This window comes from Carassius carassius, chromosome 15, assembly GCF_963082965.1.
Source record: "Carassius carassius chromosome 15, fCarCar2.1, whole genome shotgun sequence".
NCBI lineage: Eukaryota > Metazoa > Chordata > Actinopteri > Cypriniformes > Cyprinidae > Carassius > Carassius carassius.
The window spans coordinates 32,605,927-32,716,973 of NC_081769.1; the positions used below are offsets into that span (position 1 = coordinate 32,605,927).

The following is a 111,047-nucleotide window of genomic DNA, read 5'->3' on the forward strand; positions in this document are numbered from 1 at the left end:
CGTAGCGACCAGGAAGCTATAAAAGCACGTGCCGTGCAGCTGGCCTCAGCTTCAAGTAGGGAAGCAAGCGCCGGCAGGGGTGCCGGGAGTATGGCTCTGCGACGCAGCGTCTCGTTCCTTCAAGGAACTAGGGTTACATTCGTAACCTTGGGACGTTCCTTTTCAGGAACTCGAGCTGCGTCGAAACGCTTTGGGGAACGATGTGCCTACGCTGCCAGACTTCCAAATCCCTGCCTAGTGTGTATCCGAAGAGCACAGCTAAGACGAGAGAACAGAAGAGCCCGGCGTGGCTCGCATGTCAAGATCGCAAAATCGGACAAATGTGGAGGGCGTGGACCACCCCGCAGCGTTGCAGATGTCCAAGAGGGACACACCTGCTGAGAAGGCATTAGAGGCCGCCATACCCTTAGTAGAGTGAGCCTTGGCCCCCAAAGGAGGGGGAAGACCAGAGGACTCATAGGAGACGTTGATAGCCTCGACTATCCAACGACTAAGGGTCTGCTTGGTGGCAGGAGAACCCTTGTTAGAAGGACCATAGCAAACCAGCAATTGGTCGGATTTTCTCCACAAGGCAGCTCTGTGGACATATGCGTCCAGTGCTCGCACTGGACACATACAGTTTAGCTTCTCTTGGTCTGGCTCCCGAAAGGGAGGAGGACAGAAGGCCTGCAGTACGATAGGTTGTGGTGTAACAGAGGGAACCTTCGGAACATAGCCCGCTCGAGGGTATAAGAATGCTTTGGCCATACCAGGGGCAAAGTCTAAATAAGTAGGGGCCACCGAAAGGGCCTGAAGATCTCCAACTCTCTTTAGTGAGGTGATTGCCAGTAATCGGGCAGTTTTAAGTGTCAGATGTCTATCTGAGATATCTTGTATTGGCTCGAATGGAGCTTTACAAAGAGCCTCTAGGACCACAACCAAATCCCAGGAGGGAACACGGGATCGTACTGGAGGTCTCAGCCTCAGCGCACCGTGGAGGAAACGTGTAACTAGGGGGTGCCTACCCACTGACTGATCATTGAAAGGGACATGGAAAGCAGCTATGGCCGCCACGTACACCTTTAAGGTGGAGTGGGATAACCCTGCAGAGAGCCTGGCTTGTAAAAACTCCAGAACTGTACCAACTGGGCAGTTTGCTGGGTCAAGCTGGCGGTCTCTGCACCATGAAGTGAAGAGCTTCCACTTCAGGGCGTACAGTTTCCTCGTAGAAGGAGCTCTGGATTGGAGTAGGGTCTCAACAACCTCGTTTGAGAGACCAGCTGCTAACAGTTGTTCCCCCTCAGGGGCCACACCCACAGCTTCTACAACTCCGGGCGAGGGTGAATTATCGTGCCCTGCACCTGTGAGAGTAGGTCTGTCCTGATCGGTATCTCCCACGGAGAGCCGTCAAGGAGCGAGACTAGATCTGAGAACCATACTCGGCCCGGCCAGAACGGGGCTACTAGTAGTAGACGGGCCCCGTCCCGGCGTACTCTCGCCAGAACTCCCGGGAGCAGAGCGATAGGGGGAAATGCGTACAGACGAAGCCTCGGCCAGGTCTGTACCATAGCGTCCAGTCCCAGAGGAGCTGGATGAACTAGAGAGAACCAGAGGAGACATTGCGATGTCTCCTGAGTCGCAAAGAGGTCCACCTGGGCTGTGCCAAATACTCTCCATATCTGCTTCACCACCTCGGGGTGAAGCATCCATTCCCTGGGCCTCGGCCCCTGCCTCGACAGTATGTCTGCTCCCACATTCAATCTCCCAGGAATATACACTGCTCTGATCAAGAGGAGTTTGCCCTGGGACCACAGAAGGATCTGGTGTGCCAGCTTGTACAAGGGGCGCGAACGCAGACCCCCCTGGTGATTGATATAAGAGACCACTTATGTGTTGTCGGTGCGCACCAACACATGGTGACCTGGAAATATTTCAATGCTCGATAGACTGCTAGCAACTCTAGGCAATTGATGTGCCATGTCAGATGGCGACCACTCCACAGACCGCGGGCAGGGTGGCCACTCATGACCGCACCCCAACCGGTGAGGGACGCGTCTGTCGCTAGCGTTACACGGCGACAAGGAGCTCCCAGCACTGGGCCCTGATTCAAGAACCAAGGTTTCTTCCACATGTCTAAGGAACGAAGGCACAGCCGCGTGACCTTGATAACTCGAAGTGGATTTCCCCTCGGGGAAAAGCCCTTGGACTTGAGCCACCACTGTAGGGGTCTCATGTGCAGCAGGCCAAAATGTACCACGTTGGACGCAGCTGCCATCAGCCCTAACAATCCCTGGAATTGTTTGACAGTGAGTGACTGGCCTTCTTTGACTCTCTCGACTGATGTGAGGATCGACTCGATCCGAGTAGGAGACAAACGTGCCTGCATCGTGGTCGAATTCCACACTACGCCTAGATAGGTGGTTCTCTGAACTGGATAAAGTACACTCTTCTTGGCGTTAAGTCTCAAACCCAGCTCCCCCATGTGTGCGAGAACGACATCTCGATGTTGAACCGCCATCTGCTCTGATTGAGCTAGGATCAACCAATCGTCGATATAATTTAGAATGCGGATGCCCTGCATATGGAGGGATACTGGTGCCGCATCTACACATTTTGTGAACGTCCGGGGTGAGAGTGCGAGGATAAGGGAAGTACTCGATATTGATAAGCTTTGCCCCCGAAAGCGAACCTCAGAAACTTCCTGTGTTGTGGAAGGATGGATATGTGGAAGTATGCGTCTTTGAGATCTATTGTGACAAACCAGTCCTCGGATCTGATTTGAGCTACAACCTGGTTGACAGTGAGCATTTTGAACTTCAGTGGCATAACTGAGAGGTTTAGATGACATAAGTCTAAGATCGAACGCAACTCCCCATCCTTCTTTGGAACTATGAAATACCGGCTGTAAAATCTGGATTCCCTGTGTAGAGGAGGGACCACCTCGATGGCCTCCTTCCTTAAAAGGGTCTTCAATTTTTGTTCCATAACCAGAGCCTGCAGGAGGCCGACTATTGCCTTTCTACTGTGCGCAGGACCCATTGTGATACATTGGCAGTAGTTTCCACGCTGCTAGCTAATGTACTAAGGGAATCAGTCTCTCGAGACTGATCTCTGGTGTAAGAGGCCCCCGAAGGGGAGGCGAGCATCCCAGCTCCGCTACGCTCACGGGCGGAAATAACTGAGTAGTGCTCGCTGGAGGCTGCTGCACCCTGAAACTCTGGCAGGGTTGGCAGACCCACCTCCCGAGGGCCCCGTGTAATGAGGTGGACACCGCTCTACCCCAGTAGGGGCTGCCCTCTGTAGTCGTGACCGAAATGCGTCATGACTTCCTGGCCGTGGACCTCCCAGCCTTAAGTACTCCAATTCGGATTCGTATTAGGCTGAGAAGTCACTGGCACAGAGCGTTGCTTCAGCCTCTGGTCCCATTTTTCCTTAAGTGGGGAACATGGGCGGAAACGCTCTGTTTGTACGCGGAGGGGGCTGCTCCCACCCAGCAGTCCCTCCAGTACATCTAACTTCATGAGTCAAATAACTGTCATAATATTCCTCAGAATTTAATGAAATCAAACAATCAGACAAGTAAATACAGTCTGGATTGTGATACAATACACATTGAAGTGATATATTGAACTTCTTGAAGTTAGATAACAGTCATTAGATTCCTCAGAATCTAATGTAATCCAAATTCCTCAGAATTTAGTGAAATCAAACAATCAGACAAGTAAATACGGTATAGATTGTGATAAAGTACACATTGAAGTGATAGAACCAACTCCTGCTCATTAGATGGAGTTAAAATAACCAGACACGCGGTCGGGTATGGAAAAATTCACATCAAAACTGAAAATGATGTAATACAGGCGTTGCCTCGACAGCGCGCGAATAGCTTAGTCACACAAACAATATTAATCCCCTCGGAGATTAAATAGCTGCTCACTAACGCTGCCCGTATAATGTTAGGTATAACACTGTTTGTTTTATACTGTGTTTATGCAACTTTATGTTTGTGCAACTACAAGCTCGCCGACGCCCTCCGTGTCAATCTACTCGGAGAAAGAAAGGCAGAGTGTCAAGCCCAACGCTCGGGGGGAAGAACCGAAGCTCGGGCTTCCAAACCCCGGAATCAGAAAGATCTGGTGGGTACGGTAGGAGATAAGGACCCCCTCGAGAGCCGACTCAGCGTGCTTCGATCCCAGGCAAGCCACGCACAAACTGTGTGTATCCCCACTTGTAATATAGCGAGGGCAGGGAGGAACACACAATCTATAACGTGGCTTGGAATCGCCTTCAATATGTTGGTCTTTGCTTTTACTTTTGGCATATTGAGCTGCTTTAGCGATCTTTTAATGTCTAAGGGACAGACAACAATAAATAGAACCAACGGGACAGACTTTAACATGCACACACAGAGTGCTTGCTGACAGAGAAAAAGCTGAGGCCAGCTGCACGGCACGTGCTTTTATAGCTTCCTGGTCGCTACGTCACCCCGCCCATGACGTCACGCCTTTCCGATGGACTGATTGCATACGATGTTCAGAGTCTCGTCAGGGACATTCCCCAAAGCGTTTCGACGCAGCTCGAGTTCCTGAAAAGGAACCTGTTATTGTAGTATAACAGTAATATTATTATAGTTTTTTATAATTAATGACAGAATTTTCATTTTTGGGTGAACTATCCCTTTAACCTTTCTGATGCATTAGGGTCCTACTGCTTGAAATACTGGCTAAACAAATTTTTTTTTTTGACATTTTGTGAATAATTTACATTTAGAGTCATGAATGTGCATGCAAAGTTTTGACAAATAAAGTAGATGTGCTTTGGAAAGGCCAAACAAATCAGGGTTATTATAGCTAAAAAAGACTAAAGATAATTTCCAAAACCTTTTTTTACTTGAAATAAAATAAACTTTAACTGAAATAAAATATCAATGAAATACTTATTTAAAAAAAAAAGTTATTTTATTTGCAGCATCATTTCAGATTTTCATTTATTTTACCTAAAAATATTTTTTAGCTTACTGAAATATTTAAAATTAGTAATGAAGTGTATGAATGAAGTGATTCGAACCTATCGCTGTTTTCTTTTCTCGTTCCAGTTTTTCACAAGTTCATCAAACAACCGCAGTAAGAAGAATATTTCATCAAGCACGGTGAGTAATGGCTTCTCCTGTTATTGTTACTTGCACCTCTTGCCATATGTACAGTTTATCTATCTATGTCGCTGATGAGGGATTCACATGTGATAAATGCAGGGAAATAGTTAGGCTGACAGAGAAGATTTCAGAATTTGAGACACGCATACAAACTTTAATTGAAGAATGTCAGGGCTCTAGATACGGCTTTGGATGCCTCTAGATCAGGGATTCCTGTACATTGTTCGGTTCCGGAAACAGAGCCCCTGCAGCAGGGCAACTGGGTGACGGTGAGGCAGCGTAGTCCAGGGTCAAAACACCACTTTTCTGTTCTGATCAAAACATTAAACAGGTTCTCCCCACTCAGTGATGCACCCACTGAGAAACCTGATGAAAGTGCTCTAGTTATTGGTGATTCTATTGTACAGAACGTGAATATAAAGACACCGGCCACCATAGTCAAATGTTTACTGGGAGCCAGAGCGCCTGACATCTTGGCAAATTTAAAAGTGCTGGCTAATGCTAAACGTAAATTCAGTAAGATTGTTATTCATGCCGGCGCTAATGATGTTCGACTTCGCCAGTCGGAGATCACTAAAAATAACATTAAAGAGGTCTGTGAACTTGCAAGCACGATATCAGACACTGTAATATGCTCTGGTCCCCTCCCTGCTTACCGTGGTGATGAGATGCATAGCAGATTGTCATCACTCAATGGCTGGATGTCTAAGTGGTGCCCACAGAATAACATAGGTTTCATAGACAATTGGACGAGCTTTTGGGGCAGACCTGACCTGTTTAAAAGAGATGGTCTTCATCCCTCCTGGGGTGGCGCCACTCTTCTCTCTAGAAATATGGCAAATAGTCTTAGTATTTATAGTTGACTAACTGGGGCCCAGGTCAGGAAGCAGACAGACTGGCAAAACCGACCATCTGCTAGCCGCCTCCCGTCACAGAGGTCAGTTAATTCTCAGCACATAGAGACTTTTTCACCTAGATATCACACTATAGAGACTGTGTCTGTTCCCCGAACTAGAAAAAACAAAAAACGTCCAAACCAAGTTAAGATTAACAATTTAATTGAGGTTCAACAAATAAAAAACAGAAGCAATATGGATAAACAAATGATAAAGCTTGGCTTATTGAATATCAGATCCCTTTCTACGAAAACACTTTTTGGTGCTTCATATAACATTATCCAGAGAAACAAATGTTAATGATAAATCCCCTGCTATGTTTGTACTGGCTACTGTATACAGGCCACCAGGGCACCTTACAGACTTTATTAAAGAGTTTGGTGATTTTACATCCGAGTTAGTTCTGGCTGCAGATGGGGTTAGACAACATGTTTCAGGACCTACTCATTATCGAAATCAAACTCTAGATTTAATACTGTCACATGGAATTGATGTTGATGGTGTTGAAATTATTCAGCCAAGTGATGATATCTCAGATCATTATTTAGTTCTGTGCAAACTTCATATAGCCAAAATTGTAAATTCTACTTCTTGTTACAAGTATGGAAGAACCATCACTTCTAACACAAAATACTGCTTTTTAAGTTATCTTCCTGATGTATCCAAATTCCTTAGCATATCCAAAACCTCAGAACAACTTGATGATGTAACAGAAACTATGGAATCTCTCTTTTCTAGCACTTTAAATAAAGTTGCTCCTTTACGCTTAAGGAAGGTAAAGGAAAACAGTTTGACACCATGGTATAATGAGCATACTCGCACCCTAAAGAGAGCAGCCCGAAAAATGGAGCGCAGCTGGAGGAAAACCAAACTAGAGGTATTTCGTATTGCTTGGCGGGAAAGTAACATATCCTACAGAAAAGCATTAAAAACTGCTAGATCCGATTACCTTTCTTCTCTTTTAGAAGAAAACAAACATAACCCCAGGTATTTATTCAATACAGTGGCTAAATTAACGAAAAATAAAGCATCAACAAGTATTGACATTTCCCAACACCACAGCAGTAATGACTTTATGAACTACTTTACTTCTAAAATCGATACTATTTGAGATAAAATTGCAACCATTCAGCCGTCAGCTACAGTATCACATCAGACAGTGCACTATAGACCCCCTGAGGAACAGTTCCACTCATTCTCTACTATAGGAGAGGAAGAATTGTATAAACTTGTTAAATCATCTAAACCAACAACATGTATGTTAGACCCTATACCATCTAAGCTCCTAAAAGAGGTGCTTCCAGAAGTCATAGATCCTCTTCTGACTATTATTAATTCCTAATTGTCATTAGGATATGTCCCCAAAACCTTCAAAATGGCTGTTATTAAGCCTCTCATCAAAAAACCACAACTTGACCCCAAAGAACTAGTTAATTATAGACCAATCTCGAATCTACCTTTTCTGTCCAAGATATTAGAAAAGGTGGTATCCTCACAATTACATTCCTTCTTAGAGAAAAAATGGTATATGTGAGGATTTCCAGTCAGGATTTAGACCGTATCATAGTACTGAGACTGCTCTCCTTAGAGTTACAAATGATCTGCTCTTATCATCTGATTGTGGGTGTATCTCTCTATTAGTTTTATTGGATCTTAGTGCTGCGTTTGACACAATTGACCACAACATTCTTTTGTATAGACTTGAACACTTTGTTGGCATCAGTGGAAGTGCATTAGCATGGTTTAAATCGTACTTATATGACCGCCATCAGTTCGTAGCAGTGAATGAAGATGTATCCTATCGATCACAAGTGCAGTATGGAGTACCTCAAGGCTCAGTACTAGGGCCGCTACTCTTCACGCTTTATATGTTACCCTTGGGAGATATCATCAGGAAACATGGTGTTAGCTTTCACTGTTATGCTGATGATACTCAGCTCTATATTTCTTCGCAGCTTGGTGAAACACACCAATTTGAAAAACTAATGGATTGCATAGTCGATATAAAAAACTGGATGACGAGTAATTTCTTACTGCTAAATTCTGAAAAAACAGAGGTGTTAATTATAGGACCTAAAAACTCCGCTTGTAATAACCTAGAACACTGTCTAAGACTTGATGGTTGCTCTGTCAATTCTTCATCATCAGTTAGGAACCTAGGTGTGCTATTTGATCGCAATCTTTCCTTAGAAAGCCACGTTTCTAGCATTTGTAAAACTGCATTTTTCCATCTCAAAAATATATCTAAATTACGGCCTATGCTCTCAATGTCAAATGCAGAAATGTTAATCCATGCATTTATAACCTCAAGGTTAGATTATTGTAATGCTTTATTGGGTGGTTGTTCTGCACGCTTAGTAAACAAACTACAGCTAGTCCAAAATGCAGCAGCAAGAGTTCTTACTAGAACCAGGAAGTATGACCATATTAGCCCGGTCCTGTCAACACTGCACTGGCTCCCTATCAAGCATGGTATAGATTTTAAAATATTGCTTATTACTTATAATGGTTTAGCACCTCAGTATTTGAATGAGCTCCTTTTACATTATAATCCTCTACGTCCGCTACGTTCTCAAAACTCAGGCAATTTGATAATACCTAGAATATCAAAATCAACAGCGGGCGGCAGATCCTTTTCCTATTTGGTACCTAAACTCTGGAATAACCTACCTAACATTGTTCGGGAGGCAGACACACTCTGCAGTTTGAAAGGTGACTTTGACTTGACTTTGACTTTGAAAAATTAAAACAATATAGACATATTTAATAAAAAAAATTAAATGACAAAAAAATTACTAAAATAAACAAAAAAAAAATAGTAATAATAAAAAAATCATAAACCTAAAATTGTATTTCAATGATACTAAAATAACCCTTGTATTAATTTTGTTTTTAACACTCACAGTCAAGACACTTACGATTGCAATTCGAAAATGCACTCGTAAGTGTCTTGGCTGTGAGTGTTAATACATTTAAGAAAAATAGCATTTAAATTATCATTTTGCCACAGTTTTTGCTTGAACATGTTATACATATCTAATCATTTCTGTAATACATTTTCATTTTAATTTTGCAACTTATAAAGCGTTAAAATTAGTATTCATTTTACATATTAAAACTGGTGTATGAAATGGCAAATGAAAATTATGTAATTTTGGGAGCCCGGAGTAGCATCGACATCCAAACTATAGAATCTGACAAATGTCTGCGGAAAGGACCAACCTGCCGCATCACACACTTGCTGCAAGGGCGCACCTCTTGCTCAAGCCATTGAAGATGCAACCCAACTGGTTGAATGGGCACTAACTCCTAGAGGCGAAGTTTGACCACGCGCCTCGTAGGCTAGGGCAATAGCAACCCTCACCCAATGTGAAACTGTTTGCCTGGTGGCAGCCGCACCCCTGACTGCGGCCCCCACGGCATATGAAAAGCTGCTCTGACTTACGCCACTGGCTAGTGCGGTGGAAGTAAATCTGAAGAGCACATACTGGACACAGTAAGTGAAGTCTCTTCTGCTCCGGTGTTGTAAATGGCGGAGGACAGAAGACTTTGGAAATTAGTAGGATGGACATCCAAACTATAGAACCTGACAAATGTGTGCGGAGAGGACCAACCTGCCGCATCACACACTTGAGCAGGAACATCCCTCACCCAATGTGAAACTGTTTGCCTGGAGGCAGCCCATAAGAAAAACCATCTTTAGAGTCAGAAGCCTGGCAGGCGCTGATTCTAATGGTTCGAATGGGGGGCCAGCCAACCCTTCGAGCACTATGGCTAAATCCCATGAAGGGACCGTAGCTCTAGTGGGTGGCCTCAACCGCTTAGCCCCACGAATGAAGCGGGCGACTAGAGGGTGCTTTCCAACAGAAACCCCATCAATCAGAACGTGGCAAGCCGAAATAGCGGCCACATAGGTTCTGAGAGTACTAGGGCCTGTGCCTGAGGACAATTTCTCTTGCAGAAATTCCAGTACTGAAACAATTTGGCAGTGAGCTGGGTCTGCATGGTGTGTCATGCACCAGCCCTCAAAAACACTCCATATGAGGGCATAAGTTCTTTTAGTGGAGGGAGTCCTAGCACTTAGAATAGTCTCTATTACTGTGGCTGGAAGGCCAGCATCTGTGGTTGGTCCCCTCAGGGGCCAGACGTGAAGGTTCCAGAGCTCAGGCCGGGGATGAAATACTGTCCCCTGTGCCTGAGAGAGAAGATCTCTCCTGACTGGAATCGCCCAAGGTGAGCCATCGAGGAGGGATATTAGATCTGGGAACCAAACTCCGGTCGGCCAACGGGACGCTATCAGTAAGAGGCGAGACCCCTGTCGACGGACCTTGGCCAGGACTCCCGGGAGCAGAGCAATCGGAGAAAAGGCGTAAAGACGCAGTCTTGGCCACGCATGGGCCATAGCGTCCAGACCCAGGGGAGCTGGATGAGTCAAAGAGATGTAGAGGGGACATTGTGCCATCTCCTGTGAAGCACAGAGGTCCACTTCTGCTACTTGAATCTTTCCCAGATTTGACTACTTAGGGGTGGAGTTTCCATTTCCCGTGTTTCACAGCTTGTCTGGACAGCAAGTCTACTCCCACATTCATATGCCCAGGAATGTAAATCGCCCTGAGGGACAGGAACTTGTCCTATGCCCAAAGCAGAACCTGGTGCGCTAACTCATTCGAGCGGCGCGACTGCAGTCTGCTCTGGCGATTTATTTAAGAGTCTACAGATGTGTTGTCCACCCGCACTAGGACATGGTAGCCTCTCAACTGCTGGAGGAAGTATTTCAGGGCCAGAAATACAGTCTTCATTTCGAGGCAATTGATGTGCCAATTCGAGAAGATGACCTCTCCAGATCCCTTGGGCTGGACAGCCAACTAAGGCCGCTCCCCAGCCCATGAGGGAAGCGTCTGTCATTAGCATCTTGCGATGACAACATGGACCTAGAGTGGGACCCAAAGTCAGAGACCGGGGTCTGAACCACATAGATAGGGTACGAAGCCCCTGGCGCGTAACCCTTAATTGCCCATGGGGATTGGCCCTTGGATGAAATCCCCTGGCTCTGAGCCACAACTGAAACGGTCTCATGTGCAGGAGGCCCAAAGGTATTACCGTGGATGCAGCTGCCATGAGACCTAAAACCTTCTGAAAGTGATGAACAGTGACTTTCTGGCCTAGCTTGATGTTATTTAGGGTGTTTAGAATGGATTTGATGCATGCAGGAGACAGCTGTGCCTGCATTATGATCAAATCCCATACCACACCCAAATACGCTGTCCTCTGAGCCGGAGAGAGAACGCTTTTCTTGCCGTTGAGTCTCAACCCCAGAGATTCGAGATGAGCTAGGACGACATGCTGATGTCGAAGCGCAAGCCCTTGAGACTGGGTCAGATTCAGCCAGTCGTTTATATACATTTTAAATGTGGATGCCCTGGAGTCGTAGAGGAGCCAGAGCTGCATCCATGAATTTCGTATAAGTGCGGGATGACAAAGCTAGGCCGAATGGAAGAACCTGACACTGGTAAGCTTCGCCCCCGAAAGCGAACCTCAGGAACCTTCTAAGTTGTGGCAATATTTCAAAATGAAAATACACGTCCATAGATCTGTGATTGGACGCAGCCCCCCGTCTTTCTTGGGAATCAAGAAATACAGACTGTAGTAGCCTGACTCTCTGTCTGGCAGGGGAACACATTCTATGGCCCCTTTGACCAGCAGAGTCTGTGATTCCTGTGTCAACAGATATGCAAGTGCCGGTTTCACAGAGATGGAGACCATGCTGTTGAAACGCAGAAGACGATGTGCAAACTGAATCCCGTAGCCCTTCACTCCAGTTCTTTTGACTCATGGGGAGATATTTGGCAGTAGCTTCCACGCTGCCAGCTTCTCCAAAAAGAGCACTTAATTGTGACACTTTGTTTGTTGTGTGTGTGTGTGGGGGGGGTTAAGATATCTGGTGTCCTGAAACGTGGCAGGAAGCAACAGAGCATGTATCATTTTACTGGAGGCCACTGCCCCCCGAAACACCGGTGGTGGCGGAGGTTGTTCAGTGATCCCCTAAGGGTGCCAGGGAGGAGCCTTATACTTCTGATAGAATTTTCCAGGGCCCTCCCTGAGGGGACACACCCTTTGTCCTGGGCACAGCTTAAGGCCCTTGCTTTGGTCGTAATGACTGTACTTTAGTCCAGATCCATCTGCGGCTGCCAAGTGCTACAAGCTGCTCCCCAGTCTTATGAGGGGGCGCACAACTCGCCACACTCTCTGTGAACCTCCTACCCCAGAGGAGCTGGATCAAGTCGGGACTGTTTATTTATTTATTTCTTGACAGTCCCGACACTTGAGCACAGTGAGTGAGAAACATATTAAAGGTCTCCTCCTGGCACTCAGACTTATTTCTTTAAACTAATACTTTCATCAGCGTGACACACACACACAATGCGGTCTCTGAAGACAAAGAAACCTGAGGATGTTTCCGTTTCACGTCTATTTATAACCTGCAGCTGCACGTTATCAGTGACGTCACATGCCGAGGTTATGTAAGCCAATTCTTGGCGTGTTTGACACACGTGCTTCACAACCGGTCGAACCAAGAATGTTCTCATTAGCGCTATTGAGCGCAGCATCGAGAGTAGCTTTTGAAAGGGAACTCTCTTGAAACTGAGAAAACCACAACAGGATGCATCAGTGTGTTCATGTCAGTCTGGAGGGCCTGAGCAACACATTTAATTAGTTTCCAGATGTTTCATTCTATCACACATTAAAGCATATAAATCATTATAAGAGACATTCTGTCAAAAATAAAAGAGATACTAACATCAATCACTGTCTCATAGGAGCGCATATTAACAAGCGGCTACAATTAGCCTACAGCGCACACACAACTATAGAGCGTACAAAAGATTAATTAATTAATTAATTAATTAATTAATTAGACCGTATTAAAATTAGAAATTAAAGCTGTTATACACTTACTAAGCAGTCTTCGTTTGGTTTTATTTTTTGTGTATTTTGAATTTGTACGTATTTTAGCATATTCTAAAATTAACGTTTATTTATTCTAAAATTAACTTTTAAATGACTTGTTTGCCACTTACTAGTTAACAAAAACAAAAAATTATTGCTTCATTATTAATACAGTTTTTTTTCCAAGTATACTAACCATTAAAATTAAATAAACTACTTTTATACAGGAAATCATAAATGTAAATATTTATATACACTGACGTCACGTCACGTCACGTCACGCAAGCGTGTAAGCTCAGGTGAGACAGAGGCTGGAATGTTATTATTTACCTGAAATTAATGCGATACTACAGAGAGAGAACACAGGATTTAAGCTTTGAAAGTCGAGGTAAGATCCTTTATTTCGACCTGAAGGGCATTTATTAACGTACGTCACAAAAGTGCATCCAGTCGGTTTTTCAAGTGAACGAATTAATCAGAAACAAGGCAGAAATAGTTTCTCTAATGATGTTTAATTTGTCAGGTGTCATGGGGTCATGGATGCTGATTTGGATTCTGTGTGCCACCGTCACTCTGAGTGAGTCTGCTGTTATGAACTATGTCATGTCATGTAATATTACTTTAAAGACGAAGCTAAGCTTGTTGTTGTTGTTGTTTTCGGTTTTCTGGGTAGTCGAAGAAAACCTTTGTTCAAGCAAACATGGGAATTATTTCTACACAAAAAATACTCTCTCAGAAGGTACAAAAGTTGTCACTGGGGCACTATCTTTCTAAAAGGTTTTAATATGTACACTTTACTTACTAATATGTGCACTTAATGGTACCAAAATAAATCCTTTAGAAAAGGTAGCCTACTGTTCCAGTGACAGCTTTTGGACCTTTATTTCTGAGGGTGAATGTATAAACAATGTAGTACAGAAAACAATGAAAATCCAAATGCTATTGAAATATTTTATTGCATTTTCTAAAATATATTTTACATGTAACATAAAAAAACTGATATTTTTCACCAATATTCAGTTCTTTGGATTGACAAACTCCTATCAATCTGAGATAATTAGAAATATCAGCCCAACAAAAAAAATAAACAAGGGGTTTTCATTTACTTTAAGTTTGTTGAAGTTTTACCTCCTAAAAAAAAACATAAAGTTTTAATTAAAATGGAAACATAACATAATAAGTAACTGGATTCGCACTCAAGCCTTAGTTACTAAAATCATAATATTTTTTCAATAACTTTCATCAGTGCCTGTGTGTCTTCATGGAGCAATATCGGTCCGTTTTAAAACCGGACGGCCTCTGTATGTTGCACTCGGCCAAACTCTTGTTCTGGAAGCCATATATGAGAAGGATCCAGGCGACAAGATAGACATGGTGACGTGGGATCGCGAGAGAGGAACAGACACTGTCAGACTGTCACATGGAAACAGAATATCTTTAGAGAATGGAGATGCACTTCTGCGGGTCACTGATGTTGCAGAAGGGGACTTTGCGATCTACAAGGTCACCGTTACAGACAGTAATGGATACCAGCAGCACGACTCCATAGAAGTGCGAAAGATTGGTAAATAAGTTATATTTTAACTATGCCTATGTTGTTTTACGTCTGACATGTGCACCGGCTGTTTTGAATATTTTCTTCACATGCAAAGCTATTTAAATATGTAAAACCAGTTGGACTAGTCTGCTTTTCTTACAAACTTTTTCTTTTCTTTTCAGTGGAACCTTTAAAGGCGTCAATTACACATGTGCTGGAGTGTGTTGTAGATAATCATGGCATGACGCAGTGGGACAGCCCTCAGTTTTCATGGCTGGTTGATGGGGTTACAATAATCAATCAAACCGCTCTGTTAGCAGATGGCAGTAGACTAGACATCTCTGAGGTTAAAGGCGTTAACTACACCTGCATCATCAAGAGCAGCCTGGGGATAGTGACTACACATTATCAAATACCAGAAGGTATTGTTTAATGCTAAGAATTCATGGTCATGTTTTTAATTTTTAGAGGTAATTGTCCCATGTTGATGTGATTTTTCACCCTAAAATGTTCACCACACCATGCCAAAAACATCAAGAGAAAAAAAAAATAGGAAAGACTTGTCCCATAAGTTAACACAAGTTAATACATTAACCAAAATCAAATACCAATGAGCAATTCATTTGTTACAGAGTTTATTAATTAATAACAGTGTTGGGGAAATTTATTTTTAAAAGTAATGCATTACAATATCGCAAAAGTAACTAATTATGTAATGTTTGTGGAAATGAAATACCTTTGTGGAACTTTTTATTGAAGGTACTGTAATGCATCATATTACATTTTTGTTACTTTGTCTTATTTGTTTTTAATTTAAAATAATGTAAAACCACTTTCATTCCAGAAAAGAAATGCATAAGCCTCACGCTGAAGGAAATGTAAATTAGTGCGCACAGATCAAACAAACCTCTGATATTTTCGGAGTAATGCATTAAAAAGTAATGCATTACTTTACTAGTTACTTGAAAAAAATCTGATTGCGTATTTGAAATGCGTGACTAATAATACAACTTCATTTTTAGTATATTTGTTTTTGTTCAGTTCCTTACTGTAAATAATATTAACAAATAACTTTTTGTTTTTAACGCTCATGTTATGTTCTGGTCATTTTGACCTGAGAGGAGCATGCAATGTTATTGATTAGGACTAAATTTTGAAATTAACTAAGATTAATAAATGCTTTTTTCATTGATATTTAATCGTAACTTATGTTATTAACAAATGAAATATTGTAAAGTGTTGACCATTTTCAAAGGCTTTTCATCAAAACTTTTGCAATTCATATTCATGAGACAAACCTTTGTTGATTCATCATAACTAGCTCATCTGTACAACTATGCACTTTTTAATAGCGGAGCATAGAACAGTTTTACTTTGTAAACTTTCCTCAAATCTTCCTCAAATTTTTTGGTGTTGACGAGCAAAAGTTATTAAACATTTTCAATATGCCAAACTATTCACATGTACCAATTTGAAACAGTACTGGTAAAAAAGAATAAAGGGTTAAATCTTCTTATAACCTCAGACCTGCTTGCCATTAAATCACAGTTCTGCTGTTCAATCATTTTTAAAGGGGTCATGAGGATTTTTTGTTAATATATAATTTTTTATATGTTCCTTGAGGTTTGCTTATAATATTAATAAGGTTTTTACACAATAAATAAACAAATCTGTAGAATAAATGAATCTTTTCAACCCTCAATCTGAACCTCTCTCAGAAACAGGCTTTTTTTTTAAAGGGGCGGGTCCTTTAAGGCTTCTTAGTATTTGGCCACTGTTATGATTGGCTAAGGTCATTGCATAGGAAACAGTATCAGTGCCGCCTCACCATTGCATGTTTTGATTGCTTTGACAAAATAATCAATATAAAACCAATGCATTACGTACAGTTTGTGATTGAGCTGTTTAATGATGAAGACATTTTAAGTTCTGAAACTTGTGGGATGTAATAGCTACAAAGACCTCTTCTGTATCAAAAGATCACAGGTAATTTGGTTTCTCATGTCATGACTCCTTTAAATAATGCTAAACGCAGTGCACATGAAATCACTGCTGTGTTTGAGGCTATAATCGTTGCTTGGGCTATGTCTCGAGATGTAAATGGTTTCTTTAAGTGTCTGTAAGTGGATTTCTAAAGTAATGTAAGCCAGCATGTTTACAGCTGCTTTTAATGTGTTTTGTGTTTGACTCCGAATCGTCAGAGTCTCAGCCCTGTTGTGCAGCAGTGATTGCAGCTTCAGTCATAACAGCAATAATAATAACACTTGTGGCTGGGTAAGACCTCTCTTCTACAATATATATCTCATTTAGGACTGGGTGAAATACCTGTGTATCAAATATTCCCAACAGATCTGAGAGTATTTGTATACACTGTATGTGACCCTGGACCACAAAAGCAGTCATAAGGGTACATTTTTCAAAAATGTCGATTTATTTATAATATATAAGCTGAATAAATAAGCTTTCCATTGATGTATTGTTTGTTATGATAGGACAATATTTGACTGAGATTCAACTATTTGAAAAATCTGGAATCTGATGGTACAAAAAAAAAAAATAATCTAAATATTGAGAAAAATCACCTTTAAAGTTGTCTAAATGAATTCTTAGCAATGCATATTACTATTCAAAAATAAAGTTTGAATATATTTACAGTAGGAAATTTACAAAATATCTTCATGGAACATGATTTTTGGCATGAAGAAAGAAAAATCTATCATTTCAACCCATACAATGTATTTTTGGCTATTGCTGCAAATATACCCTAGAGACTTAGGTTTCTGTGCTCCAGGGACACATATACCTTTTATCACATATTTAAATGCAGCTTTTATTTTTCCACTCAAGTTTCTTAAATCTATTAGATTACTTTCATGATAGCGTTGTTTGATTTAATATCATCTCTGATGCAGACTTCAGTAGCAAACTGTGTCAAAGTTGGCAACTTTGATCTTTGATTGAACTTTTGTAATATGTTAAAAAGTAGCAGAACATTTGCGTATAACTCAGAATGTATATGTATGAATGTTGAGATGCATCAAATGTTGGTAAAAGGCTGAACAATCTTAGTCTTTTGACAAACTTTTTTCTTTTTTTACAGGTTCATTGTGATGAAGAAATGCAAGAACAGTTCCATCCTTTAGCCAACACTGTACACTCACAACTTTTCTTTTATAGTTTTATTGAGACAATTTACTTTTTTAAATGTATTTTACTTAAGTACTGTTTGACATCACATTATATGCTTTTCTCTCTTTTTTATGACGTTTATTAGAATAGCAGAAAAAAATTTCTGGCACATATACTGTACGTATCTCACAAACAGATTTCAGCTTCCAGGTTTAAATGTTCTCTTTTTTTTTTGCTGTTTCTCTGCAGTTTTTCCATTTGTTATTGTTCTATGGCAAAAGAATGTTCTTGTGTTCACTGTTAAGAGTGCTTCTGTTCATTTGGTTAAACGTTAAAAATGTGAGTTGTTAAAATGTTCACTATGGATTGTAAAAATACAAGCTGTTTTGTTTACAAAAAATGAATGTAATTGCAATTAATTTGCCTTCTACCTCAATTGTTCTAATAAATCTACTTTTGGAGCACATAAGCACTGATGTTTAAGTTTGTTCAGAGAATAAAAGAGTCCAAACGGATCTCGAGGGTGGAGTGTGATGTGAGGGTTTTACTGGATGGAAGATCTGTTTGTCTGGACAGAGAATAGGGGCTTTACGCCACAGGAAAGGGAAAAGGGAAACGGCTCAAACACGGTGACGCCTAAAGACCTTTAACTCTGTGAACTGAGCACACGAGTTCAGACTATAGCAGTCCTGCAGAGACACAAACAACATGTTTGCTGTGGGAGCGTCGCTCTAGTGCTTTTATGGGACAGGAGTATCTGGATACAACAGTCTCTTTCAGGAAGTTATAAGTGGTGAGTTATGAAAGCGTCTAGTAATCTCTCTCACAAAGTGAAAGTGTCTGAACAGTTGTCTTGCAGCTGTTTTTTTTCTTTCTTTCTAGGTGACATGGACCTAGGACTACAGCGATTCATCAGGACTGTCCTGCTTCTGCACGTCTGCTGTGAGTTATTCTGCATGTCTTCGTATGTTTATGAGGATTGTGTTTCATGGCTCTCTGAAATACTTGATTCTGATTGGCCACTTGCAGTATTCTGCAGCCAAAGTGCACTTTTAGTTGTATTTCTTAGTTGAATGCTGTACTTTTGAACATTGTGTTCATCAGTGTTTCCACAAAAATATTAAGCTGCACAGCTTTATTCAAAACGTATCATAATAGAAATGATTCTTGCACAGCAAATTTAGATAAAGCCGCCAATATTTAGATTACGTTCCTATTATTCAGTTTTTTTACATTTACATTTCTTGGCAAGCATAAACAGTCTACGGTTGAATGAACTATATTGTTTAATCAAAAATTTTACTTTCATTGAACATTGGTGGGTTTTTTCTACTTCAAATAAATGCATTTAATCATGGTTTCCACAAAAAATATAAATTATTATTACTATTAATTATTAAATATTATTTATTGATAATTATATTTCTTTCTTCATTAACATTTAGATATTAGATAGAGCCTGATACATTAATTAATTAACTTTATTATTTAAATAATACAGTATTTTTTTTTTTTTTTTACTTTCTATTCATTAAAGAAACCAGAAAAACAATAATAATAATAAATACACAGTACAGCTTTATATATTATTTAATAATAATACTTTTACATTTTTTAAACATTTCTCAGCAACCATAAACAGTCTACAATTAGATTGAGCGTTATTATTTAAATAATTATTATATAAAAAAGTAACATTTATTGAATGTTGGTGTCTTTATTTTTCCTTCGTTTTTATAAATCTACAAAATGTTGTTCTTTTGTGCTTTCTATTGTTTCAAGATCCCTCAGACTATATTGCAGTTTCCATAAAATACAAAGCAGCACAACTGTTTACAACATTGAAAATAATAAGAAATGTCTCATTTTTTTTGTTGTTTTAAATAATTATGGAAGTAATTAAATAAAGATGACTTTTTTTCAACATTTACATTTCTTTGCGATCATGAACAGTCTGAAATTAGATAAATGAACTATATATTATATTAAAGGTCCCGTTTTTCATGCTTTTTTTAAGCTATGATTGTGTTTACAGTGTGCAATATAACGTGTTCATGTTTCGCGTGTAAAAAAATCAGTATCTGTATACTGCTGTTTTCACTGTCATAAAAACGGGCTGATGACTTCCTTGTTCTATGAAGTCCCTCCTTCAGAAATACGTAACGAGTTCTGATTGGGCCAGCGGTTCCTGTGTTGTGATTCGACAGCAGCTTAGCGCACGTTACCCTCCTGGAAACGCGATTGGGCTAGTTTTAAAAAGCAAGTGTGCAGGAGCATGTGCTGGAGATGTACTTATAATCACAGGAGCGTTTTTACTGACGAGATGCGCATGAAAATCGCATTTGATTTTTTTGCACAGCCCTAACATCTAGTTAACAAAACGAAACAGCGTTGCCCTTTGTGTAATAAGGTACAGAAACTGTTAAACGCACCAACTTAAATAATTAAAAACACTTACCGGTTGTGGTCCATAAACAACGTCTTCTCCAGACAAAGAGGGAACTGCTCCATCTTTCAGGAATAATCTTTGTGCGAATCCGGCATTAAACTGATTGAGATTGAGGAAGCTGTCCTCAGCAAAATGTGCTGCACATAGTTTTACATGTGGATTATAATTTTCGGGAACCGAGTTAAACATAAATTGTGACCATTGATCTCTAAGTACAGCGTCCCTGGGAAGCACAAACAAAGATGATTGGACTCAGAGATGAAAATAACAGCGTTTCGACGACATTGCGACAAACACAAACGCAGCTTTTCCTCTTCTCCATCGGAGCGCAACAAGACCACGCCCCCTTCTTTTGTGTATTCCTGTGGGCGAAGGTTAGTAAAAAAACTGTTTTAGTGACGTCATTACTACAGGAACTAGAGGGATGTAGTCCAAACGGGTCGTTCGATGTCGGCGAATTCTCGCTTGGCATAGAACTTTGAGCTTTAGAATTTTACAGATATTATGTATACTCTAACAACAACATTACACACTAACTAAAGTTTAAAACATGGGATCACGAAGAATGGGACCTTTAAAAAACTTTTATTGAATGTTGTTTTTTTTATATTTCCGTTGACAGGTTTAGAGAAGCAACTCAAAGCCATGTGATTGTGATTTAACAGTTAAATGTGATTATAATTGGAGATATGACTATATGTGATGTATTTTGTGTCAGCAGGGCTCTGGAGCGGCCAGTGTTTGTCCGTCTACTTCACAAACCAGCAGTCTCTGTATGTGATCGAAGGCCAGGATCTGATCCTACAGGCACAAATCCAGCTGCTGGATGGTGAACACGTTGCTAAAGTGGCATGGGACCACGTCGCAAAGACTTCTGGGACGAGTTCAACATTGGTTGAGTTTCCTCGTAAAGTCAAAGATGGGAGAGTGACTCTGGAACAACAGGGATCCACACTGAAGATCAGAGATTATCAAGCAGCAGACGCCGGCATCTACACGGTCACAGTTACAGAGCAGTCAGGACAGAGACGATCTGCACACAGAACCGTTCAAGACTATCGTAAGATCAACTCAAGTAGCATTGCATCACTTGCTCTGCAGTGAATGGGTGCCGTCAGAATGAGAGTCTAAACAGCTGATAAAAACATCACAATAATCTACTGCACTCAAGTCCATCAATGACTGAAGCATAAAGTCATGTGATTATAGGAAACAAATCCATCATTAAGATGTTTTAACCTATAACCATCGCTTCCAGATAAAATCCATAAAAAGTCCATAATCCATAATACGGTTTCCTCCAGTGAAATTGTAATCTTGTCTGAATCAGGAGAGAAATCTGCACAGATCAAGTACTGTTTAAACAGCTCTAAACAAATATGTGGGTGTATTTTGATGTGAGAGACAACAGGAGATGGGTTTTTTTTCACTGGAGGAAGAGTTATTATGGATTTATTTAAAAACATCTTGATGGATTGGTTTCAGATTTTGTCTTCTCCAGATGTTCACTGATGAACTGGAGTGGTGTGGATTATTGTGATGTTTTTATCAGCTTTTGGACTCTCATTCTGACGGCACCCATTCACTGCAGAGCTTCCATTGGTGAGCAATTGATGCAATGCTACATTTCTCCAAATCTGAGGAAGAAACAAACTCACCTACATCTACTCTTTGTAGTGTTTTGTAGATCATACAGTCTCATAGATGTGCTATTTTAGTTTTTATAACTTTTTTAACCCTAGAATGCACACCTGAAAAAATCCACTTTTCATACAAACTCTTTTTTAATGTGAAATATTGCAAACAAAATGTTGACAAAAAATAGTTCTCATCTGAAAATATATTTTCATGCAAAACATACAAAAAGAACAAATCACGTCACCCATGTAGTGTTAAAATGAAAAAAAAAATAAGATTAAAGTTTAAAAATCATTTTAGAAAAAGTACACTTTTTATAGCAACACCTGAACAGCATAAGTTAACATTTCCAGTTAAGATTACATGAGGATGCCATCTATAAGTTCATCATTTTTAACCATCTCTTGAACAGATTTGTGTGATTTAATCAAACAGAATAATGATTTACAGAGACACAAACCAAATAACCTCAATGATAATTGATATCACTGATAATACATTCGATGACTTACTTGATGTTTATGCTGTTGGTTTCCCCGCAAAAAGATGTCACTTCCTAAACGATGATGTCATGTTGTGATTATAAGAACTGGAATTATTTAAAATTCACTTATGTTGTTAGTACACAGAAAGCTATTTTAGCTTTTATACACTTAAAAGGTAAAAATGCATGCATACAGACCCCCTCTTTTTATTAAGTCAATATTAATGTAGATTATTTCGAACAGTGACCCATTTTTTACTTTATTGTGCCCTTGTGCATTTCTCCAGTAATTGTGCTCTCTCTGTCTCTCTATGTGTGTGTGTATGTCTGTCAGTGGCGGTGCATCACGTGTCTGTGATGGTGAATGTGTCTCACTGGGTTCTTCACTGTATGGAGGCCTGGGGAACTGAGCCCACGTTCACTTGGCTGCATGAGAAAGTGGTTGTAACGGAGAAAGTGGGTCGTGTTTCGGCAGATGGGACGTCTCTGTATGTCTCCGGCAACTTCTGTGGACACTTCACCTGCGTAGTGAGCAACAAACTGGGACACAGTTCAGCCACATACACCGCAGGTGCAGCTCTCACGAAGCACAGGAACATGAGGTTCAGTGACCGTATGTTGACCATGTGTGTGTGTGTGTGTGTTTGTTTCAGAGGCGTGTGAAAGCACAAACGGGAGCATGATTGCGGTCGTTGTGTTTCTGCTGCTGATACTGACGCTCGCAGCCGCATCTCTGGCCTTTATACTGTGGAGGTGCGTTTAAACACAAGTCCCTATTTTAATTAATATTTTTATTTTATTCTTTTTTTTTATTGTAAATTTGAATTTTTTGATGTTTTGTCTTCCCAACAGAAATGTTGCAACTAAATAAAGTAATTATATATATATATATATATATATATTTAATTTTATTTTATTGTAAGCAATGCATGTTTTTAGTTTTAGTGAACTATAATAACCCTGATTTGAGGTATTTTAGTGCATCCCATTAAACGAAATAGTCTTGGTATCTACCTAAAACAAGGATACATTTTAATAATTGATGTAAATTTATGTTCTGTTTCCACTGTAAATGCTTTATTGCAAATGTAAAAATAACCTGGGCAACAAATCAAAATGTTTGAAGCATACAAGCACAGTTCAGTTAAGTGATCAAGTTGACCCTCTTTAATTTTAGAGCCCGCTCTCATGAAAGTGCGTATAAATAGTATGGCAAATAAAAACAAAAACTTTTGGTATTTATATGCAAAAATTTACTTTAACCCTCATACCCTGTTCACATAACAGCCCTTAATTGTTTGTTCGTGGACAAATGTGGGCACAGAGGTCTCAGGTGTCATCCAATTTTTTATTTATTATAAATGTTATATCAATGTCTTCGATAAAATTTATTCTATCCATTTATGGTATTTTTATTTATTTTGGGGGTATTTTTGAATTTATTTACCTCTAAAAGTACCACAATTTCTATGTAAATAATGCTTATTTTATGTTACATTTATTATTTCTTTACCTACATTAAAAATATCATTCCACTAAGTTCTGAGTTAAATCCTAAAGATGAAGTGTTTTTGCTGGCATCTAGTGCCTTTTATTGGTATTAAATCAAGAATAAAAAACAATAATATCAATAGCCACTAGATGGCTATAGTACTACTCATACTCAATGGCTGCATAGACTACAGGATCAGCCCTTCATTTGTGTGTATGTTAGATATACATTGTATTGGATTTATTGATTTTATTTTACAAAAAAACAACAAGAATGCTCTGAATTACAGGTTTTCCCATTCATTCCTATGGGTGCCCATTTTTGTCCATGAACAAACAATTAAGGAGTTTTTTTTTTCACCCACTTAACATTGTAGAATCGAGTCATTTTTGTGTGTGTGTGTTCAGGTGGTAAACTTAGGAAAAGTAGCCAAGTCTTGTACCGCTCAGATCAAGGGAAGTATTTTTTAAAAATAAATCAAAATTATTTTGCCCACATTTGTCCCCAACAGGGTTTTAGGGTTAAGGGCATATTATACTAATTTGTTGGCATGCATATGAAGCAGTTTTTGTGTACGTATGATACGCATCTACCCCACAACCCTAATCCCACCCCTTGCACAATTTTTGCGAATCAATGTGTTTTTGTTCTTATTTGGAGTACTATTTGATTTGCTAATCTTTTCAATAATTTGTGATCCATGCTCCAAAGTCCCGATCTGAAATGATGGTTCACAATCGTGCATCATTTTTTTACACCCTTGCTAATCAGTTATGCGATGAATAGACTAGAAATAGTTTTGAACCTGAAGGATTCCCGTCACACCTGATGGGTGGAGATCTTGTGTGAAATACTGACGTCTAAACAGGTTTAGTGCGTCACCTTCAGTGTACTATGATTAACCCCATCTTCTTTTATCATGCAACATGACTGTAGTGAAATCACTAATGCATGACTTCCAGTGACTTCAAATGATGCATGCAATAAATAGTTAATTGAAAAAAAAAAAATCTTCCTTCAGTTCATTCTACTTGGTTCCATGAACTAATCACACACTACACATTTAACATAATACATTTTTTTCACTTGATTGCACAAGAAAATGCATGCACTTCTTGATTTATTCCCTGTTTGGTCCACTGCAGGAGACACAGGCATGGATATAACAGAAGGGAGAGACTGAGAGAGCCGTGTGAAGAGCCTCTGTGAGACAGTTTTACTGCGTTCCTGTGACACTGACGAGAGCTGCTTGACGCTCTCAGCACACCTTTTTATACTTTACTGATCAATGCATTATAGACTTTTGGTATGATATTAGACTCTCTGGAAAGATATTTATGCATATTTATTTAACCAAGTTAGACTAGCATCATCAGGAGGTTTAGTTAATGCAATCCTTTCTGAAATACTTGATTCTGATTGGTCGGTTATAACATTAATATGATGGCCACTTAACTATTATTTGACCATTGTGCCATTATCAATAAATTACTATTTGACGGAGTAATTTTTCGTGGTTTATTCTTTTTAATAATCTGATCAAATTGATATGTCTTTATAATTTATTTGGCAAAAAGCCAAGTAAAAATGGAAAAACTCATGATCAAGGAGTATACACAATTTTGTCCCACATTTTTTTAATTAATTTGCTCTTAAATGTCACATATAACAGTGACTGGTCACTATTTGTCAATTAGATGGTCTACTCTGCTCTTAAGTTTTCAGTTATTCAAGAATAAATAAACAATCATATAAAATTACTAAAACTTAAATATATAATATAAATAAAAACTAATTCAAAATCGTAATAAATACAAAAACACATTTCAGATAAATCCACCCTTAAACATCTCAACAGTGACTGATTACTTTAATTAGACAGAAATTCACACACGTATATAAATAAATAAAATAAGGCTAAATAAAAATATTTCAGAAAAGCATTACTTTTGTATTGCATCATATAGAAAGACTTTGAGTGAAGTGTTAAAAATGTTTCTCTGGCATCGAACTCAATTACAAGGAGTTCAAAAACTGAAATAAGAATAATGTATTTATATATATTTTCATCTCTGATAGCATACATCTAAAATAAAATAACCAAAATAATCCAAAATTTGGCCTTTAACAGTGACTGTTCACTTTATGTAAATTAGAGCACAAGTTTTGACCACAATAACCTGTGGACTAGACTTTAATGCCAAGTCTTTTAACCTTGATATTTCATTACAGATGACCAGTGTGTGAGTTCTTCTGGACAGTAATCAGTCTAAACTCCATCAGCATGACATTAGCATAATGAGCTCTTTTGTATTCCATAATTACGAAGTCAAAATGCGGCATATTCACAAATGGAGGAGACGTGCAAAGAATCGCGTCTTCTCTAACATTCCTTCGTTCCCGCTCTTAATAATCTGCTTTATCTCATCTCTTGTTCTTGTCCTGTATCCACGTGTCATTATAGTTTGTTCTTCATATGGAAAGCTGTAGTACATTCCCGCTCTTTTCTCAGCGCACAATAGCTTATTGCCAACATGAAGAGCGTGAAATGTCAGAGTCCGGAGAAGAATTAATCTAGCTTTGATATTCTTCCAGAAAGACAAAGGAGCTTCCATAGTTTGCATTCAGCTAATTAGAAATCACCTAAATTCAGCCCGATGTGGCTTTCATGAGGTGAGATGAGAAAGAGCGTATCACGGTTCATCACAGCACATATTACAGGCCTTTAAGCAACACTGGCAAAATATGAATAACTCACTTCTTCATAAGACTCTGGGTCACTTTATCCATCACTACGACAGGGTTTTAATATCTGCTGCTGAAGCTCAGACGATTTCTCAGTATCTTGTGTGATATGGGCTTCATTTCATCTCATCAATCTTTAATAAATTATAAATAATATTCTGTTAAAATGTGAAAACAAACAAAAATGTTAAATTGTGGCTTGGCAACTGACTCCAGTACAATAAGATGAAGTGCTCAAATGACTAAAACTAAAAATATAAGCATTTCTATACTACAAATGTAGCTGCAGTAAAATTACATGAACCATTTAGATTGTTCATTTTTCTAATTAGAAACCAAACTCAGAAATCCTGCATAGGCAACAAACTCAAAAAACAAGTTTAAAAGTGCTAAAATGACTCGAAATAAAAACAAAGCTATTATATACATGTCATAATTTAAAAAAAAGACAAAAACAACAAAATTACTAAAAGTCTCAGAAAGAAAAAAAAAAAAAAAAAAAAAAAATTATATATATATATATATATATATAAAAATGTAAAATATAACTATAAAACGAATTGAATACTGGTTATAACCGTGAATGCACTGATTATTTACTCAAATAAATTAAAAAATAAAATAAAAAGTAGAATGTATGTGTACTTGTGCTCTATTCTGGCCACAGCCATTCTTTGATCAGGCAGCCAAAAGTGAAAATATGTTCACTCAATAACATTAAAAAAACAAACAAAAACAGACATTAAAGTCTAATATTAATAGGGGACATCAAGAAATGCCTGTTAAGAGTTTGATTAAGCCCATTCTGTAGATGTAGAAGAGGTTGTACATGACACAAAATCAATGCCGTGATTCAATCGGCAATGTGCCGGACGAAATGGAAAAAGCCAATAAACGCCAGGTCTGAGTTTCAAAAGCAAAGCTTTTTATTGCAAGTATTAGTGAAAGATACACTCCAGACTGAAGCAAAGCAACACTAAAAGGCCATTGATCTACAAAGAGAGGATTATTAAACAAAGAAAGACATTTCAAAGGAAAAGAAACATCCCTTGGTACATTAGAGAGACTCGTTGCGAACACGGAGAGAGAGAGAGAGAGAGATGGGAGGACAGAGCCACGGAGATCGCAATGGCTCAACTTTGGCTCTTTCGTTAAGCATGGACAAGCGCACGATAAGACGCGAGCGACAGAAACCGAGGATGGACAGACTCGCCGTACGCTTGCATCGGATGCTTCACAGTCCGTTTGTGGAATGCTGGAGCTTTGCGTTGCAGTAAACCGTTTTGTAAACATTTTTAGGAATCGACTCGGTTGCCGATTTGGGTGCAACTTCGTCCGGCGCTCAATGCCTCTGTCCTCCTGGAAAACGACGACATGACCGTTTGAGATACAGACAGCGGCCTAGTCTCCGAATCTCCGAGCGGCTCGTGAAAGTTAGTGGTTTAAAAGAGAAGCGAGATGCCACACGGGGAGTTCGCTAGTATGCTTCTCTACGCACGACGAAGGCCTTTTGACAGACGTCTCAAGTCCAATCGGAAAAACATGAGTACAGTTAAGGCTGAGGCTCATTTATGTATATGTATATATATATATATATATTATATCTGAGTGGAATGGGACCCTCTCTGGCACGAAGACAATTGAACTCAAGCAAATGGTGAAGGACAAATACTATGATCTGCTTCTCGACTCCATTTGTAAAATCCTTCCTGAAAAAAAAAAAAAAACGTGTATGGCTAAGCGTTTAGCAGCTCTGGATGAAAACAATCAGCTTTTTATCTCGTCTTTTTGGAATAACAAAGTCAGTGTGGTTCTCTGTCCCGTAACGAGATGAGCCTCTTCACTGCAGAGGTGGACCATCTCGACAGACAACTAGTCAAAGGTCAAAGGTCAAGGAGGAAGTGACGTCATCGAACACTTCAGCCCACTCTGTGGTTGTGCTTGTGTGTGTGTGTGTGTGTGAGGATGTCGAGGGCTTCCGTTCGACCCCCAAACTTGCCCCCCATAACTCTGCGGAGACTCCAGCCGCGTAAGCAATCCCTCAATAAATACACCGTTAAATATATCCCATATATATTTCCAATATATTAAAAAAAAATAAAAATAAAAAAAAATAAACAAAACATTTAAATAGGACAACAAAATACAAGTTGGCTCAATAAAAGAAAAAGATACGTGTTATGATTTAAAAACAACTTTTTTTTCCTCTCTCTCTCTTACAATTAGACTTCTTAATCTAACATTGTTAAGGATATTGTTGTCAGGCATTAGTCAAGCATTATACTGTAATCAAATTAATATCTGGGCGAACCTCAAGAAAACATATCCACCTCCAAAATCAAAAGAACAAATAAGAAATGATATTTTGCATGAGGAAAATGAAGCCTGTTATAACAACCAATCTTTTTTTGGCATTATTTGAATGATAATTAAGCATGCTTTCCCTACAGTTTTGAGCACTGATGTTATTTTAATGTTGCATTACAACAATGAGAATTTAGAGTGTGTTTAGTTGTCATTAAAATATGGTTACAATGCCTAAAAATAAAATAAAGAATATAATGGTCAGAAAACAGGCATTGTTTTCTTGATGCAAAATATAATTTCTTATTTCAGTCTTTTGTTGGTGTGTAGGACACTAAAAAAAAATATATATTTTGCATGATGAAAATTAAGCCTATTTTAACAACCAATACAATTATTCCATTATTTGCATTATTTTCATGACAATTAAGCACAGACCTTTTTTTTTTTTTTTTTTGGTAATTCCAATCATACTCAATGGTGATGAGAGAATGATATTGACTAATAGTCATGAAGGAAAAGCAATGCAACAATTACAGTACTATTATGATGTATGAATATATATATATATATATATATATATATCCATTTTAAAATAAAAAAATGAAAAATTATTTATATATCCATTTTAATATTAGAATATTTTTTTCACATTATGATAGAGAATTTGGAGAGGGGGAATGTGTTAAATTGTCATAAAAATAATCAGAAAAAAGGCTTTATTTTCTTCATGCAAAATATAATAGCTTATTTCTGTCGTCTTGTTGAAAAGTAGTACAACTAGAAATTATATTTTGCATGAGAAAAATTAAGCCTATTGGGTTTTTTTTTTTTTCAATTTTCACAAAAATTGTAAATTTAAGTTTTGAGCTATCTTGTAATTCCCAACAGTGACCGAATTAAACTTACTGTATTATAAAAATGATCAATTGAGCATAAATGAAAGCAATGCAACTAATATTAATACATAATATTTTTGTATTACAATAATGAGAATTTGGGGCGGGGAACGCATTTCATTATCACAATGCAAAAAAAAAAAAATCTTAATTATTTGCTTCATGTTCATTATGCAAAATCGAACACGTCTTTTGATGTTGGTGTTAAATGTGAACACGTTCTTCTGCAAGATTCACCCATTTGCAATTTCTTTCACTATAACATATGCAGCATACCAAGGTAAGTGAGGTGCAGTGTTTTGAGATCTCTCGTCTAGGTATATCCTCCTGGACAAACGGGCACCCATGTGACAAAACACAGGCAACGGGGGTCAAATCACATACTGTATCACATACTGTACGCGTCTCGGTTTCTGCGGGGCGGGCCATTGCACATTGACAGGGATCAAACAGCCACTGCAACACAAACAATACCATTTCTAAGCAGCCATAGTGAAGTCTTTAAAAACGACGTCACCGGGGCCCCGTCGAAACCTTCAAGATGCAAATAACCTTCCCTCAGCAAAGATTTCAAGCACTAGAGACCGTCTTTTGTTGGAGTACATGAAAAAAGGGACGAGAAAAAGGAGAGCAAAGCACTGTGACTTTGTTTCCTTGTTTGGGTGGCAGTCTTTAAAGTGCTGTGCTAGGCGTTCCTGTCCAGGGTCAGGCCGTGTCATGAGTGTCCGCTCTGCCCCTATCTAAAGATAGCACATTCACCTATTGCATTGGTCCGGACTCCTAATACAGTATCTCAACCGTTTGCTCGTATACTTGGCATATATCGTCGTCATTATAGTATCTGAATATACAAAGATTGAGATAAAAACGTGTGTGTGTTTGTTTGCATGTGTGCAACACCTTCTTCAAGGTAAGAGTAAGACTAATATGCTCTTCGATTTCTCACTTTAGTCTCAGATTATTCAGCACCATCATGAGGAAAGGCACTTTCTATGAACTTTGAACTCGTGTTACATCTTAGACCCTAAAAGAAGACCCACCCAAAAGCTCTAAAATAAAAAGACAAGACGAGAGGAGAGGAGAAAATGCATCGACTCTTTTGCATCTAGCTTTCTGAATAACGGAAGCCACGTCAGGCAACTAACGAAGTGTGCTACGAACCCACAACATCTGCTACCACAGTTACTTGCGAATACAAGACAAACACTCTTTACAATCTGCGGTTAAAACGTACAGCTTTAAAGGAATCGTTGGGAGTGAAAAATGAAAATTGTGTAATGGTTTTCTCACCCTCGTGTTGTGCAAGAAAAATGGACTGATTTTTACTACCAAGCTCCAAAATTAATCTATATCCCAAGCTTTCAAGCCATTTCTTAACTTTAATATCCACAGATATCGGTTCATTAAATATCGGTCATTAGATATCGGTTTTTAAAACTGACTAAAATCTCATGTGCAGCAAAAAAAGTCATGCAAGTTTGAAAAAACTGTGGGTAAAGTGAGTAAAAATGACATTTATAACCAAACTATTCCTTTAAAGAGGCATTTCCTGCCAAAATAAGAGGCAAGGGTTAGTAAAATATATATATTAGAAGTTAAAACTACACAAAAAATATAATTGCATGACACCTCATCAAGATTGCTTCTGAAACTGACAGCTGTTTGGCATCCACACACAGGCTCTGAAGCACCGAGAAGCCGTTTATTTGGGAAGGTGAAATAAAAGTCGCAATTTTAGTAGCTGCTGTATCGATGCTCACTTAAACCAACTTTGATGTGCATAAAACACGGTGTACCTTCTTTAACAAGTCCGACCTCTAATGCACTAAAAACTAAAAACAGAAAACCCATCACAACAGCCTACTGCACTCGTTTCATTCTATTAGACTTTAGAATTTATTTGAATGCATTAACAGCATTCTGGATTTTAAAGGGACTAAAATTGTTATTTAAATAAAAATTGAAATCTTCCACTTTATAGTGCTTCATGCAGTCGACCGTAATCGTATTCTGACTGGCCACAGTTCTGTACCTTTCTACGCAATATAATCAAATGCAAATCTAACAAACATACAAAACGACCAAACGTCTGTCCTGATGAGAAATTTCTCCTCAGAGTGAGAGAAATGCATGCAACCAGCACCATTTATGCATCCCATGTTCCATCTTACACATTAAGTCTTTGCCAGTTGCTGATGCCGCCACGGGCCGCACCTAATAGCACCATGCATAACGCATTATTTAGTGCAGATTATCACTTTTAAACAGCGGGTCATGCTTCAGATGGCGCACAGAGAGACGGTAAGGCACCTGACACTCACAGCACCCTTCAAGTAAAATGCTATACCGACCCCTAGTGGCCCTCCAGAGAACGAGCACGAATCAGGTGCTTCTCCTTCAAGCTTCTCTTTGAACTCATGGCCCAGTCGGTCCCTCGTGTCTAGGCGAACTGAAGCATGAACCCGCCAGTCAGACTCGAACAAGTACAACAGCAGCAGAATCCTTTGAAACAGGCAGGGCAGTGAAAATCGAGACATTGAAACCGCGTGATTTTTTTGTTAAGGCCGTACAGTCGAACATGGTCACAACTGTGCCATTGGTTGGACTAAATGAGGTGCGATTGCTCCGCTTCTGACCTCCCAACATCATGCATTTCACGCAGGCACTTGTTAACACACTACAGTCAATCGTCAGGATACGCTGCTGTACTTTCACCGAAAATAAACTATGAAAGTGCCATCCATCTTAAAAACCAACCGCAATGCCCATCGCGTGCTTTCGGGTGCCTGTTTTTAACCCCCCAATCGCACACCGAGTCTTTGCACAGGAGGTATTCTCATCACACTAATGGATTATTGCACTAAACTATGTATGATCTGTCACTTAACATGGACTATACATTTTAAACCGAGGCAAAGTGCAGGAGGGAAGCGAACGAGACAATCTGCTATGAGCTGCGTTTGATCGAAACACATAAATATTGGAGGGAATTTGGGTATTAAAAACAAGAAAAAGCATCAAAACATGATCACTTTGCACTGTAGGACATGAAAGCTAGAGCGTAAATTTGCTTCAAAAAATCCAGGGTACATCATAAAGGATTTTTACGCTCTGCAATGGCACTTCTCTAACAATAAAAGCTTGTTTTCTGTTTTAAAAGCTAATGATTTTTACAATTGGTTCTTCACGACTGACACTTTAACACGGAGTTAAGTCACCATTGGCTACAAAAATAATTGAGAACGGGAGGAAAACACATTGCTAGTGTGAGCAACTCTATCCGCAGGCGTTCCCTAAAACTTCCTTTCTTATCTTTCCATCCAATCCATTTCAATCTCATTTTGGGGGAAGGACAATGAGGGGCAAAAGTGCTTTTAGAAAACGTTGAGGTACAAGGCTTGACAGGCAGGGAAAGTAATTAAACGTTAGGAACTACAGACAGGAAGAGGAGCGGGGACATAGACGCGCTTCCCTTTTGGTTTGGGTTTTGGAGGGGATATGACAGAATGGCCTCAGTTGGCTGGTTTAATATTGCATAATAGTGCTGAGGTCCATGTGTGGAATTAAAGCAGGCCTTTCTTATCCTGCTGCACAGTGTCGGGGCAGGCCGCGCTTCCATCGCCACAGAGATCGACCCACAGGGACGCACAGGCTTTTGGGAGGTGTGATGGAGTGTGTATGCGGTTGTCGGGATCGTGTGCGTGACTAGTCGAACATGGGATGGACAAGAGCTGGCTTAGGCAAAGTACATGGTCCTCAGGGTGTCGTGGTGAATCTGCACAGCTTTGGCCAGCGCCTGGGGATCCCGGCCGTTACTCTGTCCCGAGACGTGGCTGCCCTCGGCACTGAGAGAGAAGAGAGCGAGCAGGGTTATAACACATTTCCCTTGCTTACAAAAAAAAAAAAAAGGTAAAAAATTTAAATATATAAAAAAAAACAAAAAAAAATTTAACTTTATCTATAATCTATAAAAACAACAACTACTAAAAATGACAAAGAACACAAAGTTACTAAACGAAGTAAATTTAAAATGGCAAAGAGAAATATAAAAACTTTTTTTTTTTGTTGTGAAAACTATAAATGGTATCCCAGTGATACCAAAATAACAGCACACAACACAAAAACATCAATATGTAGATTTTTTCTGTTCTTGCATTATTTGCAATTTAGGACAAAAACAATTGCAAAATTTGTTATAAATTTAAATAAATGTATGCATTTAGCTGACGCTTTTATCCAAAGCGACATACATCGCATTCAGGCTAACAATTTTCTCCTAACATGTGTTCCCTGGGATAGATATATATATATACATGTTATATAAAAAAAAGCGTTTTGTTTTTACTAAATGTTTTTAGGCAAGTGGCTACATAAAATTTAAGTTATCTTTATTTTAAAACAGGGTTATTAGAGTTAACTAAAACTAATTAAAATGAAAACCATAAAAATCTATTTCATTACTTGATAAACATCAAACTCAAAAATAAATATTAACTGAAAAAAAAAAAAAAAAAACATGTTATTTCAGCTAGATGACAAGGCAAAATTTCTCATTATAATTTAGTTTAGCTTGACATAATAATAACTATTATTATATTATTATACATAATAACTACTATTAATATTGACACAAAATAACTATTTATTGATTCATTTATTTATTTATTCCCATGTTAACGCCATGCCAGCAACAAGGCTATTTTCGTGGCGATCTAAAACAACTAATACTGAAATAAAAATACTACCGGTAATACAAAAACTACATGGACCTAAAAACATTAAACTAAACTATTAAAAATTAAAAAAAACTTTTTTTTTTTATTGGACGCAAACAGAAAATACAATAACAGACAGATGAAAAAATATATTTTTTAAATATTTAATGTTTTAAACTTTTTTTTTTTAGTTATTTGATTCTAGTTACACTGAGTGGATTCCAATATATTAAATTCAATTACCAATAATAACCAAAAACGTCAACTCATTAAACATTGACGGGTTTTTTCCTTAACCCAAAAAGACTTTAAATAACACTTAAATTCAGCATTTCCTCTCCTGATCCAACAGTATGCAAATCATACTGGGATTTAGCAACCTGTGGTCTAATTCACCGAACAATACATCACTTTTGAGCTGTTTCATCAGTAACGGTGCTATTCTAGGAACATGCCACAGATTTGGGTCTTGGCACACACACCTGTCGTGCTCTTTGTCCACCAGGTGGTATCGCGCACGGAAGGCCACCAGGTGGGCGTAGTAGGCTGGCGCAGGGATGGAGACGGAGCGGGTGCAGCGCACGTATGTGTGGCACAGCTGGTAAGTGAGCAGCTGGAACTCATCCGCAGTGAAGCAGTTGTCGTCCCACAGGACATGATAGTGGGAGGGTCGGCTAGTGCCCTGAGAAGAGAGGAAGAGGAGTCAAACTCAAGGTACGCTCTCAAAAACATCTTGTATGAAACTGTAGCATAATCGGACTGACAGGGCTGTTGCAAGTCATAATTCTGAGTTAGTCACAATTCTGAAAACAAAGTCTGAAATGTGAAATATAAACTCAGCATTATGAGATAAAAAGTTGCAATTAGCTTCCATACATTTAAACACATTTTTCTTCTCAAATTCATATTATAATGTATACATCCTTTTTTATTTATTTTTGGAGTATTTTTTGTGCCATTCACTAAAATATACTCAAGATTGGATGTCTGTGCTGGATTACATAACTGTTATTCACGCTGCTAAATCTAAATCAGCGTGCAAAATCATTTGTCGAGTGAACAAGGAGGTGTTTAACACACAATATCGGGCCAGCGGGCGGCTTAAAAGGCAGGAGGAAGTGACATTTGGGGAATGTGTTTGTCTGTACCTGTATTCCAGCATGACTGCAGAGGTAAAAGTCAAACTCGTAGGGGTGTGTGATATCAGTGTCGACGGTCGTACCAGCAGGAATGTTTCCACTGCGACCCACCTGTGCAGGAAACAAACAGTCATTTAAAGATGCAATCAACGGCAAAATTATGTAGTTTTCAAAAAAGATGCAGCCTTCAGGTTTGCCTCACAGTCTGGAAACAATTCACCTGATAACATTCCTTAATAAACGCACGTTAAACTAAACTAATAGATTTTGTTAACTGAAATAGAGCGGAAATATAAAAACACAAATATTAGACTGAAAACAAACAGAAAATGTTGCACTGGCACCCTTACTGAAATAAAATACATTTCGGTATATATATATATATATATATATATATTTTTTTTTTTTTTAATATATATATTTATATATTTAGTTAGTTAACTAAAAATAAAACATTAAAAAAATGTTAACCATAAAAATAATAACATTAACAAATAAAATGTATAAAACTTGAAATGGTTTTTTTTTTTCAGCTAATTGCCAAGGCAACATTTCTCTTTTTCATTCAGTTTAAAATAAGCTAAAAATGAAAAATACATATTTAAAACAAAAACACTTTAACCAAAATGAAAAAGGAACATATTAAAAACAAAAACTATATAATACTATAAAAGTCTCTCAATGATACAAAAAAAAAAAAAAAAAAACCCTAGTAAAAATGACAAACGCAACGCACACAAAATTACTATGACTAAAGTTGATGAAGACTGAACAAATAAAAACAAATGCTAATTCAAAATATTAATAAATGCCACATAAATAATACTAAATAACACTGTTAAGTAGAAATCCACTTTATGGCACACTTTTTGGGGCGTTCACGCATCCTTCATCGTTTTGACGACTGATCCTTCCCGTCACTTCTGTGAACTCAAGTACACCATGCATCTGAAGCCTTCTCTCATCATAATTTCAGAGTAGTATGACTCTCCAGAGGTGCTTAAACAGCTGGCACACTCACCCTCTCGTTGCGATCGGCACAGAAGAGACGCGTGTGGTGGCGTTTCTGCACCACGATGTAGGTGATGCCGGGCTGGTACTCCTTCTCCAGACTGATACAGGCCTCTCGAATGGCCAGCAGCTCATAGTACAACACCTGCGAGCAGAAACAGGATCATGATTTATATTCTAATGAACAGAAAATGATTCTACTAGTGATGGGAGAAGACAGACGAGTCCACACCTGTCTAAACTGGCCCTCAGACACGCCGTCTCTGTAGAAGATGATTCTGGTGGGTTTGTAGCGAGTGGACTTGTAGAACTGGATGAGTAACTCTCGAACCATCGAGGCCAGGTCCTGAATCACTTCCTGTCTGGGTCTCTGGACACGCACCGTGGCACAGTACCTGCTGGGATGAGCGTCCATACTGCCCACCACCTACACACACACACACACACTAGTCATGATGTTAATGTAATATGTACAGTCAAACCAAAAAAAATATTCAGACACTTTGACGTGACCAAGTGTTTTTTCTTTAATTGCTAATGCAAACAAAATTAAGCATTGCTTGGTAACTGGTGTGGAACTGGTTTATCGAATTTTGCACTTAAATTTAACAGCTGACAGCTATTCAATCTACTTCATTACATACCTTTCTATCAAAGTTATCTGATATTTTCAAGAAGAATTTTTCTGGCAGTTTAACTCTGTGTTTTTGTCACCATTTCCTAAACTACAGTGATAATGGGAGTAATCTTGAAGGTGTCTGAAAACATTTTGGTTTGACTGTCCATAATGTCTCTGTTATAATTCGGCTCAAAGTGACACCGACCGCTGCAATGGAGGGTTTCTTCCCGTCTCCTGCAGGTGGATGCGTCACATCCGCCCCCAGAAAGATGACTGGCTGCTGAAACACTGACGGCCTGAGAAACAACACACACACACACACACACACACACACACACACACACACACTACATTAGTTAAGAGTGAATGAGCCATATTTAACACCATCACAAACCAGCAATGTTGTTCAAATACTGCGTTGGATAGTGTCTACAAATCAGCTTTGTCTATATATAACAGTCAATAAATCAGGGTTTCCCAAAAGTAGGGTTTTCGAGTGAACTGCAAGGGTACAGAATGTAAAATGAAACCAGTGCTGCACCAAAATAAAAGCAAGAGGATTTTGAATTGTTAAAAGATTAAATTTTTGAAAGTTTAACTTGTAGTCTAAAATAAAAATAAAATTATCAAATATTCATTTTTCAACAGTAATATGCTACATTATTGTAAAGTTAATGTTACTACTAATAATAGTGTTAATTTCTTTAGTATGACGAAAAATGTTCACTGACAAGCTTTTTTCCCCATGACTAAGACGAGACGACAATAAGGAAAATAAACTATAACTAAGACTATTAACATGCAATTTAGTTGACGAAATAAGACGGGTCTAAAATTCATTCAAAAAGATAAAAACTACAGTAACCAGTATTTCACCAAAATAAAAGTTAGATGATTTTGAAATGTGAAGTCTAAAATAAATTATTATAATTATCAAATGTTTTTTATGTATTTTTATTCATCAAAAACTTGCTTAAAAAATAATATGCAATGCTTATATCCACTTGTATGTAATTTAATCATTTACTGACCCTGAACATGCAAACGTGATCAATTATTGAAATATTAACTTGATGGTTGAGGTTTTACGTTAATAACGTTTGAGAATCCATGTAATAAATGATAATGATTACTGTTATCAGCGGAGCAGATCTGTTTGTGTTCTGTCAGTCAAAGCAAAGCAGTTACAAACCGTTGATGCGGCACCAGGATGTTGTTGATGCCGCCGAGTTTGACGTTGATCTTGAGGCAGAGGTTGGAGAGCGTCTGAGGGGAGGTTTTCACCACGTTCTTCACCTGAACACACTGAGTGGCCATTCCCAGAAGAGTGTCTCCCACACGCTTGACCTCGGCTGCACAGATCACACGTGTGTTATTAGTCTGAGGGCGTCTGGCAGGAGGACGGGACGGGACGCTCTGCTCCGTGTGTGACCCTCTTACCGTAGACGGGGGTTTTTCCGGGCAGGATGACGATGATGAGCTGCAGGCCGGAGTAAGTGTTCTTCAGGTGTCTGAACATGGGCTCCACGCTGTCGGCTCCCTGTGCGTACTTACAGAAACACGGCTGACCCTGGATCGGCATCCCAGCGTCCTTCGAGATCTTACGCAGCTGGTCCGTGAAGCCCCTGTGGTAGAAGAAGTAGTGTATTTTTATTTAATGCCATGTAAGCATCTTAGGCTATTTTCACGAGTATAACAAATACAATAAAAACCAGCAAACACACAAACACAAGCTATATTACACTAAATTATACTAAATAACCCTTTTAGTGAATTCTCTTCATAAAGAGTTTTCTACATGAATTAAAAGCTGGACAATTCTATAAAATATGTTTGACAGAAAGGGGAATCTTGCCAAACATGCATTGAGTAGGGTCTTCACCTTTAAACAAAAATGCTTCAGGCCAGTCTTGTTTGATTACATATTATGCAACTATAGTCCTATGCAACATCTGGTATATCAAATCTAGTTTAAAAAACGGATGCATTTCATGTCATTTGTAAGTGTTGAATGAACTGAACTGGTGATAAAATCTAAACCACAAAACTTGCGATTTAATTAATAACGATACTGGTTTTAGAATGAAAAAGGCTTGTGTTCATACCTTCTTATGGTTTTGCATCAAAAAATAAAAATGTTATTAAAATAAAATTAAACTTTTTCTGAATGCTCCTTTTTTATTTTACAGTTAAGTATTGTTACTTGTTATTTATTTAGTATTTTCACTTTTTATTTAGTGTATCCTTGAAATACTACCCATATCTACAAACTGTTACATTTATATTATTCTTACATACTCAATTTGTTTGTAGTACAGTAAAATATTACAGCAGTAATATTTTTTTAATTTAGTAATTTAATACATTTAGTATTTTTACTGATTTTGTATAATATTAAATACATTTTCATATTGTCTTATTTACATTATTATAAGAGCAGTCAAACGAGTAATCACAATCACATCCAAAATAAAAGTTTTTGTTTACATAATACATGTATGTGTACTGTGTATATTTATTATGTATATATAAATACACACACATACATGTATATATTTCAGAAAAAAATATTTTTAGATATTTTATATTTAAAATACACAAACACATATATATACATATACATATATATATATATACATATATATACATATATGGATGTGATTAATCACGATTAATCATTTCACATTACTAAATATAATTATAATACAATATATAATAATATTATATATTATAACATGATATTATCTTAATTCTTATATATTAATTCTATAATTAATTCTTATTTTTATTCAATAATTCCTACTATTTATTCAGAATAATTCAGAATATTAATTTTACTATTATTATTATAATTATTATTATATTTTCTTAAAGTGTAATTTTATTTTATAGTGAACTATAACAAATGTAACATTTCCTATGTTGTTTTAATTTAAAGTGAGTAATTTACTACAAAAGTAAAGTTTTTATGTAGTATTTTTCATATATATATTTATATATATATATATATATATATATATATATATATATATATATATATTTATATATATATATATATATATATTTATATATATTTATATATATTTATATATTTATATATATTTATCTATATCTATATTTATAAAATTATTATTTTATAGTCATGCCGGTATTTATTGGTTTCTTGAAATTTTGGCCAAATTATGCAGTCCTGCAAACATACATACAGTCAGTCGCAAACCTGGATTTTTTAAAATCACAATTGCAAATTTTATTTGAAAAAATGCAATGCAAATCCTGTGGCCCTTGACAACTTTATTCAGGAAGTAAGCCAGTGTTGACAGTCCGTATGTTGTGCAGTCTTACTTGAGGATCTCTTCTCTGCACTGTCTCTGTGTGGCGAAGCAGGCGATGGCCCACATCTTGATCTCCACGCCGGTGTGGAACTGTTTCCCTCTCATGTCCCAGACTCCATGGCTGGGGGTGGCTACAGTGCGGTTCTGTAACAACAGCTCACGGTTGATCTGCTGCACAGGACGTGTGAGAGCACAAACACAACAGCACACATCTGACACTGAACACGAGAGGAACTCATGAAGCTGCCCAGTGACTGAACTCTGAACTGAAGATCGGAGACCATTATAACACACATCAGAATCAGAAGCTAGCATGATTACTAGATTTTTTAAGTCTATTACTTGAGCTCACAATTATGTAAACACCAACATTTTATATATTATGTGCACCACATATTTATAATCATTTTATATCATTATACATGAACACTTATAACAATTTTGTGAAATCACTCAAAGTCGTAAACCGCACCTAAAGATTTTAAAGATTGTTACTTAAACATAATAAAATAGTAGATTTTAATAAATTACATTTGTAGCTCAGAAAAGGGTCACCAAAATGGTAAAAACTGCAATCAATCAATCAATCAATCAGTTATATATATATATCTGTGTGTGTGTGTGTACCTCCTCTGCAGTAATAAATTATAATATATAAAAGGGTTATTATTCTCTCATTTTAATTGAGTTTAACTTGATGTACTAAAATAGCTACAACTAAAATTAAAATGAACAAAAACTATACAGGCAAAAACTAAAATAAAAATAAAAAAAACACAAATTTATAAAACTAACTAAAATTAATATGAAAACAAAACAAAAATCATCAAAATGTAAAAAAATATGAAATATAACTATAGATAACTATTTTATATAATATAAATAATATATTTTCAACAATAACACTGATGTCTATAATATAGAATAAATACATGAAACACATTTTCATAAAAAATAGATATAAAACAATAAATGGCGTTGTATTGATATGGGCCTTTATCTGACAGAGTAGTTAGTGCTTGCAACACCAAGATCAAGGGGTTTGATTCCAATGATCTCGGTTATTATGTGGAAGCACAAACATATAAAATGCATAACTTTGTTGCAATACTTTGGATAAGTGTCTGCTAAATGCATAAGTGTAAATATACATGAATCGCCTCCACCCACTGAGTTACCATAGCCTCTGATTTACTGCCAATTAAAAGCATGTAAATATAAAACAAAAACGAAAACACACGAAACCAAAATTTAATCTTAGACTATACAGAAAGACTACTTCTAAGATAATATACATTCTTTTATTCACACACACACACACACACACACACAAACACACAAACAAACAAACACACACAAACAAACAAACACACACAAACACACACACACACACACACAGACAGCAGTTAAGTGTTAGTTCCTCCTGGAGAGGGCCGTTCATTCATTATGGCCTTTTGCACCGCTTTAGTTCCAAAACTAAATGTACAGTACTAAAGTACTGGTTCAATTTTGCACAAAATATTTCCTAGTACCATTTAAAGGGTTGTATTCGCACCTACAGTGTGTACTAGGACGTGACGTAGTTCCACAATTAGTTCTGGTACTATGAACAGGTTCCTGCGGTGCGAAAGGCCCTATTCAGACAGACAGACACAGAGAGATGTGGGTGATTGAAAGGAAGGGTACCATAAAGTGCTCTGTGCTCACCCTGCCCCCGTACTGCAGCATGGGCGCAGGCAACACACGCCCCGTCACGTGGGCCATCTCGTCTCGCACCTTAAACTGGAACTCCTGCACGAACGGGTCTGCTTCATAGTTAGCACTGCGCACCTGCAAACACACACACACACACACACACAGACAGACACACACCTGCTGACACATTCTGCAGGAACAGGAGACTGACAAGCAATGCAAATGAGTTTTCTGTAGCTAACATGATTTCATTTGCTCAAAATATTTAGTTTTATTCTTTTTTAATGCGTCTAAATAAAATAAAACAGCATGCAATTTCTTTTGAAAATCATCATTCACTTTTAACAGATATTAGTTCAAATACCTAAACCAATTTATAAAGTAGTAACAGAAACGCATACTTACCTTTACCAATAATTAGGTTTATAATTAGCTAAACAGTTGACTAAAATGTATAAATATCACATTTAAATGAAATTATAAATATTAGATTTAAAAAAAAATTTTTAATAAATGTTATCTTGGCAACTAACAAATATAAAATAAGTACTAAAATGACTAAAACTGATATTAAAAAAAAGCTTATTGATATAGCTAAAGAGCTATAATAGAAAACTGAAAGGGCTGCAGAGAGGAAATGGCAGAAATCAAGAAACTCTACAGACCTCAGTGTGTATCAGTCTCTCCTCTCTTCCTTCTCTGCAAATGTCTTCACGGCTAAAACATCCTACTACCACAACAAAATTAACAGCTGTTGTGATGCTCGGACACTCAAGACTTTCTCTTCTCTTCTTAATCCGCCACCACCACCTCCTCCATCGACTCTTACAGCGGACGACTTTCAGTTTTCTTCACAAATAAGACAAGAACCATCAGCGGCCAATTCTCCACACCGCAGACTGAGGACAACTTCACAATGACCGATGCACACTCTTTCTCCTCCTTCTCCCCACTCTCAGAGATGGACGTCTCCAAACTTCTCCTGTCCAATAATCCTACTACTTGTCCACTTGATCCGATCCCCACTCACCTCCTTCAAGCGATCTCTTCTTCAGTCATGCCTTCGCTTACTCACATTATAAACTCCTCTCTTCACTCTGGAACATTTCCCTCAGCATTCAAGCAGGCTCGGGTAAGCCCACTGCTCAAGAAACCATCTCTAAATCCAGCACTTCTTGAAAACTACAGACCGGTATCCCTTCTTCCACTCATTGCAAAGACACTTGAGCGAGCTGTGTTCAACCAGCTTTCTATGTTCCTTGTACAGAACAACCTCCTGGACAGCAACCAATCTGGCTTCAAAAGTGGCCACTCAACTGAGACTGCTCTATTTTCGGTTACTGAAGCCCTGCGACTAGCAAGAGCAGCTTCAAAATCCTCGGTACTCATCTTACTGGACCTTTCTGCTGCTTTTGACACTGTTAATCACCAGATTCTCCTGTCCACCCTCAGAAAGATAGGCATCTCTGGAACCGCACTCCTGTGGGTTAAGTCCTACCTCTCTGACAGATCCTTCAGTGTGTCGTGGAGGGGTGATGTTTCTAAGTCACACCACCTTGCTACTGGGGTTCCTCAAGGCTCAGTACTTGGACCACTTCTCTTCTCCATCTACATGACGTCATTAGGATCTGTCATTCAGAAGCATGGCTTTTCTTATCACTGCTACGCTGATGACACCCAACTCTACCTCTCATTCCAACCAGATGACCCGACGGTAGCTGCTCGCATTTCAGCCTGTCTGAGTGACATCTCTAGCTGGATGAATGACCATCACCTTCAGCTTAACCTTACGAAGACAGAACTCCTGGTGATTCCAGCTAACCCATTGCTTCATCACAACTTCTCTATACAGCTGGGCTCATCAACCATTACTCCTTCGAGGACAGCTAGAAACCTAGGAGTTGTGATGGATCATCAGTTAAGCTTCACAGACCACATTGCTACAACGACCCGGTCCTGCAGGTTTGCCTTATACAACATTAGGAAGATTAGACCCTTCCTGTCAGAGCAAGCCACCCAACTTCTTGTCCAAGCTCTTGTTCTCTCCAGACTGGACTATTATAATGCTCTCCTGGCGGGCCTTCCTGCATGTACTGTCAAGCCTCTTCAAATGAACCAGAATGCAGCAGCAAGAGTTGTCTTCAATGAGCCAAAGAAAGCTCACGTTACTCCTCTCCTCATCAGGTTACACTGGCTACCAGTAGCCGCTCGCATCAAATTCAAGGTACTGATGCCTGCCTACAAGATGACCACTGGCACGGCACCAACTTACCTAAACTCACTGGTTAAATCGTATGTGCCCTCCAGAAGTTTGCACTCTGCAAGTGAACAACGCCTTGTGGTACCATCCCAAAGAAGTTCAAAATCACTCTCACGGACCTTTTCCTGGACTGTGCCCAGCTGGTGGAATGACCTCCCAATCTCAATTCGTCATTTTCAAGAAACATCTAAAGACTCATATTTTTCGACAGCACTTAACCAACTAATACTAGCACTTTTCTTGTCTTTTCATTTATAAAAAAAAAAAAAAACCTGGCTATGCGTTCTGTACTAGACTAACAGACTTGTCATGGCACTTGTATACTGTTGTTGTTCTCTTGTTGACCTGACTGCTTCTATTGTTCTCATTTGTAAGTCACTTTGGATAAAAGTGTCTGCTAAATGATTAAATGTAAAAAGAAATATTAAAACATAATAAAAAATACACATAGACAAGCACAAACTAAAATGAAATCTAAAAATATACAAGCAGATTAAACATACTGATAAATACCGTAAGCTAAAGTACTAAAATAACTAAAAACTGAAATAAAAACTACAAACTTAAAATATTAATTTATAATAAAAGGACAAAAGGACATACTTACTAAAACTAAAATGAATATAAAAGCTCATTAAAAATATTAATAAATGCCATAAGTTAAAGTACTAAAATTTCCAAAAAAAATGTAATTTCAACAAAACAAATATTTAAATTAAATAAAAAAAAAATATTTGTTTAGCTGGAATTTATTTATACATTTATATAATTTCTATATTTATTTTCCGTTTTCATTTTTAGTTTTAGCAAGTTTGTGCTTTTGTCATACATACACACACACACACACACACACACACACACACACACATATATATATACAGACACATACATTATATATATATATATATATATATATATATATATATATATATATATATATATATATATATATATATATATATATATAAAATACAAACTTACTAGAAATAAAATGAAAACAGAAAATATAAAAAAAGCCTAATTAAAAATATTAATACTATAAGCTCTAATATTACGCTACTAATATTGACTATAGAAATAATTCTGTCTATTAGTCCTAAAATGAACCAGTTTTAACATGCAGATGTTTTAAATCAATAAAACTACTCAAATGTTAACACTTTAACTCCTGCAGTCCTGATAACAGGTAAAACCGTGGCTTTTATTAGCCAGAATTCAGATGAGATGAGCCTGAAATGAAGAAACTCTCCTGCTCAGATCCTGCTGTACTTCACAGTGTAAAAATACTCTCAACCGTGGTATTTTTAGCTCTGTCTCAAAGCGAGACTTTTTCTTTTTGGTTGATTTCATTGGCCTGGTCAGATGCTTTCCACCCATGCTTCCTCTCCACTCCTGTTTGGAGATTCTACATCGAAATGAAACCAGCCACGGTTTCACTGATTCAGGGCCTGATTAGCTCTCATTTTAATAAGGTATAAAGAGCAGCAGGGCTTCAGTCATGAGTTATCAGCTCAGAACTGACGGCTGGAAGACTAACTCTGCAGGGAACGGGGTAAAGAGTTCATGAAGTGCCCTCGTGGAGAGTCTGCAGCTAATCAGCTCAGAATAAAGTCATGGCTGACCTCCATTAACACAGAGAGCAACCTCGACTCATTCAGATGGACAGCAGGAACATGAGAGGACAGGTTTAAACACAAAGATGGTGTGGAAGTGAATTATTATGCATCTTAATGGTGTGTTTATGACTATGAATGCCACTCACCAGTCTGCTGATCTCCTCCTGTCGGTCTGGAGCTGATCTCGCTGTGGCTTTGATCATGGTGGACGTCTGATTATCTGTCAGTTTCTTGATGCACCGCTGCCCTGCTACAATATTACACACCTACAAGAACAGCAAGTAAAAGAGGGTTATTTTAGTTAACTAATTATATATATTTTTAAATAATAATAACTTATTTTATTTCAGCTAGTGCCAAGGCAGCATTTATAAAACCACAATTTATACTAAAATAACTCAAAACTAAATCTAAAATAGAAAAACGTTTTTAAAAAATGCTAAAACTTCTACTAAAATTAAAAACTGTAAATATAAATGTAATTCAAAACAGTAACAAAATAAAAGTAAAAGGCAATAAAAATATTACTTGAAATTAAATAAAAACTATTTCTTTTTATTTGTTTGATTATTTTATTTCAGCTAGTTGCAAGGCAACATACTTATTTTCATTTAGTTTAACTAAGTATTCAATTAGCTAAAACTAATAAAAAAAAATACAAATAACAAAAACAACATTAATACAATCTTTTAATTAAAAATAAAGTATAAACTGAAAATATAAAAATGAAATCTAATTCATAACATTAACAAAAATTACCAAAGTTGTTCACTAAAACCATAAAACAGTGCCAAGGCAACACTTTTATTTCACTTTTATTTCCATTTACCACAACTTAAAATATTAAAAACTAAAAGTAAATACACTACAAAAGAAAAAATGACAAACATAAATACAAACAAATAATGACTAAAACACTACTGAAATACTGGAATAAAAATAAAAACGGTGTACATATAAAAATCTAAATATTCAATAAACCAAACATTAACCGAAAATAAAGACAAAATTAAATAAACATTTTATTTCAGCTAGTTGCAAAGGTAACACTTCTCATTTTGATCAATCTAAATATGAACAGAAACTATAAAAGGTATATCAAAGACACTAAAATGAGGCTGGTCTCAAGAAGAGCGTGTGTGTGTGTGTGTGTGTGTGTGTGTGACAGCACTGACCTCCAGGGGCAGGTAGGTGTGTTTCTGCTCCTGGCCCACCTGGAGACAGGGCAGGTGAGGGTACTTGAGCTGCAGGCTGTACTTCTCTCGGAAATACTGAGCTACGGTTCGTTCTACAGTTTGGCCGTTCTCCAACTGCAAAGGGAACCTGGAAGGAATCAAGAAGCATGACTGAACTACAAACCACCACTAGAGGGCATTAAAGAGCAGAGCTAAACTGCTTCCTTGTGTGTGTAATGCATACGAGCACACTACTCCTATTTCTGCAGCATGTACTGTGCATACTGGCTAAAGTGTGCAATAGACCGCATGCAACACAATGAGGACATGTGACAATGCAACATACTACAGCTACGGTACATGAAGCATTGTTGTTTCACATACTACTTTATGATAAAATAGCAAAAAGCAGCTATATTTTAAATAAGAACAGTAAAAATTGTATTTAATAAAATAGATTTCATTTTATTCAAATAAATAAATAGTATTCTGACCATACCATTCAGAAAGTTGTTAGTATACTATTCAGAACCTATTCTTACTACTTACTAACAAAAATTAACTCAAATTAAAATGAAAACTGTAATTAAAAAATAAGCCAATTCAAATACATACAAATACTATATTTAAGATTATAGATTTTAAATTATAATGTATAATAGTATATTAATAAAAAAAAAATAAAAAATAAAAAAAAAAAAACTGTCTGTTAGTCCCAAAATGAATTAATTTTAAAACACACAAACATTTTAAATCAATAAAACTTCTCATACGTTAAGGCTTTAACTTTTGCAGTTTTATTAACTAGTAAAAACTGGCCAGAAATTATTATAAAGATTATGAGACTTTTAAAAACTCAGGACCTTTAAGAACATACAGGATGTTAGAATGAACGAACGGATATAAAATATGAAACGAATACATACATAAACAGTATTCTGAATAAACCATTCATAAAGTTTATAGTACACTATTCAGAACATTGTTTTATAGGTGCACTTTAATTATTAACCTAAACACAAAAGTTTCAGGTTAAAGCCATTGCAACTTATTCATAAAACATTTTTTATGATACTAGGGTGATCATATAAGGAGCAAAATGCTCCATATAAAATAAAACGGCTTTTATTAGACCAATTATATGACTAACGTTATCTCACAAGAGCACAATATCAAAAACATTTAATTTTAGGTATAAAACTTTTCCCTCTGAAAACAAATTGCTGAGTGCACCTTTAAATCAAGCCTAAAATCATATTCAAGCAATGTGACTTCACCCTCTGCAATCAATACGATGTATGGTCATACCACGCTTCACTTCCTCTGACGGTTTGACTCACGTTTGGTGGCTGGCGGGCCGGCGGGTCACATTACAGACCCGGTACTTCCTCCGCATGGTCCCGCAGTGTGTCACTTCCACCTTCAGACCTGCACACACACACACACACCAGCCGATGAGAGCAGGACGAGCACAGATGAACACAGGGAAGCACACAAACACACACACCTTTGATTTCTTTGGTGAATTTGACTCGGTGGGAGTCTGTGAGGGGCCGAGGCTGCTCGTCGATGTTGTGGATGTCCAGTACCTCACACATGAACTGAATAACTGGCTGTGCTTTGTAGAAAGCCGTGGCTGACACTGCAAGAGCAGAAGAGATGACAACCCATTAAAACAGGCAAAATTATCAGCGAAAATATACCTTGAAAACCTCCTCAGCAGTTATTATCAGCAGGATATTGCGAATATTATGACAATATGTTTAAAGAAAGGCAATGAAAAGATTGTGCTGACATTAATAAACATGTCTTTTTAATAAAATGTTAAAAGTTTTTAGTCTTTCTTTCCTTCGATGGGCAGCCCAGAGAAAAGCTACAAAATGTTATGTTTAATTCAAATCCTGATGGATTACATTGTGTAAGCGAAATACCAAATATTTCCCAAAAAAAAAAAAAAAAAAACTTATGCATAATGCAGGACTTCTGTTATAAAACAAGCCCAAAATAACTGGGACTCTTATTTTGAAAGGTCCATAGAAAAATACAAAAGTAAAAAAATTTAAACAAAGAGGAAAATAAAATAACAGCAACATACTGACAATATAAAAACCATAAAAGTAAATATTGTCATAATCAGGACTTTGCCCTTACATTGAAAAATTAGCTTATAAACAATTTAGGGGCGCAATGAAAATTCATAAAATCATTTTATTAGACTGCAAAAAGTATACTAGGTTTTGAAATATTTGAAATATTTAGTAAAAAAGAACCAAATAATGTAATTATTTATAAGATTAAGGATATTTTATAACCTTACATTTTATTGAAAATGATATTTCAAAACTTTTTAAGTCACTGTAATGTAAAATATAAAAATCAACTTAAAACAAAGATGCAAAGTGGCTTCTATTTGACAGGCGAGCAGATTGTCCACTTTTACAAGTTAATGTGCTTACTGTGTGTTCAGATGTAGGTCATCTTTATCTTTTATTCCCCGTTTCTAATTGGACTTTACAAAACTTTTATCCTGCTGAAATATCTAGAAGTCGCTCTTTATTAGTCCTGTGAGAAAACATCTACACAAATGTTGACGTGAACTCAAAGCCAATGCGTTCGCGCCCTTTCTGAGCCCATTCACTCCATTATAAGGGTTACAATGAGCCAGTGAAAGGAGAGACGATTTCAGACGTTTGGGGAGGGGACGGAGCCGCAGACGCAACCAATTGAAATTTGGGAGTCTGAGAGAGCGGGAAAAAACACAGAAAGAAGGACACAGAACTGCTTAACTTGCTCGGAGAGAAAGAGAGACTGATTTAACACCCCCCCCCCCTTCAATCAAACAAACCCCCATCCGCTATCTTTCAGCCCTTCATCTCCCCAGAAACAGTGTGAGCAGTTCCCACACTCTCTGCTAACACACACACACACTCAGTGCACACCGTCAATGTTGAGCATCATCTTCCACATGGCCGGCCGAACAGACTGATGGAATCCGAACCAGACCTCTCTTCCTCCACCCAGAGGATGGTCGTAGCCCTCCGGGGCAGAGAAGAACGAGCGGCCCACGGGTGTGTACCTGGGAGAAACAACACAGACAGCAGAATTAGGTTTAAAATGCTGTATTTTATTAGGGATTCAGTGATACTTGAGGGGAACTGACAAAAGGCATCCACTTAAACCACCAGCTGGAAAGCTATGTCTAAGAAGACTCAACAGTTGGCATAAAATCACAACTGAATAATAAAAAACTAAATCTAAAAGATAAGAAAAACACTTTTCTTAAATGTATGAATGGATTACTGATGCATTTATTTATCAAAACTTGCTCTTCTTGTGATATGTTCACTTGACGTTTATGAGGTATTCAGGTTTTTCTTGTAGTGAAGCTGTTCTACTCAGAAATACTCACTACTTCAAAAGTAAGCTATTATGCTGCCCAAGGCTGCATTTATTTGATCAAAAACTGTGAGATAATATTACAGTTTAAATGAACTGTTTTCTATGTAAATATACAGTAAATTAAAATTAATTTCTGTGATGCAAAGCTGAATTTTCAGCATCATTACTCCAGTCTTCAGAAATCATTCTAATATGCTGATTTGCTGCTAAAAAGACATTTCTGTTCACTAGTGTTGGAAACAGTTGTGCTGCTTCATATTTTTGTGGAAATTGTGATGCATTTCTGAATTCTCTAATGAATAGAAAGCTTAGCAAGCTGTCACCAGCTGATGTTTATCTGCGACTCACTTCATGGAGGGTAGATGGCGTAGCACCACGTCCACAGCGTGAACTGGGTTGGTGCTGATTGGCTTGTCCAGCTCCAACGGCTCTGGCATACTGCGACCGGTTAGTACCTCATGCAACAGGTGCCAGCTCACCAGGGACACGAACTTAATACTGACTTTAAAGGGTCGGTCTTTACCCCCCTCCCCTGGCAGCGTAACGTCCAGATCCACCTGTGGACACACAACAAGGAGTAGTGCAACAATACACCATGCTCATTTGAAAAACAGGCCTGATATTACCTAAATTGATGATGCGGAGTCCAATTATAAGTTATATACATGTGTCAGTTTTAATATACTTTTTAAAATAACAACGCAGTCAAATCAAAAGTTTCAGCAGGTGAAAATCAAGATTTGATGAAGAATAATGACTTTAGAATCATTCACTAATAGTAATTAAAGGCAAAAATACAATGAAATGCACCATATTTTGGTAGAAAGTGTGAAATGCTCAAGCAAAACAGACACTATTTTAACTAAATACAAGTATTGGACTTCATTCAGAAAATATTCATCAAGGCGGTGTTATCAATAACTAAAATTATATTTTAAAAAAGTTTTGAATTGAAATTAAAATGAACTAACAAAAAAAAAAAAAATTACAGCAAGAAATTTCTCGTTTTTATTTGGTTTAACTTAGTTTAACTTTAGTTCAATATCTAACATAACTAAAAATAAACTAAAACTTAAATCAAAACTACAGACATAAAGCAACAAAATTAACAAAACATTAAAAATGGAAACCATAATATAAAAAAATCTAAATCAAAAAAAAAAAAAACTATAGAAGTATATAAATAATGCTAAATTGCATACAAGGAAACTACAAATATCAATAATTTCAACAAAAAAAAAAAAGAACATGCATATATATATATATATATATATATATATATATATATATATATATTGACCTAAAGAACTAGAATAACTCAAGTTAAATATACTAAACCTTAATAAAAACAATACAGGCATATAAAATAAAGAATAATTTAAAATTAAGATGAAAACAGAAAACAAAAATAAAATCTAATTCAAAATATATATCAAAAAATATAACTATACATCAATGATACTGAAACAAAACCGTAAAGGTTATGTCAATTAAAAAAAAAAAAAACATCTTAATATTTTGGTGACAAGATGCAATTGAGGAACTTTGTGTATATTATGATGCTTTATTGTGCAAACTTTCTACAGAATGTGTAATTGGGTAACAATTTAGGCAACTAAACTGTATCCTGTATGTTTAGTTGGCTTACCCCCGCAGCCGCCACAGGCAGAGGGTTGGCGGTGTAGAGGCTTTTCTTCCCATCATAAACTGGCCTTCGGTCCCCAAAGATGGTGACTTTAAAGTGCTGCACCATGGAGTCCACAACCTCCCTGCAGAGACAATGCTCATCAGGAGGAGACTAAAGGAGTCGGTCGTCAGCTTTGAGTGATTCTCCCACACAGCCTACCTGTTCACACGGCGTGGACACTTCTCAGGCTTGATGTCCACCTCATACAGGTAGACATCCATCTTTGGGATCTCCACCTGGAAGCAGTTGGCCAGCAGCTTGATGGGTTTCCCCACGGTGCCATAGCCAGGCCTCCGAGGCACGGAGAACAGGGCCTGGGCCCCAACGGCTCCTGAGAGCGAAAGAATAACAAAATGTTACATACTCTTTCATTCGCACCAAACAGTTACATCACTGGCGAAGCGAGGTTATGAAATAAAACTAGATGGTTCAAAGCCAAATCACTCCCACTACACAATGAATGAATGTGTCAACTCTTCCAGCAGCTGATGCAACACACATTCAGCTGACGGACATCCCGTTTCTATTCTTGATCCATTACTACTACAATCTTTTTTTTTTTCTTTTTTCTTATTTATATGTCAATGTGTGTGTATTGACTAATGCCATTTTTAAATTAGTTTTTTAAATATTTAAATAATTTTATTTGTAACATTTTAATAAAAATAAATATAATAACTATTTAATAAAATTAATAATATTTATTATTATTACTATTGGTATATAAATATATATAGTATTATATAAATAAATTATGTAATCATTATAATTATTATTATTTAAGCAATAACTGACTGGGTTTGAAAGTTATTGTAATATTTATTGTCAAATTGATTATGATTTAACATACAATAAAAAAAATCCAGGTTGGCTGTTATTGTAGCGGCGCAAAATTTGTCACAAATTTTGTAATTACATATAAATATGATTATATAATAATAATAATACATTATTATTATAGTTATTATTATTACCATCATCACTACTACTAAACAAAAATATAAATCTTAAAAGACAAAGACAAAAAAAGAAACATCACTATTGTAATATTTCGTTGTAAATATAAAAAAAATGACTCGTGAATAGCTTCTATTGTTAACAACAACAATAGTATTTTTTATAATAAATGCAATGATTTTTAATATAAAAAATTATATAAATACATAATAAAAAAATATTGTGATATTTGAAAAATGTTTTTATAAACAGTCTTAAAAAAAATAATAATAATAAAAAAAATGAATTCTCAAATTACATTCATACAGTTTTAAAGTAAAGTGATGAAGACCCGTAAAAAAAAGTCAGTGTCAGTTCTGAAGTCAGTGCCAGCTGGCCAGTTCTGAGATTCAGCAGAAAACATTAAAGAGACGATGTCTGAAGAGGCTGTGTGCATGGGGCAAAGATAAAGCAATGCTCTGAACAGATGGTGCCTACAGAGAGATGCTGAAAAATTTAATACCAACTTTATGAGTGAGTTTGACAGTGATTGCAGTTAATGATTCCCTGACTGCGAGACACCCAGGGCACACTAGCAGATTCATCACAGACAACTTCCACTCATGGTTCTTGTGAAATGAAAAACATCAGAGTTCAGCAACTCTATGGAGGAGGACTGGGAAAGAAAACACAATAAACAGAAGTGATGGTGATGCTCAATGAATCAAATGTTCCCACCCTCAGAAAAAGAATTTTTTACCCATGAGTCACTTCAGTCCATTCACAAGAATTGTATAAAAGGTGCACCTCATGGCCCACAATATTACATCTGGCCTACATGCTTGTTTCAGTGGACATGTCTCATCTCACACATTCAGTAATGGGCAGAGGCTACATTGGGCTGGGATTTCATCATTCATTTAGAGTAGGGATGTGCACGGATAGTCGAACATTCGAATATTCGTTCTGCTCTAATTATTCGATAAATAAAAATGATATTCGAATTTCGCAAAAAAAGTTCACAATAAAACCTAATTTGGTCACTTTCTGTGATTCTCCACGGCATATTTGAAGGTGTATGCAAGCAAAAAATAATTAATGAATGATTAAGGGGCCATTCACATATCGCACCTAATAATGCGTGGAAAAGGCTATGCGCGCCGCTTTCTCCTTCTTTCCAAAGCGCTCGGGCAGAAGCGCTCCTGAGGCGACGCGTTCTCTCCATGAAGACGCGGAAATTTCAGCAAAGGATAAATGGATTTGCAGCACAAAAAAAAAATCGCTTTCAGTAGCTCTGCTACTAAATTTATTTCAAAATGGCAATCCATATACAGCTATGATCAGCTGTTCCTTCATCTTGGCTGAGCTTTCAACGTTGTTACAGGAAAGGATGAAGCTGAATGTTTAGTTCTTGTCACATGACCTGCGGTGCGCTTGCGGCATTCTGAAAGTTGAGAGGTTTTTAACTCAATGCTGTGCGGACGCGCCTGGAAAAAACGGGACCGCGTCGCACCGCGTGCGCATCGCGACCGCGTCGCTTCCATTATGAGCGCGCATACCGCGCGCCTACATTGGAAATAACGAACTTGAGCATGCAAAAGACGCGATATGTGAACGCCCCCTAAAAGAACTGCGGTCTTCTAGTACTTCAAATATGCCGTGGAGAATCACAGAAAGTGATCCAAGAACATTGTTGCAGCATCTCTCAAGCAACGAATAAACACCGCTAACTTGGAGAATGCAGTGAAAACTCCTCTTCTCGCGTCTGCCCTAGACCCTCGGCACAAACATCTCAGGTTTCTCGATGAAAACATGAGAGAAGAAAAAAAACACTTTTTTGAACATTATCAGAACATTTTCCTTGATGCGAGTGGTGCGGATGCAGTCGCCACGATGAAGATGCAATGCCCACTCGTCCGAAAAGGCTGAGCCAGTTCTCCAGCGATGATTACAGAAGAGTCCAGCCGAGACGAGTGGGAACAGTTCTTGCTGGAGCCATGTATTTCACCAGATGAGGATCCCATTCAGTGGTGAAACGAAAACACGAAGCGCTTCACAAAACGTATTCGCTTAGCACACCGTTATTTGTGAGTCCCGCCAACGTCTGTGCCGTCAGAGCACGTTTTCTCCGTGGCCGGCCTTATTGTTAACAGACTAAGGAGCCGACTTTCCCCCAATCATGTTTACATGCCCATATTTCTTAACAAGAACATTTGAAACAATAGAAAAAAAAGCAAAAAAGATTTGCTGACAGTTTAAAAGTTAAGTGTAAGCTACATTCTGTACAATAGCCTAATTGCTGCAGGCTGCTTTACGTTTTTTCTTTATTCTTTTTTTTTTTTTTGCTTTTAATCTGTACTTTTGTTTGTTTGCACGCATTGTTAAAGGTTTTCAGCTACAAAACACGATGTGTAGTAATGTTCAAGCTTATTGTAAGCTTGTTCAAAATGACGAAAACAAATGTTGCTGAAAAATAACGTCTGACTCATTAAACTTAATTTAAATAAACGAATATTCGAATATTCGTTTTTTGTGAGCTCAAATATTCGAATGTGATATTTGTGGAAAACGCCCATCCCTAATTTAGAGTCATTAAAAAGGATGCATGCAACTGGTACCTCAATACTAAATCAATACCTTGATACAAACAGACTCATTTGTCATGTCATTAAATGTTGCATTACATTACTCACTCGCCCAGCAACGAATGTTCTGCTGTGAATGGGTGCCCTCAGAATGAGAGTCCAAACAGCTAAGAAAAACATCGCAATAATCCACAGCACTCCAGTCCATCAGTTAATGTTGTTTGAAGCCAAACGCTGCATGTTCGTAAGAAACAAATCCATCAAGATGTAATTTTAAACCAAAATATAGCCCATAACTCATAATCTGTTCAGATAAAGAAAGAGACTCATCTAGATCTTGGATGGCCTAAGAGTCAGTCAATTTTCGGCAAATTTTCATTTCCGGGTGAACTAATCCTTTAGTTAGAGTGCATTTCCAACTAGAATCTCAAAATTCCTGAATACAAACATAATATATTGTAACGCAAGAAAATAATGAGGATTCGTATTCAAATAGATATATAGATGGATAGAAAATATTTTCATTAACTGATAAATATAAACATTTACAATTGAAAAAAATACATATAAAACTTCAAAAGAAAATTTGTTTTATGTATTTATGAATTAAAAAGTAATAATAAGGAGAGTAATAAAGGGAACAAAATAAAAACAACAATAAAAAGCAAGCAATAAAAACTTAGAGTAAGAGGTAATGAAAAAAAGCAATTAAAAAAAAAACTAAATTTTAATTATAAGCATCTATTACACTGTGTTTGCTTAAACGGTCCAACATGTTCTGGTTCAACCACTGGAGTACATTTGGAGCAGAACCAACTTTTAATCCTAAAAAATTGCGATTTTTGATAAACAATCATTAATTTTGCAATTGCATTTGATACTAGCAGAAATGACAAGATGACAACCTAATGTGTCAAAACACGAGCTGTCTGTCTTCTGCAGCACCGTCTAACAAGATTCTCCTAACAAGACGGCAAAAGTTTATTGAAGGTTCAGTCCAGTGTTCCCCAGCAAATGGCCAGAGATCTGTCTGAGCTAAACGAATGTCAGGCTGAGAGTGATTCATCCCGTTTGACTCATAACCGCTGCCGAAGAGGCCAGTCTTCAAAGCCGAAGAGAGCAGAGTCACGGCTAAAAAAAGCTAGAAAAACAGGAATCATTCAGAGAACCTGGCGAGGGTCAGACTGAATCATTAGCTGCTGTGTTTAATAGAGCACAACCACCGGCTTCCAGCAGTTCAAACCCAATAGAGAAATTGATTTTTAGCGATAACGTATAAACCCTTCGAGACAAACCTAACGTGAAGAGGCTGCGCTACAAAATAATCATTATTCCTCTTCCTTTGTGTGATCTTTCATTTTAATTTCATCAAAACTAAATGTTTATTATTATACAGAACTGTGTTTTATTTTTTTATTTTTTTTTAAGAAATTAATGTTTATTCAGCAAGGACACATTATATTGATCAATAGTGACAGCAAAGACAATTATAATGTTACATTTCAAATAACTGCTGTTCTTTTTATTCATTAAACTCCTGAAAAAGATAGTTTCCACAAAAATATGAAGCAGTAATTCTATTTACTTTAGTCACTAAAAAAAGTGACTTAAAATATAAAAAAAGAATAAAGAATAAGAATAAAGATGGATTTAAAACATTACAAGGAATACAAGATTTATAAAATATTTAATTTGCACTCAAACAATAAAAATCTAGAACAACAGCTTCAACATTGATAATGAAATATTTCCTGAGCAGCAAATCAGCATATTAAAATGATTTCTGAAGGATCATAAATAAAATAATTTGCAACCAGAAACAAAATATTAAAAAACAGTAAAATACAAAATTATTTAAAATTGTAATAATTTCACAATATTAAAATCTTTATTGTATTTGTTTTATTAAATGCATCTTGGTGAGCAGAAGAGACTTCCATTTTTGTTTTAAATCCAAAGTTCAATATCCCCAACACAAATATCAATAACTAGCTTAGTAAATAAACATTTGGTGAAAAGGATGTATTCCATAAACATTTGATTTGTAAAGTTTCAAATATAGAATGACACTCTATATGTAATACTTCAATACTGCAATCAATAAAAATCATATAGTGAAGGTTTATATTGCACCTTTGCTTTTGAATCAATTCTATAATTGTCTAAAACCTGGAATTGTGTATTATAACTATTGTTGGTTCTTTGATAAGTGCTTTGGATATCGTGGAATGCTGAAATCTAAATAACTGAAAATGCTTTGAAGTACATGAACATGTACCTTTTCAGCTTTGAATTAAAAGTGATTTGTCTCAGCCCTGGTTGGTTGAAGTGCCCTTAAAAAAAACATACGGAAAATACTTCTGGAAGCAAGTCAGCTGCAAATGTGAGCGATCGCTGTTGCCTGGCTGCTCTGTCAGGAAGCTGAATCCCTTTTTACCTGGTGGGCCTCTCACAGCAGACACAGACATAGTCTGAGAGACCCCAGCCTTTCACACGCAGCCAGACGAACAGGGGGGTCTGAAACCCCAGACGACTGTGACTTTGTCATGGAAATCTCCCCGCCTCACGCAGACTGATAACACTTGGATTTAACGCCCAACGCAGACCAGCGGATGTCTGCCGAACACATTTGGATTCACACCCAGGCTTAAGGGAGTGACGTGGATCTTAGGAAATTTGTGAGCCGTGCTCGGAGGGGGTGGAAGAGGAGGCAGCGAGGCCAGAGGATGCCGCTTTTCATCCTCCGCACATGCAACCACACTCTGTACTCTACGAATGAGTCAGTACGCCACACTTCCTTGACTCGGTCTCAGGGCAGAGCTTACTCTCCCACTGCCGCCCACTCGTGAGCATACGTGCAACCCGCGCTCGCTCACTACAGCTTCATCTCTGTTGAGAGGGAAACGTAGCCGAGCGCCAAGGCCATGCAGATAAAGGAGGGAGAGGAAGCAAGAATGAAATGTGCAGAGATCAGGCCTGTCGTAAGAAATCTTTTGTGCCCACTGGACGTCAAACACACCAGTATTCTGATACGAAAAAACAAGACTAGTACGAGTAGAACCGACTCAATAAATCAACGTTTCTTTTGAACTACGAACTTGATAAAAAAAAATAATAATCTTAAATATCTTACACTTCTCATAATAACAAAATATCAATATTTAATACAATATTTATATTAGAAAATATTTGATATAATTATAAAATGTTTAATTTTACAGTGCAAGGATATTACATACAAAAAAACTTGAATAATTGTTATACTTGGATTTATTTACAAAGATTAATTATTAATATAATATTTATATTAGAAAATAATGTATATAATTATGATGGAATATATATATTTTTTTATTTTTTATTTTTTTACAGTGCAGGGCTATTATGGTAGTAACATTTTTATTTTAACATTTTTAAGTTTTAACAATAACAGTAATAATAATAATAATAATAGTAAATAATAATAATAATAATAATACAATACACTTGCACTGTAAAAATAAATTAATATTTCATAATACAAATTAATTTTAATATTACATTAATAATTTAATATGATTAGTTCACATTACATTGACTTAAAATTAACAATAATAATAATAAAAAAAATCACCATTATCATCAATCTGTTAATAATTAGACCAAATTTTTTTATATTCTTTCTTTTTTGTATTCCAATTGTTTGGCTTGGTCTCTGAAAACAGGCTGATGCTCTTACCTTTTTTTTTTTTTTCTTTTTTTTTTTTTTTTCCTTTTAAGTGCACCAGATTTATGCATTTAACTTTTTTAAATGCACAAAATGTTGAAGATTTTTTTTATGTTACATTTATATTTATTTACAATTTTGAATGTTAACCTGAACACTTGATGCAATATTCCAATCTCCAATAACACAATATCAGCCTTATCTTCGTATTTGCCTACATATCACTAGGTCACAGTTAGAGGTCACTATGTTCTGAAAACATCAGTTCGTCGGAAATTGCGCTGTAATTTTAACATCCTGTCATCAAAATGCCTGTAAAATTTGGGCAGAGATAGTCTGCTTCAGGCATGCTATGAACCCAATTGTATGCCTACAAATAAGACAAAAACAGCTACTACAAAAATAAAAAACCCACAACATCATAAGAGCGGAGAGAGCTGCCTGGGAGAGGTGGGCCATGGAGCGATTAGATTACTCCAATCTCTGCTTCTTACTGCAGCCAAAAGCATCGCTGTCCTCAGGTGACCCATAAACAGGGACTAAAGCGGGCAAGAAGCAAGCACGTGGTGACGATAGAGACAGTCATTACGGCATCAGATGCAGCCTGTAATTTTAGGAGGACAACGATAAACCAAGAAATAAATGAAAAAAATATTAATATCCCTAAAAGGTGAGTGTGATTAAGAGCAATTCATCTTTCAGCTGAGCTGCTCTGAATCATTAATGCCAGAGCTCATTCACACGGTGCTGAAAGCTGCAAGCTCCTACAGCAACAGCAGCGGCTGGCTGTTTGCACAGAAACGACCGGCGGCACTGGAAGCACGTCATCTCTACAACAAATAACCAGATGAATCAGCTGAGAGCTCAGGGATAAAATTCAACATCAGTAAAATGCAAAAAATAAATTGACTGTTTTCTGCACAAGTACTCTACAAATGATGCTACTACTAAACCTCTAAATTTTATTAAAGGTTCATTTTAAAATAAATATTAACATTATTATTAACAAAATATTAAAAATAAGTATTAGCAATCGGACTGATTGTGGCTGATCATGGTGTTAAAACACTGGTTATTTATAGAAGCCTCAAATTCACCTCTAATAGTGAAGTTTCCTACATTTACCAAGGAGAAATTGTGACAAAAGAGCTGTTAACTAAAACTATGAAATTTGTTCTTTTTGGGGGGGCTTTTTTTTTTTTTACTACTAGAAAGTCACAAAACTATATTACTAATTACTAAAACCAACATTTGAGATATATTATTTTTTTTAGGGCTGAAACGATTCCTCGAGTAACTCGATTACAAAAAATGATCGAGGCAAATTCCTCTGCCTCGAAGCCTCTTTTAAATTTATTTTAAATCTCACGTCAGGTTCTTTCACAATGATTTTTTTTAATGTGACACAATGCGTTTACGTCACCCACAAAGCAGAAGGAGACACACGCGCTGGGTTCGAAGTCGCATACTGTAAGGAGTCAGCAGTGTTTTGATTTGAGGGAGCGGGCAAACGTAAAGAGAACGTCGTGGCGTGTGTCCATTGCAAGATAGAGCTGGCATACCACAACTAGGGCCCTATGATTTCCAATTTGCAGAAAACGCAGAGGGAATCGTGAAATCCAGTCATAAAAACAGATTTTACGGTTTAAAGTGAGTGACGTGACATACGGCCAAGTATGGTGACCCATACTCAGAATTCATGCTCTGCTTTTAACCCATCCAAAGTGCACACACACAGCAGTGAACACACACACACACACACTGTGAACACACACCCGAAGCAGTGGGCAGCCGTTAATGCTGCGGCGCCCGGGGAGCAGTTGGGGGTTCAGTGCCTTGCTCAAGGGCACCTAAGTCGTGGTATTGAAGGTGGAGAGAGAACTGTATATGCACTCCCCACACCTACAATTCCTGCCGGCCCGAGACTCAAACTCACAACCCTTTGATTGCGAGTCCGACTGTCTAACCATTAGGCCACGACTTCCCCATAACGCGGAATGGCACGCAATTTGTCATTGCACTTAACAGTCGGAACAGTCTATTTAAATATGAATCCTGCATGTTCTGTGTGTCTGTGTTAATGAATGGAGCTGAAGCGCGTCTTCATTCACACATGAACAACATCTCCAGAGCTGCTCTGACAGTCACTTCATGAGCATTTGACCGTTTGATTTGAGTAAAACTAGCGTCACATCACATACACAGAACTGTAAACGTAAGTCAACCCGTCAAAATAAAAGTTACGTTTGCTTAATTTCAATAATTAAAAGATAAATCAAATTAATGTTTTATGTGTGTATAATACATACATACACACACACACACACACACAAAAGGGATGGAAATTAGCACCCGCCACCAGCCAAATGCGGGTGATTTTGTGTTGTGGCGGGTAAACTCGTTTCACCTACCGGCCACCGTGGCGGGTAAATAAAAAAAGCATAATATCATCCGAAGCAGCTCTGTGGAGAAAGGCGGTGTAAACTGGGCTTGAAACGGCAGCGTTGTTCTGTGTACAGTGTCTGCAGCTGAAGTTAGTGCCGCCAGCGGAGTGATTATATCTGTTGGTTATTTACAGTACGTTTTATAGCACACACTCATGATATACAAGATCGCGTGAAGAGTTGAATTTGTTATCGCGCACACGTTTCCGCATACTGTCACGTCTCTGTCAAACCCCGGTAAGTTCATTTTCCTCCAGCATTCTGCAAGATTTTAGATTATAAGACAGTTTGTGTTTATCTTATTGTTTTTAACGGCATAATAAGCAAACCAACAAACAGTATTATCGGTCGCGTGTCAAATAACTGCTGTCCGGGGGATGCATTTTATTTCCAGTCTTCAAGTACTTTTTCAGAAGTTAGCTCTGTGGCTAGTAAGTCAACCCTCTACGTTGTAAAAGTTTGCGAGCCGAGATTTCTTTCAGTGATACAGTGTTGAACGGGACTTTTCCCCACATGTTCCCTCAACCACAAAATTTTTTTTAAAAATACACTGGTAAATCCTTTCCTTTGGAATTAAATACAACATTATTAATGCATATGAAAACAGTGCAGTGTATCATCCGGTTGGGCTACGGAGTTGAGAGAATGAGCTGCTTCAGCAAGAGTCGGCTGTTTCAAAACCTATAAGCTGCCTAGATAGGAAGCATTTTTGAGCATCACATGCAGTTACACATTGTCGGTTAAAAACAAGAAAGTGGCTGGTAAAAACATTGATTGGCTGGTAGATTTTGAAATCCACCAGCCACAGTGGCCGGTGGAGAAAATAGTTAATTTCCATCCCTGATACACACACACACACACACACACACAAGTTCGAAGCACTAAAATGACTAAAAGCACATAAAATTTGCAAATTCAAATGAAAATTCAAATGTGAAAATATATTTAAAAACAAAATGAAAACTAAAATGTTGCATGAACTAAACTTATTTTAGTACTAAAAATACTAAAAGTAAAATTGAAATGAAAGCTATATAGAAATATATTAAGAAATTATTAAAATAAAACAAACAACACTAAACTGTTTTTCTTTGATATAAAAACACACATACACTGTGCAAAAATTGCCAGGAGAAATTCACAACTTACTACACTGACCGCTGAGCAGCCAATCTGGTCAGTTTCCAGACATCCAGCGATAAATGCAGTACTGTATTCTGAGCTCTCTACCTCTCTACCAAACTACAGCAAACACACACACACAATACAGCTGTTGTGAGTCTAATCCACAGAGGCTTGAGCTGTGGGAACGGGCCGAGAGCTCGGGGGACTACACAATGGCGTCAGTCACAGCACCGGGTTCAGACGAACTGACTGACAGAACAGCATGGGAAGCTGAAGCATGTGTGTGTGTCCATGCGTGTGTACAGTTGGCAAACCGGCCAACACAGTAACTCCGGTTCCAGCCAGCAAACAGCTCCTGCTAAGGTAAAGATGTAATCTTTGAAAGATACAGTAATCCGGAGATTAGGATATGAAGATAAGAAGGAAAGAAGAGGAGAGTTACCAGACCTGCACAGCTGGAGGGCTGGGCACTATAGTATTATTCTCATTACCTGCTCTGGAAAGGCTTAAAATGTTGATTTAAGTGATTGCTTTCAAGCAACATTTTGACCAATTCTAGTTCTAGAAACAATTATAGTTCATTCAGATTCTGATATCTCTTTTTAAGATGGAAGATTATTTTAGGACAGTTGGGAAAAATGCTATGCTTAATGCATTGCCAAATAATAAGATCATTTAAGATTGCAACAAACAGATACAACAAATAAGAAATAAATGTAATACAATCCCTCCGATTCAAAAAGACTTTCAGTGTTTTTTATTGGTGGCATAAAAACACCAGGTTAAATGTGTTGTATATTTCAATCAGTCGTATAAAATACCTCAGATTACTCAAAATGTGCATCTTTAACTACACATTGTTATGGACCTATGGTTTCTGTGAGTCCTGACATTTAAAAAAAAAAAAAAAAAAAAAAGTATTTTACAAAGAAATGTTACAGAATTTTGCAAATTTTGGAATAATACAATTTTGGAATAAACCATATGTATGTTTTGTTGGGAAGGAATTGGTATATTCATTTCATTATAAGAATATATTGATTCAACTGGTAAAGTTGACTAGCACCATTTTTGATAACAGATTTTAATTAAATCATAAAATATTTTTATAATAAAATTGTTTAGAAATTCTACCGACTAGAATGATGGAAGTTAAAAAAAAAAAAAAGGTTTAAAAAAATTTTTTAAAGGGTAATTGCAACTTTTTTTTGTGTGTATATATATATATATATATATATATATATATATATATATATATATATAAATTTTTCTTCTCAAATAAAAAGATATTAACCTTTTTTTAAGGAGAAAGATATAAACTCACAATTGCAATAAAGTCAATCTGACCTAACCCAGTTCATAAAACGAATTGCGCCATATAAACCTAGAACTAGAATTGTGAGATAAAAAGTGACCATTTTTACCCTTTCAAACTAATTTTTAAAAAAAAGTTTTTTTGATTATTAAAATGTCTGCAGTTTAGTAAATAGGCAGTCAAGTTAATTCAGTAACCACACCAACTACTTTAAAATTGTTCTTGATTCAATTCAATTAACAGACTCAATAGAATCCGCAGATATGAAAAGGACACTGTGGACGTTGGTAAAGCAGGGGTGTTGGGGTTCTGCAATATTTGCCAAGGTACATGCAGAGGAAAACAGCCTGAACCCTGACCACACCAAGAGTGTTTCTGATGAATAAGATCCATTCTGGGTTGAGATTCCACCTCAGCGAGGTGAAAGGCGCCCTGTGTAGTTAACAGGCTTAATCTGCTACGAGCAAAGCGGGAGACAGACAAACTATTACACAGAAAAGAAGCCATTAAAAGCAAAGGCATCTGAACAGTCATTTGAACCAGATATGAGACTCTGAGGCCTAGCCTAGGTCAAGCTTCGTCCCCTTCTCTCCTCTTACGGTATAAACTCCCTCCTCAGAGCCTCTCTGCCTTCCCCCAACTAACCATCAAAGAAAAAAAGGCCCTAAAGGCCAAAGAGGGCCCCATGCACACAGAGAGATTAGTAAGCCTCCATACATAACTGCCATGAAAACAGACTCCAGGCTGACAACCCACTCCAGAGGGCCATAAAACCTCTTCTTCATCCATCTTTTTCTACTTAATTTACGGCCTGCATAACTTTCAAGCTGGATATCCACCCGTGATGCTGAACACAATGCATTGCAGTGTCTCAGCACTGAAAATGAAATGGATCACATTCTTTGGTTATGATGGGTCATAGTTACTGTGCAGTGCACGTGGTGAACAGGGCTGGCCGATATAAAACCATGCAATATGACATTAGGGCTGTCAAAATTGCTCAAAAATGACGTTCGAATATTCCCTCTAAAAAATACACGAATATTCGAACTATTCGAACATCTGGTTGCGCATGTTGTCAATGACGCGCATTACGTCAATAACAGGACAAAATAATACAAAGAGACATAACTACTTGTATAGATAGTCCATTTAAGTTTAAACATCTATGACAACGTGAAAAAAAGTGAAAGTGAAGTGACATTCAGCCAAGTATGGTGACCCATACTCAGAATTTGTGCTCTGCATTTAACCCATCCGAAATGCACACACACAGCAGTGAACACACACACACACACTGTGAACACACACCCGGAGCAGTGGGCAGCCATTTATGCTGCGGCGCCCGGGGAGCAGTTGGGGGTTCGATGCCTTGCTCAAGGGCACCTAAGTCGTGGTATTGAGGAAAGTCGTGGTATTGAGGAGTATTACCTACACAAAAACAAGGAAATCAACTAATGGCCAAGACTGCAGACCTCACGCTCTCTCACCCTCACGTTCTCTGCGCATAATGGTTTAAATGAACAAACACATTTTTGTGCAAGCAATTTAAGGTCGCGACTGTTGTCCCAAATATAGCAGGCTTAATTCAGTGGTTGAAACAAATATTGTTAATATAAATTGAAGTTTTACAGCATATAGAACTGACATTGAATGCTCCGAGCGAGCTGTGCTGTGGTAAACATGGAACTTTTCCTTGACATGAAACGATAAATAATCTCTTGGCCTCTTGTCGTTTTGCAGACAAAGAGCTTGTGGCGGGCGATGCAAAGTAACGTCAAGTGTCAAGACGTGACTGTTTAGCTGGAGTTCCACACATTATGCCATGCTCATTTGGGTGCACATTTTTGAGATGTGACCTCATGTTGCTAGTTGTCGAATGGTATGCTAACTGTATCTTAAATAGCTTGCATACAACTTTATCTCGCGGGTCAACAATTTTACCTCACTTTCTCTGCTGCGGTTAAGTTGGGCTCTGCCATTGCTGGCATCTTCCATGAAGACACGTCAACTTTCAGCAGTGATGCTGTGCCAGACAGTGCGACTCCTGTGACCTATCCCTGAACCCTCAGGTGCGCTAGCACGCCCACTCGCACAGCAGACAACCACGCCTCTACTACCGCGGGCGTTTTTTTCCACATTTTTTTTTATATTCGAATATTGATTTTCACCTTTGAAATTCTTTTTTTTTTATTAACTATTCGAATACATATTCGAATTTATAATATTCGATGACAGCCCTATATGACATGAGCATTCAATGATTGCTTTTTAATTGGCTTTAGGGCTCTTATATTAGAAATGCACTGATTATTTTTAAGGGCACAATAATATGCAGCAATAATTAAAATGGTTATTCATTGCTCTATTTATGCATTCAGACACACACAATAACAACAAAATCAATCATCAATTCTGAAAACAGCTTGCTTTACAGGACTAAACCTGCACTGAATAATGACAAAGGTGAAATTATTAATACAAGAAAACTATTTGAATAAGTTACTTAAAAAAAAAAAAAGGATAACCAGCATTATTTTAAGGAACTTTTTTTTATTTTTAACGGTTAATTTAAAATTAGACTTTTTACTGTATTTTAGATAACTGCATAAATATGATCAAACTAATTGGCCACAATATCCAGAAAGTTTGGTTAGAATTATGCATCAATAAAAATCACTTTTAAACGGAACAATAAATACATTGTGGGTTTCCATTGTTCAATTATGCTTAATTTCACACAATAACAACAAGATTGACTGCTTTACAAGAGTAATACTGCATTAAATAAAAGTTAAAAAGTTAAAAATGATGCAAAGAAACAATTCTGAAATAACTAATGTTCCTTTAGGGGGTAAATTAGGGCTGGACGATTAATCGAAAAATAATCAAAACCGAAATTCATAACCTCTAACCGAAGTAATTTTCCCATGTCGGTTATTTCGGTTTTTTAATCCTGTTAACACTTCCCCCTTAAAAGCATACTGGCGCGTGTGTAGCCACATGACTCTGCTCTCCAGTCAGTGGCATAAAAGCAAAGCGGTCTGAGCGGTGAGCTTTGCGTCTTCACTAAACTTTGTCAGTTGTATTTGTTTTATGGTTTGGACATTCAAGCGATTAGATGAACGGATGTGTATTCTTATATCGAGCTACCATGTTCGCGCAGCTGCATTGTGGCACGAACACATAAACAGTAACGTTAGCTATGAAGATCGCGCGCACAGAGGAACACAGAAGCTAGTTGTCAGCGCTGTCCTGTGATTTATCACTAAAGTAGCTTAGAATCTCAAAACTTATTATAGCATGTTTGTGTGCAGCGCACATGAAGCAGCACAAGCGAGTGCACAGAGAGCAGCGGTCGGCGGTCGCGCTGCGGGTTCCCGGTTTGTGTCCATTCTTGGACTGTTCTGTGTATTTTAACTGTAGAAAAGGTTGTTCCGAGTCGAAACTACGATACAGAAAACTACATCAGTATATCATCATAAACGCAGCCGTTTTTGTCTTACGTGAACGTAAACAGATGAGAAAGAAAACACAGGTACAGTATTTTTGCTTAAAGAGACAACAGCCTAATAAACGCGCTGCCTGTCATCAATGTTAATCAAAGAACAAAAGAAAATCATTCACTGATCTTGACTGAATATATTTAATAACTTTACTTGATTCATCTTTTTTTATTTATAAAAAGAAAACAATGCAGTGTTTTTAAAGTTTTAATTACAGTTTCTGTATACCTGAAATTTAGTTTAGTTGTATTTATTTATGATATTGCTAACTGATTTGTTTGTTCCTTTCTTATTACTGACCTTTTTTTTACTTGTCTTTAACATTTTAATATTTGAAATTTATATAAATCTAGTTTATGTAAATCTAGTTATTTTTGCTCATGTTATTCAGCTGCAACAGAATGCTTTGTAAAAATAATTAATTTTTTTTATATTGGATTTTTTTATCTTAGGCCTAAAAAAAAAAAAGTTTGGTTCCGGTTGGTTGTCAGTTGAGGTCATTGGTCGGTAGGGATTTATTTTTTTTTTAATTTATTTTTTTTTCTCCAGTGGCAGTTTTACACACACACACGCGCTGATTTTAAATGTGTGTACCGGTACTTTTACGACAGTGATTCTGTATTCCCGTTTAAAGTCTGTTGTTGCCATAGACACGCAAAACGCACACACACACACACACAAAAAGCCTTCGCGGGAGTTTGACAGGCGATCTCATAGTAGATTAACATGGAGGATTTGAACTTGAAAAACGGAGTGTACAGACATCTTTTTGTAGTCAAACAACATTCTTTGTTATGTTCATTTATGTGGTTTATTTGATTTTGATGCTATAAATTAACTAGAAGCAAGAGACGATCAGTTAGTTTTAACTGATGATCTAACTTACAGCGATCTGTTCGACACATTCAAGAGCCACAAAACAGTATTTATTGTTTACATTTCTTTAAAAAATGACCACATTTGAAAGGTGAAATAACCAAATGAGACTTTGTTTCATATTAAAAGTAAGCAGGTAATGTTAATGTCCTGTCTGTCAGCATGTTGTCAGTGCCCTCTCTGTTCCGCGATATATTGTTTTTTTTAGGCCTTATTGGAATCGAAACTAGGAATCGAGAAGAATCGGAATCGATCAAATTCAAACGATACCCAACCCTAGTAAGAAATGTTACGGACATAGATAAAATAACTGCTGATAGTCAATCATATTTACAGTACAAACCTTGTCAGTGAACTATGAGGGCAAAAAAAACAAAACCAAAAACCAAATAATCGTTCAATAATCGTAATCGAGGGAAAATGTTCAATTAATCGAGGTTTTGATTTTAGGCCATAATCGTCCAGGGTAAATCTTTTCAAACATGCTTCATTTTTAACTAGACTTTTCACTAGGTTTTATATTTCTAATCTTGACTGCAATGAAAGTTCAGTTGAAATTGTGGTTCAAATCACCTTAATAAATACATTTGATAAAAAAAAGGAAAAAGTTAATATCTGTATATAAAAGCTTAACTGATAAATTTTTTAGTTATTTATTTTACTTAATTTATACCAACATTGACAGACAGCGCTGGCATCCCCCAAACTATTTCACCATCACACTGGGCCCCCGAAAAAACCTCCACTATACCGGCTATTCACAATGCCAGTTTAAGGCAAACTGCACTCACCATAGAAACCACACACAGCATGTCATCAGCTTATGGGCGATGGGAGGAGATCGAGCAGCTTTTGTTGAAACAAAGGATGTAACTCTTCCTCTACTTTGGCACTGCCATCAAACAAGCAGCGGCGGCAATCAAAAGTCAATGCAGCACGCTGTGGCACAACAGCACATCTTCTGGGAAGAGCTAGCCACGATGATTAAGTGACTTCATGCTCTCGAAAGGTTCGAAAAACTGTCTATGTAACCTGCGCAAGAAAACAACATGATTTTGGCCTGCACCCAACCAACAGGGGCTTCCAGTTAACCGGGGCCCTTCTAAGATTGGTGACAGGAAACATCTGGTGTTATTAAACACCTTGAGCCATGCCATATTTAGCATCAAACCTAATAAAACCACACAGGTTAGGTCTCTTCATGGTCACTTAGTTCCCACAGCACAGACTCACAGAGACAGAAATCGCAGAATCCAGAGAACCGCAGAATCCAGTCATAAAAATGGAATTTACAAAGTAACGCGGAATGTCACATAATTTGACAGATTTTGGAATTTGGAAAAAAATAAATAAATTCAACCAGATTTAAGAGGGCCAACTTAAAACCTTCAAATTTCTAAAAAAGTTGTTAAATTTGAATAAGTTTCAAGATTTAAATAATCAGACATGCTTTTTTCTTCAATAAATTAAAATTAACCATTAAAAAAGATTCCAGAAAATTAGAAGCAAATGCAAAGTGAATTTCAAAATAAAATAAAAATAATTAAACACCACCTTAATAAATTGTACCATTTTTATGATTTCAATTCATTAGACATGCTTTTTGAGTGAAAAATCCAAGAAAAATTCAAATGGGAAAAAATAATGTTATGGAAATTTTTAGTTTTGTTAATTTGGCATTGATTGCATTAATCTCATTTAAGTATCTTTTTAAACATAAAATGAATAAGGTAGTATATATATAGTCCATAGGGACATTGAGTTATTTTATGTAACTTGTGCAGGGTACCAGGGATGAGCAGTTTTTGAGAGTTACCAGGCATCTACGATGTAATGTGCATGAGATGTGCATGTGTTATGGGGTGATGTGCACTGAGCAACATGATTGGCTCAGAGGTCCTAAACTGTCCTTCAATGTATCTTTTTACATACTATAAAAAGTGGGCTGTGAGTGTGTGTGTTATCTCTTTACACACAGACTCGGAAGCTGGTACAAATTATTGAATTAGAATTTCCACAACAATAATTTAAAAAATTGACTGAATTTAGAAAAAAAAAAAGGAATGGAATTCGGGGGAAAAAAAGGGCCCTGAAATTTATACTTTTTTACTTTTTATAAATTATTGTTAAATTGTATAGGTTTCATGATTGCAATTAATTAGACATGCGTTGATGAATAATATGTATTACTACTAAAATTAATTCAGAAAATGGAAAAACAATTTGGGAAGAATAAATCCGATTTCATAGGGCCATTTAGGCTGTCGATTACATTGGAAACTACTCCGGGGAAGCAAATATAAATATATATATATATATATATATATATATATATATATATATATATATATATAGGGCTGAAACGATTCCTCGAGTAACTTGATTACACAAAATGATCGAGGCAAATTCCTCTGCCTCGAAGCCTCTTTTAATTTATTTTAAATCTCACGTCAGGTTCTTTCGCAATGATTTAATGTGACAACGCGTTTACGTCACCCACAAAGCGGAAGGAGACACAAGCGCTGAGTCCGGTCCGAGATCGCATACTGCAAGGAGTCAGCAGTGTTTTGATTTGAGGGCGCAGGCAAACAAGAGAACGTTGTGGCGTGTGTCCATTGCAAGATAGAGCTGGCATACCACAACTAGGGCCCTATGATTTCCGCGATGCAGAAAACGCGGAGGGAATCACGGAATCCAGTCATAAAAACGGATTTTACAGTTTAACGTGGAATGGTACGGAATTTGCCAAATTTTGAATGAATTAATCAAAAATAGGTCATTGCACTTACATCAAATCACGATATGGACTAATATCTGTAAATATAAAGCCTGAACAGTCTATTTAAATATGAATCCTGCATGTTCTGCGTGTCTCTGTTAATGAATGGAGCAGAAGCGCGTCTTCCTTTATTAACACACTGAAGCGCGTGTGACACTCCGGTGATTTCAGCGTCTGCTGTCTCACTAAATAAGAACGTGAACACATGAACAACATCTCCAACTGCATCTCCAGCTCTGACAGTCACTTCATGAGCATTTGACCGTTTGATTTGAGTAAAACTAGCGTCACATCACATACACAGAACTGTAAAGGTACGTCAACCCGTCAAAATAAAAGTCTGTTTTTTTTAAGGTTTAATCACACAACATTTCTTCCATGTTTTATTTTTAATAGTAAATCCACTTTGTTTACCAAAAAGTTAAGTTTGCTTGATTTTTTATAATTAAAATATTAAATTAATTTTTTGTGTTGTTTTATGTGCATCTCAGAAAATGCTTTATTTTAAACCCCAACTGAATGGCACTTAAATGCACTTAATTCATCTGTCAACTTTATTGTCATTGTTCACAGTACAAGTACAGACAGAGAAACAATGGGTAATAATTAAATGTTTATTTTTGATATATGCATTGCATTTTATGCATTTAAAAAGTAAAAATATTTTTTTTCTAAAAAAGGAAATTTAGTTGTTCATTTTAAAAAACCCAGGAGTCTTATTTTCTCTTGCATAATTAATTTTGCACTTTAAGCAAAAACATTTTATTCGATTACTCGATTAATCGATGGAATTTTTGGTAGAATACTCGATTACGAAAATTTTCGATAACTACAGCCCTAATATATATATATAATATTTTTAAAAAAATTTGAAAAAGCTTTATTTCTCAGCAATAGTACAGAACCACTGAACATGTTTTAAGGGAAAATCCAATGCACAAGATAGCCTTTTTTCACAAAGCCCCTTCAGATTGGGGTATTCCACATGTGACACACAATACAGACCCCTGAAACATGACCTTATTAGTCAACACAGAACAAGTATCATTCAAGAAAACAGCCACAAGCAAAAAGGAATACACGACTTTAAGGAAGTGCACTTAAAATTGGGAAATTTGCTAGTGATGAACTTCTGACCTAGATGTCAGTGAGGTAATGAGAGGTCACTCGTCTGACCTGATACTAACCCACTTACTGCTGGTTACATGAGGAAAAACACCCTCATGTCTGACCAGTGCTTCATCACATTACTAAATGACTCATAGTCAGCCTTTAAAATGCCCACGATGAGGCACAATGAGATAATCGCTCTGATCTAAACCACAATACAAGACATGTACAAAAAAAACAGTATGAACATGAACTCAGCACTTCACAGAAATGCTTGACTATGGTACAATCAAGAGTCCTAAAGAGAATTTTAGTGGAAAAGTTTGAGACACTTAAAAGCAGAATTCCTGGCATCCTGGATTTACAGGACCAACGGGACTAATTATGTTAGTGTCTGATAATGACCTTAAAACCAATTACTTCAGTTTTTGAAACAATAATAGCTAAATATATAACCATTGGGAATTAATTCAAACTTTTAATCACCATTAAAACACTAAATATGAATTCTTATTTCATAAAAGGTAAATGGGTTTCCACACATTTTAAACTAATGAATCATTCAGACCAATTTTTGAATCGTGTTGACAAAACAGGAGACACAAAACAAACCATACATCAAATGAAAGCTTATTTATTAATCTTTCAGATGATGTAATGTTACAAATCTAAATTTTAAAAAAAATCGACCGTTATGACTGGTATTATGGTTCAAGATCACAGTTCAATCCCTCGTCATGACGTTGCAAACATCAGATGCGCGCAAAAGACCCAAAATCATACACACACACACACACCTGTAGTTCCGATTTCCATTCATGAGGTCTCTGTCCGGTTCCGTCCCCGGCTCGCAGTAGACGAACTTCAGAAACTCTACGGTTCCGTTAACCCAATGCGAGCTTTTCCTCCCGGTTTAACGGATCCTAATCCAGTGTCCCAGAAGCTCGTATATCAGGTCTGGATTTCAGGTTCGGTTGACAGATCGACGTGACGGCCAGCTAGCCAGCCAGCTAAGACGAGAAGTTCCCCTGAATACAGTCCCGAGTCGCTGTTTCTGTGATGGCGACGCCTTCAGAAATGTTTCTTTGGAAAGACCGAGGCGGTTTGTTGAGGTGTTATGACGTTACAGCGAGTAAAAGTCAATTTATGTCGCCTCCGCTCTTCGACACAGCTAGCCTGCTACTGCTAGGGGCCAGGCTAACCAGCTAAGCTACATACCCAATCTCTGAGGGGGAAAAGTCCGCGAAAGTGCCCGATCCTCCATGAATTCCGTACTCGACGCTTGGAGGCTTTTCGATAGCTCGTACTCCCTTCGTTTTACGCCGGCGGTGACACGAAATAAGTTGGGAGTTGAACTCTCTCTCTTTCTCTCGCAGGGTTTCTCTGACACTCAGAGCCTCTGCGAGACTCGCTTCAGCTAAATATGGAGCGTCTGATCCTCCGTGACTCCGCGAGCGAGACGCACGGACCTGGCGCGAGAGCCGCACGCTGATTGGCTGCGAGGGCAAGCGCGAGCACGCGAGGGAAGGGACGGGGTTTAAAGCCGCCTCATCACTATCATCATCATCACCAATGTATATTCTTACTTAATAAAACTACATTATAAAACTACTTTGTTTTCAAATACAGATTTTATTTAAATATGCAAATATACATTTTTAACAAGTATATTTTGAAAGGTAGAACAGTTTTAGTAAGTACATTTAATTCATACTGTAAATGTTTACAAAATAAATGTTCAAGAATGTGTAAAAATATAAAATATTAAAAAAAAACACAAATGTGTACATATAACTAACATATTTTCAAGATGTAAAGTGAATTCAAAACCGATTCATATATCAAAACATACACAAATGTGCTGTTTGGTATGTTTTATGTAGCCTAATTTCACAAAGCTAGTCAAACCGTTCTGTTTTTGCTTTAGTTTTTGAAAGTGAACAGTCTAACTTAGATCAAAATATAACTAACCATATTCTTCCTACTCATATTTTCATTCTTTCTTGTCTTTTGCTTAAATAAAATTCTGCAATGAAAAGTTAAGATCAGTGCATCACTAAATGTATGAATGTCTGAAATAAAGAAATTAAGAGTTAAATGTTAGTGTTGTAGCTGCCTTTGGACAATAAAGTTCTCTAATTTAAAAAGCAAGTTGAGTTAATGTAAAGTTTATTTCTTTATTTTTTGTGCAACAGTCTTATATGTAATTTGTTTTATGTCATAAAGCTATGCAGTTTCTGTGTGAATGATCGGTGCTGGAGTTGGATGCGATGCAAGGGGCGCCAGCTGAAATCTTGCCTAGGGCACCAAATTGGTCTGGGTTAAAGGTTTGAAATGTTGCATAAATTACATTTGACTGAAATGCTTGTATTGAAGCATTTTGCATTCTGCCTGTGATATAACTGTGCTAGAGGTTACGTTTTGTGAAGACGGGCAACTGGTAAGAAGCTTTTGAGCTGTGTTTATAATCAATATGCATAACAGTGACATATGTTAAATATGTATATTAGGTATGAAAATGATATATTTTGAGATTGATATTTGAGTTTGCGCTACTTTGGGCATTTCGGTATTAACCTCCGACCACACCCCAGCCCCCGCCCCGGCTCGGCTCGCACCCACTGTCCTCTTTTTGGAAAACTACAATTTTTCAACCTTCAACATAAAAAGAGCCATTCTGGCCCCTTTCCCACCGAGTAAAATTCATGTGGAGCCACAAAGCCTTTTTGGTCCCTAAAATGAAGATAACACAGCATATAGCTAAAGTTTTATATTACAGTTATGTTACAGGGCAGGGGCGTAACAATCATTTCAGAAGTGAGGGAGGCAGAGATGTAAAATGTAGTAATAATAATAATAATAAATTATTATTATTATTATGTATGTTTGTCTAATTGAAAAAAAATAACTTTATGTTTTACTTTTAATTGGCTATTAAAACCACCACATGTCATCTGCTGGTGTTGGTCCACTGTGTTTTCTGAGGTCCAAAGTCAACACAGCAGTATACCAGGAAATTTTAAGGCACTTCATGGTTCCTGCTGCTGACCAACTTTATGGAGATACAGATTTCATTTTCCAACAGGACTTGGCACCTGCACACAGTGCCAAAGCTACCAGTACCTGGTTTAAGGACCATGGTATCCCTGTTCTTAATTGGCCAGCAAGCTCACCTGACCTTAACCCCATAGAAAATCTATGGGTTATTGTGAAGAGGAAGATGCGATATGCCAGACCCAAGAATGCAGAAGAGCTGAAGGCCACTATCAGAGCAACCTGTGCTCTCATAACACCTGAGCAGTGCCACAGACTGATCGACTCCATGCCACGCTGCATTACTGCAGTAATTCAGACAAAAGCAGCCCCAACTAAGTAGTGACTGCTGTACATGCTTATACTTTTCATTTTTATACTTTTTAGTTGGCCAAGATTTCTAAAAATTCTTTTTGTATTGGTCTTATAGTAAGTTATATTCTTAATTTCTGAGAATCTGAATTTGGGATTTTCCTTAGTTGTCAGTTATAAACATCAAAATTAAAAGAAATAAACATTTGAAATATATCAGTCTGTGTGTAATGAATGTATATAATATACAAATTTCACTTTTTGAATGGAATTAGTGAAATAAATCAACTTTTTGATGATATTCTAATTATATGACCAGCACCTGTATATAAAGCTTAGAAATTGATTTGCATTTCATTGAGTGAAATAAGAATTTGATCCCCAAGCAAAACATGACTTAGTACTTGGAGCAGAAACCCTTGTTGGCAAGCACAGAGGTAAGACGCTTTATGTAGTTGGTCCCCAGGTTTGCACACATCTCAGGAGGGATTTTGATCCCCTTCTTTTTACAGATCCTTTATAAATGTATGTTTGTCTATCTGTCTATCCATCTGTCTGCTAACAAAAATTTGCTAATGTTTCCATTAAGTCTTAAACCAAAAATTTGCTAATGTTTCCATTAAGTCTTAAACCATTATTTTGTAAATATTCTCTGAACATTCTGCTGTTTTTTTAACAAATGTTTTAAATGTTGCAATGCTTTTTGTTTTGTTTGTTTTTTTTGGGGGGGGGGGGGGGGGTAAACAATGGTTAAAGGATCTCTCAATCATTTCTTTTCTATCTGTTCGTAAAACCAATAACATGAATTATAATCTTAACCCATTTAATAAATCAGAAAAAATGATAAGAGTGATTTTACTTATTAGGCCTCATTCATCTTCATAAAAACATTCTTAAATAAACCGTAGCATTCAGTTCAGTACAATACATTGCACAAGAATTAATATTGATAACTGATATTGATTGTGAATTATGGTATCCATTTAATAAAACTAGATTATAAGAGTGAAGGATGCATGAAATCGCAATTGATTGAAGTCAACATGAAATCAAATTAGACCACAATCACTTTCCTGGTCTAATGAAGCATGCATTAACGGTGCGTGCTATTCCAAAGAAAAACATTGTCATCATTCATCAAAATTTTAAAACTTGCTTTTTAAAATCTGGTTTCTGTTCAAAATGTTGTATTTTGGAAATAAACGTGTTGTAACTGCATGGTACAGAAACAGAATTAAATGAATGACAAATGATTCCCTGACTGTCATGGCAAAAATCAGTAAAAATGAAATACAGCTGTGCGCTTCAACCCCACACCCCCTCACATCTGAAAAACAGGACTCAACACAGTATTTAATAAAAAACAACTTTTATTGTCTTTAAAAAATAATCGTCCCGAACAAAGTCCTCTCACTATTACATACAGAGCCAAAATGACTTGCTTATGTGTTCATTCATTGAATCGACTGGGAAGTGCTATGATGCGGACTGTTCTTTATCAGTGGCTTAATATTGCTTAAACATCGAGGTCTTCATCTTCGTCATCAGCCATGAGGTGCTGAGACTTCTGCGAGTCGAGTACTGCATCAGAATATTTAGTCTAGGAAAGACCGGATCAATATTGTACATCGGGCATCAATAAAAATCACCTCGTTGGCTTGGCAAAACCTAATATAAATGCATGTCTTTGTATACATTTCATAAACGTGAGTTAAAAATAAAACATGGTCAACCATTACATTTAAAATCCCTTTGAATTTGAACAAAGCGTTTTAGGTGCTTTGAGGCGAGTCTTTCAACCTCGTGGAGACTCTTAAGCCACTTTTTATAGCAGTAAAAGGTTTCCTTAAAGGGAAAGTTCACCCAAAAATGAAACTCTGTCATTATTTGTTCACCCTATGAAGTGTTATTTGTATGCAGCTGTGAAAAAAACAAATTAAATAAAACTCCAGATTCGTAATGACAGCTCTTTCATTTTAAGGCAAACGGGTGAGAAAGTATGGCATCGAATGTTAGTACGGGCTCAGACTTAATGTGATTACTAAGAGGCTCCAGTTACAACACCGACTCGGTTTAAACATGCATTTCTTACATCCACTGTATGACATGATTACATGGCATAATGATCCCTTAACCTGCGGAAAAGGCGTTTTCCGGCATGCCCACATTCTCTCTGTACCGACGGGCGTCAGGCGAGGGTAAAAAGGTACAATGATAATGACAAGTGTTAAATGTGCTTGTTGGGAAGGGAATGTGGCAGTGTTACCAACGGCACGTTTGAAAACAATTCAGAACGGTTATGACGACCCAACAGCCTTCGTGAGCCCGTGCGGGAAAGAGGACAGGCTCACTATTTCCAAACAGCTATTCTCTTCTATCACCTTAAACATTCTTTATGACTGCTCTCAGTGACCCTGTATTGCTTTGTGTACAGAGGCCAGTGGAAGAAACTGTTTAAAGGGAAAGTTCACCCAAAAATGCAAAAAAGAAAAAAGGCCATTATATATATATAAACAAATCTAAAAGGATTGGATTATAATATGCAAGTCATGCAGACTAGTTTTATGATACGTAGATGAAGCTTCACATTATAAATCACCATCTATTTAGTGCTGCATTGAAAACAGCTCGTCCTGTTTCATGGGAGAAAAAAAAAACACAATCCAGAGTGAATAAATGATTTTAAAAATCATCATTCTTGGGTGAACTATTCCTGTAAGTTCAGGAAGATTTATGTGCACTGGAAGTAAAAAAAAGTTTTTCGAATGCAAGTGAACTGAACGTTTTCCAGACGAGGATCCTTTGTCACCGGTTGGCTGGTGCATAATGCTGGTTTCGGTGTTATGCTGATGTGAGAGTGCAAATGCAGTGGTCCATCTATTGTTACACTAATTCGGCCACTCTCTTAACTAACGGCGAGTCTAAACTGGATCCGAGACACCTGCGTCCGCGGCTTCTGCTACGGTCGATCACTGCCTGCGCTTGTCTCCTTCTGGGCTCGCGGTGCCTTTCGACTACAACTAAGCGCTAATGTACCATGCCATTCACAACAATAAAAAAATGTAAAAAGAAACATTCACAACAATAAAAATAATGCCAAAGGAAGTAAGGAGGATTCCTCCACGTGGGGCGTTTGAACTGGCGGCAGGTAAAGAGGCAGCTTTGTGGTGGCATACAAAACGACAGCTTCCTCTGCGTTGCTTCCCTCCGTATTGCATACATGCGTACATGTGGGAGTGTGAAAGTAGTTTACAACAATACACAATTAAATTAAAAAAAGAGCATCCAGACAGATTGAACGAAACTCAAAGTGTGAGACTCCATGTTGGGACTGGTAGCACCCGGGGAACTGGCTCGAGGGGTGTGTGGCAAAGGTTTGCTTAGGCAAAGTACATGGTCCTCAGGGTGTCGTGGTGAATCTGCACGGCTTTGGCCAGCGCCTGGGGATCCCGACCGTTACTCTGTCCCGAGACGTGACTGCCTTCCCCGCTATAAACACAGACAACCAGACAACGTCCAAACTGATATTACATGCATTAGAATATCAAAAGTGACAGTTCAGTCACTTATAATGTTAAATATTCAAATAAATGCTGTTCTTTTGAACGTTCTATTAAAATGTATCACAGTTTCCCCCAAAAAATAAGCAACACAACTGTTTTCAACAATTGATAATAATCAGAAATGTTTCTTGAGCAGTAAATCAGCGTATTAGAATGATTTCTGAAGATCATGTGACACTGAAGACTGGAGGAATGATGCTGAAAATTCAGCTGCGCATCACAAAAATAAATTAAATTGTACAACATATTCAAATAGAAAACAGTGATTATAAATTGTAATAATATTTCGAAATTTTACTGTATTTTTGGATCAAATAAATACAAAGCAAAAAAGCTGGTGAGCTCACTACCTAAACAGCATTTTTTTGGCATCCTACTGATTGCATTGTTTTATTTTATTTATGCATTCTTGTCTTTTCTTCTTTTTAGCACGTTTTTTTACATTCTTGTGAATCTTTTACTGTTATTTTTTTTAAGCCATTTCATGTAAAGCACTTTGAGTTACCACTGTTTATTAAATGTACTATATTAATACTTTTGTAAGCGTACAGTATACTATTGCCTTGCTTGTAAGGGATATATTTTTAATCTCATTGAAAACTTGAAGAATTGCATGCATATCCTTTCAGGAAAGGCATGTAAACATGTAAAGTGAAAGAAATGTTGATTATAAACAATTAATATTTATTCAATACTGAAAGTTTCCACAACAAAACGTCCCAATATATCTCAATCAGTATTATAATTTAGTATTTCAAACTGCAGTGTAAAATAAAAAAAATATTTATTAGGCCTATAATTATTAAATATTCATTATTTTAATATTTTATATTTATTAAAATATAATATTCCATATTTTAATAATTAATTATATTATAACAATAATAAGTCCTATATATATATATATGTGCATGCCTATATATAAATAATTAAAACTCTTTCTAAAAATGTATTTGAATAATTTATTATTCTTATTTATTTGCATGTCATGCAACAGTTAAATAGCAGCTAATGCATTTGAGTAACATTTCAACTACAGATGCTCTTGATCTTGGCCTCACCTGTCGTGCTCTTTATCCACCAGATGGTATCGGGCACGGAAAGCCACGAGTCGGGCGTAGTACGCAGGCGCTGGGATGGAGACGGAACGGGTGCAGCGCACATATGTGTGGCACAACTGGTAGGTGAGAATCTGCAGCTCGTCCGCTGTGAAGCGATTGTCGTCCCACAGGACGTAGTAGTGTGAGGGTCGACTGGTGCCCTGAGACGAGGAGCACAGAACATCACACCACAGTCACAGACACACGGTCATGAATGATTGTTTGCGCCGAGTCTTTTTGAGCTCACCTGAATACCTGCATGACTGCACAGGTAGAAGTCAAACTCGAACGGATGCGTGATGCTGGTGTCCACCGTAGTTCCTGCTGGGATGTTCCCGCTCTTCCCGATCTGATTAGAATCAAGATTGCGAAATTAGCCTAAACTATATTTACTTAAAAAAAACAAATAAATAAAAAAAATCCTTGTTACTTGAAATAAAAATAGAGAACCTTAACTGAAAATATATAAATATATAAACATTTTATTTCAATATTATAGACAATATTTTTCATTTTCATTTAAAGATGAAGTACTAAAATAACTCAAACTAAATGAAGAATAACTAAAACATGACTTCAAAATAAAATAAAGTAATTAAAATAAAATAAAAGATGAAAAGTCCAGCAATGGTTGAATTACAAATACATTTTTAATTTTTACATTTTAATTTAACTTACTTTTTTTTTTTTAAGTATTCATTTAAAACATTTTAATTTTAATTTTAGCATTTATTTAAGCTATTTTAAATGAACATTTCTAAAAAAAATTACAATAGACTGAAGTACTAAAATACCTCTAAAACCATAAAAAATGATAAAATAATAAAAATTATAATAATTTGAATAAATAAAATAAAGTCGTTTTAAAAATCTGTTCTGTTTTAGCTAGTTGTGGAGGCAACAATCCTCATCTTTGTTTGTAAGTTGAAGTTAAAAATTAATAAATACTATGAAGACAAAATAAACAAAACAAATAAAATTGCAGAACACAGCATAAATACTAAAATTCTAATAAAAACTAAAATCACTTTCAGTAAATGAACATAATAGTGCTGTCAAACGATTAATCACATCCAAAATAAAAGTTTTTGTTTACATACTGTATGTATGGGTACTGTTTATTTATTGTATATATAATAATATATATAATATGTATATATAAACACACAAACACACTTAAACACAGTATATATTTAGAAAATATAAATATATTTAATATATAGACAGCCTATTTTTCTTAAATATATACATGCATTTGTTTGTATGTATATATACTTAATAAATAAACTTATTTTGGATGCGATAAATCATGATTAAATTCTGTTTTAACTCACTCTTTCAGATTTATCGGCGCAGAAGAGGCGTGTGTGGTGGCGTTTCTGCACTACTACGTAGGTGATGCCCGGCTGGTAGTCCTTCTCCAGCTTGATGCAGGCGTCTCTGATGGCCAACAGCTCGTAGTGCAGGATCTACACAAGCATGCCACATTTATGATTTCCATTTCAAATAAAAGCTGTTCTTTTCAACTTTCTATTCAGCAAAGAATCAAGGTTTCCACAAAGATATGAAGCAGCAACCCTGATAATAATCAGAAATGTTTCTAGATCAGTAAATCATCATATCAGAATGATTTCTGAAGATCATGTGACACTGAGGACTGGAGGAATGATGTTGAAAATTCAGCTGCGCATCTCAGAAATAAATTACATTTGAACAGATATTCAAATAGAAAACGGTTATTTTAAACTGCAATAATATTTCACAATTTTACAGTATTTTTGATCAGATAAATACAGCCTAAGTGAGCTGTATAGAACCATAATAGTGCTTACTTGTGGTAACTGTCCTTCTGGCACGCCGTCCCTGTAGAAGATGATTCTGGTGGGTTTGAAGCGGGTGGACTTGTAGAACTGAATCAGTAACTCTCGCACCATGTAGGACAGGTCTTCAATGATCTCCTGTCTGGGTCGCTGAACTCGAACTGTAGCGCAGTACCTGCTGGGATGAGCGTCCATACTGCCCACCACCTACACACAGGAGTCACGTTATATCAGAAGAGCATGCTACATTAAAAATGAGGTTCAATAAAAATCAGGAAAAATCCAAGTTAATTTGAAAAACAGTTACATGTATTTAAATGCTGATCAGATATGCTACTATTCAAAGGTTTGGAGTCAGTAAGTGTTTTTATCATTTTTGCATTAATTGATCAAAAATAAAGTAAAATTGTTTAATATTATTGCAATTCAATATAAGTGTTTTCTATTGCAATATATTGTAAAATGTAATTTATTTCTGTGATGCGCAGCTGTATTTTCAGCATCATTCCTCCAGTCTTCATTGTCACATGATCTTCAGAAATCATTCTGATATACTGATTTACTGATCTAGAAACGTGTCTGATTATCATCAATGTTAAAAACACTTGTGCTGCTCAATATTTTTGTGGAAAGTGTGATGCATTTTATTTTTCAGGATTCTTTGACGACCAGAAAGTTCAAAAGAACAGCATTTAAGTGAAATAGAAATCTTTTGAAACATTATAAATGTCAACGTAATGCGTTTTTGCTGATTAAAAACAGTAATTCATAAAAATCTTACTGACCCCGAACTTTTGAATGCCAAATGTATGTATCAGACTAAATAATAATAAATAAATAAATACATTTAAGTGGCACAAATCAGAGACCAAAAAAAAAAAAAATGTTGGTGTTCACACACAAGCAACACGAGAGAAACATCCAAAGGGGTGGCAAATGTGGACTTTTGGGATGGATTTTTACCTAGCAACCAACCAGAATATTTAAAATGACCAAGAAATAAGCTATGAAACAATAAGAAGAAAGAACGTGACACAGCTGTTTTAAACGTTAAACAAAAACATCAGAGCAATCAGTGAAACAATGCTGAGTCCAGAAATCTGCTGCCCCCTGGTTGCAGTTCATCAGCCTCTGGAAAGGTTCTGGAGTCTGTCTGCGTGACTCAGGCCTTTGTCACCATCGCTTGGCAACTGGTGAAAGACACGCTTACAAGTGGTTGCATGCACAGGGCGGGAGTGACATCATTTCCTTTGCATCTGTGAGTCACCGGTGAGCCATTTTCCCTTTTTTAAAGCTCTCGTCCTCTCTTTCACTCGGCCACAAAGAGCAGCAGGCTGGTAATCACAGCCTTCGGATTAAGACTCAAATGAAGTGGCTTTCGCCTCAGGTTGGGTTTCTAGAGAGCTGTGTTACATTTCTATAACTTCATTATGTCCTGGATCAATAATAGCTGCTCTTGTTATAAAACACATCTGATGACTAGTCCATTCAAGAAAGCTGCTCGAGGAAATTATCATGCAGTTTTGTATATCTAGTTTTAAAACTATGCAAATTGAATTAGGCAGTGTATAATTGTAAATATGGCATGCATTAAAATGAAGTAGGCGATATAAAAATAGAGCCATTGCTGATAAAGGAACAATTTCAGCTCATCAACAATAGCTTCAGTAGATGGGGACACACCTTCTGACTAATGAATCTCTGCCATGTACCTCATCGCTTGCAGTTAATGATTATTATTTATAAAAACTGTTTCATAGAGTTTGCACCTACAAAACGTGATTTCTAGCTTATAAAATAAAGAATAAGATAGAAAATTTAAAAATAAATAAATACATTTACATTTAAAAAAATCCATGATATCTCTCAAAATCATTTATCCAAGTCTGAAAAACACAAATTCTCATCATAATGTCTACATAAACTGCTTTTCAAAAGTTGTTTTTTAATGTAAAAAAATGCTCATCAAGGCTACATTTATTTGATCAAATATACAGTAAATATTGTGAAATATTATTACAATTTAAATTAACTGTTCTATATTTGAATATATCTAAAAATGCTATTTATTCTGTGACGTAAAGCTGAATCTTCAGCATCATAACATACATTTTTGATCAATATAAAGCATTCTTGCTGAATAAAAGTATTAATTTGTTTTAAAGAAAATCTTACTGACCTCAAACGTTTGAAAAGTGATGATGTTCAAATGCAGTGTGTGTGCTCGTGTTTTGTGTCATATCAGGACACAACTCTGTATAATGACATGGGTATGACACAGGTATTACAAGGAGAGGGTGACTTATGAGGACATAACCCATGTGTCCATTTTTCAAAACCCTTATAAATCATACAGAAGGAGTTTTTTTGAGAAAGAAAAAATGCACAAAGTTTCCTGTGAGGGTTAGGGTTAGGTGTAGGGCCATAGAAGATACAGTTTGTACAGTATAAAAACCATTATGGCTATGGGATGTCCCCATTTTTCACAAAAACAAACGTGTGTGTGTGTGTGGTGCTCACTGCAGTAATAGACGGCTTCTTCCCATCACCAGCCGGTGGGTGAGTGACATCTGCTCCGAGGAAGATCACCGGCTGCTGGAACACTGCCGATCTGTGAAAAGGTATAAATAAAATCTCAAGCTACACTACCCTGGATCAAATAAATACAGGCTTGGTGAGCAGAAGAGTAGTGTAAAGTAGAGTAGTGGAAATCTAAACCACGCTCTCACCGTTGATGCGGCACCAGGATGTTGTTGATGCCGCCGAGTTTGACGTTGATCTTGAGGCAGAGGTTGGAGAGCGTCTGAGGGGAGGTTTTCACCACGTTCTTCACCTGAACACACTGAGTGGCCATTCCCAGAAGAGTGTCTCCCACACGCTTGACCTCGGCTGCACAGATCACACGTGTGTTATTAGTCTGAGGGCGTCTGGCAGGAGGACGGGACGGGACGCTCTGCTCCGTGTGTGACCCTCTTACCGTAGACGGGGGTTTTTCCGGGCAGGATGACGATGATGAGCTGCAGGCCGGAGTAAGTGTTCTTCAGGTGTCTGAACATGGGCTCCACGCTGTCGGCTCCCTGTGCGTACTTACAGAAACACGGCTGACCCTGGATCGGCATCCCAGCGTCCTTCGAGATCTTACGCAGCTGGTCCGTGAAGTTCCTGAGGAAGACATCTTCACTTTAACACCAGAGTATTCGTAGCTGATTTATTAGCATGCAATATTTTTTTTATAATTATCAAGGTTGAAAACAGTTGTGATGCTTAATATATATATATATATATATACATACCGTATATATATATATATATTTTTTTACATGTTTAAAATGTTATTTTGATATTTATTTTAGGAAAAGAACAGTTAATTAGAAGGTTCATTTTCATTTTTTTTTATTCCATTTTCATTGGTCACATTCCCAGGGTTTTGACCAATTCAATATTACAATAAAATAATAATTGACATGATTTTATTGTGATTATTGATTGTTGTATTGAGATTAAGGTCATATCGTGATTTGTTAAATACGAATATCAAACAAAATAAGAAACAGGGTTAAAACAGTTAACTAAAACTGAAATCATAAAAAGCATTTTGGTTGCTTAAAATAAAAAACTTTAACTGAAATAAAATAAAACAAACAATCAGATTTTAATTTAGTAATGTTTTAAAAACTGAAATTAAAAAAATGTAAAACTACACAGACATACAGTATGTAAAAAAAAAAAAAAAAAAAAAAAATTACTCAAACTTAAATTAAAATTAAAATCAAAAAATAAAACTGTCACAGTATCTGGGTTGTGTTCCCTGGGTTTCCACTAGGTGTCCTCCTTTTCCACGGTGTCTATCATATTATCACTTCCTGTCTCCTTATGTGGTCACCTTCCTCCTTGTTTAGTTAATTGATTGTTCCCCACCTGTCTCCTGTTTTCCCATTATCCTTTTGTGTATTTATACCTGGTCTGTCTGAGTCTTTGTCACGGAGTCCTTGTTGTTTGCGTGATACTTCCCTGAGTCTGCTCTTAGTGTATGTTCTTGTTCTTGTTATGTTTTTTGGATTTTCTGGTTTTGACCCTGCCTGGACTGTTTGCCCCTTTTGGATTGCCCCTCAATAAACATCGTACCTGCATTTGGATCTCTCCCGTGTTTCTTGTATCACCGTACGTGACAAAAACTATCTATAACAGTATGTCAATGATACTAAAATAACAGTGATAAGAAATTGATTGAAATTATACTTTAAAATAAATCAAGTAATACAAATAATTATAATCTGTTACATAAATATTTATGTCTTCATTTGTAAACAGTAATCCATTGATCTTTTATTTTTATATCAAAATATGTGCTGCGAGTTTCAGAGCGAATCTTAGCTCAATGTATTGAAGCTACGCATCTCTATCATGAACTACATTTGTTAATGCTTCTCTTAAAACCAGTAAAGTATATATTTTAGGGCTGAAACGATTCCTCGAGTAACTCGATTACAAAAAATGATCGAGGCAAATTCCTCTGCCTCGAAGCCTCTTTTAATTTATTTTAAATCTCACATCAGGTTCTTTCGCAATGATTTTTTTAATGTGACACAACGCGTTTATGTCACCCACAAAGCGGAAGGAGACACAAGCGCGGAGTCTGAAGTCGCATACTGTAAGGAGTCAAACGTCAAGAGAACGTTGTGGCGTGTGTCCATTGCAAGATAGAGCTGGCATACCACAACTAGGGCCCTGTGTTTTTCCGCGATGCAGAAAACGCGGAGGGAATCGCGGAATCCAGTCATAAAAACAGAATTTACAGTTAAACGCGGAATGGTACGGAATTTGCCAAATTTTGAATGAATTAATCAAAAATAGGTCATTGCACTTACATCAAATCATGATATGGACTAATATCTGTAAATATTAAGCCGGAACAGTCTATTTAAATATGAATCCTGCATGTTCTGCGTGTCTCTGTTAATGAATGGAGCAGAAGCACGTCTTCCTTTATTAACACACTGAAGCGCGTGTGACACTCCGGTGATTTCAGCGTCTGCTGTCTCACTAAATAAGAACGTGAACACATGAACAACATCTCCAGAACTGCTCTGACAGTCACTTTATGAGCATTTGACCGTCTGATTTGAGTAAAACTAGCGACACATAACATACACAGAGCTGTAAAGGTACGTCAACCCGTCAAAATAAAAGTCCGGTTAAAGACTATTGTTCAGCAGAATGTACATAGCCTACTGCTAAAAAAAAAAAAAATCAAACAATTTTTTTTTTAAAGGTTTAATCACACAACATTTCTTCCATGTTTTATTTTTAATAGTAAATCCCCTTTGTTTACCAAAAAGTTAAGTTAATTTCAATAATTAAAAGATAAATTAAATTAATGTTTTATGTGTTTAATGTTTAATGTGCATCTCAGAAAATGCTTTATTTAAAACTCCAACTGAATGGCACTTAAATGCACTAAATTCATCTGTCAACTTTCTTGTCATTGTTCACAGTACAAGTACAGACTAATTAATTTTTTATTTTTGATGATTGCATTCCATTCTATGCATTTAAAAAATAAAAATATTTTTTTTCTAAAAAAGGAAACTTAGTTGTTCATTTTAAGAGGCCTGTGACGGTCACGGAGGGACCGCACGTTCAACATGTACGTTAATACGCACAAACACACACCGAGACTGTTTGGTGATACAAGAGTTTATTGTAATTATTGATCAGAGAGTGAATAAAATACCTGCAACCCTCAGGCCACACTCTCCACTGCAGAAACAAACACAGACTACCTTCCATTACAAAGACATTCACGTTTATACTGGTGGCCAGCACCATTACCACATGTGGAGGGACAAACTCACAGAAAACACTTTACACATGTTCCCTTAAATGTACAGATTGGCATGATGTTCTACTTAATAAATTTACTTTGATGTTATTAATTCGTTCACATTAAACAGGAAATAACAGCAACAACTCGGCCACGTTGCCCCTGAAACCCCCACGCTCAATTAATACATGGTAGATTCCCAGCCTACGCGGAACCAATAATCCCTGCCATTGTTTCTTACCAGGACTCACGGGACAAACGCTACACGGGAACAATACACATAGTTTACAGGTATTTCATTCACTCTCTGATCAATAATTACAATAAACTCTTGTATCATCAAACAGTCTCGGTGTGTGTTTGTGCGTATTAACGTCCATGTTGAACGTGCGGTCGCTCCGTGACCGTCACAAGACCCAGGAGTCTTATTTTCTCTTGCAAAATTAATATTGCACTTTAATTAAGCAAAAACACATTTTATCCGATTACTCGATTAATCGATGGAAATACTCGATTACTAAAATATTCGATAGCTACAGCCCTAATATATTTATTTAGTCAAATATAATTAAAATATCACAATTCTTACTGACCTCAAACTTCTAAATGATGGTGTATGTATTAGATTAAAAACTACATTTCAAAGTGGCATAAATCAAATGCCAAATACGTTTTTTTACCATTTATACACATGCAACAAGCTCCAATATATGGAGGGGGGGGATCTATGGGAACTTTTAGAATGGGTTTTTTCATCCATCACCTAACAACCAACCAGAATGCTAAAAATGACTAAATAAAATCTATAAAACAATAACAAGAAACATAAACTGTAGCTTTGAGTGAAAACACCAGAGGAATGCAAGTTAGTCAAAAATGCAAATACTGCAGAACGGACAAGTGTGTCTGTAGGAAACCTGCAGGGGACGTACAGAAAGGTGAGTTTCCTTACTTGAGCACCTCTTCCCGACACTGTTTCTGTGGAGCGAAGCAAGCGATGGCCCACACTTTGATCTCGATACCGTTGAAGAACTGCTTTCCCCTCATATCCCACACACCCTGGTTAGGAGTCGCAATGGCACGATTCTGTGAGAGAGAGAGAGAGTTTAGAAATCCTCCACTGGAGGTGATGATGTGTCAGACACTTTTCTCTCAGGTGACTTATACTGCCAGACAAAGGTTGGGAGTAAGAAAGATGTTTGATGTTTTCGAAAGAAGTCTCTTCTGCTCGCCGAGGCTGCGTTTCTTTGATTAAAACAGTAATATTGTGAAATATTATTACAATTTCAAATGACTATTTTCTATTGTAATATATTGTAAACTGTAATTCATTTCAGCTAAATTTTCAGCTTCATTACTCCAGTCTTCAGTGTCACATGATCTTCAGAAATCATTCCGATTTGCTGTTAAAGAAACATTTCTGACTATTATAATCAATGTTTTATATTTTTGAGGAAATTCATTTTTGATTTAGATTTTTTAGAATTCTTCTCTTTTCAAAAGAACAGCATTTACTTTGAAATGCAATCTTTACACTAACATTATAAATGTCTTTACCGTCAATTTAACGTGTCACTGTTAAATAAAAATATTCATTATTTTCTTTTTTCTGTTATTTATTTATTTTATTCTCTTACTAACCCTAAACTAAATATAATAATAAATGTTTCTAGATCAGTAAATCAGTATATCAGAATGATTTCTGAAGATCATGTGACACTGAAGACTGGAGGAATGATGCTGAAAATACACCTTTGGTCAATCCGTCTTCTCTGTTAAAGTAGTGGAGAAGTGGAATTCAATACCCACAAACATTAGAAACTCAGGAAGTTTTGCAGTATTTAAAGCCAGCCTCAAAATTGCTATATTTCACAAAACGGCTGTATTTTGGATCAAATAAATGAAGCCTTTGTGAGCAGAAGAGACTTCTTTTGAAACATTTTTAAATATATATACAGTATATTCCAAACTTTTGAGCGGTAGTGCATGAACCCACTACCTCGGCATTGCAAGCATTATGTTTGCGCAGCAAGAACAGGAAGAAGAACAGGAGCTGTCTGAGCTTCAGATTGAGTAAAACAGATCTTACTCGACCGCCGTACTGCAGGATGGGAGCAGGAAGCACTCTCCCCGTCACCTCGGCCATGTCGTCCTTCACCTTGATCCCAAACTCTTGAATGTAGGGATCCAGATTAAAGTTAGCGTTCTTCATCTGAACAGAAAGGAAAAAAATATATGCAAGATTATGAAAATGCCCCTCAAACATGAAACTGCATTCACAACCCATTTTACTTCCACAAATGTGCGATAGTTGAGAATAAGGAAAAATTATCTCCATTTTATAGGAACTGATATGAAAATTGGGCATTACATATCAGAATGCTTGAGAAGTAAGACAGCTTGATTATGTTTGAAAAGAGGCAGAGCAATTTATTGCATTTTCACAAAAGCTTTTTTATTTGGAATAACGTACACTGATGAACTGTACTCATAAAATAAAAAAAGTAAACGATTTCTTAATTTACTTGCTATGTTTTGCAATGTATCATAAAATTCAAAGGAAATCTGCTCATTAAAGCTGTTGTAATGAAAATATACAATAAAGTTTTTGAAATTAAATCATATTTTAACAGTTAACAAAACTCAAAAAAATAAAATAAAAAAATGGAGCGTCGACAGATCTGTCTGATAAATTTGGAAATCTCAAAAGCCAAACTTTCTGTGCAGGTTTAGCTGCTGAACAGTTAATAATCTCAAAATGATCTAGTGTAGACCTGGTGACCTTTTGGTTAAATTGTTCAAAAACGTGGTGATCTCAGTTCACGTCACGTGGACATTAATTATGATGTCACTTCATGCTCATGTCAACAAAATCCAAGGAAGCTGTGAGGATGTCATCTGCAGTCATTCTCTCCAAAAAAGGAAAGGCAAACGGCTAAAATGGGCTGATTCTATGACCACAAACCTTTAAATTAGGACGATTCTGGATTTAATGCAAGTCATCACACAAAATTTGATCATCTTTGTAAAAACAAACAAGAAATGTGGAAAACACTTTTTTTTCGTCAGTGTACAAAGAGCAAGCACTGGCTTTCATCAAAAGTGCATTTCTGTCAGAAGAGGTTTTATCTGATATTTACTAGAGATGAGAAAATGAAGGAATTTAGTGCATTTGGTTCTGGTTTTATTCTTTTAACACTTCATCTCAGAACATTTTTTTAAAGAAGTGAAATCATTCTGAATAAGCTTTTACCGAGGTACAGATCAAATGAATATCAGTGATAGGAATTCGACGGCCTGCCACAGATGCTGAGCTGCACTGAAGTGATTTGGTATTTATTAACACCATTTCAGTAAATGAATTACATGTTTTCTTAATTTACATTTAAGTTCAATCTGTAAAGCTTAAAATGCTGCAACCATGTTTTTATGGCAAAGTTCTGGCATCCACAGTTGCAGGTTTTTTTAATCAACATGTTCATCAAATACAACATGACCTGGATCATATTCAGTAATATTTCTCAATTACCATTTCACTCTGTATCATTAGGCAGTTTTCATTTATACGCGGTTAGTGTTATTTTTCATATATATACACTTACATATGTATGGAAGCCCGTTTCTGCCACTGAAAAAATTTCATAAAATAAAAAAAATGAAAAGGTTATTGTGACTCTTTATCTCACAATTCTGTGAAATCAATTGCAAAAGCAATTGCGAGTAATTTGTTTCTCAGAACTTGGAGTTAATATCGCACAGTTATGACTTTTTAACGCACATTTTTGAGTTTATATCAGGCAATTCTGAGAAAAAAAGTCAGAACTGTGAGATAAAATGTCGCAATGACCTTTTTTATTTACTTGGCGGAAATGTGCTTCCATACATATGAGATCGCTCATTTCCATGTCTTCCTCATCTGTGTTTTTGCACTTTTTTAGACTCATTCAGGAGATGCGTAATAGCGCCCCCGAGTGTATATCAGTCAAAACGCAGAGACATGGAAACTTCCGAAGCACTGTCTCATAATTAACGGTGTTTGACAGGGAAAGAGTTAACCATGAATTTTACTGAATCATTCTACATGCAAACAGCAATAAAGTTATAAATATATAATTATTATATAATTTGTCAGTGCATTTAAGATACTCATAAATTAATCCAGAATATTATTTTACAAGATGCATTTTTTCTTATCATTTACAAATATCGTGATTTTATCAAATGTTTTGAATATGTATTTATCTGATCTTGGCTATTATTATGGTTCCTTTGACTGAACAATTTTAACAGCAAGCCATTTAATAGCAAATGGTTAACTTTTAAAATATGTTTTTGAATACATGCATAAATACTTTTTCTAGATTTTCCAGAATATTCTTTTAAAGGATTTTAAAACAAGTACAAATGTTGTGATTTTTTAAATGTAACAAATTACTAATATTGTGAATATATATGTATATGTTGTTGACCTATTTGGCAATAATGGTTAAAATAAGCTTTTCTTTGATTGCTTAACTGTTAAGATGCCCACCACGTATCATCAAAAGGCTGAAAAACATGCATTTCTTTCTTTCTTTCTGCAGTATTTTTTGAGCTCTATATTATCCTATGGGTAAAATACTCTGGCTATGTAATCATGACAACAATGCACTAGCCAGTGCTCACTGTATGTAAAGCTGGCATGTTTCCCACATGCACACTAGAGGTCCGCACTCACCAGTCTGCTGATCTCCTCCTGTCGGTCTGGAGCTGATCTCGCTGTGGCTTTAATCATGGTGGACGTCTGATTATCTGTCAGTTTCTTGATGCACCGCTGCCCTGCTACAATATTACACACCTACAAGAACAGCAAACCATATGAGAACAGAGAAGTTCGTCTCTGTCCGTTCTGAGAGTGTGTGTGTGTGACAGCACTGACCTCCAGGGGCAGGTAGGTGTGTTTCTGCTCCTGGCCCACCTGGAGACAGGGCAGGTGAGGGTACTTGAGCTGCAGGTTGTACTTCTGCTTGAAGTATTGAGCCACGGTACATTCCACCGTCTGTCCGCTCTCAAGCTGCAGGGGAAACCTGGAGACACGAGCGACGGGACATTATCAGACTTATTTGACGGCAGAATAAAAAAATGCATTTCATACAAACATAGAAGTAACTGTTAAATAAGAGGGTTAACTAAAATTTAAAGCATAAAAAAAAAACTTTTTTGATACCTGAATTAAATGTTAACTGAAAAAAAAAAAAAATATATATATATATAAACAATTTTATTTTAGCTAGTTTCCAAAGCAACGTATTTTCTTTTCATTTGATGTACTAAAATATCTAAACCGATAAAATCTCTAAATATCTAAATCTATAAAGGCATTTTCAACAACAAATTCAAATAGTAGAATAATTATATCATTATATAATGATATAATTATTCTACTATTTGAATTTGTTGTTCAAATATGAACATTTCAATGGTGTCTGTAATAAAAACCTGTTTTCCTGTGAGATTTATTCAAACAAACATTAAGTAATAAAGACAACACAATGAGTAAAAATATATTGAATATGTCAAATGGACACATTTAGCAAATCCTTTATTTACAGACACACTGACAAGCCAAAATGCTAATTAAACGTCATAGTTTCGGTCAATCTTCTGAAACCACGGATGCTGAAGGCTTCAGAGAAGGTTTCGCAGCACAATACTCACGTTTGGTGACTAGCAGGGCGACGTGTGACGTTACAGACACGATACTTTCTTTTCATTTGCCCACAGTGTGTAACCTCCACCTTCAGACCTGACACCAACAAAACACGAGTTAAACAGTGCTATGAAAGCTTGTTAGTGTCATTTTTGACGTTTTTAATCATAACTGTATATATTTCCGGTGTCTGATTCAATTGACCGACAATACGTCTGTCTTATGTTGTTTCATGCATGCACCTTATTTAGCAGTTTTCTGCAACAGATCCAGCACCATTTATGCAGAGTTAAGCAAATAAACTGGATGCCACTTCCAGCTAATTACAGTCTTCAGTGTTAGACTAAAATCAAATCCGGATCCACAACAGTTCCTCTTGGAATGCATGAAGATGATCAGAATTCAGGATTGCATCATTCGATTTTTAAATCGATGTGTGTGTAAAAGCATGATATCAAAATGACTCATCCAAGACAAAGCCACGGCAGGACGCTGAGATCATCCAGTGACTTCACCGGATCTCAAACTATTAGGGGCCCAATGGAACACATATTCATAATGAAATTTTCAATCCTGGTCTTTCTGTTCGCTATGCATGTGTAGTGAACGAATGCAGTGTTGTTTTAACCACTGCATGTGCAGAACTTCTGTGTGTGGAAAGTAATATGAAATACACACATCTAAATAGGGCTGGGTGATATCAGAAAAATATGATCATGATATTCCATATCATACTATATCGATATTTTCATGCATTGATTGTGACGTGAATTCCACATGCCTTGTAGAATGAATGTAAACATTACTTATTTGTTCACAATTAAAAAGTAGCTATAAATCCCCACAAAACTTGTTTTATTTTTCCACTAAATTCTGAGTTGTTTTATTTTTTATCAACAACACTGGATTATGTATTCTAAAAAAATCTTAAAATGTATTAAAAATTAAACAATAACAATAAATCTACAACAAAACTTTGCATTTGTATTTTTTTGACAAATAAGGTGCTGCACAACAGAACTAAAAAAAAAAAAGATAAATATATTAAAAATAGATTCTGACTAAAATAAGGTGGCAGAATTTCAAATCTACTCCCCTATTTACAACACAACCATAAAGTGCGGTAAAAGAAGTGTGATGCAGCAGGTTGAAACAATATAGACAGACCTTCTGATTTCGAATCAGAATCATAGTATGTCCAGTAAACCTTTAATAATAAAAAAAGCAATTATATGAAATCATACCAAAGCCACATTATTGCCAAACTTTTTGTGTAATGGTTAACACCTATAAAACACTTTCTAATGGTTGTCAGGCTGTTACTGTACAGTTCCTAAAGGTGTTCTGAGTAGTGGTTGCCAGGGTATTTTGTTTTGATTCTTAGAATGTTGCTAAGGCGTTCAGAAAGCCACCTTTTATCTCCTTGGTGAAACGGACCCTCTGCGAGTCGGTGAGCGTCTTCGGCTGCTCGTCGATGTTGCGGATGTCCAGAACTTCACACATGAACTCAATGACAGGCTGAGCTTTATAAAAGGCTGTTGCAGATACTGAGAAGAACGAAGATGGAGAGTTTGAATGTACATGGCACAATGAGCAATGAAGAGATAAAAGACCTCTGTCATACCGTCAATGTTGAGCATCATCTTCCACATGGCCGGCCGGACGGACTGATGGAAGCCGAACCAGACCTCTCTTCCTCCACCCAGAGGATGATAGTAGCCTTCAGGAGGGGAAAAGAAGGAGCGTCCCACTGGGGTGTACCTGCAGATGGGACGGTCAGCCACAACAGTTAAGACAGTAAAGCATAAAGGTTCCAGTAAACCAATGCATGTTTAAAAGGAGTTGAATTTGTTCAGCTTCAGGAATGACATTTGAAAACTGAGCCTGATTTGATTTAATCCGATTCAATTTCAAATTGTGCATTTGTAGGATTATGTTAATGGTTCTTCTAATGTGTCTTAGATTATATATATAAATATATAAAAAAGGACAAACTTATTATGATTGCTTATTGCACCAAAAACAAAAAAGTTACCATAGTAAATGTTTAAAGTTAAGCATTAAATTAATGCTGTCAAACGATTAATCGCAATTAATCGCATCCATAATAATTTTTTTTACATAATATATATGTATATTTATTATGGATATATAAATCGAAACACATGCTTGTATACATTTAAGAACAATATGTTATGTTCATATATTAAATACATTTATATATAATATAAAATAAAAGAATATGAATATATAAATGTAAATACACCGTGTGTGTATATTTATAAATACATGGTAAATATACACAGTACTGTACACATACATATATAATGTAAACAAAAACTTTTATTTTGAATGCACACAATCACGATTAATCGTTTGAAAGCCCTACTTTAAATACAGGCTACATGGAACATAACAAATAGTGCTGTCCCAATAATAATAAAAACAGAATTTTAAAATGATTTCATTTATTTCAATATGTTTTCTTGGTCTAGAAATAACAATTATAAAATTCCCCATAATTTCCAGGTTCTCCATGACTCTTAATTTAATGCATTTATAGTAATTGAATGCATAAAAAAAAAAAAAAAAAATTAATGATGCTTTCCCAAATGATGATCCATTCCGTTTCTAACATGTAAAATCTTTTCTTGACAAAAACAAATGATTTACATTTCAAAATTATTATGGTTGACTAAAACGAAAACCTTAAAAGACAATAGTTTTGTTATATGAAATTTTACTTGTTTTACTTCAGTTAGCCTGGCAACATTAGTTATTTTCATTTAATTAAACTTATACTGAAATAACCTAACAAAATTATTATTTAGCAAATCCAACAAAATTACTGAAACTTTAAATTTAAAATATACAACTTGTAAGATATAAAAATTATTCATTTATCTCAACTATACTAAAATTACACAAAGATTAAATACTTCACATTACATGCTATAACTCAAGATTGACACGGACTGTATGCATCGGCAGAATTGATGGCAGTGAGAAAACGAGTGAATTGATAAGTCTGTGAGCAGCGTACCTCATGGAGGCCAGGTGTCTCATGGCCACGTCGAGGGCTTGCACAGAGTCCAGCGGGACCTGTAGACGTCCGCTGACCAGCGTCTCCTGAAGCAGCCGCCACGACACCTTGGCTAGCCAGTGAATGGACACTTTAAAGATGCGATCCTTCCCCTCGCCGGGGATGGTCACCTCGAAATCAACCTACAACATCAGACGAGAGGCCCAGGAGGACAACAGCATCAAACTGATTACAGTACATAATTAACAATCAAGGCTAGGGATAAAAACTATAGAACAAAAATTAAGTTGAGTTTTAGAACTGAATCACTGAATCAGATAGTTTGAACTGATTCACAAAAATTTATCAAAGCTTAGAATGGAACCTTAATGAAAGGAACATGTAAGAAATTTGTAGGATTTTCACAATGCTTAACCCTGTAAAACCTGACAGCTGAATTATAAAAGACAAAATCTAAAACAAAGTTTTCATGCGTGCTTGTTGTTGAGCATCATATTTCATGCACAAATCATGGGATTTTATGGCTCACAGAATCTGATATAGTGTGATCGTGGAGGAAAAAATAGTCAATTTTATTCAGAGGCCCAAATGTAGTAAATATTTGCAATTTGTTGCAGATGCTCACAAAACGTGATGAAATTCTGATGCTTACAAAAAAACTGTTTAGCAGATACTTACCTAAAATTATATGAATATCAGTCGTCACTCTTTATCTCTAATAATGTCTTAGTAAGATAATATTTAAATAGTATGGTGATTGAAACATAATTCAATACAATACAATGATGATTGAGAGATGAACACTTTTTAGAAGACTTGCAACTCTTTCTAAAAAAAAAAAAAAAATGATGTGTGGATAATCAAGTAAACTTAAGATGCTTCAGTCCAGCTTTATATGGTTCAAATGGTCTCCCCAGGAATCACTATGAATATATGGTGATTGTTATTTGCTGTGAATATGGCAAACCAATATCTTATCAAGCAGCTATTTTACATACCTTTTCGCTGCCTATAGGTAATGCTAAAACAGTGTAGATATTCTTCTTCCCATCATACACTGGCTTCCGGTCACCAAAGAGCTGCGGCTTGAAATGTTGGACCATGTACTCCACAACCTCCCTGCGAAGAGTCACATTTAAAAGACTGACATATTCAGCAAACCTGATCTGAACATTATTTTGTGACGATTAGAGACTGTATGTGACACTGTATGTTTGTGATGATAATTGCACTCCAAGGTTGCAATTATTTAATGAAGAATATTGCGAAATATTACTACAATTTCATATTTTAATATATTTTCAAATGTAATTTATTTCTGTGTTAAAGCTGTATTTTCAGCATCATTACTCCAGTCCTCAGTGTCACATAAACCTTCAGAAATCATGATAATATGCTGATTTTACTGCTCGAGAAACATTTCTGATTATTATCAATGTTGAAAATGGTTGTGCTGCTTCATATTTTTGTGGAAAGCTCAAAAGAACAGCGTTTATTTGAAAGTGACATATTTTGTAAATTATTATAAATGTATTTACTGTCACTTTTGAACAATTTAATGTGTCACTGCTGAACAAATGTATTAATTAAAAAAAATCGTAAAAATTAATTAATAAAAATCTGACTGCACAATTTTGATTATAATAATTATAATGTATTATACAGTTTTTAAAATAATTTCAATACTTTTATTTGTTGTATTTTTATGATTTTGTTAAACTTAGAATAAAAAAAATAAAAAAATGTGAACAAAAGGCAATGAAAATGTTTTATGTACTTCCATACACTGAATCTCTCTCTCTCTCTCTATATATATATATATATATATATATATATATATATGAGTGTGTGTTTGTGTGTTTGTGTAAGAACAACCAATGAGCTGTAACAGATAACTTCACTGTGTAGTAAAAAAAAACTGTGCTTTTTACATTACTAGCATCCTTTTCTGCCTCAGGATGTGTTTGATATTTAAGGGTCTGATGGGAATGTATTGCACAGAATTGGGCTCAGATCCGCCCATGCACTGGTGACACAATGATGTCACTTTCACACTCACGTGTCGAGAATAAACCAGATTAAGTTGCATTTAACTCAGAAGGCAGACAGCTCGGTTGAACTGAAAATACAGTTACAGGATGAACAGAATTCAAGCATAGCCTGTGCATGTCTACAGTAACATTTCATTTGTAAAAACCTTTTCAGGGGAGAACAGCATGAGGAGGTTCCTTTCTAGGTCACACTTTATATAACTGAGGCAGCTGAAATATTTTGGCCATGCAAATCTGCAAGCTTTGATTCTACTGACCCCTATGATTTTAGAGAAACAGCTAATGATAGGGGAAACTTTAACTCAATTCATACTGAGGAATGACTAAGCCTGTCAAGATTATTACATAATCAAAAGTTAAACCTGACGCTTCGTCATCTTGAAATACTTTGATAGCTAAGAAAAAAAATAACTAGCCAAATTTAGTCTGAATTTCAAGTTATTCAACACTAACATCTGGTCTTGGTGACAATGTGAATGCAAAGTGTACTAAGACTAAAGTGGAACAAATATAATATTTTTCGTGTCAATCTACCTCAGATTCCAAAATCAGTGTGAAGAAATGAATACGCTTTTAGCTTTATAATTGTAAGTTTTCATTTTAATTCGTCATTTAATTCGACATTTTAAAAAGTCTTTTGGCTTTAATTTATATTATTTTCAGTTTAGTCATTTTAGTACTTCAATTTATTATTATTTTATTTCAGTTACTTTTTTTTATTTCAGTTAGAAAGGGTATTATTTCTAATTATTATTCTATTATTTTTGTGGGTTTTTTTATATATCATTTTTTTTCCATCTAATATTTTAATTTTTCACCTTTCGTTTTGATAATTTATGTAATTCTACCTCTGATTCCAAATACAGTGTGGGGAAAATTTTTCTTTTCTTTTTATATTTTCATATTTTAAGATGTTCACATTTTAGTAGTTTTGTGACATGGTTTTGTTATTTTTGTTATGTTTTAAATATTTCTATTGAGCTTATTTGTTTGTATATCTTAGTTCTATATTTATTTTTATTTCAGTTAGTAGTTTAAGTTTAGTACTTAAACATGTTTATTTCACTTAACATTTCTAATTTTAATTCGAGTTTTTATCCATTATTTATATTTTATTTAAGTAAAAAGAAAATTGTCTATAGACTAAAATGAAAAAAAAAAATAACCTTCATCAATCAAATACATGTGATTCTTCCTCTGATTCCAAATACAGTGTGGGGGAATATTACTTTAAGTGAAAATGTATTTGTATGCCAATTAATATTAAGCATGACCCCGGACCACAAAACCTCGAGTATACATTTTTCCAAGATTTATAAATCATCTGAAAGCTGAATAAATAAGCTTTTCAAAATCCAATACACTGCATGGGTCAAAATTATAGATTTTTCTTTTATGCCAAAAATCTGTAGGATATTAAGTAAAGATCATGTTCCATGAAGATATTTAGTAAATTTCCTGCCGTATATATATCAAAACTTAACATACATTGCTCAGAACTTCATTTGGATAACTTTAGAGGCTATTTTTTTGAATATTTAGATTTTTTTGCTCCCTCGGATTCCAGATTTTATAATAATTTTATCTCGACCAAATGTTGTCTGATCCTAACAAACCATACATTAATGAAAAAGCTTATTTATTAAGCTTTCAGATGATGTATACAACTCACTTTCGAAAAATTGACCCCTATGACTGCTTTTGTGCTCCGAGGTAACATATACAGAATGGGTGTCTAGGAATGATTGTGGACGTTTGAGACGAAGAGGCATTTACCTGTTGACCCGTCGAGGACACTTATCGGGTTTGATGTCCACTTCATAGTGGAACACATCCATTTTGGGGATTTCCACCTCAAAGTAGTTAGCAAGCAGCTTGATGGGTTTGCCGACGGTGCCCATGCCCGGCCTGCGGGGCGCCTGAAACACCTGCTGCAGGGGAGGGGGGTACGGCCCGGTGGGCACTGCGGACGAGAGACAGACAGACAGACAGACAGAGAGAGAGAGAGAAGTCATTAAGCAGATAGGAGGTTATAAGAGCGGGACACACTGAAAGGAGGAGTTCAGGGGGAGTTTGAGGGATTATGGGACTAGAGATATGGTGACAGGAGTGTGTATGTAAAGAGGACAAAAGCAGGGAAAGGAACAAAGAGGATGGCGACTAAAAAGGGAAGGGGGTTGGAAGGCAAAAAACTGAAAAAGAATGGAGGATCCGGATAAAAGTATACTTAAGAGTGAACTCAAAACTAGCGTGCAATCGACAGCCATTCTGACCATCGTTCAATAATCAGAGCAAGCAGCGCAGTTTATTTCCAACACTTGTCTAGTGTTTGGCCACATTAAACAAGATGTGGAAGATATAGATATAAATACATAAACAAATACAAAAAATAATTAAACACAGTATAGAAATAATATAATGTGCATTGAAATCATATCAAAATTTGGTCTTTTTTTTTAAATTACATAGCTATAAAGAAAATATTAACATATGCATATATATGCAAATATAATAGATGCAATGACTACAATCTATGATTTTATATCATAATATAAGTATGGTTTGAGATGAATAAAAATACTTGAACGATTCAAAGCAAAGATTGAATAATTAAAAAACTAATAAATCAGTGTGAATCCTCCAAACAGTCAACTTGATCTCTAAACTCTTGACTGGGTGACATTAATGAACTTCAGATTAATACTATATTAATGTAGTAAGTTGTTACTGGCAACCAATCATAAACTCTTAATGAAACTCTCAAAGTTCTGCATTGGCATGCATTGCTTGGGACACGTCCTGCTCTGTATTTTCACATCACTGCATGTGTCTTTGACTCCAGCTGTGATGCTGAATAATAAACAATAACATATAAACATGTACAGTTAGGATAACAAAATAAACAGACGTATTAACGTTTAAAATGGAGGAGAAAACGTATTCCATATGTGTTGTTGTTGATGTTAAAGCTCACGTGTCCAATCAAACACTACTTTGTTTTGCCGGAAATGTATTTGTCACTTTGCTAGTCAAATTAGACAGATGTCAGTGTGACAGGCCCTCGTCCTCTAAACCATCTACAAATACAGACAATGAATCACAGACTGCAAGAAATCATAAACATTATAAAGCTTTTCATGTTAGTCATTTTTAATATTCTTGTGTCCTAGTGTCAGAATATGAAACTGAAATCATACTAAAATATTACACTATTTATTACTATTTTAAATAAAACTATATTTGTTTTTTGTGCTTTTATTGTTTTTTTCTCATTTATTTTTATTTCAATTTCCATTATAGTTGACTAAAACTAAAATCATAAACTTTTCGTTACTTTAAAAAAATAAAAAAACTTTATTCAAAAAAGCTTAAATCATCTCTGCTTAGTTTAGGTAGATTAAATCACAAATGACTAGCACTAAAGTACAAATTAATAAAAAAATAGACATTTTTATTTTAGTACTCAATTTTACTTATTACTGTATTTCAGTTAGTTGCCAAGGTAACCTTTTTCCCATATATTTATAGTTTATTTTAGCTTTATATGAATAAACGAAAAATATTTTTGTTTACAACAACACTTGTTGGGTCTGTGCAGATCATGATAATTTTAATGCATTTCAGTGTTTAGATTTTTGCATGTTAAAATATTTAATTTTATTTCAAATTGATGCGTAGAGAGTGAGACAGACATTTATTACTAAGACTATAGACTTTTATTACATGCTTTTTCATTTTTATTTTCTTTTTACTGAATATTTCTATTTAAGCATAATTTACATTAATTTCAGTTTTATTTTTACTAATTTTATTATTTAAACAAACATTTTTTTTCCGCTTTACTCTCATAAACAAAACTATATTTATAGCTTTTGTTTACAATAACAATGGTTGGGTCTGTGTAGATAATGATAACACTTCTCAGTGTTGTTGTTTTTTTATTATGGATATAAGTCTTTTTTTTTTCAATGTTATTTATTCCCATAGAGACAGATAATTATTAGTAAATCACTCTTAGGTTGATGTTGTTTCAACACAGATATGTTTGAGCATATAAACCAGCCTATAACACAACAACATTCCAGCAATGGCTATTTTTGGGAAACACGTTTGAAAACAGTCATTTTGCGACTCATGTCTGTGACGTTAGTGGTACAGAAATTACACACACCAACGTTTTGATAACCAGTTTTGTTTTCCAAAGTAATCTGCATCCTGATCCAAAACTATTTGCGAAGCACTAATTTTAAGCATGGATGCCTTTAACCTCTCTGAAGAAACACTCCCTCCATCATAACAAAGACCCCAGCTGCCCTCCGTCCCGAACAGGGGGAGCCGGAGCAGAGGAGCCCCCCTTCACCTCCACATCAGCACACACAAACACAGGGGCCCCCAAACATTCCCAGCCTCTCTATAGCAACCACAAAGCAACACACATTGTCATGGAGATCAGGAGACTAGGGATATGTGGGGGTTTCAGGAGAGCCGGACCTTGGCCTTATTCATCGCATAGTGTCAGCGAGCACCTCGATATTACGCCGAGACAAGGTCATCAATCCTATCCTACACGGCCTGCTTTATAGCTCGCCTGTGATTTAAGAGGCACTTCGGAGAACTCTCGTACGCTTTTTTTCTGCAGGATATATACTCTGCTAAGTCTTGATCAATGACTAACTCTATGTTCCTACAGCAGAGCGAATCAATGCAGGCAGCGGCAGATGGCTAGAAATGAAGCCAGATCTCAAGAAACCAGTTAACAATGGCGGCTCTCTGTTAGGGCTGGCTGATAGATACACACACATATAGATAGATGGCTATATATAGATGTGTACATAACATGTTTGCTGCTGAGAGAAGACTAAGCATCATTGGGAATATTGTGAGATTTGCCTGCTACATTTACTAAAGGCTTTAGTCCAGCTCTATATCTGCTTCTTATGCCAAAGAAATTCAACATTTACAATATATTTGCAATTATTTTGATAGGGTTATAATAATATTAACACTTTACAATAAAGTTAACAAAACATCGAAAGCATTAATTAATCTTAATTCATGTTAATTTTAACACGTACCAATACATTTTCACCAATACATAAGTGAACTATATTAGATTAGTTGACATTGCACTAAAAATAAAAAATAAATATATTTTATCAGCCCTGCTGTCCATACTAAGGAAAGCAGAAGTAGGCAGAACTGTGACAGAGGAGCAGAACCAATATTTTGGTCTGGAGTCCCAGATGTCCTGCTATTGAGGGCTCAAGAGCATAACGCACTGAAGTGTGCAAGATCCACAGAGACGCCACCTGGCCAGTGCACAGCCCCTGTGACCCTTCCCCTGCCGCTCATTAATAAAGGCCACCCTCAGAGTCACACAAACATCTACATCAACACGTTTTGCTCTAGCAATGTGGCCTTTTCATGAGTAGGGTCTCTGATATACAAAACTATTGAACACAAGTGACTAAAAAGAGAGCGATCACAATGACAAATGACATTTTTTAAAAGTTAAAGCCTACAAAAATAATAATAATTTCAAAACAGGTTTCTCAAACAATCCTGCCCAACTGCTATTGGTCAGAGCAACAGATAGTCCCGCCCCAAACTCACAGCACTGGCTGAGTCAATGTTTTGGTGTAGTAATGCTCAAACAAACAATTCAATGTAAAAAAAAAAAAAAGTAAATAAAGTTATTTTGTAAATGTTGTCGAGCTCAGATTTAAATCTGAAAGTCTGATTTCCAAGGAAACACTTTAACACCAAAAACTGTCAAATGGAACAAAAACAATGAGCAGGATTTAGTATTTTACATGGTTTCTTATTTTCCAGGATCAGAAATCGTTTTAACCATTTCACACATCCAATGCAACCTTAGGTCAAACTGACAATTTTTCTTCTCTTGACATCTTTTGAAATTTTTTATAATTTGTCAAATTAAATCAAATCATATTCCCAAAACCCACAGCAGCAGCCAGGCAGCTTTTACCCCTCCTAATATAAATCATTCAACTGGTCTTATGCATTTATACTGTTAATGGAAGTGAAATTGGTAACATTGGACTGAGCCACATTTTAACAGGATCAATAAAGACCCCTGGGGGTCACTTTCCCCTGCTGCATCTGCTGAAGGCGGGCTTCAAGCTCATGTCTTCCCACGACCCCTGACCTGGGAAAATCTTCCGTATTATTTTCCCTTAAGCACATATAAACAATCCTACACCTTTACATTATCTTCCAGATTTCACCTAGTAGTGAACATTCTAATAAACGGTAGAATAGTTTCTTCTGAAATGATACAATGTGTGCTTGCGGAATGTTACAATGTATCCTTAGAGAATGTCACAGTGTCATCACGGAATGTTACAATTTATCCTTATGGAATGATACAATGTGTAGCAATAATAAGATTAGGAAACGTAAGATTCGAAACAACTTAAAAGATCCGAACCCACCAGCGCCAGATGGTCCCGGCTCCATCGCATCCACTGAGCCCCAAAGGGTTCACAAAATCCCGGATGCCCAATCTCCACGGCGCCCGGCCCTGCAGGCTGGAAGCGTCCCCGACTTCCAGCCTTCTTCCCTGGGCGAGCAGGATCGTCTCCGCCGCCGCCGCTGGAGTCCACAAACCCGCAGGAGTTGAGAGAGAAACAAAAGCACCTTAGTTCCGATCCGTGACGACCCGCTGCTCCAGGCTCTGTCCGGGTCGGGCTGCAGTGTTTTGGGGTTGTTGTGCCTCCTGCTCAACGTTTAAACAGGATCCACCAGCTGAACAAAAACGCTCGACCCCTCCGTCACCCCCCCACAGACCGAGAGCCCTTCTTCTCCGTCTCCTTCTTCTTCTTTTCCTTCCACTGCTGAGATTCTTAACTGTAACTGGTCTGTTTTGTGCTCGCCCCCTAGTGTGCGCTTGAATACAAGCATAGCTACTGTGTACTACGCACTATATACTAGGCCAGGGGTTTTCACAACCTTTTAGGACATGCCCCTTCCCATATTCATACCTAATTACTTTATTAACATTACCATAAATGCAAATATCCATTAAAGTTATTAAAGCAGCTAACAATTTTTATTTTGCTATTTTTCATTAACATTAGTTACATAATAAATGCAAGGATCCGTTAAACTTGTCAAGACAAGAGCGCATTATTGTAGTGCGAATGCACCATATGCACCTTAATACAATGCACGAGCGCGAATCTCTCCGCTCGTGCGCGGATTTTCTTTGCTCTCGCACAAACCGGGGGCGCGCGCTCAGATATAGCCTACGCAACTCTCGCTTAAACTGTGCACGCTCAAATCTCTCTGTGCTCATACCTCATAGATATAAATTATTTTCGCACCTGAATTAAACGTTGTCAAAGGTTACCATTATGCACTTTTAAAAGTAGTCTCAAAACAGATTTGTGCAGGGCCTTTCCTTGATTTTTTTATTGTTGTATTTTTGTTTTAACACAAACTGGTTATTGTTGCTACTTTGTTTTACTACATCTCTTTTTTGTCTAATTTGTGAATTCATGTGACGCTGCGCTGAATCAGTTTTTTTATAATGCCTATAGCATTATATTTTATAATGGCTATAGCTCCGAAAGTTGGACACTTGCAGGAGTGAAACCGGTGTCGTTTTCACCAGCTTGATCTTTGAATTTTTTCTTTCACATTCCTTACTGACGGACTTAATAAAAGGGTTTACGGACAAGAACTTTGCTGTGAAAAACATCTCGGTTACGTATGTAACCTTGGTTCCCTGAATAGGGAACGAGATGCTGCGGTGACGTCACCACGTATGGGAACACCTTCTGTGTGACGAATGTCTGAAGCCCTATACCATCCCGCCAATCCTATTGGCCAAATAGCGCGTGGCACCGCCCATGCATGCGTACGCATATATATACCTGGTGCCGCGCGCCATTTACCTCAGATTTCATGAATGAAGAAGAAGAAAGCTATCAAGGTATGGCACGGCACCATTCAGGGAACCAAGGTTACATACGTAACCGAGATGTTCCCTTTCATAGGTCACTTCGATGCTGCGGTGACGTCACCACGTATGGGAACGCTATACCATAACGCCTGACGTACCTGATAGCTTGGATCCAAGGAAGCATCCGCTCAAGCGGAGAGAACCCGGGAGCCAGGAGCCATCCTCACATCCAGACTGTAAGACCTGATAAAAGTGCTCGGTGAGGACCAGCCTGCCGCAGCACAAATATCAGACATAGAGGATCCACTAAGAAAGGCTTGAGAAGAAGCCACTGCTCTCGTGGAATGACCTTTTACTCCTAAGGGCGAAGCGAGCCCGCGTGCCTCATAGGCCAAGGATATAGCCTCCACCAGCCAATGGGACATGCGCTGTTTCGTAACTGCATGGCCTTTATTCTTATGTCCAAAACAGACAAACAGCTGGTCAGACTCACGCCATGGGGCAGTACGATCCACATTAGTCTTTAACGCTCTCACAGGGCAAAGACTTAGATCCCCAGACTCCGCCACAGCAGGGGGAAAAGCCTCCAGGACCACCTGCTGAAAACGAAAGGGATTAGACGCGACCTTAGGAACATAATTAGGCCTAGGTCGCAACAACACTTTCACAGAGCCCGGTGCAAACTCCATGCATGAAGGTGAGACAGAGAGAGCCTGTAAATCCCCAACTCTCTTGAGGGAGGATAAAGCCATGAGAAGAAGTGTCTTCAGAGTCAGGATCTTATCCGATACAGTTTCCAGGGGCTCAAACGGATGCCCTGACAAACCCAGTAACACAATGGATAAATCCCATGAAGGAACTCGCACAGGGCGGAAAGGTCTCAGCCGTCATGCACCCTGTATGAAGCGAGAAACCAGTGGATGACGACCCACTGAGACACCACTTATATGCTCATGGTAATCTGAGATAGCTGCCACATAAACCTTCAGGGTGGCTGGTGTTAATCCATCCGAAAAACGGTCCTGAAGAAACTCCAGTACTGAAGCCACAGGGCAGTAAACTGGATCCATATTATGAGTTTCGCACCATGTCGTAAACAGTCTCCACTTGAAAGCATATAAGCGTCTCGTAGAAACTGCTCTAGAGTTTAGTATAGTCTCGGTGGTTTCAGCAGAAAGACCGGGACATATCAACTCACTCCGTTCAGAGGCCACGCCCACAGACTCCACAGATCTGGCCTCGGATGCCAGATCCGTCCCTGTGCTTGCGATAATAAATCCCGTCTGAGGGGAATCTCCCACGGAGATCCCGCTAACAGATTGATGAGATCCGCAAACCACGGCTGTGTGTGCCATCGCGGAGCCACCAGCAGCAGCTGTCCCACTCTGTCCCGCCGTATTCTGCATAATACCGCTGGGATCAGACGAATCAGGGGAAACGCATACAAACTGGTCCTGGGCCAGCTGTGAGCTAGCGCATCCAGACCCAGGGGTGATGGAGGGCATAGGGAGAACCATAGCGGGCAATGCGTAGTCATGCTCAACGCGAATAAATCCACTTTCGCTTCCCCGAAAATCTCAGAAAATCTGAGTCTGAGATTGCGCTAACACCAGTCAATCGTCCAGATAGTTCAACACACGGACGCCCCGGAGCCGCAACGGGGCCAGAGCTGCGTCCATGCATTTTGAGAAAGTACGGGGAGCAGCGCTAAGCCAAAGGGAAGAACGCGGTACTGATACGCTTTGCCCTCCAAAGCGAATCTGAGGAACTTCCGGTGTCTCTTGATGATCTGAACATGAAAGTATGCATCCTTCAGATCGATCGTAACAAACCAGTCGTTTGGTTGAATCTGAGACAAAATAGACTTTACCGTCAACATCTTGAATTTGCTCGGCCTGAGTGCAAGATTAAGACGGCTTAAATCCAGAATGGGTTGTAATGTGGTGACGTCACCGCAGCATCGAAGTGACCTATGAAAGGGAAATTCACAGATCCAACTCCCGGAGCATTATAAAAAGAAGAGTCGCTACGAAAAAAAAACTGATATCGACGCAAAGGACAGCGTCACCTGAATTCACAAATCATGGAGAATGATATTGGGCATTATTTGCATGTCTATGACAGCACACTGCGTATGCGCTCGCGCTACAATAATGCGCTCTCGACATTTGTCAGTAAAATAACGCCATAAGAAAAGCTTTATCTCATTACGTGAGTACCGCATTGAGATGTCTTGGGCTTAAATAACTTAAAATTAACAAACTGACAAGGCTTAAAACACGTGAGAATGAAAAACTTTCTTGAGGAAGCAGCACTGGCCTGATCTTCAAGATAGTTTTTAGGTTCTTGACAGATAGGGGGGCTGAAACCCACCTAACGCCCCACAGGTTGAGAACCCCTGTACTAGGCTACATTCTGACCCCTTTTATTTTTTAATTAAATTTTTTATTTATTTAAGTTTAGCGGAGTGCAGATTCCTAAATTTATTATTGAGTGGATTCCGTGAGATGAACCTCAAAAAAAAAAAAAAAAAAAAAAACCCTCCTTGTAAAATGTCTAGTCCAATAAAAAAATGCCACTGAATGAGAAATATCAGGATTAGCGTTGGCTTGAATATGATTTACACTTGTAATATTTGCAAGCATTTTTATACTTAAAACAAACAACTATATACTGTTTATTCTGTGCAATTAAAAATGTTATTCCCTTATATTTAGACTTCAATACATATAAGTAAAATATTTTGACCTATAACGTTTATTTATTTGTTGGAAGACTGAGTTCAAAATCAAAATTTTGAAAGAAAAATAAATAATAATACTAATAATATTTACCAGCCACTATTTATAATAAATAAATAGCTATAATAATAATAATAATAATAATAAAAAAGTCAAGTTAATTTCCCATCATTTTTGTAACCATGGTCTTGCAACAAATCACACGATTAAACTGTATGCTTAATACAATACAAGCACTATAATAAAGTGTTACCATATTTATTGTTAAAATATCTCAAATGCTAACACTCTATGGTCATTTCATGATTAAACTGATTTTCTGTTGGCAAAAAAAAAAAAAAAAAGCTAGTTTAATTGTCCCTACTAAAAATTAAGGAATTAATTTAAACAAACAAACGGTTAAATAAATAAATACACGTGTTTTCATATACAAATGTACATTTCATAACGTTTATTTAGCCCTTTTTTAATTTAATGACTTTTATATTTTTATGAGTGTGCTTGCTTTCTACATCCCACACTGTTTTTTTTTGTGCATTTAAAAAAAATAACACAGAAATGTCGAACGTATTTTTTTTCATAAATATTACTAGTTTAAACATGGTTTTAATTTCAGGGAGGCTTTGCATTGGTCGAAAACATAAAGGTCGAAAACCTACTTTATTTTGGCGTTTGCTGTCGCGTTTCTGTGTCATCATTTCCTGTCAGAGGAAGAAGACGTTATCCTACAGACAGGCAGTGAGTTGGAGCTTTATGATTTCTTAAAGAACAGCGTATTAACGCCTTAAATTAAACTGATTTCGATTTGTTTGAATGAAAGCCTCCTTTTAATGAATGTGATTTCAGTGACATTCTATTTTAACATCGTGATGACGTCATATTTAAGATAGTATGCGCGCTCTCGTGCACTTCAAGCACTTTATAGCTTTATTAAAATAATCAGATATATTTCATTTAGATTAATTTAATATGTTTATTTACTGATGTGGTTACAGATTAATTTGTTTCTAAGTTGGTGAGGTTTAATTGAAAAAAAAAAAATATTTGTTTGGTTGTGAATTATTTTATCCTATGTTGTCAAAGGAGATATTTTAATACAGAATTAATCTCACGAGGACAGTTTCAGGTAAACTGTCATTATAAATTTGGTTTCTGTCAGTTAGTAACAACTTATATTGAAATAGACTTCAATTCTACCTGGGTAATTAAAATTTTAGGATATATATATATATATATATATATATATATATATATATACA

General features: G+C 36.7%; 4 protein-coding genes across 6 annotated transcripts; 2 read left to right on the plus strand and 2 right to left on the minus strand.

The window, feature by feature from the left end:
* Positions 1–13,269: 13,269 nt before the first annotated feature.
* Positions 13,270–17,912, plus strand: LOC132157879 (uncharacterized). The gene is made up of 5 exons (XM_059567142.1): positions 13,270–13,363; positions 13,499–13,552; positions 14,222–14,539; positions 14,695–14,934; positions 17,613–17,912. The coding sequence occupies exons 1-5, from the start codon at positions 13,315–13,317 to the stop codon at positions 17,621–17,623; spliced, it is 672 nt and encodes a 223-aa protein (XP_059423125.1). The 5' UTR covers positions 13,270–13,314; the 3' UTR covers positions 17,624–17,912.
* A 53-nt stretch (positions 17,913–17,965) lies between these two features.
* On the plus strand, positions 17,966–24,958 carry si:dkeyp-97a10.2 (uncharacterized). The gene is made up of 6 exons (XM_059567143.1): positions 17,966–18,434; positions 18,524–18,583; positions 20,812–21,150; positions 22,547–22,783; positions 22,866–22,965; positions 24,850–24,958. The coding sequence occupies exons 2-6, from the start codon at positions 18,529–18,531 to the stop codon at positions 24,911–24,913; spliced, it is 795 nt and encodes a 264-aa protein (XP_059423126.1). The 5' UTR covers positions 17,966–18,434; positions 18,524–18,528; the 3' UTR covers positions 24,914–24,958.
* Positions 24,959–30,958: 6,000 nt separating this feature from the next.
* On the minus strand, positions 30,959–74,222 carry ago3a (argonaute RISC catalytic component 3a). 3 transcript variants are annotated; one of them, XM_059568536.1, is made up of 20 exons: positions 73,904–74,222; positions 73,483–73,768; positions 52,463–52,634; positions 52,265–52,385; positions 50,965–51,173; positions 50,157–50,293; positions 48,725–48,859; positions 48,558–48,645; positions 47,218–47,365; positions 46,189–46,308; positions 42,158–42,301; positions 40,482–40,615; positions 38,577–38,761; positions 38,329–38,488; positions 37,342–37,432; positions 36,750–36,944; positions 36,528–36,662; positions 35,516–35,617; positions 34,850–35,049; positions 30,959–33,497 (listed from the first exon to the last, which is right to left on the minus strand). In XM_059568536.1, exons 2-20 carry the CDS (start codon positions 73,499–73,501, stop codon positions 33,389–33,391), a joined length of 2,604 nt encoding a protein of 867 aa, XP_059424519.1. In that variant the 5' UTR covers positions 73,502–73,768; positions 73,904–74,222; the 3' UTR covers positions 30,959–33,388. The 3 variants fall into 3 exon arrangements, with proteins under 3 accessions (XP_059424519.1, XP_059424520.1, XP_059424518.1); XM_059568537.1 differs by having other exon boundaries at positions 42,179–42,301; positions 73,483–74,222; XM_059568535.1 differs by having other exon boundaries at positions 73,483–74,222.
* A 4,318-nt stretch (positions 74,223–78,540) lies between these two features.
* On the minus strand, positions 78,541–106,019 carry ago1 (argonaute RISC component 1). Its single transcript, XM_059568538.1, has 19 exons — positions 105,576–106,019; positions 100,897–101,083; positions 98,068–98,188; positions 97,070–97,251; positions 95,651–95,787; positions 95,439–95,573; positions 94,035–94,122; positions 93,256–93,403; positions 93,055–93,174; positions 90,427–90,549; positions 89,290–89,423; positions 85,491–85,675; positions 85,243–85,402; positions 85,034–85,124; positions 82,526–82,720; positions 82,028–82,162; positions 80,941–81,042; positions 80,655–80,854; positions 78,541–79,519 (listed from the first exon to the last, which is right to left on the minus strand). The coding sequence occupies exons 1-19, from the start codon at positions 105,598–105,600 to the stop codon at positions 79,411–79,413; spliced, it is 2,577 nt and encodes an 858-aa protein (XP_059424521.1). The 5' UTR covers positions 105,601–106,019; the 3' UTR covers positions 78,541–79,410.
* Positions 106,020–111,047: the final 5,028 nt, after the last annotated feature.

Coding starts and splice junctions, on each gene's coding strand:
- ago3a (XM_059568536.1), bottom strand. Junction 42,302..46,188: donor AGGAGGAGATCAGCAGACTG/GTGAGTGGCATT, acceptor GTGTGTTTGCAG/GTGCGCAGTGCTAACTATGA. Junction 38,489..38,576: donor CGGAAAAACCCCCGTCTACG/GTAAGAGGGTCA, acceptor TGATCTGTGCAG/CCGAGGTCAAGCGTGTGGGA.
- ago1 (XM_059568538.1), bottom strand. CDS start 105,600: ATGGAGCCGGGACCATCTGGCGCTG. Junction 101,084..105,575: donor GCCGGGACCATCTGGCGCTG/GTGGGTTCGGAT, acceptor TCTCGTCCGCAG/TGCCCACCGGGCCGTACCCC. Junction 95,788..97,069: donor AGACACCTGGCCTCCATGAG/GTACGCTGCTCA, acceptor TCCCATCTGCAG/GTACACCCCAGTGGGACGCT.
- LOC132157879 (XM_059567142.1), top strand. CDS start 13,315: ATGCGATACTACAGAGAGAGAACACAGGATTTAAGCTTTGAAAGTCGA. Junction 13,364..13,498: donor TTTAAGCTTTGAAAGTCGAG/GTAAGATCCTTT, acceptor TTAATTTGTCAG/GTGTCATGGGGTCATGGATG. Junction 14,540..14,694: donor CATAGAAGTGCGAAAGATTG/GTAAATAAGTTA, acceptor TTTTCTTTTCAG/TGGAACCTTTAAAGGCGTCA.
- si:dkeyp-97a10.2 (XM_059567143.1), top strand. CDS start 18,529: ATGGACCTAGGACTACAGCGATTCATCAGGACTGTCCTGCTTCTGCAC. Junction 21,151..22,546: donor CAGAACCGTTCAAGACTATC/GTAAGATCAACT, acceptor TATGTCTGTCAG/TGGCGGTGCATCACGTGTCT. Junction 22,784..22,865: donor TTCAGCCACATACACCGCAG/GTGCAGCTCTCA, acceptor TGTTTGTTTCAG/AGGCGTGTGAAAGCACAAAC.